The 144179-nt window shown below is 41.7% G+C and overlaps 3 protein-coding genes and 1 long non-coding RNA gene across 10 annotated transcripts; 1 reads left to right on the top strand and 3 right to left on the bottom strand.

Annotated features, from left to right (window-relative positions):
- Positions 1-19230: 19230 nt before the first annotated feature.
- Positions 19231-34879, bottom strand: LOC109908539 (sperm acrosome membrane-associated protein 4). The gene is made up of 3 exons (XM_020507192.2): positions 34717-34879; positions 21070-21177; positions 19231-20600 (listed from the first exon to the last, which is right to left on the bottom strand). The coding sequence occupies exons 1-3, from the start codon at positions 34766-34768 to the stop codon at positions 20383-20385; spliced, it is 378 nt and encodes a 125-aa protein (XP_020362781.1). The 5' UTR covers positions 34769-34879; the 3' UTR covers positions 19231-20382.
- Positions 34880-42251: 7372 nt separating this feature from the next.
- LOC109908403 (uncharacterized) lies at positions 42252-49610 on the top strand. Its single transcript, XR_002257664.2, has 4 exons — positions 42252-44688; positions 47126-47230; positions 49260-49391; positions 49485-49610. It is a non-coding gene; the product is annotated as an uncharacterized LOC109908403 (long non-coding RNA).
- A 12875-nt stretch (positions 49611-62485) lies between these two features.
- LOC109907651 (casein kinase II subunit beta) lies at positions 62486-65979 on the bottom strand. Of its 4 annotated transcripts, none has more exons than XM_020505744.2 (7): positions 65848-65979; positions 65234-65314; positions 64806-64947; positions 64357-64472; positions 64178-64253; positions 63608-63797; positions 62486-63369 (listed from the first exon to the last, which is right to left on the bottom strand). In XM_020505744.2, exons 2-7 carry the CDS (start codon positions 65303-65305, stop codon positions 63279-63281), a joined length of 687 nt encoding a protein of 228 aa, XP_020361333.1. In that variant the 5' UTR covers positions 65306-65314; positions 65848-65979; the 3' UTR covers positions 62486-63278. The 4 variants fall into 4 exon arrangements, with proteins under 4 accessions (XP_020361333.1, XP_020361334.1, XP_031649673.1 ...); XM_020505745.2 differs by having other exon boundaries at positions 64845-64947; positions 65848-65978; XM_031793813.1 differs by having other exon boundaries at positions 64845-64947; positions 65924-65958.
- Positions 65980-67257: 1278 nt separating this feature from the next.
- Positions 67258-115493, bottom strand: LOC109907650 (protein PRRC2A). 4 transcript variants are annotated; one of them, XM_020505741.2, is made up of 16 exons: positions 115131-115493; positions 108253-108404; positions 95355-95532; positions 94842-94938; positions 94662-94755; positions 94395-94538; positions 93762-94015; positions 89119-89359; positions 84887-85001; positions 84456-84660; positions 84207-84305; positions 82910-83513; positions 77648-77904; positions 74181-74511; positions 73685-73901; positions 68822-73237 (listed from the first exon to the last, which is right to left on the bottom strand). In XM_020505741.2, exons 2-16 carry the CDS (start codon positions 108365-108367, stop codon positions 70171-70173), a joined length of 6018 nt encoding a protein of 2005 aa, XP_020361330.1. In that variant the 5' UTR covers positions 108368-108404; positions 115131-115493; the 3' UTR covers positions 68822-70170. The 4 variants fall into 4 exon arrangements, with proteins under 4 accessions (XP_031649671.1, XP_020361330.1, XP_020361331.1 ...); XM_020505742.2 differs by having other exon boundaries at positions 115357-115471; XM_031793811.1 differs by lacking the exon at positions 115131-115493 and having other exon boundaries at positions 67258-73237; positions 108253-108367.
- Between the last annotated feature and the right edge of the window lie 28686 nt (positions 115494-144179).

Genomic DNA, 144179 nt, shown 5'->3' with positions numbered 1-144179 from the left:
ACAGACATTTGCGGTTGCATGAGTGTTGGTCTTCAAAGATTCAGTAGACTATTAAACAAACAGGCAACAGAAGCAAGATCATTCCACCGGATGTGTACCAAACTCACTAAAAGTGGCAGTAATAAAGCCTCTCTTGAAAAAGCCAAACCTTGACCCAGAAAATATAAAAAACTATCGGCCTATATCGAATCTTCCATTCCTCTCAAAAATGTTAGAAAAGGCTGTTGCGCAGCAACTTACTGCCTTCCTGAAGACAAACAATGTATACGAAATGCTTCAGTCTGGTTTTAGACCCCATCATAGCACTGAGACGGCACTTGTGAAGGTGGTAAATGACATTTTAATGGCATCGGACCGAGGCTCTGCATCTGTACTCGTGCTCCTAGACCTGCTTTTGATACCATCGATCACCACATTCTTTTGGAGAGATTGGAAACCCAAATTGGTCTACACGGACAAGTTCTGGCCTGGTTTAGATCTTATCTGTCGGAAAGATATCAGTTTGTCTCTGTGAATGGTTTGTCCTCTGACAAATCAACTGTAAATTTCAGTGTTCCTCAAGGTTCCGTTTTAGGACCACTATTGTTTTCACTATATATTTTACCTCTTGGGGATGTTATTCGAAAACATAATGTTAACTTTCACTGCTATGCGGATGACACACAGCTGTACATTTCAATGAAACATGGTGAAGCCCCAAAATTGCCCTCCAGTGCTAGCCTCTCTACACTGGCTTCCTGTCAAAGCGAGGGCTGATTTCAAGGTTTTACTGCTAACCTACAAAGCATTACATGGGCTTGCTCCTACCTATCTCTCTGATTTGGTCCTGCCGTACATACCTACACGTACGCTACGGTCACAAGACGCAGGCCTCCTAATTGTCCCTAGAATTTCTAAGCAAACAGCTGGAGGCAGGGCTTTCTCCTATAGAGATCCATTTTTATGGAACGGTCTGCCTACCCATGTCAGAGACGCAAACTCGGTCTCAACCTTTAAGTCTTTACTGAAGACTTATCTCTTCAGTGGGTCATATGATTGAGTGTAGTCTGGCCCAGGAGTGGGAAGGTGAACGGAAAGGCTCTGGAGCAACGAATCGCTCTTGCTGTCTCTGCCTGGCCGGTTCCCCTCTTTCCACTGGGATTCTCTGCCTCTAACCCTATTACGGGGGTTGAGTCACTGGCTTACTGGGGCTCTCTCATGCCGTCCCTGGAAGGGGTGCGTCACCTGAGTGGGTTGATTCACTGATGTGGTCATCCTGTCTGGGTTGGCGCCCCCCCTTGGGTTGTGCCATGGCGGAGATCTTTGTGGGCTATACTCAGCCTTGTTTCAGGATGGTAAGTTGGTGGTTGAAGATATCCCTCTAGTGGTGTGGGGGCTGTGCTTTGGCAAAGTGGGTGGGGTTATATCCTTCCTGTTTGGCCCTGTCCGGGGGTGTCCTCGGATGGGGCCACAGTGTCTCCTGACCCCTCCTGTCTCAGCCTCCAGTATTTATTTATGCTGCAGTAGGTTTGTGTCGGGGGGCTAGGGTCAGTTTGTTATTTCTGGAGTACTTCTCCTGTCCTATTCTGTGTCCTGTGTGAATCTAAGTGTGCATTCTCTAATTCTCTCCTTCTCTCTTTCTTTCTCTCTCTCGGAGGACCTGAGCCCTAGGACCATGCCCCAGGACTACCTGACATGATGACTCCTTGCTGTCCACAGTCCACCTGGCCGTGCTGCTGCTCCAGTTTCAACTGTTCTGCCTTATTATTATTCGACCATGCTGCTCATTTATGAACATTTGAACATCTTGGCCATGTTCTGTTATAATCTCCACCCGGCACAGCCAGAAGAGGACTGGCCACCCCACATAGCCTGGTTCCTCTCTAGGTTTCTTCCTAGGTTTTGGCCTTCCTAGGGAGTTTTTCCTAGCCACCGTGCTTCTACACCTGCATTGCTTGCTGTTTGGGGTTTTAGGCTGGGTTTCTGTACAGCACTTTGAGATATCAGCTGATGTACGAAGGGCTATATAAATAAATTTGATTTGATTTTGATTTGATTTGATTTTTATGTCTGTAAAAAGTATTCAGACCCCTTGACTTTTTCCACATTTTGTTAGGTTACAGCCTTATTCTAAAATGTGTTCAATTGTTTTCTTTTCATTAGTCTACACACAATACCCCATAATGACAAAGCAAAAACCAATTTAGAAATGTTTGCTAATTTTATGGGAAAAAAAGGAAATATTACATTTAAGTATTCAGACTCTTTACTCAGCACTTTGTTGAAGCACCTTTTGCAGAGATTACAGCCTCGAGGCTTCTTGGGTATGAGGCTACAAACTCTGTAGGGTATGACTCTACTGGCTCTGGCACTCAAGGACATTCAGAGACTTCTCCCAATGCCACTCCTGTGTTGTCCTGGCTGTGTACTTACCCTCATTGTCATGTTGGAAGGTGAACCTCCACTCCAGTCGGAGGTCCCGAGAGCTCTTGATTAGGTTCAGTAAGAATATCTCTGTACTTTGCTCCATTCATATCTGCCTCGATCTTGACTAGTCTCCCAGTCCCTGACGCAAAAAATTATCCCCACAGCATGATTCTGCCACCAACATGCTTCACCATAGGGATGGTGCCAGGTTTAGTCCAGACGTGACGCTTGACCTTCAGGCTAAAATAATTCAATCTTGGTTTCATCGGACCAGATAATCTTGTTTCTCAAGGTCTGCGAGTCTTTAGGTGCATTTTGGAAAACTCCAAGCGGGCTGTCATGTGCCTTTTACTGAGGAGTAGCTTCCGTCTGGCCACTCTACCATAAAGGCCTGATTGGTGGAGTGCTGCAGAGATGGTTGTCCTTCTGGAAGGTTCTCCCATCTCCACAGAGGAACTCTAGAGCAGGTTTTCATCAATGTTCTCTCTGTACTTTGCTTGTTCATCTTTCCCTCAATCCTGACATGTCTCTCAGTCAATGCCGCTGGTAAACATCCCACAGCATGCTTCACCGCAGGTATGGTGCCAGGTTTCCTCCAGATGAAATGCTAGGTATTCAGGCCAAAGAGTTAAATCTTGGTTTCATCAGACCAGAGAATCTCCAAGTGGGCTGTCTCCCATCTCCACAGAGGAACTCTGGAGCTCTGTCACAGTGACCATCAGGTTCTTGGTCACCTCCCTGATCAAGACCCTTCTCCCCCGATTCCTCAGTTTGGGCGGGCTACCAGCTCTAGGAACAGCCTTTGTTCTTCCAACCTTCTTCCATTTAAGAATGATGGAGGTCACTGTGTTCTTGGGGACCTTCAATGCTGTAGAAATGTTTTGGTACCTTTGCCCAGATCTGTGCCATGACACAATCCTGTCTGTACTTTATGGACAAGTCCTTGGACCTCATGGCTTGGTTCTTGCTCTGACATGCACAGTCAATCAAATTCACTTATAAAGCCGATGTCACAAAGTGCTATACAGAAACCCAGCCTAAAACCCCAAACAATGCAGATGTAGAAGCACAGTGGCTAGGACAAACTCCCTAGAAAGGCAGGAACCTAGAGAGGAACCAGGCTATGAGGGGTGGCCAGTCCTCTTCTGGCTGTGCTGGGTGGAGATTATAACAGTATGTGTTATAAAATGTTCATACGTGACCAATAATAATAATCAGTGGTTGTAGAGGGTGTAACAGGTCAGCACCTCAGGAGAAAATGTCAGTTGGCTTTTCATAGCCGATCATTCAGAGTTAGAGACAGCAGGAGCGAGAATACTTAATTTCACACAGGACACCGGATAAGACAGGAGAAAAACTGCAGATATAGCAGACTCTAGCCCCCCCAACACAAACTATTTCAGCATAATTACTGGAGGCTGAGACAGGAGGGGTCGGGAGACACTGTGGCCCCATCTGACTATACCCCCGGACAGGGCAAACCAGGAAGGATATAACCCCAACCACTTAGCCAAAGCACAGCACACACACCACTAGAGGGATATCTTCAACCACCAACGTACTAACCTGAGACAAGGCCGAGTATGGCCCACGAAGATCTCCCCCACGGCATGAACCCGACAGGAACATCAAGTCAGAGACCCACTCAAGTGAAGCACCCCTCCTAGGGACTGCATGGAAGAGCACCAGTAAGCCAGTGACTCAGCCCCTGTAATAGGGTTAGAGGCAGAGAATCCCAGTGGAGAGCGGGGAACCAGCCAGGCAGAGACAACAATTTTTCTGCATTTTTGGACAGAAAGTTTCAGATTTTCACAATGTTATGTAGATGAAAAAAAACAGTCCTTGAAACAGTCTTGATATGTTTGTTAAAAGAGAGATCAGGGTCCAGAGTAATGCAGAGGTCCTTTACAGTTTTATTTGAGACTGTACAATACTCAAGATGACTTTTCAGATCCAACAGATGATCTCTTTGTTTATTGGGACAGGGCTTCACCATGTTTCATCGAAATGTACAGCTGTGTATCGTCCACATAGCAGTGAAAGTTTACATTATGTTTCCGAATGACATCACCAAGAGGTAAAATACATAATGAAAACAATAGTGTCCTAAAACGGAACCTTGAGGAACACCGAAGTTTACAGTTGATTTGTCAGCGGACATACCATCCACAGAGTAACTGATATCTTTCCGACAGATAAGATCTAAACCCGACCAGAACTTGTCCGTGTAGACCAATTTGGTTTCCAATCTCTCCAAAAGAATGTGGTGATCGATGGTATCAAATGCAGCACTAAGGTCTAGGAGCAAGAGGACAGCTGCAGAGCCTTGGTCTGACGTCATTAAAAGGTAATTTACCACCTTCACGAGTGCAGTCTCAGTGCTATGATGGGGTCTAAAACCAGACTGAAGTGTTTCGAATACATTGTTAGTCTTCAGGGAGGCAGTGAATTGCTGCGCAACAGCTTTTTCCAAAAATTGAGAAGAATGGAAGATTTGATATAGGCCGATCCTTTAAAATATTTATTTATTTTCTGGGTCAAGATTTGCCACTTTTTTAGTGAGTTTGGTACACAGCCGGTGGATAGGGAGGCGTTTATTATGTTCAACAGGAGGGCCAAGTTCAGGAAGCAGCTCTTTCAGTAGTTTAGTTGGCATAGGGTTCAGTATGCAGCGTGAAGGGTTAGAGGGCATGACTATGTTCATCAATGTGTCAAGGGATATAGTATTTTTTTTAACTTGAGTGTCTCCCATGACCCTAGGTCCTGGCAGTGTTGTGCAGACTCAAGACAACTGAGCTTTGGAGAAATACAGATTTAAAGAGGAGTCCGTAATTTGCTTTCTAATGATCAAGGTCTTTGTCAAAGCAGTTCATGAATTATCACTGCTGAAGTGAAAGCCATCCTCTTGGGGAATGCTGTTTTTTAGTAGTTAGCTTTGCGACAGTGTCAAATACATTTTGGATTGTTCTTATTCTCTTCAATTAAGTTGGAAAAATAGGATGATCGAGCAGCAGTGAGGGCTATTCGATACTGCACGGTACGGTCTTTCCAAGCTAATCGGAACACTTCCAGTTTGGTGTAGCACCTTTTTCATTCCAATTTTCTGGAAGCGTGCTTCAGGGCTCGGGTATTCTCTGTATACCAGGGAGCTAGTTTCTTATGACAAATGATTTTTTTGTTTTTAAGGGTGCGACTGCATCTAATGTATTACGCAAGATTAAATTAAGTTCCTCAGTTAGGTGGTTAACAGATTGTTGCACTCTGACGTCCTTGGGTAGGTGGATGTAGTCTGGAAGGGCATCTAGGAATCTTTGGGTTGTCCGAGAACTTATAGCACGGCTTTTATGATCCTTGGTTGGGGATTATTTGTTGCGATTGCAAACCTAATAAAATGGTGGTCAGGATTATGAGGAAAAACATTAAGATCCACAATATGTATTCCACGGGACAAAACTAGGTCCAGAGTATGACTGTGGCAGTGAGTAGATCCGGAGACATGTTGGACAGTCGATGATGGCTCCGAAAGCCTTTTGGAGTGGGTCTGTGGACTTTTCCACGTGAATATTAAAGTCACCAAAAATGTGAATATTATCTGCTGTGACTACAAGGTCTGATAGGAATTCAGGGAACTCAGTGAGGAACGCTGTATACGGCCCAGGAGGCCTGTAAACAATAGCTATAAAAAGTGATTGAGTAGGCTGCATAGATTTCATGACTAGAAGCTCAAGACAAAAACGCAGTCTTTTTTTATAAATTGACATTTGGTATAGTAAATGTTAGCAATACCTCTGCCTTTGCACTAGTGTAACCAGGAGGAGAGGCCTCATTTAACACAGTAAAGTCATCAGACTTGAGCCATGTTTCAGTCAGTTCAAATCACATCAAGATTATGATCAGTGATTAGCTCATTGACTATAACTGCCTTGGAAGTGAGGGATCTAACATCAAATAGCCCTATTTTGAGATATCAATCTCTTTCAATGACAGGAATGGAGGAGGTATTTATTCCAGTGAGATTGCTAAGGTGAACACCGGCATGTTTTGCCCAACCTAGGTCGATACACAGACACAGTCTCATTGGGGATAGCTGAGCTGACTACACTGACTGTGCTAGTGGCAGACACCACCAAGCTGGCTAACAGCCATACTGCCTGGCCTGCACACTATCTCATAGTGGAACTAGAGGAGTTAAGAGCCCTGTCTATGTTCATAGATAAGATGAGAGCACCCCTCCAGCTAGGATGGAGTCTCTCACTCCTCAGCAGGCCAGGCTTGGTCCTGTTTGTTGGTGAGTCCCAGATAGAGGGACAATTATCTACAAATTCTATTTTTTTGGAGGGGCAGAAAACAGTTTAACCAGTGATTGAGTTGTGAGACTCTGCCTTAGAGCTAACTGGGAGGGGGCCAGAGACAATTACGCAGTGCCAACATCTTTCTAGCTGATTTACTAGCTGAGGCTGTGTTGCGCTTGGTGACCTCTGACTGTTTCATCTTAACATCATTGGTGCCGACATTGGATAACAATATCCCTATACTCTCTACACTCGCCAGTTTTAGCTTTAGCCTGCACTATCTTCAGATTAGCCTTAAAGTCGGTAGCCCTGCTCCCTGGTAAACCGTGTATGAATGCTGAATGATTCGTTTTAAGTCTAATACTGCGGGTCATGGAGTCGCCAATGACTAGGGTTTTCAATTTGTCAGCGCTAATGGTGGGAGGCTTCGGCGTCTCAGACCCCGTAACAAGTGGAGGGGAGACCAGAGAAGGCTCAGCCTCGTTGCTTAATGGGGAGAACCAGTTGAAAGGGACTGTGCGAGGGGATTTCTACTACTATCTGTACTTATTTGTGGCACAGACGCAGTTCATCCTTTCCTACACTTAAATGACCCTTGCCTAACGATTGCATCTTAAGCTGGGCTTGCAGCATGGCTATCCTCGCCATAAGGCGATCGTTCTCCTGTATATTATGAGTACAGCGACTGCAATTAGAAGGCATAATGTTAATGTTACTACATAGCTTTGGCGGGTGGAGGTCCTTTAGAACCATGTCCGGATTAAGCGTCGGTAAAGCAATCAATTGAATTTACCACAGGTGGACTCCAATCAAGTTGTAGAAACATCTTAAGGGTGTTCAATGGAAACAGGATGCACCCAAGCTAAATTTCGAGTCTCATAGCAAAGGGTTTGAATACTTACAGTACCAGTCAAAAGCTTGGACACACCTGCTCATTCCATGGTTTTTCTTTGTAGAATAATATTGAAGACATCAAGACTATGAAATAACACATGGAATCATGTAGTAACCAAAAAAGTGTTTTAAAAAATCTAAATATATTTTAGATTCCTCAATGTAGCCACCCTTTGCCTTGATGACAGCTTGGCATTCTCTCAACCAGCTTCATGCTGGAAAATGCTTTTCCAACAGTCTTGAAGGAGTTCCCACATATTCTGAGCACTTGTTGGCTGCTTTTCCTTCACTCTGCGGTCCAACACATCCCAAACCATTTGTTGCGAAATAGAAAGCCGATTCTAGATTTAATTTTGGATCAGCGATGCTTGATGTGAGTCTGGAAGGAGAGTTTACAGTCTAGCCAGACACCTAGGTATTTGTAGTTGTCCACATATTCTAAGTTAGAACCGTCCAGAGTAGTGATGCTAGTTGAAAAACATGCATTTGCTTTTACTAGCGTTTTAGAGCAGTTGGGAGGCCACGGAAGGAGTGTTGTATGGCATTGAAGCTCATCTGGAGGTTTGTTAACACAGTGTCCAGAGAAGGGCCAGATGTATACAAAATGTCATCTCCGTAGAGGTGGATCAGGGAATCACCTGCAGCAAGAGCGACATCGTTGATATATACACAGAAAAGAGTCGGCCCGAGAATTGAACCCTGTGGTATCCCCATAGAGACTGCCAAATAAGAATTTGTTCTTAACTGACTTGCCTAGTTAAATAAAGGTAAAATTTAAAAATAAAAAGGTCCAGACAACAGGCCCTCCGATTTGACACACAGAACTCTGTCTGAGAAGTAGTTGGCAGTCATTTGAGAAACCAAGGCTGTTGAGTCTGCCGATGCGAATGCGGTGATTGACAGAGTCGAAAGCCTTGGCCAGGTCGATGAAGACATAGTACTGTCTTTTATCGATGGCGGTTATATCGTTTAGTACCTTGAGCGTGGCTGAGGTGCACCCGTAACCAGCTTGGAAACCTGGAATACACAGAACTAAAGCAGAACTAAAGCTTAGTGAAACTAGCCTGCATAAACCTTGCTGTCTTTTTCAGAATATTACTTGTTTTAGTAAATTTTATATATTTAAGAACTATAACAACACATGGAAACCTATGGAGGAGGTATCCTTATTGTGAATGGTTTGTCTAGGCTAAGGTGCTCCAGATGGCCACCAGGGCTGCACCAAGGGCCACTGTGAGAGGTAGTTGTACGGAGCCAACCCCGTTGCAGATTGGTGCTGGAGCGGGTCTGTGAGACGATGTAGCCGACTCCCAGGATGCTAGAAGTGGATGTGGTGTTGCAGAAATTTGTGGCCAGGCAGCCCTTGTGCTTGATGCTACTGATGTTGAACACTGGAAGAAGGAATAGAGGAGGAGCAATTGTAAGTCCAGGTAGTTGTTGTTTGGGTAGTCAGCACTATATTTTACCGCTACAGAAAAGACTAGGTATTAGCAGAGAAACTATTTGATGAAATGGTAATTACACAGTAAAAACCTAGGAATTACCTATTTTTATTGTAGTTTTCTACTTGGATGAAACCCCAGGGTCAGTACCTGCTTGTCCGCTCTAGCAGTTGGGCTCTGAGGTGCTACATGTTGTATTTGTACCAAACAGACAAAGACTGGTGATCCCCATGGAACATGTGTTGCGATACAGAGACTGCTGTGAGATGATGGAGAGACAGAGCAGAAAGAGAAGATGGTGACTGACCTTGTTGACGGTGACAATAAAAATGGTAATACTTGCATCGACCTGGGATTTTAAACTGTCAAGGGTTGGGTTTGACTGCTCTTCTGAGATTTGGAGTGTGAGTTAATATAGGTGTGAATGTTTTGAAGAGAGGAGGGAGCAGGTTTCCGTTTAAAGTTTTACAAGTCATATGTATGGGATACACATGGTATACACCATCCAAAAAAATGCTTACTTGCGTGTTCCTTCTCGACAATGCAACAACAATTAGAAATAAAAACAATAAGAATACGAACATAAGGTAAGTGGCTCAGTAGAATAGATAATACAGGAAGGCACAATTTATAGTGTTTCGGGAAAGGGGTGATTGGGGGGCAAATGTTACAATTGTGCAGTAAGTTTCTGTTAGCGGTAAGCAAATCCAGTGTACCTGGCATGCTGGCCTTGATGTGGGCCATGACCAGCCTCTTTTGACACTTCATGATGACTGGGGTGAGTATGACGGGGCGATAGTCATTTGGACACATCATCTTGTTTTTCTTGGACACTGGGACGATGGTGGTCTCCTTGAAGCAGGTGGGGACTATAGCCTGGGACAGTGACATGTTTAAGAAGTCCAAAAAGAAGCCCATCAGCTGGTCAGCATACACTGAGGACACGGCCAGGGATGCCATCTGTGCTGGCAGCTTTGTGAGTATTCACTCTTTTAAGAGTTTTCCCTCACTTCAGCCTCGGAGAACGAAAGCACCTGGTCGTCCGTAGCAGTGAGAGTCTTCCTGGATGGTTCGATATTGTCTGCTTCGAAGCAAGCATAGAATATGTTAAGATCATCTGGGAGGGACACTTTGGTGGGCCACACAGCTGGATTTGCCTTTGTAGTCCGTGATAGTCTGTAGTCCTTGCCACATGCATCGCAAGTCTTGAGTTGTCGACTGTCAATTCAAGTTTGTGTCTGTATTGTCTTTTTGCATCCCTAATGGATTTGGGGAGTTCGTACCTGCTTGCCTTGTACCTGTCACGCATCACCGAGTCATCAGAGTTTGTTCTGCTGACATTGAATGCTGCAGTACGGGCTCTCAGCATGGTACAAATATCTCTGTTCATCCAGGGTTTTTGGTTGGGGTATGGCCAGATTGTGAGTACAACAACAACACATTTCCCAGTGAAGCCTATGACTGACAATGTATACTGAACAAAAATATGAACGCAACATGTAATGTGTTGGTCCCATGTTTCATGAGCTGAAATAAAAGTTCACATATACATTTTCCATATGCCAAAAACCTTATTTCTCTCAAATTTTGTTCACAAATTTGTTTACATCCCTATTAGTGAGCATTTCTCCTTTGCCAAGATAATCCATCCACCTGACAGATTTGGCATATCAAGAAGCTGATTAAACAGCATGATCATTACACAGGTGCACCTTGTGCTGGGACAATAAAAAGCCACTCTAAAATGTGCAGTTTTGTCACAACACAATGCCAAAGACGTCTCAAATTTTGAGGGAGCATGCAATTGACACTGACTGCAGTAATGTCCACCAGAGTTGTTGCCAGATCATTTTATGTTAATGTCTCTACCATAAGACGCCTCCAACATTGTTTTAGAGAATTGGGCAGTACGCCCAACTGGCCTCACCAACGCAGACCACAAATAGACCATCGCCAACCCAGGACCTCCACATCTGGCTTCTTCACCTGCGGGTTCGTCTGAGACCAGCCACCTGGACAGATGATGAAACTGAGGAGTATTTCTGTCTTTAATAAACCTCTTTTGTGGGAAAAAAATAATTCTGATTGGCTGGGCCTGGCTCTCCAGTGGCTGGGCCTATGCCCTCCCAGGCAATGTGTGCACATTTGTCATTTTGTTCATGTCCTTTGCTAGTTAGGGAGTTATTAGCTGTAGTCAGAAATGGGGGAGTGATTGCTTCATACAAGAGCACAAAACGTGCATTTCTAGTCATCTTTGAAAAAGAGTCAGGTCGAGATTTATTTTTGTCTTAAAGGGGAGTGTTGTATTTTGAGACAGGCTTGAATAAGCTAAGTAGCCAATAGGCAGAATGTAGCATAATTTTGTCTTCTCAGTATGGGAATATGGTATGGGAATAATGATGCATTTTATTTTGTAAAGTGTTTTCTTGCATCAAACACATTTTCAGCCACCTCCTTGTTTGAACGACAAGTGGAGAAACGGGTTAACGTCAAGCCCTGTAAGTCTCATGGAATGTAGGCCTACATTGAACACCACTCACTCATTGGCTGCTATTGTAGGCTGAATGATAAAACAGCTATTTCCATGCTAAGTTATGTTGCATTTTCTCAATTTTTTTAATGGTATGTCACTGATAGCCTTACATGATAATCACATACCCAGTGGGTCAGAAGTTTACATACACTCAATTAGTATTTGTTAGCATTGCCTTTAAATTGGTTAACTTGGTTAACTTAGCCTTCCACAAGCTTCCCACATTAAGTTAGGTGAATTTTGGTCCATTCCACCTGACAGAGCTGGAGTAAATGAGTCAGGTTTGTAGGCCTCCTTGCTCACACACTCATTTTCAGCTCTTCCCACAGATTTTCTATGGGATTGAGGTCATTGGCTTTGTGATGGTCAATCCAATACCTTGACTTAAAGACAACAGTCTTTAAGCCATTTTGCCACAACTTTGGAAGTATATGCTTGAGGTCATTGTCCATTTGGAAGACCCATTTGTGGACAAGCTTTAACTTCCTGACTGATGTCTTGAGATGTTGCTTCAATATATCCACATTATTTTCTATCCTCATGTTGCCATCTATTTTGTGAAGTGCACCAGTCCCTCCTGCAGCAAAGCACCCCCACAACATGATGCTGCCACGGCCGTGCTTCACGGTTGGGATGGTGTTCGTCAGCTTGCAAGCATCCCCCTTTTTCCTCCAAACATAACGATGGTCATTATAGCCAAACAGTTCTATTTTTGTTTCATCAGACCAGAGGACATTTCTCCAAAAAGTATGATCTTTGTCCCCATGTGCAATTTGCAAACCGTAGACTGGCTTTTTTTATGGCTGTTTTGGAGCAGTGGCTTCTTCCTTGTTGAGCAGCCTTTTCAGGTTATGTCGATTTAGGACTCATTTTACTGTGGATATACAGTTAGTCGGAAGTTTACATACACCTTAGCTAAATACATTCAAACTCCGTTTTTCACAATTCCTGACATTTAAACCTAGTAAGAATTCCCTGTTTTAGGTCAGTTAGGATGATGTCATGTCTATGCTAATATGGCAAAAAAAACAACTGTAACAACTGTAACAGTGTACTTGAGAGAAAACAAGAGCTCATTGAGAGAAAACATAGGAGACGAAATATAGTTTACAATGTTGTCAACAATCTAAGCCAACCCCGTCTGTTTTTGCAACCCCATAGTTGCGAAGGCATCGATTTGTTGCTAAACAGCCAACCCCTCTATTCAAACACTGGGACATCAAATATGGCACGTCAAACGAGGGAACTGTAGCCTACTGTTCAGATGGGTTAAATGGAATAGTAGCCTCACTGAAATTACTGTAGGTCTATAACCTCCTACATAGTCTAATATGAATTAAGCATTTCTTCCAGTAAAATAATACACCATGTAAATGTGTACTCTGGAACAGGAGTGGAGAAATGTCATGTATTTATTTCAGCAACTTCAGAGAATTAATGCGCGGATAGGTGGTATCATTATCAACGTCATAAAAGCTGATAGTATTTTAACTAGAGGTACTTACGGTTCCAAAAAGTTGGACCTGTTCCGACATGTACCTGGGGATGCGCATATTATTATTTTTTTAAATATAGAGACCTGTTCCAAATGGAATTGAGGACAACTAGACCCATTTCGTAGAGACTTGGTCGGATCCAGATCCGATCCAAGTGTAGAAAGCAGCAGAAAAGTTTATTTTTAATTTTTAAAGCTACTTTATTAACCGGAGCTGATAAATCACGAGGGAGAGGCGCCGCTCTAGCAGGCGGGGAGGGTCTGTACTCTGAGCAAGTGACATGGGGAGGAGGAGGGAGGGAGAGACAGCAACCAACCAAGCTGACTCGCGCTATAGTAGACTAATAGCTGTCATAGGTTATTTATCAGCAAATATGATTACGAAGAACCTGTCTTGACTGCATCAAACCGGGAGAAGCTAGTTAAGCTAGCTAACGTTAGCTAGCTAGGCTAATTGAGGCTGCAGTTGTTGGTGTTCACATACTGGAGAGGGAGTGCAAAACAACGACGCTGGACAGAGTGGAATCAAGTGTAGGAAAAAGGCAGTTTATTTAAAGTCAGAGATATCTTGTCCTGCAGTTAAGCGTGCACGGACCTAAAAATATGGCTCTGTGAGGAGTCAGCTAATTAGGCTGCCTTAGACAGAGTGTGCAGCAGAATGTATACACAGAATAATGTAGGTGGAGTCTCGTCGTGTTGGTCTTCTGACTGGTCCTGAAGAGTTGGAGGCAGGCCTGCTCTAGCCAGAGCAGGAGCCCCATTGGTGCACAGCAGAGTCCTCTGCTCTTGGCACCCGACCAGTAGAGGGAGGTGGAGTGTGAGTGTGCGTGCTCATGAAATGTGTCAAGGAAGCGTGAGATAAGGGGAACTGGCAGTGTCTGCTTTAGGCTCAGGTGTTTCCTGTTTTTGCAGGAGTGCATGCAAGGATCAATGTCAGTGCAATAGTTTGGCACTCTAAGCTCGTTAGTGTTGCAGGATGTTCTTTGTAGTTTGTAGGGGAGTATATTTTGAGTGATGGCAGCCATGTGTCCTTCCCTTGAACTGTTTTGTGCAAGTATAATCATGTTATTGCACGTAGGCTCTAAACTTGACTGAGGACACTGGGCCCAGAGTTATCTGAGGACATCCGGTTTAACCAGAGCGTTGGCCAGCTAGTAATGCTTGATATTTGATTATTTATATAACACAGTGCATGCACTTTCTCATCCTACAGTTACAAAAAACAACTCCATTCAAATATTAAGTAGCAGCGTACCTGGCAAAGGCAGATATTGATTTCTTTATGCTCACTTTCATCCATCGTACAGGCCGCGAACAGGTGACTAACGTTTCGACGTCAAACTGAGGTCTTCCTCAGTGACCTGACCATTGCGCTTAGCTCTTATTTATAGCCCATTGAGACACAACAATGTAAAAAAGAAAGTATAATGATAACGTTTCAAAGTAAATGGCAAATTATGTTAAAACAATAAGCTGCATGGTATGTCTCGTTAATCAATTAAACATGTCAAAATCTACACTGCTCAAAAAAATAAAGGGAACACTAAAATAACACATCCTAGATCTGAATGAATGAAATATTCTTATTAAATACTTTTTCTTTACATAGTTGAATGTGCCGACAACAAAATCACACAAATATGATCAATGGAAATCAAATGCATTAACCCATGGAGGTCTGGATTTGGAGTCACACTCAAAATTAAAGTGGAAAACCACACTACAGGCTGATCCAACTTTGATGTAATGTCCTTAAAACAAGTCAAAATGAGGCTCAGTAGTGTGTGTGGCCTCCGTGTGCCTGTATGACCTCCCTACAACGCCTGGGCATGCTCCTGATGAGGTGGCGGATGGTCTCCTGATGGATCTCCTCCCAGACCTGGACTAAAGCATCCGCCAACTCCTGGACAGTCTGTGGTGCAACGTGGCGTTGGTGGATGGAGCGAGACATGATGTCCCAGATGTGCTCAATTGGATTCAGGTCTGGGGAACGGGCGGGCCAGTCCATAGCATCAATGCCTTCCTCTTGCAGGAACTGCTGACACACTCCAGCCATATGAGGTCTAGCATTGTCTTGCATTAGGAGGAAAGGAGGAACCCAGGGCCAACCGCACCAGCATATGGTCTCACAAGGGGTCTGAGGATCTCATCTCGGTACCTAATGGCAGTCAGGCTACCTCTGGCAAGCACATGGAGGGCTGTGCGGCCCCCCCAAAAAATGCCACCCCACACCAAGACTGACCCACCACCAAACCGGTCATGCTGGAGGATGTTGCAGGCAGCAGAACGTTCTCCACGGCGTCTCCAGACTGTCACGTCTGTCACATGTGCTCAGTGTGAACCTGCTTTCATCTATGAAGAGCACTGGGCGCCAGTGGCGAATTTGCCAATCTTGGTGTTCTCTGGCAAATGAAAAACGTCCTGCACGGTGTTGGGCTGTAAGCACAACCCCCACCTGTGGACGTCGGGCCCTCATACCACCCTCATGGAGTCTGTTTCTGACCGTTTGAGCAGACACATGCACATTTGTGGCCTGCTGGAGGTCATTTTGCAGGGCTCTGGCAGTGCTCCTCCTGCTCCTCCTTGCACAAAGGCGGAGGTTGTGGAACTGCTGCTGGGTTGTTTCCCTCCTACGGCCTCCTCCACGACTCCTGATGTACTGGCCTGTCTCCTGGTAGCGCCTCCATTCTCTGGACACTACGCTGACAGACACAGCAAACAGCTCGCATTGATGTCCCATCCTGGCTGAGCTGCACTACCTGAGCCACTTGTGTGGGTTATAGACTCCGTCTCATGCTACCACTAGAGTGAAAGCACCGTCAGCATTCAAATGTGACCAAAACATCAGCCAGGAAGCATAGGAACTGAGAAGTAGTCTGTGGTCCCCACCTGCAGAACCACTCCTTTATTGGGGGTGTCTTGCTAATTGCCTATAATTTCCACCTGTTGTCTATTCCATTTGCACAACAGCATGTGAAATGTATTGTCAATCAGTGTTGCTTCCTAAGCGGACAGTTTGATTTCACAGAAGTGTGATTGACTTGGAGTTACATTGTGTTGTTTAAGTGTTCCCTTTATTTTTTTGAGCAGTGTACATAGATTATATTTCTCAGTGAATCCGGAGATACAGACCCTACAAATCAAGGTAACAACATTATAGAAACGAGGACAGTGAAAATAATTGTTTAGCCCCTTTTGAATCCAGTGTCTAAGCAGTACTGCCAGAATGTCTCTTTGTTTTAGTTAACGTACCATGTCACCACCTCTTGGTGTAATTTGGCTGTGTTCTATGGCTACAAAGCGAAGGAAGGAAGGGAGGAAGGTGAGCCATGGTTGGCTTCAATGTAGTGGCACACAATAGCATAGTCTGTTTTTATTTCGAATAGCAGGCTCATCAATCCACCTCCAGGCCACCTGAGGAAGTTCAGTCAGAACCGCACAAGAATATTCAGTGATCAACATATCACCAGGGTCTCTGATGCTCAAATGTCAGTCCTGAGTAAAGGACTCTCTTTATCCCCTTCTGATAGGATAGACCCCTTTGCATTAAAAGACACTTTCAAATGTATTTGCCAATTACATTTAAATAAGTTATTCTGTACTAACAGGCATTGATTTATGGGACACTGGGAGGAGACCTTAATTTATGTCCAGAAAAACTCATATTTCCACAATGTCACACTTTGGAAAATATACTATATATAGAAAAGTATGTGGACAACCCTTCAAATGAGTGTTAGGCTCACAAATTGAGCACACCCCCATACAATCTCCATAGACAGCATGCCGGTCTCATCAAATCCATCGTATTGAAACACCCTCAAAAGTGATCCAAATCTACAAGAGTTCACAACATTGCCCTGCATTTGTTTTCGCTGTGTGCGCAATCTAGCCGATTTCCATTACGTACAGCATCCAGCTACCAAGGACGGGTGACACTTGGCTCCCAGGCCCGCCCAATGGTAATTACAAGTGTGGCCACTGTGTATGTTGTGGCAAAAGGACCAACACTAAAGTTTTTTAACCACCCGAGAACATGTAAAGCATACAAAATCCAAAGCTTTATTAACTGTAGCACCACAAATGTCATATACATGCTGAAATGCATAAAACAATGGCGGAGAACATTGAGCGGGAGAGCATGCTCTCGAAGATGGCGATAGGAACAAGGCATCCGACACGGTTAGTGTTATGAAATCTTCATGTATTTTTCCAGGCTTGGGGTCGATGGGGTGGAAGGAAGTAGGTTACGAGTGTGAATCTGATGACGCTATAGCAACCATAAGGGAGATGGCGCGTCGAGGAAGGTTGGCGTCAAGTACGTGTAACAGTATAATTTTAAACCGTCCCCTCGCCCATATCCGGGCGCGAACCAGGGACTCTCTGCACACATCAACAACAGTCACCCATGAAGCATCGTTACCCATCGCTCCACAAAAGCCGAGCAGAGCAAGGGGAACTACTACTTCAAGGTCTCAGAGCAAGTGACGTCACCGATTGAAACGCTATTTAGCGCGCACCGCTAACTAAGCTAGCCGTTTCACATCCGTTACATACGAACAGAATGAGCTGTACTCCAGTCGCTCTGGGGGTGAACTGGAAGAGTGAAGATGAATTGCCTGTGTTGGCAGGTGTGGTGAAGATCTCGGAGCGCAAGCCTTGCACCGATGGTCATGGTAAAGATTAATCTGGTACAGTAGGAGTGATATTTGGAGAAAGTGCACCACTTTTGGCTGGACCATGTGTGGTTTCAGGTTGGGTGCGGATGAATTGGTGAAGGTAACCTGAAGTGGACATGTGATTGTTTCTTCCTTCCAGAGGGAGCAGGCGCCACGCGAATGATACCTGTTCTCGCTTTGTCTCATGAACAGGGTGCCATTGAAAGGAGTGAATGATTACTGTGGTAGCTGTGAGGGTGAAGCTGGATCAACGAATGTTAAAGGTTCCCAGTGTTTGACACCTGCCAGCGAGTGTTTCAGGTGCCAAGCTTATGGTTGTTTCAGCAGTGTGTAGGAGGGAGATTCCTAGATGTGAGAAGTGTGCAGGAGGGTATGGGACAAGGGGTTATGAAGTATTGGTGAAAGAAGCAGTGTGTGTTAACTGTATGGGTGCAAGAGAAGCAGGTGGAGGTTGCCAGGGTCAGATTTGTACAGAAGGTGTTTGCTTAGACAGTGAAGTACAGGAAGATGGGTCAAGGGTGTGGGATCCTAAGAGGCTCCAGGTGTGTAGTAAACTTTTGCCCAAATGAAATATGCTTCAGGAAGGTTGGCTTTTTTTTAGCGTCCATTGGCATGGTTAACTGTACTGCAGAAATGGAATGTAAATCAGAGAAAAGTTGTGGCAGCTGCAGAAGAGTACTTGGGTTTGAGATTTTACTACAGAAGAGTTACAGGGTGTGTTAAATGGTAGTGTCCCATCCTCCTAGGGCGTCAACCTGGTGTAGGATCAAAATAGTGGACTGTGGTGGTGGGTTTGAGTACAAGGTTAGTTGGCAGGGTCATTTTTTATTTCCCCTTTTTGTAACAAAGTACAAAACATTTATACTCCAGTACAATTCATTGGTGGCTGGAAATGCACTATTAATATTGGATGCCAACCGCTTTTAAAACCTCACCGAAGAAGGTTCCTAATGCAGAGGACAAGACCCCTGCAAAAAAATACCAGCTTCACAAGCTTTAAAATCGACAAGTGGTATTTTTTTTTTTTACATCTTTACAATAATGGGGTCAATTATCTTGTGTCAAGCCATGGAATGATATAAGTATGATGGGTTTGCCTTTCGTGAAGAGAATAAAAACATTCTATTAAGACATGAGCATGCGTGACAAGGACAGCTGGGGCTCATCTGATTGGCAGGGCTAAGCATGAATAGTCATTGAAAAAGATTTTAAAAATCCACTACTACATTACCATTAAAGCTAAAATGGTTAATATGTGAGCCATTTCCCATTTGTCCGATTTAATATTGTAATGCAAAATACTGTGGTTGCCGCATGTGATGTTGACGCATGGTTCGTTTTCATACTTTCAAATGTAACGAGTGTTAAAATAGAAATATGAAAGGTTTAGTGCACTTCCCGCCAGCTGTTACACAGAACTGGCGTGAAGGGTTTGTTTGGGCGTGGATAAGTCATGACGCCGATAGACAAAAGCAAAGAACTAAGGTAGTAAGGGATTTTGTAGAAGCTTTAATCATTTATTTTTGCAGTCACCCAGCAATCACGTACAGTATACACATTTACATTTTAAAAATAGGTTTTCAAAATAAAATGTTTCACATTTAGCTAATCAGTCAAGCAATTTAGTTAGTACAACATCAAATTAGTACACAGTTCTTCCTAAACAAGTAAATTTGAGAAATTTCTAATTAACCTAGAAAATCCTATTTATAAAAATATTTATATTTATACAGCTTGATTTAATTATCTACACCTACATTCTAATATTGCCATACAAATACAAGTATTACTTTAGGCTAAACGGAATATGCAGGGTGGACAAAGATACAATTCCCGGTCAAAACAAGATTAACCACATTGTTTGCCCTTTCTAGGGACAGAGACTAGTTTAGCAACTGGCCCTCCTTTGGTCTAGGTCATCAATGGGGGAAACATGGTCATAGAGCAATTGCATTATTAATTGTAATTTGGGTGATCAGTGGAGCTCCCCAACACCAAGTGGCTGGATAAATCGGCTCATTAACATTGAACATCAAATTGAAATAGTGGTTTGAAATTAGCATTCATCTGAAATTAACATTGACTGAAATGGCATGTACTTAACCTTTAATGTATACATTGGCCTCAGGGATACTGTATAATAGAGCATGGCAATTGGGACAACACTGAATGCAGTCCATCACCCATGACACGTACTGTACAAGCAGGTATAACCAACACCAAAGTTGGTAAATATGGTCCTACTAAAGTGCCAGAAGGCATCTGCTCAATTAAGTTGATGAAAAGTTGCCTATTGTATGTGAGCATTCCATTTAATTGAACGTTTTTCGTGGTGTGTAAGTGCAACGGAATGAGGGTCAGGGAAAAGCTAATCTGACTGCATTTCCAAGTGAGCAATAAAAACTAATTTAGAGATTTCCAGAGGCATCAAGGACAATTTTTTTTTTTTTGTGGAAATAATTGAAGTTTAGATGGTATGATACACTAAATGTTTCCTCCTTGGCCTAAATTATATAAGATAATGCAGGACTTCTATACATGGACAGATTGCTGCTAATGTTGGCATGTGTGAACCATCAACCTACATGCGCATCGACCTCTGTATATGTATAGGCCAGAGGGCGGGCTCCCCCCCCCCCCCTTACACTAGGACTTTGGTCATGAAGGTGGTGGCAAGGGCCAGGTGCAGGATTCTCATTCGGGGCTGGCCCGGGGCAGCGTTACACAGGTCCGAGCTACAGCAGGTCTTGTTTACGCTGTAGACTGTGACGTTGGAAATGGAAGGGAACTTGGTTGTAGACACCTTGTTGCAGTCGTTCATTTTCAGGCAGCCTTTTGTCTTGATTTCCAAAACACGAGCTGTGGATGAAAAGACATAAATAATGTGGTGCCTCTGGACTCGCTTGGCACGACGATTTACTTGGGCATCGTCGTGCCAAGCGGCGCATAAACCAACATACTAGGAATCGTAAGTGGTTTTCCATAAGCTTTTTGCCCCAAGGCAGAAAGCTGACAAGTGAAATTTTAGCATCTGCAAAGGGATGGTAGCAGGTTGTCTTCCTTCCTTGTTGGCTTCTGAAGAGGACAGAGGCTCTTAAAAGGTGCAAAAACAGACAAAATAAAAATAAACCTACTGTTTGTAGCAAACTTGCACTTGTCTTTTACCAATTTCGCTGATACTGTAAGCTACTTATTGAGGAAAGTCCTTACTTGCAATGACTGCTATATGAATGTTGAACGCACTAAGTCGCGCTGGATAAGAGCATCTGCTAAATGATTACAATGTAAGACACCAATGACCTGTGTCAGCCATTCCTTTGGTCCTTACCTGCTTTTCCGACACCGTTGAAACATTGCTCGTCAGCGCCGCAGGTGACTTTGGTCTGGAACACGTTGAAGATGCAGAGCTCACAGTTGAAGCACTGCAGAGCCTGGCCTGGGATGAGAAAGCAGGAGAAATATAAACCAAGCAATAAATTACCATGCCATTCTACAAATCATGTTCAAGGAAACATTCTTGTAGATGACCTAATGCGTGTTGATGCATCATTGAGACAGTCTGTTAACATGGGCCAAACAGCGGTTTAGTCGACTCCCCCCACCCGGTTTTGTACACTTAAGTGGATGAAGGGCCCAACCTGCGTAGGTACCATTATGGTTAATCATAGAAGGGCATGGTTGTTTGAATATTTGTTCACTACTCAAAACAAAGTTCTGTAGCTTTTGATGGGGACAGACAAAATGGCTGCTTCCCAGTAAGCGCTACTCCAAAAGAGCAAAATCGGGTCAGGGAACTACTCTACTTTTATAAACAAGTAGTTTAGTGGTTTTAGGGGGCAGAGGAGGAATGGTCTGCCGGAAACTACAGAATGAACTGAATGACCGCAATAACCACAAATTCAACAAATTAGTTGCAAGTCCCTGAGCATGTTGACTTATTCAAATAACCCTCCCAGAAACACACGCAGTACCTTAGGAGTTCAAAACCTGGCCATCAAGTCGTGTGACAAAGTAAACAAAACAGTGTACGTATAGACCAGTGTGTGCACTTCAACCCCCCCAAAAAATATGCCTTTCCATGAAAGCAGGACGTGGAAAACCTTCAATTATCAATGTCTGGGGGACAAAAATCATTTAAGCAATTTGATTGAACCAAGGAACATTGGGTTGCTTAGAAAGGTTGTTAAAGCACCATTCAGAAGCCTGCTCCCCCCCCGCCCAAACACTGGTTTCGGTTACACCCCATCGCAGATGAGTTCAGACTCGGGTTACAAAGTGCCACTCCTGATCATAAAAACCCCCCATCAAACTTCCATTGAATGTGAGTGGATCTCCACAATCCAACCAAATGACTCAACTGCTTGGGTGTCATGTTCCACAAAATATATACACACAAAAGTATGTGTACACCCAATTAGTGGAATCAGCCATTTCAGCCACACCCATTGCTGACAGGTGTATAAAAGCTAGCACACTGCCATGCAATCTCCATAGAAAAACATTGGCAGTAGAACGGCCTTACTGAAGAGCTCAGTGACTTAATGTAGCACTGTCATAGGATGCCACCTTAACAAGTCAGTTAGTCATTTCTGCCCTGTTAGAGCTGCAAGTGCGGTTGTTGTGAAGTGGAAACGTCTAGGGGCAATAACGTCTCAGCCGCGAAGTGGTAGGCCACATAAGCTCACAGAATGGGAACCCCAAGTGCAGAAGCGCGTAAAATAGTCTGTGTTGCAACACTCACTACCACGTTCCAAATTGCCTCAAAGCAACCCCATATTTATGCCCATGGTTTTGGAATGACATATTCGACAAGCAGGTGTCCACGGTCTTTGATGCACTACATGACAAAGTATCATTGTGACCTTGCAGCCATTGATTCAGCTTTTATCCAACTTTAAAGCCACTCAGTGTATCAAAACATCCTGTTGCCATTTGAGCTGATCATTCAATCATCGTTTCAATTCCATTCTTTAGGTTCAAATATGAAATAAGGTGTCGTTCCGACAAGACATCCTTGAGGGAATACCCAGAGAAGGCAGACTGGACAGATGTAAGCGCACAAGTAAACTTCCACTTGTCAACCTTCCCACTTAATGCTTTGACCTAAAAGCAGCCAAATGCTGATATTTTTCCACTTATTGGTCTTCTGACCAACCAGAGCAGCTCTTTTGACAATAATTGTTCTAAAGAGAAGAGTTGGACTGCCTGTGTAAACTCAGCCTAAGTGACAGTTTCCCCAGACACAAATCAAGCTTAGTCCTGGACTACAAAGCTATTTTGACCATGCTTTTTAGTTCAAGACTAGACTTAAATGTGTCTGGGAAACCATCCCCATGAGTGAAAACAATCAATTGTCCTCAATGAGAACGCTAATTCCCCTACCACTACAGTACGTACAACAACCTACAGGCTCAGCTCCTGGAAGCACACCAAACAAGGTTGCCATACTGTGCATAGTAATGTACGGGCCTACATAACATACAGGAGTCATGACATGAATGTTTGTCAGTCTTGGGGCCGCACCTTGACATTACCCTACACAAATCCAGTCAAACCCGTTACCCAGTCTCCCCCATCGCCCCACCAATCAGTCACCACCTCACAAAAACAGGGGACAGTCAGGTTGCGCAAACAGAACTGCCCCTAGGCTTAGCTGGCTGCATTCCTGCCACAACAGGTCATTTACCGACGCAATGAGGGGGTTAAGGATGAGCACACAAGCCTTGTTCGGACATGCAAGAGCATGGGGAGACGAGTCATATGGGAACTGACTGAGGCACCATAAAGGTCGTCTGATTCTATATTTGTCATCATGGGGAATGTTCACCACACAAGCAACCTCTTAATTGTCTCCACCATCGTTGCCTTTTAAGAGGACAGTGACCATTGAGTATGAATATGAACAGTTGCTCATACAACTCACCCTAAAAAAAAAAGCTACAAAAAAAAAATGTGGCCTATGACTGTCAAAAGGTTATACTTTAAGGCAGACTGGACATACTATATGTTTAGGACGTACATTATTAGAAACAATTTGGTTCGTGTTATACCATATAAGGCAAATTATTATTACATGGACAAAGTGTAAGGCAGACTGATAAATACACAAGATTACCATGTCACAAAATAGTCGTCATGGGGAATTTTATTGGCCTGTAGCAACATTCAAGCATCTTAAATTCCCCCATCCGAAGGAAAATTCCTTGTGGGGCTATGCAGTATTGCATGGATTCCATTCAAACTACCAAGCCAACAAAAACAGACCTGATAATCAGTTGTATAGTGCCCTGTACATTCCTCAGCCCTATTTATGTTTTTGTATATTGTCGGGTGTTTATGTTCTGTAAGGAGTTTTACGTAAGCAGCGGTGTAAAGTACTAAGTTGTATTTTTGGGGTATCTGTACTTCATTTATATTTTAACATTTACTTTACTACAATCCTAAAGAAAATTTACTTTTTATTCCATATATGATCCCTGACACCCAAAAGTATGTTACATATTGAATGCTTAGCAGGACAGAAATGGTCCATTCACTCACTTAAGGGAACATTCCTGGTCATCCCTTACTGCCTCTGATCTGGTGGACTCACTAAACACACATTCTTAATTTGTAAATTACATCTGTGTGTTGGTGTGCCCCTTGCTGTCTTGTTTTCTTAATATAAGAAAGGAACTTGAAATTATTTATACTTTAACAATAACATTTACTTTTGATACTTACGTAGATTTAAAATCAAATACTTTTACTCAAGTAGTATTTTACTGGGTGACTGTCACGCGAGTCATTTTCTATTACTTGAGTAAAAGTACAGTATGACAACTGGGTACTTTTTCCACCACTGGATGCAAGGCAACATTCTGTGAAAACAGACAAAATGCCATCTTGACAAAGTTGCCTAAAGTAAACTGGTAGCATAAGGAAACATTCTCCCTGTTTTACTGTTGGACATACACTTATCACGTCATTGTACAAAAACACTACATTTGCAGATCCTCATCTCATCAGGCTTATAAATGAGCAAAACAGACTTAATAGATTTCTAACATGAGTACCAAAGTTGTCCACCTGATGACAATGTTGCCTGATGAGACTCCCATGGTGTGTCGTAATCTAGAGCCTTGACCAGGCAGATCAACGCTTTCAACATGGTGTATTGAATTATAGTGAACGAAAAGGTAGATCAGGATTCCGTAAAATAACCGATCAGGTTATTCAGGACAATTGGTTACGCATCTCCCAGTTCTAAGGCCCACCATGAAGTACAGTGCAACAAAACAATTAAGGGGAGGACAGTGGCTTTATGGATGTGATGATTCTATTCATTTTAAAATGGTCTAATGTTGTCTCAACTGAGCAAGTCTCATCTTATTTAAATAACCTGGACATAGAGTACACAAAACATTTGCTTAAGCCTAAAATCCTTTACAAATAAACTCTGGAACTACTCAAATGTTCATTCCAACCTGTGTTCAGTAAAGCCGAGCAAAAGCCAAAGTATTTAGTATTGTTTGCCTTTCCCAATTTCTGTTTCCCCTAAATGTTTTCTAAAAAAAGGTTACACTACATTAGCAAAAGTATTTAAATACCCAATAAATTACTGGGGAGTTTATATATGGAGTGTGCGACTCTTTATTTTCATAGTTGACACCTGCTCATCAAACACATAATTCCAAAATAAGGGGCATTAATATGGAGTTGGTCAACTGTTGCTGCTACAACAGCCTCTACTCTTCTGGAAAGGCTTTCCACTAGATGTTGGAACATTGCTGCGGGGACTTGCTTCCATTCAGCGACAAGAGCATTAGTGAGGTCGAGCACGGATGTTGGGTGATTAGGCCTGCTTACAGTTGCCGTTCAAATTCATCCCAAAGGTGTTCGATGGGGTTGGGGGTCAGGGCTCTGCAGGCCAGTCAAGTTCTTCCACACCGATCGACAGTTCTGTATGGCCCTCGCTTTGTGCACGGGGGAATTGTCATGCTGAAACAGGAAAGGGCCTTCCCCGAACTGTTGCCAAAGTTCAAAGCACAGAATCGTCAAGAATGTCATTGTATGCTGTAGCATTAGATTTCCTTTCACTGGAACTAAGGGGTCCGAACCATGAAAAACAGCCCCAGACCATTATTCCGCCGCCACCAAACTTTACAGTTTAAGATGGCATCCTACGACGGTGCCACGTTGAAAGTCACTGAGCTCTTCAGTAAGGCCATTCAACTGCCAATGTTTGTCTATGGAGATTGTGTGGCTGTGTGATTGATTTTATACACCCGTCTGCAATGGTGTGGCTAAAATAGCCAAATCCACTAATTTCAAAGGGTATCCACATACTTTTGTGTTCATAGTGTACCATAATTCCCGTGACAATGTAGTTGTCAAGTAAAATGTTTTACCTTGAAGGGTGTCAGCAATGCACACTAGTTCTACACCGTGTCCCTGAAAGGTTAAACCTTTTACTCTGCCGCCATCTGGAGGCATTTTCTAAACTATACATATTGTATACTGCCCTCAAAGTACATTTAAGTTTTTACAAAAGTCCTACAAACACATCCTTAGTACTGTTAGAAAGGTAAGAACTGTGGGATTCAGATAAAGGTATCAACATTTGTAAAACAAGTTTCTATTGCACAAATTCAGGTAGGCCCCTCCCATTTGTTTTCTCGTGAATACACCCCAGAGTATTACACTGAACAACACTGAGCCAAAAGAGTAAGCCAGCAACATTACATTCTCATACGGTCTTAGTTTCACCAACAAAAAAACTTCAGGGGAACCTATGCAAATGTATAAAATCATGTTCTGAAAATATTTGGTAAAAATCCATGAGGAATGAGGCCAGAAATTGTGTGTCATTTTGATTCTTACATAGTCACAATTCAGGAAGAACTCAGTCAAGGTAGATGATTGCAGAACATCCTATAGTAAGGGTGTGGTTTGAAACCTGAGCTGGGACAAAGGCATGCTTCGCAGAACTAAGGTATTTAAAACTATGGGTCACAAATAAAAACGGCAAGCCTTTAAAAATCAGATGCATAATGTGGACAGGTTCTGACACGCAATCTAGGCGAGTCTAGTATGCCTGGATCTGTGCCTAAGGGTTTGACAAACCACACATACCAACCCCCAACATCAAATAGGGTGGAATGAATTCACTGAAAATAAAATAGTACAAGAGCCACCAAGTTAGGAATAAGAGTTTCATGGCAAATTAAAGGTATAGTTCACCCAAATTATGAAGTTTCCTTAGCCTCTTAGCAATTACCGGAGGGATTTTTAAAATACATTTTATTTCACCTTTTTTTAACCAGGTAGGCCAGTAGAAAACAGGTTCTCATTTACAACTGACCTGGCCAAGATAAAGCGACAAAAACAGTTCCACATGGGGTAAACAAACGTATAGTCAATAACACAATAGAAAATCAATGTACAGTGTGTGCAAATCTAGTAAGATTAGGATTATACTACAAGCCACCAGGGTCTGAACTTGAATGAAAAATTACTGAGGATAATAGAGGACGATATTGCCACTCCTAGTTGCCATATCTTCAATCTAAGCCTACTAGAAAGTGTGCGCCTTCAGGCCTGGAGAGAAGTTAAAGAATTTCCGCTACCCAAGAATAGTAAAGCCCCCTTTACTGGCTCAAATCGCCGACCAATCAGCCCGTTATCAACCCTTAGAAAACTTCCACTTATAGCGAAGGACATTCAACAAGCATAGAACTTACACAAATAACTGATTGGCTGAGAGAAAATTATAAAACGATTGTCGGGGCTTTTGACATTATCGATCATAGTCTGCTGCCTGAAAATCCTGTTATAGCGTTACACCCCCTGCTATATTGTGGATAGATTTACCTGTCTAACAGAACACAGGTGGTGTTCTTTAATGGAAGCCACTCCAACATACTCCAGGTAGAATCAGGAATTCCCCAGGGCAGCTGTTTAGGCCCCTTACTTTTCAGATGACTCAACCTTCTTGCCCTTTGTGCTGTTGTCTGTGCCCAATGTTTGTACCATGTTTTGTGCTGCTACCATGTGTTGCTGCCTTGCTATGTTGTCTTAAGTCTCTTTATGTAGTGTTGTGCCTTGTGATATGTTTTGTCCTATACACAAAAGTTTGGGGTCACTTAGAAATGTTCTTGTTTGAAAAAAAAGCTATTTTTTTGTCCATTTAAATAACATCTCTTGATCAGAAATACAGTGTAGACATTGTTAATGTTCTAAGTGACTGTTGTAGCTGGAGTTTCAGAAGAAAGTTTTGTTTCTGGACATTGAGCTTGTAATCAAATCCACAAATGCTGATGTTCCAGATACTCAACTAATATAAACCAGGTTCAATAAAAATAAAACACTGTATATGTCAGCTACTACAGCAACTGCAACATTTAATTTTAGAGTGGGTGGCAAGGAATATATTAGTCCTAAATATTAATAAAGTTACTGCATTGTATTTGGGACATGCACTAAACCTCAACTAAATATTGTAATTCATAATGTGGCAATTGAGCAAATTGAGATTAAACTGCTTGGAGTAATCCTGGATTGTAAACTATCATGGTCAAAACATGATACAACAGTAGCTAATCTAAATGTATAGCCAGGGACCCTCTGCACACAACAACTGACACCCACGAAGCATCGTTACCCATCGCTCCACAAAAGCTGCAGCCCTTGCGGAGCAAGGGGAACAACTACTTCAAGGTCTCAGAGCGAGTGATGTCACCGATTGAAACGCTATTAGCGCGCTCCACCGCTAACTAGCTAGCCATTTCACATTGGTTACACTAAGATGGGGAGGAGGCTGTCCATAAAGCGCTGCTCTGCCTTAACACAGTCAACAAGGCAGGTCCTACAAGCCCTAGTTTGGTCACATCTGGACTACTGTCGTGTGGTCAGGTGCCACAAAGAGGGACTGGTTCAGAACAGGGTAGTGATGCTGGCCCTTAAATGTACATGGAGAGCTAGCATTAATGACATGCATGTCAAGTTCATGGCTCAAAGTGGAGGAGAGATTGACTTCATCACGGCTTGTTTTTGTTTGAGGTGTTGACAAGCTGAATGTACAGAGCTGTCTGTTTAAACTACAAGCACACAGCTCGGACACACATGCATATCTCACAAGACATGCCAGAGGTCTCTTCACAATCCGCAAGTCCAGAACAGACTATGGGAGGCGCACAGTACTACATAGAGCCATCACTACATGGAACTCTATTCCACATCAGGTAACTGATTCAAACAGTAGAAGCAGATTTTTATATATTTTTTCTCCACACTTTATGAAACAGTGGGGACTGAAGAGACACACGCATACGGGCAATAGCACACGTTCACTAATATTGTTGTGTAGTGGTATCATACATTGTGTTGTGGATGTGGTGGTGTGACAGTTATGTACCGTTTTATCCTTTGTTGTGTGTAATAAGTGTCTTAATGTGTTTGGATCCCAGGAAGAGTAGCTGCTGCCTTGGTAGCAGCTAATCGGGATCCCTAATAAAATACCAATTACTACATAGCAGGATCAATGAGTAAGCCAGCTAACTTTTTTTGAAGACCGGCTTGAAATTGGAATGGTCTAATTGACTTTAAACATCTCAGCTTTCTTCATTAAAATCAGAAAATAAAAGTGGTTTATCAAGTTTAGCTGACTAACTCACTCATTGATCCTGCTTTGTAGTATAGGCCTACCGATCTGGCCACTGTCTCAAACTTTTTAGCACAAATCCAATGCAAGTCAGTGGTACCGCTATTAGCGTTTCCACTTCATATCCAAATCTTTAAGTAGCCTAGCTTCATTGAGGTCCACAGATACTTTAGGGTGTTTTGGAAATGTAATTGAAAAAAAAAGGGGGAAAAGTTATTATTTGAAAGTGGCCAGGTCAAGAAAATCAAAGCCTGGATCGCTGTCATACCTTGTCCATAGACTGCTTACAGGGTAAGGAAACTAATTTTATTCTGTAATTTGGGTTAACTATCAATTTAACCATAAATAATTGATGACATTCCTTTATAAAGCATTGTTATCTGCTGACCATATGGTCCTATATAGTCAATAAGGTTCAAGTCATCCCAGGTTTATAAAATGGGCTACATTAGCCCAAGATGTACTCTTAAGGAGCCTGATGGTACTGTTACTCCTGAAGGTCCTGTAACTACTTAAGATCCAAGGGCCTCATGTTATTTTCAGAGGTAGACTGGCTCTGGCAGCCAAAAACTATTTAAACCGAATCCATTCTCAATTGTAATAAGGTTCGAGAAACAAAGCCCTTTAATTTCATATCACCTCCAAATAATTGCACAAATGCAGAATACACTTACTGTACACAATTTTAACCGGTTCTAACAGTAGCAGCCAACAGTATTTTTCAGTTACATTTTTCTAGCAGCCTTCATCCTTCACACACAGGTGTTCAGGAACATAGTAGATAGCTCATAAGTACAGGTGGTCCCTCAGTCTTCTGTAAACACACTAACATGGAGCTATGGCAGTGTAGGAACACTAACCCTATAAAAAAAAGGTGCGAATCAATTTATCGTTTTGTTTTTGAAAATGATTGCTAATTCAAATGGTCCTTATGCTTCCAAAATCAAATCACAAGTGATGCGTATTAATGTTCAGACCAAGCTTTGGGGCTCTTAAGAGCCACTGAACAGGCTGATTAGCACATGGGTTCTGTTGCTCATTAGAAAAAGACAAATGGATTTCCATCTTCCTGAACAATATCTTGTTTGGTTATTGATGTTTGCCCCCCCTGTAGGCACTGTAGGATAGCTATTTAATATACTCAAAATCCCAATAATTAATTTAAGATCAATCTAATTGTAGTTTTGACCGAGAAAGTTTAGTGGCATAAACAAATCCAAACCAAACCAAACCTTAATTTACCCAGTGTGATGTTACAAACTGTTTGACTATGACCAAAGTTATTACATTTACACGAAGTCAATTTTGACACTAACAATTTACTCAGATGCCACAGGCTTTTTTCAAAGGGATTCATTGTTTATTAAAGGCAGTCCCTTAACAAAGTTATTCTGTAGAGAACAGTGGAGGAAGGGGAGGACCGTCCTCATCGAATTTCATAATTGTAAAACGTATCTAAAAAGGATAACTCAAAACTATACAATATATTCACATCACCAAATAATTGATTAAAACATTTTTGCAATGGTCTACAGTAGCCTCAACAGCATGCTGTAGGGTAACACAATGGTGTTGCCAGAGGACAGCCAGCTTCTGTCCTCCTCTTGGTACATTGACTTCAATACAAAACCTAGGAAGCTCTTGGTTCTCACCCTCTTCCATAGACTTACACAGCAATTATGACAACTTCCGGAGACGTACCCCAATTTATCAGAGCTTTTGCAGCATGAACTGACATGTCCACCCAATCAAAGGATCAGATAATTAATCTAGTACTGAAAGCATAAGCTACAGATAGCTAGCTATCACTGCAGTGCATAAAATGTGTTGAGTAGTTGACTCAAAGACAAGTTTCAACAAATTAATTTATTCAAAAATGAAAATAAAGTTCCACTTAGCTAGCAAATGCAGCTAGCTAGTTGTCCCCACACGGGACAGTTGAGCTAACGTAGTCTAATGTGATTAGCATGAGGTTGTAAGTAACAAAAAGGTTCTCTTGCCTAACATGATTATTTGGAAACAGTAGATTGATGATATTTTTGTTCTATGGAGGGGTGATGCAAAACAGCTTCAGGCGTTCCATGCTTTTCTTAACTCCTGTTCTGATCATTTGAGATTTACTATGCAATCTGATACACTTCAAATCAGTTGTGTGAAGATAATGTTCTATACACTGATCGTAACAGTTTGAGGGCTGATAGTTGTCACCCACTTCCCTTGAAAAATAGTTTGCCCTACATTTGCAAAAAAAAAGATTGACAAATATGGCTGAGACGCAAAGAAAGTTCAAGGAAAGGGGCTACAAAAATGATCAGATTAATATTGCCATTGAGAAAATTCAAAACAAAACGAGACGTGACCTTTTTCAAGGTCAGTCTCGCAAAAAGATGCATTCTTGTGTTCTAACTACCCGCTCTTCAAAGCGTTCTGAACAAATGAAGGGAATCGTTCACAACCATTGGCACATTCTAAAATCCGATGATGTCTCAGTAATGTGTTTTTGGACCTTCCCTTGGTCGTATTCTCACGGGGCAGAAATCTCAGAGACCAATTGGTAAACTGATTTACCACCAAGATATTCCTGAACAACGTCTTTGCGCCCCTACTGGATGGAAATTACAAGTGTAATGGCTGTGCTCAATGCAATGGCACTTATGAATGTAGATCCTTAAAACACCCACAAACAGGGAAATCGATCCCAATCAAAAGGTGTTATTACGTGCTCCACTAAGGCAGTTATTTATCTTGTAACTTGTCCTTGTGGTAAAAATGTTGGTAAAACAAAGCGCAAATTAAAAGTATGCATCTCAGAGCATCGTAGCACCATTAGGTGCAAAAACTTGATTTACCCAGTTGCGGGCCACTTTTTGGAGGCAGGCCACTCGATTTCGTCTCTGCGTTATATTGGCATCGAACATGTCACCCTCCCTAGGAGAGGGGGTGACCTTGATAATTTATTGTTAAAATGAGAGACTGCCTAGATCTTTAACTTAAAGACCCTTGCTCCCTTCAGTCTCAATGTAGACTGATCTGAAGCCATTCTTGTGATTATTGTTACTTTGCCATTGTAATTGTTTGTAAGCTTGTGTAGTCTAAAATGAATCTATGATCGTATGCTATCCATTTGTTGTTTGTTTGCTGTTCTTTGTATGCCATTTTAATATCTGAGACTAAAACAATGATATTAGGCCACTCATGGCCATGATTACAGACACCTGTGTCTTCTGACACTATATAAACGAGTCATTCCGCAGGGTTTGTGATTAGACCCTGATGAAGACAGCTTGGCTGTCGAAACGTTGGTAATGACATTTTTGCATCTGAGCTCCTAGAGTGTGCGGCTCTTTTATTTTTAAGTTTTCTACTCCGCTAGCCAACACCTCGCCTAAATAGGTGTGCGTTTCTTTTTCTTCTAGGTTGTAAGTAACAAGAACATTTCCCAGACATATCTAATATGGGCAGAAAGCTTAAAATCTTAAAATGACATCACTGTCCAATTTACAGTAGCTAATACAGTGACAGAATACCATGCTATTGTTTGAAGAATGCGCACAGTTATGAAATTGAAAACGTATCAATTAGGCACGTTTGGGAAGACTTGATACAACATTGAACAGAAGTGCAATGGATCAGTCTAAAACTTTGCACACACCGCTGCCATCTAGTGGCAAATATTAAAATGGCACCTAACCTGGAATAATACATTGACCTTTCGCTTGCATTTCAAAGATAAAACACTACATTTTTTCCGTTTTATTGTCTTTTACCAGATCCTAATGTGTTACATTCTCCGACATTAATTTCACATTTACACTAACTTCAAAGTTTTTCCTTTCAAATGGTATCAAGAATGTGCATATTCTTGCTTCAGGTCCTGAGCTACAGGCAGTTAGATTTGGGTATGTCATTTGTTAACTGCTGACTGACTACAAAGCAACATTACTGCATGATTGTAATGGGTTTACTAATGTATTAGTTCTATTAGCTAAGTTAACTAGGACATTACTTTAGCTAATAAGGGGACAATGATGTAGGCTGTGTGTAGCAGTTATGATATGGTTTGGCTTGGAAAAGTTTTGCTAGGTCACATACAGCTGATGTGTTCATTGAAGTCCACAAACGAAGGGGAAAGGTTAGTACAGACTACAATGAGACTACAATGGATACGTGGCTACAATTAAAGTGAACTGTGTTTATGCGTGATTAGGGGTGTATTAATTTGGCCGATTCTGTTAATGTTTCAACGGAAACAAACGAAGCGGGGTTAAAAAACGGAAGTTGTCCAATCGATACTCTCGTTTTCAACTGTTGGACTAAGGATTACAGGCATGAGTCACTGTCTGTCCAAGAATTTCTCTCACCTGTGTGCTCCTACTTTGTAAACTTTTCATAGGCTAGGTTGTAGCAACCTCATGATAGGTTTAGGGAAAATGTAGTAGCCTAGACCTATCGATGTTAAATACAACTGGGTGAAAGGAATATGAATGACATGCTGTAATAGAAATAAGGTCATGCTCATGAAAAATAAATCGTCCTCCATCATAAACGGCACTGACTGGCACATTAGACTCCTTACTCCAATGACTTACGTGTAATGGAACTGAGTAATGAACAAAGGCTTGGGCTACGGTAGTTACAATGTTACCATTTCTAGAAGCGCATCGTGCCAACAATCACTACTTAGCTAAAACAAATATGATTGATTAAATCAGTTTCAGATATTAATCTCAAATGTTTCATTGGTGGCAATTGATGAGTAGGATGAGTAAAACTGTTCAAAAGCTGTTTATTTTATTGTAACCAGTTTATGGAAGAATCCGAGCTCTTATTATACATTATTTTTTCCATACAAAGACTAAAACAAATACACACATCAGCATATTCAGTTAACATTATAACATGGACAAATAGCAGCAGATAATTTCATAATACTAATATATTTAACTTTTCAGATAAACTTGTACAATTATTTCTTTGCCCCTTTCCCGCTCTTCCTATGATACGAGGATCCGAACTTTCAAATGCAAACAATTAAGCTGATTTTCAGATCTTTTTCACTAGTAATTGGTCTTTTGACCAATCAGACCAGTTATTTTGCCAATAATTGGGCAAAAGATCAGAATTTGGCTTCTTACGACATCCACGTTTTCTAATTGGCTGTAAAGTTAACCTATTGATATGATAAAGTGCGGTGGATCTTATTACAAGAAAATAGCTTCAGATGAAGAGGATTGTCGAATATCGTTTAGTCTAAACAATTCATTACACACACATATCGAAGATTGTTTTAGGTATCAAATGGATACCTAAATGAGACAAGCAATTGTTTCTTACCAACTGAAAAACACAGGCCAACTGCGAAAATGCTGAGAATAATTCTGTTCATCGTTGAAAAAAAAAGAAGTTTCGTAGGTGTTTCTACCCTTGCCTCTATGGACCGTTAGCTATGTGCTCAAACAACAAAGCTTTTCACCAACTCGCTATTTATAACCTCCCTCCCATCACCACAGACGCGTCACCGTTATACAAGGTAGAGGTATCTTGGCCACGTTCAGTTGCAAAACGTCCTGAACGTTGCAGATAGAAATTCCACGAATAGAGCCGACGTGATTCCTTATTCTACATGTCGGAGCAGGGCGTTGGACATACCTTTGAGGGAAGCATGTGCTCAAAATGAACCCCCTCCCATCCCCCTTTAAAAAATTAACGTTTTTAATTCACAGCATCACAGAAATTCACTGCAAACCAAATGCCACCATAGGCAATTATTAAAAATGTTAAATTTTTTATTATAGGCATATTTATTTCTGCAACAACACTTATCATGACAAATTGTAAGTAAGCTATTTTCAGTGCCTCCTAAACACATGATTGACATTGGGAAAATAGCTGATCCTTGATGACGACTTGCGGGCACTTTGGAGATTGGAAGGGCTGTGTTGGAGAGGCATGTTTGTTCTACATAGCATATTTCTTTCTGAATGTTCCAACACGTTGCTTCCTGCTGAACACACCCCAGCTCTCACCACACCCTAATTTGCCTTCCCACCTGTGCACAGGTGATGGTGGTGTTCAAGAGACAATAAGCAATGTTCTTTAGTTAGGGGGTGTCAAACTCATTCCATGGAGGGTCCAGTGTCTGATGTTTTTCGTTATTTCCTTTCAATTCGTGTCCAATTAAGACAAACAACCAGGTGAAGGGAGTTCCTAACTAATTAGTTACTTTAATTTATCAGGGGAGGAATTAAAACCTGCAGACACTCGGCCCACAGTGGAATGAGTTTGACACCAGTACTTTGGGTCATAGTTCTGTCAAAAACAATTATGTTGGCATTTTTGTGCCAATTTGAAAGTTCTGTATCATATTTTCCAAGACTAGCCTACATTAAATACACACGTAGGTTATGTCAATCGGTGGAGGCCGCTGAGGAGAGGAAGGCTCGTAATAATGGCTGGAATGGAGTCAATGGAATGGTATCAAACACAGGTGGTTTCCATGTGGTTGATTCCGTTGATGCCATTCCAGCCATTGTTATGAGCCTTCCTCCCCTCAAGCAGCCTCCACTGATGTCAATATCCTCCAAAAAACAATTAATCCGTTTGTAAAGACTACGAACTCCCCTGTACTTTGTCAGAGTAACTAGAAGGGCACACTAGTGGTATACCTGGCTTTCTCTTGCGACACAACTCTCATCTCCCCATCCTTTTACTGATGTTATTATGCCCAACAGAGCTTAATGCCAACCTAGTAGGCGACAGGTCATTATGTAGGCATGAGGAATCAGACAAAATAGGCCTAAGTCATGTTAACAGTATTTCTATTTTTGGTTCCAATTAGTCTGCTGAAAGGAGAGGTAATCTAAATGTTGGGGAAGTGAATAACCTATGGAAAACAACACAAGTGAGCAAACAGGCACAAATAGACTGTTTCAAATACACAAAAATGAATATAATTCAATTGAAAGACATTGGTTGTGTAAAAATGAATATCTTGCAACTGAAAACATTGGTTGTGTTATTTTCTGTGTCATAGTGTTTTCACCCCAGTATCTTTCCCGATATCTCAGGCTGCCTATCCTGTCTGAAATGTGTCTATGTTGTTCTGTGAAAGAGCAGGGCCTGAGTTTCTTACTGTGCATGTGACCATTGACCGTTTGTATATTTTTGACATTCTTAAACAGATTACATTTGAAGGTTAGCTCTATTGGAATATTAATATTAGAATGATTTGCCAATAATAATATTAGCTGTACGTCTATATCCTTTGGAGGTGTGGCAGTTTGTTCTTTAAACCACTGTGTTTATGGTAAATACAGCTAATACGAAGTACATCTATTCCTCTCCCCGTATGTACATCATAGGCCTGCCATATGATCAGGGGCTTTACCTACCTATGTCAATGTGTGGAATTTTCCATCAGCAGTAGTAAGTCTCAAATATGCTTGCGTGCACACACACACACACACTGACACACACAACGCAATATAATAAGCTATGTGCATGCCAATTCAACCTGTGCCAACATGTTAGACAGATCACTGTCTGAAGGAGTCTGGTAAGAGACCATCGTCTTCCAGCACTGAATGTTGGAGTGATCAGAGAAACACAATTCTTTCAGTCATTGGCTCGGCCATCATGCACCAAATGAGAGCATTCCGCAATGTATGGTTGCTATTGTGTATTGTTTGCTTGTTATTCGGGCAACCCATTGGGCACAAACTGGTTCAATCAATGTTGTTTCAACGTAATTTGTCAACGTATTGTGATGAGGAATCTATGTGGAAAATACATTGGATTTAAAAAAAGTAATCAACTGTTTTGAGGGTGAAATTTCAACCACAGGATTATGTCATTATGGTAACCAAATTTCAACAGACCAACCTTGTATAAAATACGTTGAATTTGTACATTTAAAACAATGTCAGATTTTCAACATTATATCCACTATCAGAAAAAAAACAATAGGCTGGGCAGCACCTCCTACTGGAGAATTGATCTATCTACAGCTACCCTCTGATCTCCCAAGCCCTGCTTAGCTATGATATTATTACCAATGTGATATTGTGAGAATGATTGTTGAGAGATCTCTCCACTTAAAAAGGAATTAGATTCACTGTTTCTATGGAAGACATTCCAAAGGGTAGGTTTAACAGAGCAAATTAAATGTGACCATACTTTATCAATGATGCTATTTAGGCCTACATATCATTTGCTATTGTTTCAATTCAACCCATAATTTAACTAAAAATAGACAATAAATAGGCCTAGGATTTCAAGCTCTGGTTGATTTAAAATGTAATGATATTTAGTGATATTCAATTGTGTTTGGTCAATGCAACCAAATATCAACCAAATATCAACATTTGAAGTAGTTGTATCTTCTGCTTGGATAGACCATCATTGTTCATAGACCATCATTGAAAATAAGAATTTGTTCTTAACTGACTTGCCTAATTAAATAAAGGTAAAATAAATAAAAAATTATGTCTCCAACTCATCCAAAAAGTACAAAAATGGGATGAAAGTGGCTCAGATAGAACTTTCCAAGCAGTAGGTAGATCTCCTTTAAATGTTGACATTTGGTTGCGTTGTCAACCAAACACAATTCAATATTACTTTTGTAATACAGTAAATAGCCTGAAGTTATCTCACTAACGAATGTCACATTCAATCTTAAAATGAGTAACACATCCATGGCCACATGTTGAGGTTACTGTAGCTATACATTTAGTATTATGTACTCAAAATAGCATTCATAGGTCATCGCAGGTCTGTGGAGATCTTCACAAATGCTGTTGCCTAATAATCTGCGCAGAATCTGGAACAGCATTGATCATTTGCACCTTGTACTTTTAATGTAATTTCAACTGCAATCCAGGTCATTTGTTTTGCTATTAGATGAAGCACAGTGATATCACATTAACAAAACATGAACAACATCACATTAAGAAAATATCTGACATTGTATTCCCATTTTACTATGGGCATTTGTGTGGTAGGTGACTTTGAGCAGGAATGACTGTGTGGCTTTAAGGGGCGTTTCTGTGTCTCCTCTTCAGAGGCAAAACAGTTATGAAATGCCTTCCTCAAAGTCATTACTTCAAATCCTAAAATAAGGAGTTTGTTTTAGCCCGGGAGAATGTAGTCTTTGTTTTACTCACAGATCCCAGAGTCTCCGACATGTTTCTCAACTGTTGTCATTGATGCAAAGGGCGTTTGGGATTAATAAACAGCAATGCTAATCTCTAATCAGTCACTGCAGCAGGAGAAAACCCAAGAGTTATAAAAAACAAGAGAGAAAGAGAAATAGGAGTATGTTAAATATTGGAGAGTTAGAGCTATTGATTGTAATGTAATTGTGGACATGATTTTCCAGAAACTGCAGCTGGCTGAAAATGTAAAAATGAACAATTGTAAGAAAAAGCATACTGTATATGTTAGGACTAGATATATATTTTAAATAAATAGAGGATGAAAGGGTGCGGTGAAGCCAGCAGGCGTGGTTGACGGAACATTTCACATATCTCTGTGAGAAACAGGCATACTGTAGTGGAGATGTTGCAATCACAGTCTGCCGTGCTGTTACACTAATCTTTTCTATGATCAATGTTCCAACATCAGACTATACACGCATTTCCATACAACACAACATATGCAAGCACACATACAAACACACATAGACTAAACAATCTTTTGAGGATCATTTTGGCACCATTCATACAAATGGAATCACTGTTATATTTTGTAAGTTACCGTATGTTGCCCAATGCAATCTCTTGAGTGCACTGCCCAGAAAGCATACACTTAACAACAAAATGACAATAGAAAAATAATGGTAATATCAGTAGGAAAGCCCCAGTGTGCCCAAGGTGTGTGAGGAGAGACCAAAGGAGGGACAGGTCCTTACTTCTGATGCTGTGGTCAAAACTCCTGAACCATGTGGTGACCTCTCACACTCTCCTCTCCCTTGGAAAATGTGAGTCAGGGCAGTCACATGGTTGGTACGGCTCATTTTACTAAAGAGGAGCAGCACTGTCTTAGGTAAAAGTAGAATAATATATACTTTCAGAAAGTATTCACACCCTTTGACTTTTGTTGCGTTACAGCCTGAGTTAAAAATGTATACAAATTGTGATTTTTTAAATTTTATTACAACACACAATACCCCATAATTCCAAAGTGGAATTATGTTTTTAGAAATGTTTAATGAATTAAAAATAAAAAGGTCACATAATAAGTTGCATGGACTAATAGTGAAATAACAGTGTTTAACATGATGTTTTAATGACTACATTATCTCTTTACCCCACACATACAATTATCTGTTAGGTCCCTCGGTCAAGCAGTGCATTTCAAACATTGATTCAAGACCAGGGAGGTTTTCTAATTCCTCGCAAAGAAGGGCACCTATTGGTAGATTGGTACATTAAAAAAAAGCATACATTGAATATTCCTTTGAGCATGGTGAAGTTATTATTTACACTTTGGATGTATCAATACAACCAGTCACTACAAAGATACAGGCATCGTTCCTAACTCAGTTGCGGGAGAGGAAGGAAATGACTCAGGGATTTCACCATGAGGGAAGGGCGCTACCTAGTCAGATACACAACTGAATGCATTCAACCGAAATGTGTCTTCCGCATTTAACCCAACTCCTCAATCCGAGAGGTTCGGTGGCTGCCTTAATCGACATCCCATCATCGGTGCCCGGGGAGCACTTGTTGTGGGTGTTATCTGCCTTGCTAAAGAGCAGAACAGCAGATTTTCGCATCTTGGGGATTCAAACAAACAACCTTTCGGTTACTGTCTCAACACTCTAACCACTAGGCTACCTGCTGCTTAGGTCAATGGTGACTTTAAAATCATTACAAAGTTTGATGGCTGTGATAGGAGAAAACTGAGGGTAGATCAACAACATTGTAGTTACTCCACAATACTAACCTAATTGACAGACTGAAAATAAGGACGCTTGTACAGAATAAAAATATTCCAAAACATGTATCCTGTTTGTAACGAGGCACTAAAGTAATACTGCAAAACATGTGGCAAAGCAATTAACTTTTTGTCCTGAATATAAAGTGTTATGTTTGGGGCAAATCCAATACAACACATCACTGAGTACCACTCTAAATATTTTCAAGCAGAGTGGTGGCTGCATCATGTTATTGGTATGCTTGTAATCGTTAAGGATTGGTTGAGTTTTTCAGGATAAAAAATTATGGAGCTAAGAACAGGCAAAATCCTAGAGGAAAATCTGGTTCAGTCTTTCCACCAGACTCTGGGAGATTAACTCATATTTCAGCATGACAATAACCGAAAAACACAAGGCTACACTGGAGTTGCTTACCAAGAAAGACAGTGAATATTCCTGAGTGGCCGAGTTACAGTTTTGACTTAAATCTGCTTGAAAATCTATGACAAAACCTGAAAATGGTTGTCTAGCAATGATCAACAACCAATTTGACAGATCTTGAAGAATTTTGAAAATAATAAATGGCAAATGTCACAGTATGTGAAATGTCTCTGAAGCCACACCCTGAAACTCTCCCGAGTACTGGAGTTGCAGCGATGAGACAAGACTTTAACTACTACCAATTGGGGAGAAAAAAGGGGTAAATATATATATATATATATATATATATATATATTGTGAAATAAATTACTTGTACTAAGCCTTTTTTTCTGTTAAAATAAGCTAAATATTTGCCAATGACATTTAGATCATTTAGCTTGGTACAAAAAACTAAAACACTAATATAAGACATTTAGTCTTGCTTAGATTTCACTTTTTGCAATGTATCCCTTGTTATATTATGGTTATATGGTTATGGTTATACTCTGTTTTAGGAACATCTACCCAAAATATTTCACATTTTTTATTACTTTACCAAACATATCATGGCATTAGTGAAAGTCAAAATCTGTACAATTTGTGAACGTCTAAATCAATATTCGGGCCATTTAAACAGGGTGCGTCCTTCCTATAGACCAGGGGAGAAGGGCTCGATTTTGTCGTTCTGAGCATTTGCAATGCGTCTGCCTCCGACGTATAACAAATGTTTTACTTCCACACAAATGTACTTATTTACTTATTTTAGGTTTCATGAAGTGTGTAGGTTGCATTCTTAATCGTACAGCTATGAAAGTTATGTATTTAAACCTGCCTGCTCGAGACACATTCAGCGATTACTTTGCGTTGTCTGTGCAGTGAAGCAGTCGAGCTGGAAAAACGTTTTTCTAAGGGCCGCCCCTTAAATGGATGTAATGATGCAGCCGACCACCACAGGAAGGCAAATATACGTTTATTCGACAGAGGATGTGTACATGGTTGTAGGAAGGTCTGGATGGCTGTCTTCTGATTTATAAAACTGTGGGAAATCAATAAAATAAGTTATGCAAACGTACATATTTTTAAAAAGTAATTCTAGTGCCCGATTTTGGGGACTGTCAGCTTAATAAATAACCTATCATGCTTCAGTTCACAGCTGTTCAGAGTATTGCGGAGTTGAGCAGAGTCAGGAGAGGGGCGTTCCCAATTTGACTGGAGCGCTGAGCGAGATTCCCAAAGGCTGGAGCATCGGCCTTTTAATCTCCTCCAATTTCGCTCCAGTAGTGCTCATTTAATTAGCCCAGGGCATGCCCGGTCCAGCATGCATTTGTAGTCTATTTGTAGCTACCCACTAGTGATGGGTCGTTCGCGAACGAGTCGGCTCTAAGACCCGGATCTTGTAGGTGAACGTTGGGAGCCAGCTCGCATATTAGAAGAGCCAAATCTATTTATATATCTTTTTTAAAATTAACGAATGAATAATCAAAATATTTAAATGAATAGAACGAAAAAATACATCAAATAATATAGGCCTAAATGCTCAAGCACACATTCGTTCTGACTGTCTGATCAGACTAACAGCCTCACCTGTCATTCCTGTCAATCAGACACGCAGTGTCAACCACTGAACTAAAGATGCGTGAGGGAGGGCTGGGCCAACTCACTCACAGTCACACACTTAGCAGCCGAGGAGAGAGAGGAAGGACAGCTGTGACAGCTTTGAAGACAACAGCTGGAAAATGAGTAGGAAGCACAGTAGCATTTGGATGCATTTTAATAATGTTGACAGTGTTAGAGCATAGTGTAGAATTTGCCAAAACAAAATCTCATATAAAGCCGGCTCTACGCACAACCTACACCGGCATATGCGAACTGTGCACCCAACTGTGAAGCTAGCTGTAGCGGAGTTTCGAGAAACTAGCGGGCCTGCTAGTGGTGGAGCCAGCACCTTCACACGTGGAGATGTATCCACCCAGTCAAGTAGGCCTACTCTGCGTCCAACAGCAGCGCAGTCTTCTATGGACCAGTTTATGCCAAAGTCTATGTCTGTAGCAACACAAGGCCAAATTGATATTGCATTGGCTAAAATGATTGCCACCGATTTCCAGCCATTTTTGATCATGGAGGACAGAGGTTTTAGAAATTATAGCAATAGTCTAAATCCAATGTACACAATTCCAAGCAGGAAACCCCTTTCAAAATCACTTATTCTACAACTGTATGAGAGCACACAGGCTTCAGTACGGGAAAGAGTCCAAAAAGCTACTGCAGTTTGCCTTACCACTCACTGCTGGACATCAAGGGTAACCACTTCTTACATGTCAGTTACATGTCACTTTATTGAAGATTTTTTGATGTCTAGCGGTCTTCTGGACTGCTTTGAGTTCAGCGACAGACACACCTCACAGAACTTGGCAGAGGAACTGTTGAGAGTGGCCAGAGAATGGTAAGTAGATGGAAAAGTGGTCTGTTGTGTTAGCGACAATGCATCTAACATAACCAAAGCCATGAACATTTTTAAATGGACCCATCATCCATGTCTTGCCCACACAATCAACCTGATTGTAAGAGATGCTCTGAAGCTGATGAAGCCCACTGTGGACAAAGTGAAAGCAGCTGTGGAATACTTCCACAGGAGCACATTAGGTGCTGAAAACTAAAGTCTACACAACGCCAGATGGGGATGCCTGATGCCATCATCTCTAGCCTGGTCATTGTCAATGCACCTGTTGATGCTCTGACCCAAGAGGAATGGGAGGTGGTGGAGGAGGTGTGCAGAGTCCTGGAACCCTTTGAGCAGGTCACTGTGGAGATCAGTGGAGAGAGGTACAGTAAGCAGCTATTACTACATCATTATATATGTATATGAGCAGTAGATGAGAATGTAGTATCAGTAGACAAAACATGAACCTGAACTAATAAGTTACTGTTCTCTCCTTTCAGCTATGTGACAGCCTCAGAAATTATGTTCCTGTGTAAGGGTCTGCAGCGAATCACAGCCAGCCGCCAGAGAGAAGAAAATGTAACCACAGGACATGTGACAGACTTGATGGACACCCTGTGTTCATCAATGGACAGAATGGAATATAATCACGTGCTATCAGAAACCGCTGCACTTCACCACAGGTTTAAGAAGTTAGCCTTCAGTGATGCCAGAGTGAGTGATGAGGCTCTTCAAAGAATAACCTCAGCAGCAGGGAGGGACAGCCCCAGCAGTCAGCTGGCTCAGGCACCAGGGCAACAGTAAGAAGAGGGAGCAGATTGAGCAGAAGCACGAGCAGTAGTGCCACAAACGTCTGACGAGAGAGCAACTGGGGATGCAGCACGAAGGAATTCCTCAGCAGATGCCATAATGGAGGTCCGATCCTATTTGGAGGAGCCCCTCCTCTGAGCTGGTGGGAGAACAAGGCCTCTGTCTACCCACAGCTTACTAAAGTCATGACAGGGAGACTCTGCATAGTGGCCACATCCGTTCCCTCTGAAAGGGTCTTCTCAAAAATGGGAAAAATAATTACTGAGAGAAGGAACCGCATCAGCCCCTCGAAAGTGAGGCAGCTTGCATTTCTGAATGCAAATCTCTCATAAAAGCAAAATATGGTCAGCATTGCTGTGTGCTGCTGGTTATAACATGGCAATAAAGAAGAGAGAGAGAAAAGAGGGACCAGTTTAATGTTTTAAGTGGGATGCTGCAGTTTTGCACATTGTTATTTATTTTTCTTTGATATGGTGCAATATTCTATTATTATGTTATTCAGATTGTATTCGTTTGGAATTGTTACATTTATATGCATTTTGTTAATATACATTAAAAAGTTATACTTTAAATGTTTAATAGCATTCTTTTTTTAAACAAATCAAATCAAGCTAACCCAAATTGAATTTAATTAATGTCTTAATTCTTCTCTAGGCACTCCCTTCCCAAACCTGAAGCCCCGTCCCCAGCGGAAAAGACCAGGAAGAAGATTTGGCTTAAGGTACAACTTCCTATTGAGGAAATGTGAATAGAAGCATATACAAGCAATCTATCAAATGTATTTTATAAAGCCCCTTTAACATCAGCAGTTGTCAGAAAGTGATTATACAGATACCCAGCCTAAAACCCCAAAGAGCGAGCAATGCAGACGTAGAAGCACAGTGGCTCGGAAAAACTACCTATAGAGATGCAGGAACCTAGGAAGAAACCTAGAGAGGAACCAGGCTCTAAAGGGTGGCCAGTCCTCTTCTGGCTGTGCTGGTGGAGATTATAAAGGAGTGCAGCCATCTAGGCCAGATCGTTCTTCAAGACATTTAAACGTTCATAGATGACCAGCAGGTTCAAATAATAATCACAGTGGTTATACAGGGTGAAATAGTTCAGCACCTCAGGAGTAAATTCCAGTAGGCTCTTCATAGCTGAGTAATTAGAGGTTGAGACAGCAGGTCCGGTAGAGAGAGACAGGATCAAACAGCAAGTCTGGGACCAAATCAAATCAATCATCAAATTTTATTTGTCACATACACTTGGTTAGCAGATGTTAATGCGAGTGTAGCAAAATGCTTGTGCTTCTAGTTCCCTACAATGCAGTAATAACCAACAAGTAATCTAACTAACAATTCCAAACTACTGTCTTATACACAGTGTAAGGGGATAAAGAATATGTACATAAGGATATATGAATGAGTGATGGTACAGAGCAGCATAGGCAAGATACAGTAGATGGTATCGAGTACAGTATATACATATGAGATGAGTATGTAAACAAAGTGGCATAGTTAAAGTGGCTAGTGATACATGTATTACATAAGGATGCAGTCGATGATATAGAGTACAGTATATACGTATGCATATGAGATGAATAATGTAGGGTAAGTAACATTATATAAGGTAGCATTGTTTAAAGTGGCTAGTGATATATTTACATCATTTCCCATCAATTCCCATTATTAAAGTGGCTGGAGTTGAGTCAGTGTCAGTGTGTTGGCAGCAGCCACTCAATGTTAGTGGTGGCTGTTTTAACAGTCTGATGGCCTTGAGATAGAAGCTGTTTTTCAGTCTCTCGGTCCCAGCTTTGATGCACCTGTACTGACCTCGCCTTCTGGATGATAGCGAGGTGAACAGGCAGTGGCTCGGGTGGTTGATGTCCTTGATGATCTTTATGGCCTTCCTGTAACATCGGGGGGTGTAGGTGTCCTGGAGGGCAGGTAGTTATCCCCCGGTGATGCGTTGTGCAGACCTCACTACCCTCTGGAGAGCCTTACGGTTGAGGGCGGAGCAGTTGCCGTACCAGGCGGTGATACAGCCCGCCAGGATGCTCTCGATTGTGCATCTGTAGAAGTTTGTGAGTGCTTTTGGTGACAAGCCGAATTTCTTCAGCCTCCTGAGGTTGAAGAGGCGCTGCTGCGCCTTCTTCACGATGCTGTCTGTGTGAGTGGACCAATTCAGTTTGTCTGTGATGTGTATGCCGAGGAACTTAAAACTTGCTACCCTCTCCACTACTGTTCCATCGATATGGATAGGGGGGTGTTCCCTCTGCTGTTTCCTGAAGTCCACAATCATCTCCTTAGTTTTGTTGACGTTGAGTGTGAGGTTATTTTCCTGACACCACACTCCGAGGGCCCTCACCTCCTCCTTGTAGGCCGTCTCGTCGTTGTTGGTAATCAAGCCTACCACTGTTGTGTCGTCCGCAAACTTGATGATTGAGTTGGAGGTGTGCATGGCCATGCAGTCGTGGGTGAACAGGGAGTACAGGAGAGGGCTCAGAACGCACCCTTGTGGGGCCCCAGTGTTGAGGATCAGCGGGGAGGAGATGTTGTTGCCTACCCTCACCACCTGGGGGCGGCCCGTCAGGAAGTCCAGTACCCAGTTGCACAGGGCGGGGTCGAGACCCAGGGTCTCGAGCTTGATGACGAGCTTGGAGGGCACTATGGTGTTGAATGCCGAGCTGTAGTCAATGAACAGCATTCTCACATAGGTATTCCTCTTGTCCAGATGGGTTAGGGCAGTGTGCAGTGTGGTTGAGATTGCATCGTCTGTGGACCTATTTGGGCGGTAAGCAAATTGGAGTGGGTCTAGGGTGTCAGGTAGGGTGGAGGTGATATGGTCCTTGACTAGTCTCTCAAAGCACTTCATGATGACGGAAGTAGCATGTAGCACTTTTGGTGAGTCCTGAGCAGGTCGAGGTTTCCATAGCCGCAGACAGAAACAGCAGAGACTGGATCAGCAGTACGACCAGATGGACTGGAGACAGGGCTAGCCTGGTGTCACAAGGCCAGGTAGTCCTGTGGCATCGTCCTAGGGCTCAGTTCCTGCATCCTTTATTTAATTTGTGTTTTAATTTGTGTCGACTAAAGCCCAGAAACACACACTTCATTTAGGTTAGTGTAGTCAAGGTTTTGTCACTGAAATAATATTGTGCTTATCTGTCCACCAAGCTCGCTGGGTGACAGGTGAGTCTTTCCATCAAGCTGTTCCAGTCCTGGAGTGGCACGCTGGAACTTCCAGAGGCTTGTAGACCTGAACAGTGTAATGTGGTCCAGGTAATTATCACACATATCTGTTTTGTTGTATAATTATTTCCACTTAAGAAACACAGCTGCAGTCGTCTGCTCCTGCACCTGCTATACTGGTGTCGTGTCTTTGGCTATGCCGGATTAAGTGATATGACATGCTATTCTACAAAATATTACCTGATTGAGCTAATCATGTAAATGTAATTAACTAGAGAGTCGGGCACCACAAAATAATATTTATAGAGCTGTTATCTTCCGAATAAACTCTTAAAGACCTAGTAATGTTTTACATCAATAGCAGTCAATATTAATCGTCATCTTAATTCAGTCTCATCTGAAAGTTGTAAATTCTTGGTTATCTGCACGAACCCTGGCTGACAAGTTGAACCAGCAATACAAAATAGGGTTTAATTATTTATTTACTACCTAACAAATCACACAGAATTACACATACACATAATTAAATCATAACTTGATTACAAATTACGTCATAAAGGAATACGTCCCTAGCGGGCGGAACAGATATGACAGCTTGTTACACAAAAGAAAAGGGGCTGGGTTTGAGTGAAAGAGCGGGAAGACTGAGGAACAAAGGGTGAAGCTGTGCTATTGTAAATACAGTATCTTATGCATTCTAAATTACCGCCCATTTGGAAAAGGAAAATGCAGTAAATATTTACTCTGAGCTGCGATAGGTTGGTGGTAGATGGAAGGCCGTGTTGCCCAACCGAGTGCTTCGTCCTTTGAAGACTGTCTCTGCTGGTAAATTGAATACGTTGTAGAAACGTTGTTGTGTGGTAGATGGGATACTCTGTCTGTTCCTTCCTAACCCTCGTTTGCAGCGGCTGTTGCTAACTCAACGACTAGGAGGTATCACTTCTGTAGTGAATAAGAGTTCAAAGTTCATACCATTCGCAACCAAAGCTCACGCTGATGTTGGCTTCGTTCTGTAGTTATTATCTGAACCATTCTGACATAGGACCGTCGTCCTCACAACAGGAGGTTATATTGTCGTCAAGGGCTTATATAGGAAGGGAGAGGAGGGCGTGTTTGAAAAGTTTTATAGCCCATGTCCCGTCACAGGGGCAGGCCACTGATTGAGCAGAGCCCTATCTTATGAAAACCCAAATCTCACATTTTAGAAGCTAAAATCACATTTCATCCCATCACGAATAATTTCATATTCAAACATTTAAATTGAACAACAATTCCATGTGAATCCGATAACTCTGGTGTATAGACTTTCCACTGTAGAGTTTATGTCATCTTATCATTGACGAGAATGTCTCAGATGACAACCGAACTGACATCATATTCATTAAGTACCACCGTGTATGTTCAATTGGTCGCATTACCAGAATATAGTTCATTTCCCCCCACCTTCTGATGTTCCCAGAATCTCTATGTTAACCAAGGGTTTTGCAAATGTAACATCAATAGGGTAGAGAGAGGAAAAAGGGGGGAAGAGGTATTTATGACTGTCATAAACATACCCCCAGGCCAACGTCATGATACTGGTCACGACAGGTGATACAGGTAATTATCACATACATATGCATACTCGCCCTCACTTGGTGCTCTATTCAATCACATCCGCTTTAGCCGACATCTGCATAGCGGTTGTTTTGGCGGTGTGAGATGTGTAACTGTGTTAGAGCTGTCAAATCCACAAGCGGCTCTTGGCGTTACACCTAAAGCAGACTTTGCCATTGGCTCCTCGGAGTTGCATTAACAGAAATCTCATGCAGTCCTGTTTAGAAGTTTGAACACTGGAATGTGAGACGTAATCTACACCTCGATTAGGCTGATAGAAATCCTCATTATTTAGTTTCATGATTTTGAATTTGACCATCATTATTTCTATATAGCCTACACTTTCTCGAACATGTAACTCAAGTAAGACGGTTGTAGTTTCGTGACAATGATCAAGAGCAGCTGCTTACCGATTTGACAGGTCGCCGGATAATGCTTGATCTGATGGAATCTAGGCCTTACACTCATTCAGTCTGTTTAGTTGTATGATTATTGTCAGTTAAGAAAATTGTCTCTCTTTTAGATCTGCCACCCCGAGCAGTTCAGCTGCAGTCACAGTAGTCCTCTGCTGTGGTATTTAATTTACCGGCTGCACCAGATCCTACTACACTGGCCGTGAAGGGAGAAACTTTTGAGGATTCCCAGATGGATACAGGTCATTCAGAATTATATTACATATCCTCACTCACACCAACAAACATGTTGTTGAACTGTATCCTTACTGTCACTTTGTGCATCTCTCTTTCAGATCTGCCATGCACTCCACCACTCCCCGACAGCCTCACCCAGAAGTGCATACACTGGGCCTATCAAGACTGACAAAGCAGAGATGGGTGGCTGACAAGGAAAAATAAACGCAACATACACACACACACTCTCTCTCTCTGTCAAACACACTCACACACATTATCCCCAATGTATATGCAATGTATGTACTGACTCGGTGAGCGAGGTTATTAGCAGTGCATCAGTGATATTGTACCCACTGTGACTATCAAAACCTAATCACGGCAAGGCGATTGGAAACATGACCAAATACAAACAGTGTAGCTATTCCCTCCGCAAGGCAATAAAACAAGTAAAGAGTCAGTATAGAGACAAAGTGGAGTCGCAATTCAACGGCTCAAACACGAGACGTATGTGGCAGGGTCTACAGACAATCATGGATTATAAAAAGAAAACCAGCCATGTCACGGACACCGACGTCTTGCTCCCAGACAAACTAAACACCTTCTTTGCCCGCTTTGAGGACAATACAGTGCCACTGACATGGCCCACAACCAAAGCCTGTGGGCTCTCCTTCACCGTGGCTGACTTGAGTAAAACATTTAAACGTGTTAACACTCGCAAGGCTGCCAGCCAGGATGGCATCCCTAGCCGCATCCTCAGAGCATGCGCAGACCAGCTGGCTGGTGTGTTTACGGACATATTCAATCAATCCCTATCCCAGTCTGCTGTGCCCACATGTTTCAAGATGGCCACCATTGTTCCTGTTCCAAAGAAGGCTAAGGTATCTGACGGGCCGCCCCAGGTGGTGAGGGTAGGAAACATCTCCACCCTGCTGATCCTCAGCACTGGGGCCCCACAAGGGTGTGTTCTCAGCCCCCTCCTGTACTCCCTGTTCACCCATGACTGCGTGGCCATGCACGCCTCTAACTCAATCATCAAGTTTGCAGACGACACTACAGTGGTAGGCTTGATTACCAACAACGACAAGATGGCCTACAGGGAGGAGGTGATGGCATTCGGAGTGTGGTGTCAGGAAAATAACCTCTCACTCAACGTCAATAAAACAAAGGAGATGATCGTGGACTTCAGGAAACAGATGAGGAAGCATCCCCCCCATCCACATCGACGGGAGAGTAGTGCAGAAGGTGGAAAGATTTAAGTTCCTCTGCGTTCACATTACGAACAAACTGAAATGGCCCACACACACAGATCCACACAGACATTTATTAAATGTATTAAAGTGGCAAGAGATTTGAGTCTGTATGTTGGCAGCAGCCACTATGTTAGTGAGGGCTGTTTAACAGTCTGATGTCTCCCGGTCCCAGCTTTGATGCACCTGTACTGACCTCGCCTTCTAGATGGTAGTGGGGTGAACAGGCAGTGGCTCGGGTGGTTGTTGTTCTTGATGATCTTGTTGGCCTGTGACATCGGGTGCTGTAAGTGTCCTGGAGGGCATGTAGTTTGCCCCCGGTGATGCGTTGTGCAGACCTCACCACCCTCTGGAGAGCCTTGCGGTTGTGGGCAGTTCAGTTGCCATACCAGGGGGTGATGCAGCCTGATAGGATGCTCTCAATTGTGTATCTGTAAAAGTTTGTGAGGGTTTTAGGTGACAAGCCACATTTCTTCAGCCTCCTGAGTTTGAAGAGGCGCTGTTGCGCCTTGTTCACCACACTGTCTGTGTGGGTGGACCATTTCAGTTTGTCTATGATGTGTACGCTGAGGAACTTAAAACTTTCCACCTTCTCCACTGATGTCCCGTTGATGTGGAGAGTGGGGTGCTCCATCTGCTGTTTCCTGAAGTCCACAATCATCTCCTTTGTTTTGTTGACACCACACTCCGAGTGCCCTCACCTCCTCCTTGTAGGCTGTTTTGTCATTGTTAGTAAACAAGCCTACTACAGTTGTGTCGTCTGCAAACTTGATGATTGTGTTGGAGGCGTGCATGGCCACGCAGTCATGGGTGAACAGGGAGTACAGGAGGGGGCTGAGAACGCACCCTTGTGGGGCCCCAGTGTTGAGGATCAGCGAAGTGGAGATGTTTTTTCCTACCTTCAACACCTGGGGCTGGCCCATCAGGAAGTCCAGGACCCAATTGTACAGGGCGGGGTTGAGACCCAGGGCCTGTAGCTTAATGATGAGCTTGGAGGGTACTATGGTGTTGAATGCTGAGCTATTCTTACATAGATATTCCTCTTGCCCAGATGGGATAGGGCAGTGTGCAGTGTTATGGCTATTTCATCTTCTGTGGACCTATTGGGGCAGTAAGCAAATTAAAGTGGGTCTAAGGTGACAGGTAAGGTGGAGGTCCTTGACTAGCCTCTCAAAGCACTTCATGATGACATAGGTGAGTGCTACCTTTGCCTTCTTGGGTACAGGAACAATGGTGGCCACCTTGAAGCATGTGGGGACAGCAGACTGGGATAGGGAGAGATTGAATATGTCCACAAACACACCAGCCAGCTGGTCTGCGCATGCTCTGAGGACGCGGCTAGGGATGCCATCCTGGCCAGCAGCCTTGCGAGTGTTAACACGTTTAAATGTCTTGCTCACGTCGGCCACGGAGAAGGAGAGCCCACAGTCCTTGGTAGCATCCGTGTCGGTGGGACTGCATTATCCCCAAAGCTGTCCAAGAAGGTGTTTAGTTTGTCTGGGAGCAAGACGTCGGTGTCCGTGACATGGCTGGTTTTCCTTTTATAATCCGTGATTGACTGTAGACCCTGCCACATACGTCTTGTGTCTGAGCCGTTGAATTGCGACTCCACTTTGTCTGTATACTGACATTTCGCTTGTTTGATTGCCTTGCGGAGGGACTACACTGTTTGTATTCGGCCATAATCCCAGTCACCTTTCCATGGTTAAATGCGGTGGTTCGCACTTTCAGTTATGCGCGAATGCTGCCATCTATCCACGGTGTCTGGTTAGGGTAGGTTTTAATAGTCACAGTGGGTACAACATCTCCAATGCACTTCCTTATAAACTCACTCACCGAATCAGCGTATATGTCAATATTATTCTCTGAGGCTACCCAGAACATGTCCCAGTCTGCCCTCACATATGTACAGTGTTCCCAGGAGTGGCAGGCAACCCAATTCATTTTGATTGGGTTATTTTGCCTAAAAACCTTTAGGCCTACCCATAGAAAAAATAACACCCTGCAAGAGTGGCAAAAATGGTGTTTAGCATCCCCATTGGCTCGCAAATGCTTCTCAATGTATTTCTTTGTAGGCTCTAGCCTTGAAATAATTGAAATAATATAGCCTAAATAATTCATTTTCGTTCTTTGTTAGGCTCCCTGTCGCTCCTGCCCTATTTAGAGTGTTTATATGCTGTTTAATATGACATGTAGTCTGAAATTATGTTCGCTTCTTACATGAACCTTTTCATGTATATTCAAATACTTTTCATTCAAATCCATATGGTTTGGTTTCAATACTTTAAAACCAATTGGTAGGTCCAGGTAGTCACAAAAATAGATGGATGTTGATTCAATTGTGATTTTAATGAATGGAGCGAATTCGGAGCAGGAGTTTTTTTCCCAGTGATGAGCACGGAGCAGTTTTTAGCAGAGTGGTTGGAAAGGACATGGTGAGCACAGTGTGCAAGAACCACTCCATGAGCCGGGATTCAACTGTGCTCACATGTGACATGTGAGTTTGGAGTGTTGGATATCAGCAAGAAACAAAGGAAGGTATGAGCGTAAACCTTAGGAGGGGAGAAAAATAGGAGATGCAAATAAATTAAATGGAAAAAACAAGTTTGGAAATTTCAATAGAGAATGATAGGGGCCTCTAGTGGTCAAAAGGCAGTGTTAACATGGGCAGCACCATTCAGGGCTGCCCATTTTATTTTATATAAAAAAAAATCACAACAAATACCAACATACACATAAGAACAACGACTTACAGACACACACAAACAACACTAAATCTCCTCTGCCCAGACCCGCATGCTCATTATTGTTTGCCACATTAAATTGTAGGGGAGAGAGAGGTATGTTGTCACATTTTTCACGCTGTCTACATTTACTGGGCACAATATATCACAATGGTATAAATGTCATACCAAATGAAAGACGGAAGTCTTGGGCACATATTCTGTATTCATTACATCTTCATATCTATTTCAGTATTGAGTTGTAGACCGTTAAATAGAGAGTGTGCATTTGTGACAACTTGCCCCATCGGCGGGTACATTGACACACTACGTCTGGTAAATTGTCACATTGGATTATCAACAAATAAGAACACAACTATTGAATTGTGAATATTGATTTTAATTTCAACACCAAATTCAACTTCATTAAAGATGTCACGACTTCCGCCGAAGTTGGTCCCTCTCCTTGTTCGGGCGGCAGACGGCGGTCGACGTCACCGACCTTCTAGCCATCGCCGATCCACTTTTCATTGGTTTTGTCTTGTCTTTCATCACAGCTGGTTCCAATTCCATCAATTACATGTTGTGTATTTAACCCTCTGTTTCCCACCATGTCATTGTCCGTAATTGTTTGTTGTAGTGCTTATGCACGGTATGCACCGGGTTTTGTTTGACCCATTTATTGCATTATTCTGTTGGCGGTGGTTTATGGTTATTAAACACAACCGTTGTAAATCAGTTTCCGCTCTCCTGCGACTGACTTCTCTGCCGCCAGTAGCATCGCATTACAAAATAACTCAAAATAAAAACAATCATGCCTTTCAATCAAAACAATAATGCTGGCAGAGCGCACATTCATTAAGTGGCACGACCACTTTACTGAATTTTGAAATCGAACATTCTCTGGCGTGCACATAGACCCACGGTAATTGTTGGAATCGGAATGGAATGTAAATGCTGCAGATAACTAGCTTAAATGTTTAAAGTCTTAACAAAACAGGCATGGTGTTGAAACACACTTATGCACAGCCTATAGGACGAACATCCGTATCTGACTAATCAGACTCATCTTCAGAGTCACAGTTCTGGCACACATACATTGCCTGGCCTGAGGTGCAAGTATCATGGGCCCATTTGTTGCATCTCTCACACTTCACCCAAGTCTCCTTTGGAAGGCTGAAAATGACTCCACACAGATGAGGCAGAAGCAGTCCTCTTCATCTGATGACTATTCGACAATCTTTTTTTTTTTTAGCTGCTTTCTTGATCTTTGCAGATCCATATTTTGCTTCCCTTTCTTCGGAAACAGTCTTTTGCTAGATTGTGCCTTATTCTTTTCCATTTTTAGTGCCTGCTTCACTGGTTTTCTTCCTTTGCAAGCTGGTTTTCGGGGGCCAGCTTTTGGATATGGCCGGATGTCCTCTGGAGATGGTAGTCTGCTGTCAGCAATGGCATAGCTGGACATGGGTGAGCTGGTGCGTGTAATTCTTGTAATCCAAGATGGCGTAGCAGTCAGACGTCTTTGTCCTGTCGTGTCCCTTGTATATATTGTTTTACATATTTTTCGTCGCATATCCTTTAAAATATTTTGCTAAACCTCATCATCTAACTACTCTCCTGCAACCCGCCTCGCCCAATGTGGCGTGGATCTGCTTTTTTTCCCTAAAGTATTTATATTTACTTCGGATCTGGAATCCCTCAACTGAAGCTAGCCAGCTAACTACCAGATATCAGTCAGCAAACCATTGCCAGCGGTCATCAGCTAACCTTCAGCTCGGAAAGCTCTCGCCAGTTTGAACAACGTGACTCTAACCAGAGCATAACGGACCTGTTATTTTTATCCCTGGATTCCTACCTCAAACTGAACATTTTCATCTGGATCAACACAACAAGCTAACCACAATCCCGGATGACTACTCCTGGCTAGCATTTCCATCCCAGAGCAAGCACCAATTTAGCTTGAAGCTAGCCCGGCCAGGGCTCCTGTGCTACCACCGAAGCATACTCCAGGGCTACAATATCGGCCTGCTAGCTACCTAGAGCTACTTGGAACCCTACTAAATCCACGAATGGTCTATCGACGTCACCGCACGAAGAGGCAAAAACAGACTTACCCCCATCGCAATGTCCCCCCCCCCCAAAGGCTAACTTTCTAGCCCCTGCTATCTGCTTGCTTGCTAACCCGGTCTGCTAACTGCTAAACTGCCGGGCCCTGGTCTGCTAACTGCTAGCTTGCCTGCCCGGTCTGCTAACTGCTAGCCCTTGCTAACTGCTTGCTTGCTAACCCGGTCTGCTAACTGCTAGCTTGCCCTGGTCTACTAGCTGCTAGCTTGTTTAGCTCCGGCCTACTAACTGTTAGCTTGTTAGCCTGCTAACTGTCTGAAACGCCGTGTCCCCAGCCAGCCCAACCACTCACTGGACCCATATGTTCACTTGGCTACGCATGCCTCTCTCTAATATCAATATGCCTTGTCTATTACTGTCCTGGTTAGTGATTACTGTCTTATTTCACTGTAGAGCCTCTAGCCCTGCTCAATATGCCTTAACCAACCATGTTGTTCCACCTCCTACATATGCGATGACATCACCTGGTTTAAACATCTCTAGAGACTATCTCTCTCTCTTCATTACTCAATGCCTAGGTTTACCTCCAATGTACTCACATCCTACCTTACCTTTGCCTGTACACTATGCCTTGAATCTATGCTATCGTGCCCAGAAACCTGCTCCTTTTACTCTCTGTTCTGAACGTGCTAGACGGCCAGTTCGTATAGCATTTAGCCGTACCCTTATCCTACTTCTCCTCTGTTCCTCTGGTGATGTGGAGGTTTTTCCAGGTCCTGCAGTGCCTAGCTCCACTCCCACCCCCCAAGTGCTCTCATTTGTTGAATTCTGTAAACGTAAAAGCCTTGGTTTCATACATGTTAACATTAGAAGCCTACTCCCTAAGTTTGTTTTACTCACTGCTGTAGCACACTCTGCCAACCCAGATGTCTTAGCCGTGTCTGAATCCTGGCTTAGGAAAACCACCAAAAACCCTGAAATCTCCATTGCTAACTATAATGTTTTCGGCCGAGATAGAACTGCCAAAGGGGGCGGTGTTGCAATCTACTGCAAAGATAGAAAGTAATACAGAATTCTGCAGGCTAAGTCTGTCCCCAAACAATTTGAGCTTCACCTTTCCAGAAACAAGTCTCTCACTGTTGCCACTTGCTATAGACCTCCCTCTGCCCCCAGCTGTGCCCTCGATACTATATGTGAACTGATTGCCCCCCATCTACTAGGTGACCTAAACTGGGACATGCTTAACACCCCGGGCCATCCTAAAAAATAAGCTTGATGCCTTCAATCTCAAACAAATTATCAATGAACCTACCAGGTACAACCCCAAATCAGTAAACACGGGCACCCTCATAGATGTCATCCTAACTAATTCGCCCTCCAAATACACCTCTGCTGTTTTCAATCAAGATCTCAGCGATCACTGCCTCGTTGCCTGCATCCGTAATGGGTCTGCGACCAAACGACCACCACTCATCACTGTCAAACGCTCCCTGAAACACTTCTGCGAGCAGGCCTTTCTAATCGACCTGGCCGGGGTATCCTGGAATGACATTGACCTCATCCCGTCAGTAGATGATGCCTGGCTATTCTTTAAAAGTGCCTTCCTCACGATCTTAAATAAGCATGCCCCTCTCAAAAAATGTAGAACTAGGAATAGATACTTTTTTGCCCCACTATATTTAGTCAGCCACCAATTGTGCAAGTTCTCCCACTTAAAAAGATGACAGAGGCCTGTAATTTTCATCATAGGTACACTTCAACTATGACAGACAAAATTAGAAAACAAATTCCAGAAAATCACATTGCAGGATTTTTAATGAATTTATTTGCAAATTATGGTGGAAAATAAGTATTTGGTCACCTACAAACAAGCAAGATTTCTGGCTCTCACAGACCTGTAACTTATTCTTTAAGAGGCTCCTCTGTCCTCCACTCGTTACCTGTATTAAAGAAGGGGTCAAAATCAAAAGTAACAGTCAGTATCTGGTGTGGTCACCAGCTGCATTAAGTACTGCAGTGCATCTCCTCCTCATGGACTGCACCAGATTTGCCAAAGCAGCAAGTTCCTGGACATTTCTGGGGGGAACGGCCTTAGCCCTCACCCTCTGATCCAAGAGGGAGGAGGATGTCTTCCCTGCAACGCACAGTGTTGAGATTGCCTGCAATGACAACAAGCTCAGCCCTATGATGCTGTGACACACAGTCCCAGACCATGACGGACCCTCCACCTCCAAATTGATCCCGCTATAGAGTACAGGTCTCGGTGTAACGCTCATTCCTTCGACGATAAACGTGAATCCGACCATCATCCCTGGTGAGATAAAACCGCGACTCGTAAAGAGCACTTTTTGCTAGTCCTGTCTGGTCCAGTGACGGTGGGTTTGTCCCCATAGGCGACGTTGTTGCCGGTGATGTCTGGTGAGGACCTGCCTTACAACAGGCCTACAAGCCCTCAGTCCAGCCTCTCTCAGCCTATTGCGGACAGTCTGAGCACTGATGGAGTGATTGTGCGCTCCTGGTGTAATTCGGGCAGTTGTTGCTGCCATCCTGTACCTGTCCCGCAGGTGTGATGTTCGGATGTACCGATCCTGTGCAGGTGTTGTTACACGTGGTCTGCCACTACAAGGACGATCAGCTGTTCGTCCTGTCTCCCTGTAGCGCTGTCTTAGGCGTCTCACAGTACGGACATTGCAATTCTTTGCCCTGGCCACATCTGCTGTCCTCATGCCTCCTTTCAGCATGCCTAAAGAATGTTTACACAGATGAGCAGGGACCCTGGGCATCTTTCTTTTGGTGTTTTTCAGAGTCAGTAGAAAGGCCTCTTTAGTGTCCTAAGTGTTCATAACTGTGACCTTAATTGCCTAACGTCTGTAAGCTGTTAGTGTCTTAACGACCGTTCCACAGGTGCATGTTCATTATTTGTTTATGGTTCATTGAACAATAATGGAAAACAGTATTTAAACCCTTTACAATGAAGATCTGTGAAGTTATTTGGATTTTTAGAAATTATCTTTGAAAGACAGGGTCCTGAAAAGGTGACATTTCTCTTTTTGCTGAGTTTACAAGTACGTTTACAGTAACATTTAATTCTATTATCAGAGCTGATTACACAATATCTCAATGTTTGTTAAGCATGTTCTATGTGTATATGTATACTGGGGCAATTTGTCACATGTGAAGACTTGCCCCCTGGTCATTGAGACAACTTGCCCCAAACTGACATTTCTGCTAATGTTGGCTAAATCGCAAGGTTAGCTCAACATAGGACTGCAGCTAAAGTATCAAAAGACACGTTATTGTCTCCTCTACTCAGTGCAAAATTATCATTTTGAATGTTCATACCTAACAAAGTTTTATTGAATAAAATGTAAAGTGCCAATTTTTTACTTTTGAAGGGGAAAAATAAGAAACTTGTGCTCACCTCAGATTAGAGTGACCTTGACCACATGTGAACAGGAAGTTGACCATAGAACATGGAGTCACACAAAGTAGCTATTTGATTTTTGAGATAGACCCTCTAGTGTTGGAGGTATGAACACTTTGACAACTTACTCATGCGAAAACTTACCTCGCACTCACCTACCAATTTGTTTTTCTCTGTCGCCTGTGTATTTCAATAATAAATAATTCGATTTTTATATTGTGTTAACTGTGGGATTGATTGATTTCCACGTTTTTAGTAGACATTTTTCCAAGATGAGTGATGAGAAGAGAATAAAAAGTCCAGGCTTTTGGGTATCTCACTACATCCCCATATGCCATGTCTTGAAATATGCAGACAGACCGATTAAATCTACATTTACATTGTAATACTTCTGACAGCCAACTTTATAGCCCCGCCCATAACTTTTGGAATTCAAACATTCCCAGCAAGCATCGATGATTGAGTCATTAGTTTTACACTTAAGACATGACTCTGCCGTTGTGCTGTATAATTTATGAATTTTGTCTCTTAAATTGCATGTATTTGAAAATATCTATAATGGTTAGTCCAAAATTGCTTTTTAAATCTGTCATGGAAATAAATGTATTTCCGGTTACCAAGTCATTTAAAGTTTCTATGCCTTTAGTTTTCCAGGGCTTCCACCATTTTAATGTAGTCAACTGGTTGGGACTTCCAACTTCATTGGCTGATCTCTCCTGATGATCCTTTTGGGGTCCTGTCCAACTGGGTCATCAGGAGGAATCAGCCAATCGTGAAGAGGAAAATGTACTACTTCAACATGGAGATTGCCTCAATGGCGCTGCCCATGCTGTCACAGACGCTCTAATGGTACAGATACAAAGATGAGTGTTCAATCTGTCTCGAAGGAAATTGTATAACTTCCCGTAAATGTATAAGCCCTGTATGAAATGTCTCAAACATTTGACGTGACGCACATCGATGCCAGGAATTAAGACACACACAAAGTAAGCCCTTAGAATAGAATTGAAGTTGGACTTATAGCTGTTAGTCATACATTCACACCTCAGAGCATGTGCTTGCTCACCGGTATGCACATGCATGCTCTCTCTCACACACAAAAAAACAGTCTTGGGCATCAGCTATAAGCCCTTTGTGACTACTGCCTTCACAATGTATAGTATCCAATCATAGATCAGACAACTAGACATACCACAATGGTCTACACGTATTATCCAGCAAATCATTGACACCATCTGGCCAGGAGGCAAAATAACAGCTGTATCTCAGTGGTTTGGTACGATTTTTCCAGTATCAGACACAACATCAATGAGAAGATTAGAAAAGGTACATTTTCTTAATTCCCAAGATGCTCAGAGAACTGCTGTTGAAGGGCAACTGTAAAAGATTCAGAGGGAGATAGTTCCATACTTATGAGGGATTTTTTTTTTACAATGATTTCATGTTGACTATGGAGAAATAATTACCTAATTTATACATAAACCAAACACAATTGTAAGAAAAAAGAAAATGTTTATTGAGAATTCTGAATCCTTGTTACTCTTCCACAGTTGCAAAAAACCAGACATACAGTACCAGTCAAAAGTTTGGACACACCTACTCATTCAAGGGTTTTCTTTATTTTTTACTATTTTCTACATTGTACAATAATAGTGAAGACATAAAAAAAAGAAGTGTTAAACAAATGAAAATATATTTGAGATTCTTCAAAGTATTCACCCTTTGCCTTGATGACAGCGTTGCACACTCTTGGAATTCTTTCAACCAGCATCATGAAGTAGTCACCTGGAATGCATTTCAATTAACAGGTGTGCCTTGTTAATAGTTAATTTGTGGAATTTCTTTCTTTCTTAAAGCGTTTGAGCCAATCAGTTGTGTTGTGACAAGGTAGGGGTGGTATAGAGAAGATAGCTCTATTTGGTAAAAGACCAAGTCCATATTATGGCAAGAACAGCTCAAATAAGCAAAGAGAAACAACAGTCCATCATTACTTTAAGACATGAAGGTCAGTCAATATATACATTTCAAGAAGTTTGAAAGTTTCTCCAAGTGCAGTTGCAAAAACCATGAGCGCTATGATGAAACTGACTCTCATGAGGACCACAGGAAAGGAAGACCCAGTTACCTCTCCTGCAGAGGATAAATTCATTAGTTACCAGTCTCAGAAATCGGCAATTAACTGCACATCAGTTTGCAGCCCAAATAAATGCTTCACAGAAACAGAGACTGCGTGAATCAGGCCATGGTCGAATTGCTGCAAAGAAACCACTATTAAAGGACACCAATAACAAGAATAGACTTCCTTGGGCCAAGAAACACAAGCAATGGACATTAGACTGGTGGAAATCTGTCCCTTGATCTGAGGAGTCCAAATTTAAGATTAATGGTTCCAACCACCATGTCTTTGTGAGAGAATGCCAAGTGAACGGGTAATCTCCGCATGTGTGGTTCCCAAGGTAAAGCATGAAGGAGGTGTTATGGTGTTTTGCTGGTGACACTGTGATTTTTTAAAAAGAATTCAAGGCACATTTAACCAGCATGGCTTCCACAGCATTCCGCAGCGATACGCCATCCCATCTGGTTTGCGCTTAGTGGGATTATTATTTGTTTTTCAACAGGACAATGACCCAAACAGACCCCCAGGCTGTGTAAGGGCTAATTGACCAAGGAGGAGAGTGATGGAGTGCTGCATCAGATGACCTGGCCTCCACAATCACCCAACCCCAACCCAATTGAGATGGTTTGGGAAAAATTGGACTGCAGAGTGAAGGAAGAGCAGCCAACAAGTGCTCAGCATATGTGGGAAGTCCTTTTTTATTTATTTAACCTTTATTTAACAAGGCAAGTTAGTTACGAACAAATTCTTATTTACAATAACAGCCTACCCCGGCCAAACCCTAAGACGGACGACACTGGACCAATTGTGCACTGCCCTATAGCCTAGAATCAAACCAGGGTCTGTAGTGACGCCTCTAGCATGGAGATGCAGTGCCTTAGACCGCTGCGCCGCTCGGGAGTCCTTCAAGATTGTTGGAAAAGCATTCCAGGTGACTACCTCATGAAGCTAGTTTAGAGAATGCCATGTGCAAAGCTGTCGAGGTAAAGGGCAGCTACTTAGAATAATCTAAAAATCTATTTTAATTTGTTTCCCTTTCTTGGTTACTACATGATTCCATGTGTTATTTCATAGTTTTGATATCTTTACTATTATTGTACAATGTAGAAAATAGTAAAAATAAAGAAAACCCTTGAATGAGTAGGTATGTCCAAACTTTTGACAGGTACTGTACATGCATTCTAATCTTGACAAATCCATCCTTATTGTTCTGAAATCAAATCATATATCAAGCATTCTACTTTTTGCCACAAGGACTCAAGCGCACATGTGCAGTAGGGTGATGAAACCCCTACATCACAAACAAAAAACTTCTCCCCAAATAGAAGCAGATTTTCTGTCGCTATATTTTACATAAATATTTATATTATGTGTGGAGGGTCACCAGTCAAGTCAGTGCCCGTTGTGGAGAGAGATGAGTCCTGTTGTAGTGAAACCAGCCCAGCAACATGTGACAGAGCTGACATTCTCACCACGCAGTACCAGCACAAACAGGACTGTTGTTTTGGGTGACGCACACAGAGACAGTCAGTAGGTTGGTATGTCTTTTCTGGGTCATTCTAGAACATTTAATTCAGTTCAGGTTTATTTGTGTCTATCCTACGTCGCACATATACAAATTCAAAGTTATAATGTGTCCTAGACTCGCACTTCCTGTAAACCACAAATCACAGCGCCCGTGCGTCTCTGTTTAAGGCAAATTTGACAGAACACTATTGTGAATGACCACCTTGACACACTGGCCTCAGTGAGTTTCACACAATAAAAGAGTGATACAAGCCTGAGTGTGTGACTTGGTAAAACAATTGTTTACAGGAGCAGGTGAAACGGCAACACCCTTAGTGACAGATTTTGTCCTTATCATCGACCAAACAGTCTCTGTGAGAGCCAGCCAGTGTACATGCGTATGGGGGTAGAGCAGGGATTGCTATTCAACCAGTGGTGACGGTCTACCACGACCCTTTACCAAACCGTGCCAAAGACAGAACAGAAAACAAACAGAACATGGCGAGAGTTCATCATCAGAGCAAAATGGGGTAATATCACAAAAGGAAACAGTAGCGTCAAATCCAATAACATCCATGGACTTTCTTTTCCTCCACCTTTTCTGTTTTGGCACTGGTGAGTTTGGTAACAGAGGCATGTAATTCTAAGTGTGTGTGTGTGTGAGGGTTTGGGATAGAACCTGTGCGTTTGTCTCGCTCACATTTAAACGTCCTAACCTAAACAAAATAATAAAATCTGCAGTACGGGGAGGAGGCATCTGTATGGAGCTTGGTGCAGCAGACCCGTCCCCTCAATCATCATCTTCTCTCCCTTCTCTTTCTCTCTGGGCATTAGCGGATGGCTTTGACAGGGCTCTTGAAGCTGGAGGCTGCTTGCAGCTGGAGCTGGTAGGCCATGGGGTGAATCTTGAATCCATAAAGCCTGTTGTGAGGACATGAGAATTCATTAGATCTTGATGAACGTGTGACAGGAGTCTATGAAGAGATTCTATTATGGTAGCACTTATTTTACATGACCGTTTCCTATGGTATGTAGCTGAAATGTATTAGGAAATGATCTGCTATGAGTAGAAATTGATCTAGGACTTGCTTTCAGTGAGTTACGTGGGAATGACATGAAAAGGAACAGGCCTATTTTAGGGTGACACAGTTGTACTGACCTAGGCACAAACTGGTTGGCGGGCCTCTTGGGCCTGTACTCTGGGTGCACCATGAAGAGCATGTGGGGGAATCCAGTGCCAAAGTAGGCCCCGTCTGTGTGGTGGTGCCGGGAGGACTTGGGCGTGTACACGTCCATACACTTAGGGCAATACAGCTTCACCATAGCCTCGCCTGGGATATCTGACAGACCTAGGGAGGGATAGGGGGAGAGTTTAGAGACTTTACTGGTCTGAAATAATTATGCAATGCTCAAGGACACACTACTGTATTCATCCAGGTGTCTCTTGGAAACCAGATTAGATTTGAAATGGATCGTAATACATTCAAATCTTACAGAGGATTCAGCGATAAAGTACACAGAGGATCTGCGTAGCATAGTTTGGGTTAGGAAAGCAATGTGGCTGGATACCCAGAATTGTTTTTGTCTTTGGCACATGAACATTCAAAGCCAAGATACAAATGTTGCTCTTTGAGGTTAATCAAAATTACCCTTAAGTCTTATAGTCAATTACTTGTCCCCACACTAGGCGTGGATGGTAATGGTTGAAACAAGACAGACATACACTCACCAATGGGCAGCATGGGCTGGTTCTCACAATAGACGCGGGGGCAGTAGCCAAAGTCCCCCTGTTGATACTTCTCCAACTGAGAAAGAGAGAGAGATCAATGGAGAATGTGAAAAACATTTCAGGAGAAATGCTGCAGCCTTTCAACAAACTTTGGAGACAGAGAAGGGTCGTTGCTGTACCATCTGAGCAATGCCCCTGTTGGTGAGGATGTATCGTGCATGGATCAGCCCGTAAAGCATCTCCGCTGCCTGCTCTATGAGGTCACTCTGGTTGGGGTTGTCCTCCAGCTCCTCATCTGTGGAACATAGAGAGGAGAGAAGAGCTTATATGAAAGGGGAAGAGGCCACTCATATGTTCTGATTTAAAGATTACTCACAAAAGCATAATTGTGTACATAACTGTAACGTCTTTACACATGCTAAAGATATTGGCATCTAATACAGCAAGACAAAAGTATTGAATTGGGTGTTTTAGTGCTGGGCTAGAACAAACGCCTGCCACACACTATAACTCAGGATCAGGGTTAGTGACCACTGAGGCAATTTAGTGTGCGTACACAACTTTAACACTGAGGTGATGCAACCATAATATTTGTATTCTGATCTAAATTGTGTGGGATGTTCTGTACTTCCGAGTGCAGTAGAGATGGTTCTGGAGTTGGGCTGACCTGGTTCTAGGTCCAGGATCATGTCCAGGGCCTGGCGGTAGTGGGGAACCTGCTCATTGAGCCCAGTCAGGTTGAACTTGTCCTGGATGTAGTCCTCATCCACCTGCCAATGGAGGAGAAGACAGAAGTTAGCGACAAATGCCAGACCTATTCATGCTTGAAAGTAAGTTTGTGTAGTGAGGGGTGTCTATGAATGACAGGATTTTACTCGAGCACTACTCAACTCACCACCTGCCTATCAGTACATTGGTTAGCTGAATCAGATGTGTAGGGCTGAAGCAAAAACCTGCACATCCAGGATAAAGGATTGGCCACCCCTGTCTTAGCTTACATTCACTTTTTGGTCAATGAGTTTGGCTATATTGCCATGGGTGCTGTTAGATACTGACCTCACAGAAAAACTCGTTTCCCCTCAGTCCACAGAACCAGGAGATCCATGACACTTCCTCTGAACTGCTCATCTCGGGAGACTAAAGGGCAAAGACATTCAACAACAGAGCCGTTTAGTGTGTGAATGTGAAAACGGAAGGTTGATAGTTCAGCAACACAAAAATATCATAGGTAGCTAGCTACAATAAAAAAGACATACATAATATCAAAACCATAAGAGCAATTAGCTAGGTAACTAGAAAACGTTAACTGTAGGAGGTTTACCTAGTTAGTTACCGTTACCGCGCCAATATGTAGTTAACGTTAACTAGCTAAATCATTGGTAACGTTAGTTGACATTGGAAGTGTACGAAATAAGGATATTACCCATAAAAATACCTATGTTATATCAACAATCATAATTAGCAGCGTACCCAATAGTTTGCTAAATGACCAGCAGAAAATTATAGCTAAGTTACATCCTTAGCTAGTAGCTAACGTTAAAGCCAGGTGGAAATTCAATATGGCGCATCGTCCAAACTAGGCCACATTAAATTTGATCAGTTTTCAGTCGCAAGTCCTCTTAGCTATATCATATCTCACATTAATATATGTAGTAATTCTGGTAACTTACCCCCTCTTTAAAGGGTTTAACGGCAGTAAAATATAAGAAACGTAATATTTAGTGTTGTAAATAAAATGGACACCACCTCCCAGTAAACCGCTGCAGTAGGCGTTTTCGTTGTAGGCAAATTGATGACGTACAAATTCAGAGACTATGGGTACTGTAGTTTTGAAGTCCTCCAAAAACACTATTACGAGAAAGGCAGAAAAACAGAGGTTTTATTGCGTTATGCTTTTAATATATTGTCCAGTATAAAATGTAGGATAGGAACAGAAGTTATAATTGCTTCTTATATAGACCAGAAACTCTCAATCTTCTCTGGTAACCATCAGTGATGAGGGCACTCCAGAGCGGATAGATACGATTTTATTTGAATATCAAATTTGTCACATGCGCCGAATACAACAGGTGTAGGTAGACCTTAGTGAAATGCTTACTTACAAGCCCCTAACCAACAATGTAGTTTTAAGAAAATACCTGCAGAAAATTAAGAGATAGGAAAAACAAATTCCTCATCTGCTTGTAATCATTTTTTACAGATTATTTTAACAGCCTTCTACGGACACTGGAAGAATGCCGGTCCTCATATTTTTGGGTCCTTCGTGAATCATGCTGTAACAAAGGTGGCCAAGTTCTGTAGGGGAGGTTTTGTTTTTTGGGGGCTTTCAGTACCCAGTCAAGGGCTTAGGATAGCACTAAGACCAATAACCTTCAAAGCTCTAAACGGGAGTGAAAATCTCCCAGCCCTTGTTAAGACTTCTATCCCACATCATCTCAATGCAACCCAGACACTTTAATTAGGCTAAAGACTTTCTAGGTGGGGCCTCGATCCTACAAACTCTTAGTTAACAGCTAAGCACTCTATCCAGCAAACACCCATCCATAACTGAGCAGTATTTCCCAATCAAATCAATTGGAATGTCCTATCCTCCATACACTGATCATCAATCTGCAAGACCATGATGTACAGTACCAGTCAAGTTTGGCCACACCTACTCATTCAAGGGTTTTTCTTTATTTTTTAAAACTATTTTCTATATTGTAGAATAATAGAGAAGACATCAAAACTATGAAATAACACATATGGAATCATGTCTTCAAAGCAACCACCCTTTGCCTTGATGACAGCTTTGCACACGCTTGGAATTCTCTCAACCAGCTTCACCTGGAATGCTTTTCCAACAATCTTAAAAGGAGTTCCCACATGTGCGGAGCACAACTAATCCCAAACCATCTCAATTTCAATGTTGAAAATAGTAAAAATAAAAACCCTTGAATGAGTAGGTGTCCCCAAACTTTTGACAGGTACTGTACATGCATATCAGTGCAGAGAACCACCTACCATTGCCCAGGCACTGACATTAATATAGATTTAACTTCACATGGGGGCAATTCATAATAAACTCAGACAAAAACAGATTTTCCATTAAAACAAAAGTTTATTCTCTGTAATTTTATTATAATAAGACACTTCTCTGCTTGTACATTGCTCCCTTGAACTTAAAAAATGGCAACATTTGTTTGTGGGAATGTAAGTTGGGGTAGACAAAAACGTTGATATATACACATGTATATATTGGTATGTTACGGTTCCATTAATAAACCATAAATTATAGAACAGCTTTAACCACTCCAGGTACCTTGGTAATGCTGTAAATATAGTACAATCTTTGAGGTTTTCAAGAATACACTATCGTTTTCTTTAAACATGGATACATACAATATGAGCACATCAATAGTAAGAGTTAAGGAAGGATGCAGGGCTCATAAGCCTGTGTTAAGTGTTTGGCTACCAATGTTTTTTTTCCACAGGCAAGGCAAGCTGCACCCATGGATGTGGTAATGCTTTAGTAGAAGTCAGTGGAAAATAAAATGTACCCACTTCATTTTTGCCTGCCTTGGTGTATGGCAAAAATGGTATTATACCCAAGTAACTGATTATGTACTTAATTTGGATAAACATATACTTGAATGTATATACATAAATGTATAAGAAAGAACTGTAGAATTGTCTTAATATAGTTCTTAAAACTAAGTGTGGGCAAACAAGGCAAAAGCGTTTGCCATCCACATGACCCCCCCCCCCCCCCCCCCCAAAAAAAAGTTATTATATAGACACCAGAAAAAGCATGCGCACACTCAAATGCCCTACTCAAAACATCCCAAAACGAATCTTAAAATGGTGGCTGTCAGTAAACAAACAAACCCCAACTTACAAGCAGTGAAAAATGTATGCAGATAAATAAAATAAAAAGTTATAATTTTATCCATTTCAACTTGGATGCTGCCCCCCTGCCCCCATCAAATTTTCAAAACCAGCTGTAAGCCATTTTGTGAATCAGTCAGTCTACATCAAAAGTTCTAAACCCATGTATTCCCTGTAACACTCTTGGAGAATAGTATTATACCTTGCAAATGTATTTGGACATTTGGGAAATCAGTGGTGTGACAACACATCACCCTGGCCCTTTTCCACCATAGTCCAAGATTCAGTTCAATTGAGCCATATAGTTGCCACCGAGGTTTTGGAAACGTTGTCTTGAAATAATGTACACTTTGAAAATACTTCCTCAATATGGAGCTCTTGCCAGCCCGACATTTGTTACAGGGGTCTCTTCTACAGCACAGTGCAGTTGTATTTGAGTAGAGCGCCTTCCTACATTGAGTAGGACAGCATGAATATAGTAGTACAATACTCTGATGGCCAAACTTAGCACTCTGGAACCAGAGTACGACACCTGCTGCATCATGTAACAAACTTGTTCAATAAAAATACACCAACCAGTTCTTTATACTATAGGAGTGGATTCATTTATCAATAAAAAATTAAAAAAGTCAAACGGTAAAATAAAATAAGAGCATATAACTTTATATTTCTTTCTCTCGCAACATGACTTGCATTTTCAGTGAACAAATGTTTCCCTGACCAGAAGTTTCATGTGAAAGTATCTTGAGAAAAAAAATTACCTCCACAGAAAATGTATTTGTTTTATTTTTTTATATAAAGCATTCAAGCTATTAATTCAGTGTTCTTAGGGTAAACAAACTTGATGAACAGGAGAGAATCTTACTTCAGCAAAACGTCCTTTTTTGCAGTGTATATAAGAGGGCTCTCCAACCCTGTTCCTTGAGCACTACTAGAATTTCACACCAACCCAGAACACACATTTCTCAGAATTAGCTAGTTGATAAACTGAACCAGGTTAGTTACAACTGGGCTTGGAGCGAAAAACTACAGGAGGGTAGCTCTCCAGGAATAAGGTTGAGACCCCTGGTATAGAACGTCTGCAGCTTGTGAGAAGAGAATGCTACGTTGAGAGAACCTTTTATCTAACAGGAACAAAAGAGCAACAGAAAGTAATAAGAGCAGGTCAACAATAACAAAATCACACCGTCTAGTTCTGAACAAGCAGCAAAGACATTGATATTAGAGACAAAAATCAATATGAGGAGAGTGTGGATGGGTGAGCAGTAGTACTTCAGCTGGCCTGTTGTGGCTGTCACAGTAATTAAAGAGATGTACTTGTTCGTCGGGAGATCAAAAGCTCAGAGGGAGGTGGGGGGAATTGTATAAAAAGTTATTTTAAAGACCTGCTTTGCAGAAGAAAAATACACACCCCTAACTTTTGAAGGGGGGGGGGGGGGGGGGGGGCTGAAACAAAACTGACAAGAGGCAAAGAGGGGAAACAAAACAAAGATAATTATTTTGTATAAATCTATGGTACAATTGTTCTCGTTAAAATAAGAACCTGCACCCCCCCCACCCCACGTGGGAACATATAATGTAGATAACTGCCCTACGGAATACCACCCCATTCCAAAGCGTGGTAGAAATATACACAGGTACATAAATATAAAAATCTGCCTTCTCCTGGTTAGCCAATTTATCCAACATGTTTATCATGACATGTTTAACATATCATACTGCATACACACAAACTACTACGCGTGATTGTGTTATACTGTTATATGTCATATTGTGCTTGTAAATGCAAACACGTGTTGTTTTTTTATGTTTTCCGTCAAAAGGTGTGTGTTCAAAACGAACAAGCGTGTCTGCTGATCCTAAATCGGGGTAGAATTCTGAAGGGTGGTACAACTGAAAAGGGGGGAGCAGAGTGACACTTTACAATAACGGACGGGAGATAGAAGATGGATGAAGAGCGAAAGAAGCCTAACGTGTGTGTACACTGTCTCCATAACTATGTATTGAACAATAATGTGCTAATATGTTAAAGGACGAGAACAGAGAGGCTGAAGGAACGACAGACAAAGGGATAAATAACAGTGGGGCGGGGTGGATGCATTTGAAATGTTTCCAGATCTTCCACTTCACTTCCTGTTTTTGGGGGAGGGCCAGTTTCCACGGCGCTCGCCGCGTTGGCCCCCTCCATTTCCGGCTCCACCACCACTGGGCGGGCCCCGTGGGCCTCTTCCTTCTCTTCCTCCAGCGTTGACCCTCCTGTTTTGTCGCTCCATCCCGGGACGCTGGCTGGAGAAGCTTCTCTTGTTTGCCGCCTGCTCTTTCGCCGTCATCTCTCGCTCTCCGACCACTCCTCCTCCCCCGCCTCCACCACCACCTCTTCCGGGTGGGTGATGATGGTGATGGGAGGAATAGGACTTCCCTCCTCCTCCCTCCCTCTCCCGGAACTCGGTGAAGTCACTGCTCTCGGAGGCGGTCTCCCACTCCTCATTGGCCTGATCGGAGTTCTGGTTGGAGAAGTCAGGGGATTTGGCACCTCCTGCTGGGTTGTGGTGATGCTGAGAGTGGGCCTGGCCAGAGATGCCCTGGTTGTAGTGGTGGTGGTGGTGACTGTTTGCACTTCCAAGATGGCCACCGGTACTGTTGTTGCTGTTGTTGGTAGCCGTAGTAGCATTGGGGTTAGCATTGGGGGCATCGCATGTTGTGGGAGCCACGTTGGGAGTGCCGTCAGTGACATCCTGAACATAACTCTGTCCGGGCGAGGAGGGTCGTCCTCCTCCGATGACCCCGACTCCTCCGTTGATGCGAGCGGCGTTCTCTCGCTCCTTCAGCCGCCGGAAGCGCGGTGGCTTATCCTGTTGATGCTGGGAGCGCCCGTGGCGACGGCGTCTCGGGGGGCGCTCAAAGCCATCACGCGGGACACGAGGGAAGCCACGCCCATCCGGTCCAGAGAGAGGGAGTGGAAGGGGCCCGCTGGAGTTGGTAGTGGGGTTAGCCATGGATTGCTGGATCCCAACTCCTCCGTTCTCTGTGGAGCTCTGTGGGGCTGGAGTAGGTGTAGCAGGGATAGACTGTGGAGGGGTTGCTCCTCCCTGATTCTGAGCTTGGCTTCCGTCCGTTGCCTTCTCCTTCTTCTCCCCACTGGTTCCACGACCCGTGTCTTTGGGTGCGGCCGACTGCATTGGGGCCTGATGCTTGCGGACCGAGGCTGACGACTTGGAGGCCCAGCCGTGAGGGTCGGCCCTTGATCCTGACCTGTGACCTCCAGCCATTCCTCCTCCTCCTCCACCACCACCACTTTTATAGATAGAACCTCCTCCCCCGCCGCCACCTCCCCCACCACCTCCCCCCCTGCCCCTCCTGGAGGGCACACCCCTGGGGGTGAACACCCGGGTATGGGAGCCTCTGGGTGGGGCGAAGCCGCTACCGGTAACGTTATCTGTGCCGCTGCCGTTCTTGGTGCTGGACTTGCGATCTTCTTTGTCCGACTGGGCTAGGTCGCTGGCGGCACTCTCGCTGCCCGTCTCAGACCCCCTCTGCCTCCTCCTCTTTGGGACCTCCTCATATTCAGAACCCTCGCTGCGGGTCTCGCTCTGATTACGGGCGCGCCCCGGGTTGGCCTGCGACCCCCCTCGGCCTCGCCTTCCCCCCGATGCCTCGTCGTAGCCGCCGCCGGATCGGTAGTCTCGGCTACTCCTGCTGCCCACTGCCCTGCCACGGCTAACGCTGCCACCCCCGGCCATGCCCGTGTAGGTGCCTCTGTAACCCCGGCCGCGCCCGTAGAACTCGCCACCTCGCCCGACTCTGCTGCCACGGGCCGAGACGCTGTGGTAGGACGCACCACCGCCCCTCTCAAAGGAACGCTCTCTGTCCCGCCTGTTAGAGGGGTGGCCGGAGTACCCTGATGAGGGGGTGGGATTGACCCCATTTTTGGGCCCCTTACCCACTCCTCCTCGTTCGTTTGCTGTTCGATCCTTCCCTCCGTTTCTGGGTTTAGGACCTGTCTGAACCGGCACTTCTTTACCAGACACTGCAGCGAAGGTCTGTGGGCCGGAGGATCCTTCCTGCTTGACTGATGAATGGCCTCCATCTTGTCTTTCATCTTTGTCTTTTCCGAAACCTCCGCTGGTCTTTTCTCCTCCCTCGCCCTCCCCTCCTCCCTCTCTCTTCAGCACAGGCCTCTTGATAGGCCCCGCCCTCTTGTTGGTGTTTCCACCTCCCGATTGGCCACCGGCGGGTTTGTTGTGGTCAGACGCTGTTGGGTGATTGGAAGAATCCTCCCCTCCGCGGGAATTTCCACCCATTGCTCTCCTATTGTGTGAAGAAGGGCCCCCTGCGTTACTGCTGCCTGGCCTTGGCCCCCACTGGGTCTCAGTCTTGTGTTCCCTCCCGCCTCGCTCCCTCTGGTTGGGCTTGGGGTCACGGTGGTGGTGCTGCTCCTGGCCCTGCCTCTGCTGCTGGGACTGAGGATGGGACTGCTGAGATGTCACAGAGGACTGAGAGTGGCTGTGGCCAGGGCCCATCTTATCCTGCTTAATTTCTCTGCTGCTTCCTGTTTCATGTCTCTGCCCGGTTCCTGTGTCGGCCTCGCGCTGAGGTGGAAGGTGATGCAGGACCGCCTTTCCACTGCCGTCCTCCCTGGATGAGGAAGAGGAGGATGAGCAGGAGGAAAGGGACGGCTGTTGGAGCAAGGGCGAGGGGTCACCCTTCTTCAGGGCTTCGCCTCCTCTCTCGCCGCGGCCATTCTCGGACTTGTGGAGATGGAGGGGGAAGTGGGAGGGGGCTTGATGTTGTTGATGACCATGGTGTTGAGGGTGGTGGGAGTTGTTATTCTCCAGGGGGGAGAGGTCAGTGCGCCCGTTGCGGTCGTAGTGGGGGCGGGGGGCCCCCCAGATCTGGCCCTGTTGCTGGCCGCCCTTGTGGCCCTGGCCCTCATCCTGTTGGCTGAAGCCTCCACCACTCCCCCTCTGTTGCTGCTGCTGGTGGGGGGCCATGCGGGAGCCCTGGTCGGGGAAGTTGCTGTAGTTGCCCCGGCCTCCCATGTAGGACTGGTGGTGGTGACTGCCTCCTCCCTGGCCCCCCACCTGAGTGCCCACAGGTGGTGGGGTCTGGTTGGAGGAGCCCGAGCCAGAGTTGGGCTGCTGGATGGGGCCTAGCCCCCCCTCTCGCAAACCACGGACTGGAGGGGTGTCACTCCTAAAATAAAGACCAGAGATTTTATAAAAGACACTTGTGGAAACTGCATCCTGTACTAACAACACTGACTCAATTCAAATATGTAAAATCTAATGTGATTTCAACTCATACATATTTTCCTATTCAATCAGTATTGTATGATCTGACAATTAAAGGGGTACTTCAGGCTTTGGGCAACGGGGACCTTTATCTACTTCCCTAGAGTCAGATGAACTCGTGGATACCATTTTGTGTCTCTGTGTCCAGTATTAATTTAGAGGTAGTTTCGCAAGCACAATGACTGGAAGTATAACGCTCTAGTTCGCAAGTGCGCTAGAGCTGGCTAGCAATTTCCTTTAAAAAGTAGGCAGAGAAATGGTTTCCACACGTAAATCTGACTCTCGGGAAGTAGATAAGTAGTATCCCTTTAAATGATTGTGATTGACATTTGACCCCGTCCCGTCTTACCTAGTCCCACTGCCACTGTCCTCTTCCAGAGCCTGCTTCTGTCTCAGAGGGGAACTCAGTCCCCTGCCTTCACTGCCCGCGGGGAACACCTCGGGCCCCCAGGCCAGTTTGGGGTCCATAGGGGGCGTCCCACGGTGGGGGTGTCCCGGGTGCTGCTGCCTTTCGAAGTTATCCGAACCAGAGCCCCCCGAATCGGAGCGCTCTCGTCCCATCATCCCTGCAACAGAGATGGGTAACGTTAGAAAAGTCACACACAATTATTCAAATTTTGGCTGACAACCTGGTGCTATTTCTTAGAGCATTTGAACTTTATTGCATTACCATAATCTCTATGGGCTAAATCCTACATTTAAATCTGGTTTGCACAAATCTGCCATTGACCTCAATAGAGGATTTACAATGTTTTGTTTCTTCACGAAACTAAGTTCCATGCAAATTCAGATTCAGCTCTATGACAATATGCCTACTCCTTAACCACACTACCATGAGTACCCACCTGCGTGTTGCATGTTGGGCGGATAGTAATCCATGGGCCCTGGAGGGCGACCCTGCATGCTCCCCTGCATCATCCGTGGGTCCATGTAGGGCATCATCATCCAGCGGGGGTCAAAGTTCATGGGCAGGGGGCCGCGGCCCATGGAGCCCTGTGGAGGGTACTGCAGGGGCCCAGACTGCTGCTGCTTGGGACCCTGGGTCTGAGGGGTGGCCCCTGGGCCCTGCTGCTGAGGTGACTGCTGAGGCTGCTGGGGCGGGAGCTGCTGCTGACTCTGTTGGGCTGCTTGGCTGTGCTGCTGCTGCCACTGCTGCTGCTGCTTCATCAGCTGCTCCTGAAGACACCAAGTGGGCGAGATATATTAATAATAAATAAATAAGCCATTTAGGAGACCCTTTATCAAAAGAGGCTTAGTCACACGTGTAGGGCTGGGAGATATATCAAGTTAATTAGATCAATTAGAATGTATGTTTTAGCGGAAAAAATTCCACATGCATGCATCGGGAGAATCAAATTATTTTGTTTGTCGATTTTATGAGCGTTTATGTCCGCTTGGTCTCATCTTATCGCGTCGTTTTGGTCTGGTCTCCTTCGCTTCTTTTGTGCTGAGTGCACTTTCCCACTCAAACACCAAGCCCCTCCCCTGACACTCACAACAACAAAGATGAAAGATCACTTTTTCCTCTCTGACAACAAGCAGTTTCAACTCACTATTTGCATTTGCGGTTTGGTCCAACAGAATCGGTCATACACTGAAACACATGGAGAAATTTTACTGTAATAGAGGAAAAAGTAACCTTATGTCTTAACTCCAAAATGTGACAAAGAGCAGACCCTACAAAGAGCAGGACCTCCCGAGTGGCGCAGCGGTCTAAGGCACTGCATCACAGTGCTAGTGGCATCACTACAGATCTTGGTTCGATAACGGGCTGTGTCGCAGCCAGCCGCGACCAGGAGACCCATGAAGCGGCACACAATTGGCCCAGCGTCGTCCAGATTAGGGGAGCGTTTGGCTGGCCGGGATGTCCTTGTCCCATCACGCTCTAGCGACACCTGTGGTGGGCCGAGAGCATGCACACTGACACTGTAGCCAGGTGTACAATGTTTCCGCTGACACATTGGTGCGGCTGGCGTCCGGGTTAAGCGAGCATTGTGTCAAGAAGTAGTCTGGCTTGGCGGGGTTGTGTTTAGGAGGACGCATGGCTCTCAAGCTTCGAGTCCGTACGGGAGTTGCAGCGATGGGACAAGAGTAACTACCAATTGAATATCATGACATTGGGGAGAAAAAACTTTTTTTTATACAAATATTAATAATACTAAAAAAATTACTGAAATATCACATATACATTAGTATTCAGACCTTGCTATGAGACTTGAAATTGAGCTCAGGTGCATCCTGTTTCCATTGATCATCCTTGAGATGTTTCTACAACTTGATTGGAGTCCACCTGTGGTAAATTCAATTGATTGGACATTATTTGGAAAGGCACACGCCTGTCTATATAAAGTCCCACAGTTGGCAGTGCAAGTCAGAGCAAAAACCAAGCCATGAGGTCAAAGGAATTGTCCGTAGAGCTCTGAGACAGGATTGTGTCAAGGCACAGATCTGGGGGAAGGGAACAAAACAATGTCTGCAGCATTGAAGGTCCCCAAGAACACAGTGGACTCCATCATTCTTTAATGGAAGAAGTTTGGGACCACCAAGACTCTTCCTAGACTTGGCCACCTGGCCAAACTGAGCAATCGGGGGAGAAGGGCCTTGGTCAGGGAGGAGACCAAGAACCCGATGGTCAATCTGACAGAGCTCCAGAGTTCCTCTGTGGAGACTAGAGAACCTTCCAGAAGAACAACCATCTCTGCAGCACTCCACCAATCAGGCATTCACAGTAGAGATGCCAGACAGAAGCCCCTCAGTAAGAAGAACATGACAGCCCGCTTGGAGTTTGCCAAAAGGCACCTAAAGGACTCTGACCATGAGAAACAAGATTTCTCTGGTCTGATGAAACCAAGATTTAACTCTTTGGCCTGAATGCCAAGTGTCACATCTGGAGGAAACGAGGCACTGCTCATCACCTGGCCAATACCATCCATATGGTGAAACATGGTGGTGGCAGCATCATGCTGTGAGGATACTTTTCTGCAGCAGGGACTGGGAGACCAATCAGGATCGAGACAAAGATGAATGGACCAAAGTAGAGAGAGATCCTTGATGTAAACCTGCTCCAGAGCACTCAGGACTTCAGACTGGGGTGAAGGTTCACCTTCCAACAGGACAACGACCCTAATTACACAGCCAAGAGAAAGCAGGAGTGGCTTCAGGAAATGTCCTTGAGTGGACCAGCTAGGGCACGGAATTGAACCTTATCGAACATCTCTGGAGAGACGTGAAAATAGCTGTGCAGCGACGCTCCCCATCCAATCTGACAGAGCTTGAGAGGATCTCCAGAGAATGGGAGAAACTCCCCAAATGCAGGTGTGCCAAGCTTGTAGCGTCATACCCAAGAAGACTCGAGGCTGTAATCGCTGCCAAAGGTACTTTTGGGGGTTTGTCATTATGGGGTAGTGTGTGTAGATTGATGAGGGGGGAAAAACTATTGCAATCATTTTAGAATAAGGCTGTAACGTGACAAAATGTGGATAAAGTCAAGGGGTCTGAATACTTTCCGAATGCACTGTATATTGCTATTCATTATAATATATATATTTTTTAAATGGTGTTATGTCAACACTCCTACTCATACTGAATTTGAACACAGATTATTTATAGCGTTTGTTGTCAAACTGCAGTCATAAAATGGAGCCACAAAAAGGTAGTGGTAAATTCCTCAAACTGGCACTTTGGGAAGGTTAAGCCAATCTGAAATGCAGTGTCAAGGACAGAACAACTACTCTGGACCCACATTGATTTGGTTTGTATTGATCGGGGGTTCTTTTCTGGGACAGTGAATGGAACGGTTTGCTTGCTTTGTAGAATGGAACTTCAACTTGGGATGTGAATGGGACAATATATACCTCATATACGTCGATTTGACTGGGCTTCATCCCCCCGTGTATGTCTCAGCTATGGTCTACGTCACAGTTTAGCAGATTTAATTTTATTAGGATTTCTTAGTCCAAATAGTCCTCATTTGGACTCATCTTCGACGAGTCCTTAAACTTTAAAATACAATTTACAAAAGACATAATACACTGACATATTGACATGTAAAGAAAAAGCATATTTACGAAAGTAAATAAGAGTAATTTTGCTGCACTGAAATCTAACGTGCCATCATCTGAGCAATTAATTAGTCATGTCAACAAATGCAGTGTTAGTAGAATGTATTTTGCAATAAGCATGCGGATTGGCTGTGATCAAATCATTAGTTCCCATGTACTCCCATAGCAGCATAGCGAACCAAATGTAGTCCTTAAGATCATTACCCATAAATGTACCTTTGGTAATGACTTCAATAGGTTATTAGACTGACCTGTTGCTGCCTCTGAAAGCGGGGAGGCAGGGACTTCTGGTACTTGGAGAAGCCCTGTCCGGGGAGTGCACTGGCTTGGCGACCTGCTCCTCCTCCCATGCCCTCTACCTTCATTGGGTCTACCACTCCTCCACCACCTGCTCCGCTGCGGACTTGAGCACTACCTAGGATCTCCTCCTTCCCTTCCCCAGGCACCAGGACCTCCAGAGAGGGCTGCTGCAGTTGGGGAGTGGGGGGCTGGGGATACACCTGGGTGTCTGGATGGAGGAAGGGGAGAGAATACAGCAATGATATACCACTGGTTGTTGGAAGAGGTAAGCAGATGTGAAGGAGCACAAGTAACATGCTATCAAATTTGAAGGAAGGTACTATTGTGAATTTAAGATGTGATAAATCAACAACTTCAAAGAAGCACAACTGTTTGGTGAAATCCATATTAGCCTTTTGTCTATGGCCCAAACATTGAACGTCTTGAACGTGAATGATGCCAATCATGTGCAGCCTAAGACAAGAAACAGCGCATGACTTGTTCATATCATAGTCACATGCATCAGGTAGCCTAGACCATAGGCCTATACGTTTTGTATCACGACTATAATAATAACACCCAACTAACGCTAAACATAGCTTATAGGCCTAGGCCCCCTGAAACACAATTGGAGAGCACATAGCCTAGTCAAACATGTGGTCTTATAGGCCCAGTCATTGCGCAATCGTGTGGAAAAAAAACAAATGTTCTGGCTGGCCACTATTTAAAAGAAGATCCCAGCTTTCTGGTGCTGCTATATTTATTGCTCAACTCTTCAAATTAAGCACATTAATCTGCTTTACAACCGGTGAAGCCGGCAGCGTGAGATTCAAGGGGAAGCAAATTTTCACCATAAAAATGCACCTTTATAATAAAGCATTCCATGCATCTGTAGATTAATTGAAGACAGCCTACTATTCGTAATGTGATGACTAGATTGGATAGTCACAATTTAGGTGAAAAAAAAACACGAAAAAAACGTGGTCATTGTTTGCAAAAAAAGACATTCAATGCATGGCTGAGCGCGTGTAGCGTAGAGTAGGCCTAGGTTAACTTCTTAAGGTATAGGGGGCAGCATTTTCACTTTTGGATAAATAGCGTGCCCAATTTCAACTTCCTGCTACTCATGCCAAGAATATAAGATATGCATAATATTAGTAGATTTGGATAGAAAACACTCACACACGTTTCTAAAACTGTTTGAATCATGTCTGTGAGTATAACAGAACTTATGTAGCAGGCAAAACCCCGAGGACTAACCGTTCAGATTTCTTTTTTTTTTTAGATCTGTCTGTTCAGTGCGTTCTCATTGGGAAACGGTATTTCTTAGGAACTTGTTTTCAGTTCCTACCGCTTCCAGTGATGTCACCAGTCTTTGGAATTTGGTTGAGGTTATTCATTTGTGCAATGAAGAAGTACGGCCATCTACAAACTGCGTAACACTGTTGAGAGTTGCGCAAGACTTGAAAAGTAGCTTGGTTTGTTGTCTTCCTGTATTGAACACAGATAGACCAGTCTTCAATTTGATCGATTATTAACGTTTAAAAATAACTCAAGTTGTATTACAAAAGTACATTTGAAATGTTTTGGCAAAGTTTACAGGCAACTTTTGAAATATTTTGTAGTGACGTTGCGCAATTTGGAAGCGCAAAATAAATTGACATTTTGGGTATATATGGATGGAATTAATCGAACAAAAAGGACCAATTGTGATGTTTATGGGAAATATTGGAGTGCCAACAAAAGAAGCTCGTCAAAGATAAGGCATGTTTTATATTTTATTTCTTTGTTTTGTGTCGCGCCTGCAGGGTTGAAATATGCTACCCTCTGTTTAATGTTGTGCTATCATCAGATAATAGCTTCTTATGCTTTCGCCGAAAAGCCTTTTTAAAACCTGACCTGTTGGCTGGATTCCCAACGAGTGTAGCTTTAATTTAGTATCTTACATGTGTGATTTAATGAAAGTTAGATTTTTATATAACTTATTTGAATTTTCCGCGCTGCATTTTCCCTGGCTTTTGTCAGAGTGGGACGCAAAAGCGTCCCCTATACCATAAGAATTTAATAGGCTGTATCAGATTTCTTCTCTCTTTGCACTGAAAAATGTTGGCCGTCTATTAACACATTTGATGCTATTCTGCTACACTTTATATGAATGGTACATTGCATAATGATTTTTAACATGACAAATTACAAGGTAGCCTACTTTGCTGACACTTACAAACAGATCAATAACTTTGTCCATAGGTTGGTGCCAATAAGACAGGCAATACTATTGTTCTCTCAATTAAGTTGATCATTTTGATAACTAAAAGACAGATTACATCAATAACCATTTACTTTCCGCCATTGTATTTTGAAACATTGCGATATGACTGGCTGGGCCTTTACTTTCGATGGCAGTCGCAACTCAACAATCATGTACTTGGCATTTGCCGCATTGCCTTTCCTTCTGACTGTAGGCAATGAGATTTAAAACAATCCACAAATTATTTTTGAGGAAGAAGCTAATGATCTTCTGTGGCCAAATCATTAGTAGCCAATTTTGAATGATTTGATTTATTTCTGTCAGTGGTATAAGGTGCTCAAGTAGAAGTACTCAAATGATTGTCTCGCCTGGTTCACCAACTACTTCTCTGATAGAGTTCAGTGTGTCAAATCGGAGGGCCTGTTGTCCGGGCCTCTGGTTGTCTCCATGGGGGTGCCACAGGGTTCAATTCTTGGGCCGACTCTCTTCTCTGTATTCATCAATGATGTCGCTCTTGCTGCTGGTGAGTCTCTGATCCACCACTACGCAGATGACACCATTCTGTATACTTCAGGCCCATCTTTGGACACTGTATTAACCCTCCAGACGAGCTTCAATGCCATACAACTCTCCTTCCGTGGCCCCCAAATGCTCTTAAATACAAGTAAAACTAAATGCATGCTTTTCAACCGACCACTACCTGCACCTGCCCGCCTGCCCAGCATCACTACTCTGCACGGTTCGGACTTAGAATATGTGGACAACTACCTAGGTGTCTGGTTAGACTGTAAACTCTCCTTCCAGACTCACATCAAACATCTCCAATCTCCAAATCTAGAACTGGCTTCCTATTTCGCAACAAAGCATCCTTCACTCATGCTGCCAAACATACCCTCATAAAACTGACCCTCCTACCGATCCTCGACTTCGGCGATGTCATTTACAAAATAGCCTCCAATACCCTACTCAATAAATTGGATTCAGTCTATCACAGTGCCATCCGTTTTGTCACCAAAGCCCCATATACTACCCACCACTGCGACCTGTACGCTCTCGTTGGCTGGCCCTCGCTTCATACTCGTCGCCAAACCCACTGGCGCCAGGTCATCTACAAGACCCTGCTTGGTAAAGTCCCCCCTTAGCTTGCTGGTCACCACAGCAGCACCCACCTGTAGCACGCGCTCCAGCAGGTATATCTCTCTGGTCACCCCAAAAAAACAATTCCTCCTTTGGCCGCCTCTCCTTCCAGTTCTCTGCTGCCAATGACTGGAACGAACTACAAAAATCTCTGAAACTGGAAACACTTATCTCCCTCATTAGCTTTAAGCACCAGCTGTCAGAGCAGCTCACATATTACTGCACATAGCCCATCTATAATTTAGCCCAAACAACTACCTCCCCCCTACTGTATTTATTTATTTTGCTCCTTTGCACCCCATTATTTCTATTTCTACTTTGCACATTCTTCCACTGCAAATCTACCATTCCAGTGTTTTACTTTCTATATTGCATTTACTTCGCCACCATGGCCTTTATTTTTACCTTTACCCCCCTTATCTTAACTCATTTGCTCACATTGTATATATACTTATTTTTCTACTGTATGTTTGTTTTACTCCATGTGTAACTCTGTGTTGTTGTATGTGTCGAACTGCTTTGCTTTATCTTGGCCAGGTCGCAATTGTAAATGAGAACTTGTTATCAACTTGCCTACCTGGTTAAATAAAGGTGAAATAAAAAATAAAAATACTACTTAAGTCGTTTTTTTGGGTATCTATGCTTTACCATTTATAATTTATGACAACTTTTACTTCACTATGCTCTTAAAGAAAATGTACTTTATTCCATACATTTTCCCTGACACCCAAAAGTACGTGATACATTTTGAATGCTTAGCAGGACATGAAAATGGTCCAATTCACACACTTATCAAGAGAACATCCCTGGTCATCCCTACTGCCTCTGATCTGGCGGACTCATTAAACACACATGCTTAATTTGCAATGATGTCTGAGTACTGGAGTGTGCTCCTGGCTATTGGTAAATAAATAAAACAAGAAAATGATGTTGTCTGGTTTGCTTAATATCAGGAATGATAAATTATTCATACTTTTACTTTTGATACTTAAGTAGATTTTTGTAATTACATTGACTTTCGACATTTAAATAATTAAAACCAAATACTTTGACTTTTACTCAAGTGGTATTTTACTGTGTGACTCACTTTAACCGGAGTAATTTTCGATTAAGATATCTACGTGAAGACCAGTTTGTGAATGAGAGACTGATGAAGTGTATGCAGCCTGCGCAAGAAACAGAGCAGAGCGCATGCATTTCATGAGACTTTTTTCAAATCATCATTAGTTGCATCATGTAGCCTTAGTACGTATAAACAAATCTAAAAACATGCAGTGTAACGTTTGAATCACAACTAAAGTTACATAAATAACTCTAAATGAAGCATATAGGAGGTCCTATTTCTTTGTTAACCACTCAACACAGAATAACCGCATGTGCGCACTTCTTCAGAAATCATTGTGAAAATATGTGTTCTATTTATTCAGCTATGTTCAAATGGTATTTTTCTTACTATAAAATAATGCCACAGGAATTATGAGCAAATTTTGTCTGCTAAATGAACTAGCGTAGATCAGGGCCTAGCATAAGAACGACTCAGAATTTGCTATTATGTTCTTCTGAAAGAGGCTAGATTTTTATTCTTATCATGTTTCTTTAGACCTGTTTAAAATAAGTAATGGATTTATTGTGATGGTGTAGGCTACATTAAATTAATTTATTAGACTTTAAAATGCAGATGTTCCAAAAGCTCCATATCATTGGCTTGTATGCTCTGCATGGAAGCCAAGAGATGCTAAACATGTTTAAGTTTATCAACGGTCAATTACCGTGAGGCCGGCAGTTATTTGCAATGGCAATCACCGGCTGACAAAATGTAATGACCGCCACAGCCCAAGTCAAAACTCACCAGTAATGGAGTCATAGCTGCTGTTGCTATTGGCCCTCTGTCTGTCGGTGGGACTGGGCCCTGGCACTAGGTCCCTGGTCAAAGCCAGGACAGCAAGGGGGGGCTCGTCATGGTCCACGCAGGGAGAAGGGGGCTGGCTGATGTTAGGGGAGGAGGCCGAGGCTGATAGGGAAGGGCTGGGGCTTCCGGCCGTGGCGGAGTTGCCGTCCAGACTGGGGGGCTTGGAGCCTCCGCTGCTCCCACCACCACCCTGCTGCTGGGCCTTCTCATCCAGCCTCTTCAGCTTCTCAGCGCAGGCCGCGCGCCGCTCTTCCTCCATCCTTCGCTCTTCCTCCTCGCGGCGCCGGCGGGCACGTTCAACGGCGGCTGAGATCTCCGAGGAGGACTGCTTCCTGCGCTGGCGCCACGTCTCGTCCTCGTCTTCACCAGGGGGCGGAGCTAGCAGACTAGCTGTCTGAGGCGGAGGAGTGGGTCCTCCGGGGACGGGGGAAGTAGCCTGCTGCTGTTGGAGCTGTGGGGAGGGGGCGGGCTTCCCGGGGGCCAGGGAGGCAGAGACAGTTCCGGGGGCTACCACCAGGCCGGACTGATTAGGAGAGTTGCGGTCCTGGGAGAGGAGAAAATGGAATGAGGACACACACACACGACCACAATCTTAGCTGCATTATGAAAATAAAACTTCCCTGGTATGATGGTATGAATAACTCAAATTAATAACTGAACCGCAAAAAAGTGTGTGAAAATGCTGTGCGGATATATACTGAGTATACAAAACATTTGGAACACCTCCCTAATATTGAATTGAACTCCCCTTGGCCTTCAGAACACTGCATTTGTAGGTGCATGGACTCTAAGGTATTGAAAGCCTACCACAGGGATGCTGGCCCATGTTGACGCCGATGCTTGTGTCATGTTGGCCAGATGTCCTTTCGGACGTGGACCATTCTTGATAAACATGGGAAACTGAGCATGAAAAACCCAGCACTGTTGCCATTCTTGACACACTCAAACTAGTGCACCTGGCACCTACTACCATACTCAGCTCAAAGGCACTTTACTATGTTTTCCCATTCACCCTCTGAATGGCACACATACACAATCCATGTCTCAAATAGATTTTTAACCCGTCGCCTCCCTTTCATCTACACAGATTGAAGTGGATTTAACAAGAGACATCAATAAACGATCATAGCTTTCACCTGGATTCACTTGTCGGTCTCATGGAAAGAGCAGGTGTTCTTAATGTTTTGTATACTCAGTGTATATACGAGGCCCTCTCTCTCCCCAGGTAGGCAGATACCTGTCGGTAGTAGGAGTAAGGCCCCTGTCCCTGGTGGAGGAGAGGCCCAGGTGGGGGGGAGGGCTGCTCCCGGGGGCCACCCAGTCCAGGCCTACGCCCCTGTAGTGTACAGGCAGTCACAGGTTACAGTTAGCCATTACGTTAATATCCACGTCCTCAAAGCAATTGTGCTTTTTACAATGAAATAGTCACTGTTCACTTGCATATTATCCCTGAGCTGCCTCTGAATGTCTACTAGACTAGCCGTACCTGGAAGGTGGCGGGGACCATTTGGCCCCCCCAGCCGCTGTTGCACCCCTCCTCAGCCCATCCTGGCTTGCTTGAGGGGGGTGGGGAGCAGTCGTGGTCGGCATTGGAGGGAGGGGTGCAGCTGGTGTCCCTGTCCCCTCCACTGTCAGAGGCTCGGGAGCGCTGGACCACCTGAAGGGGACCTTCTTGAGACCTCTGTATCTCCCTGGGGAAGGAAATCGCAATCCCACATGCAACAACTCATTTCATGAATTTGTTATTTTCTGTCTCCGTCATTTATTAATTCAGAAACCATTTATGCGGGTGTCTCGGTCTAGATGGCACAAAAGGAGGATTGCGAGCAGAGAACAGTACAAAAAGTTTGAAAAGGTCAAATTGTATTTCCCACACACTGTCGTTCCGTTATGTTGGGCAGCTACTGTGGGACATACCGTGGGCCGTTCTTGCTCTCGCTTCTTTCCCTCCTCTCGGGTCTCTCCTCATCTTCTTCTCCTTCATCGTCGCTGAACTTTAACTTGGCTGAGTAGTCGATCTCCTCATGTGCCCCTGTTTGACAGACCAAACGGTTCAGAGTAGAAGCACAATGGAACGCATTTGTACCGCTGACATCCACCACCATTTTTAGGGGGTAGATCAGCTTTAATATTGCAGATAGATTGTGGCTTCTATCAATGTCATTTTCTGCATAATTTCCAATCCCCCATATATATTTATTAATTTCCCCTAATACGACCACCCCTCCCCTAATTGGAGTAAACTAACGGACAACAATACTTAGGATTTTACTTCCTGCTTATACATACTATATACATTTTACGTACACAGTATATTTTACACAAGTTATTATTTAAAAAAATAAATAATTAGCTACCCTCAACTAGTGCTGGGCGATATGACGATATATATAATGTGACGATAGACGTTTTTCTATCGTTTCATATTATGCTCTAAAGTTTATTTCTTTGTGTCGCAAATCACACTCTTTACGGCAATATTTTTCATCAATTGGACATGTGTGGAAGGAAATTTCCAACACAAACAAACATGGAGGAGAGTGAACATGACACAGAGCACGGAGCTCGTACCTAAAAGAGGGGCTACTTCGGTCGCATGGACATAGTTTGGGTATGAAGTCTGCCACGGACCAGAAAACCACCCTCTACAAAATATGCAGCAGGCCGGTCCCGATAACAGGCTCAAACACCACTAACCTCTTTTACCAACTACGCAAGAATCATGTGAAACAGTGCGGAGAGTGTACAGATGAGACCAAAAAAGTTTTGTTTGCAGCACTTGTTGTTTTCATATAATGCTAAAGTTAATTCAAGCTTGAAGGAGTGTTTTGTTTACTCGTTATATTTTATATTTATTTGTGAGCCTTATTTTGCTGCTATAGTTTAAACTGGAAAGTATTTCATGTTTACATTTGTTATTTTATAAACCGATATTGGTTAGGCCTGTATTAATTTGTTTGCTGCTACAATGCAAACAGTTCTACTATGTTTGGTTTGGATATTTTAGGCCTATTTATTTTGATTGCAACTATAGTTGAAGTGTTTTCTATTTACCTTTGCAGATGTTATACATTAATATTTTGTTACATGCTTAATTGAAAATTTGCACAAAGGTTCTCAGTAAAAGGAGAAATAAAATATGAGTAATTACCTTGATTTGTTGAGTATAATTCAAAATACAGTAAGAAATAGGCCTTTCCATTTTATATAAACTATTTATTAATTTAATTAACAGAAAATGTGCTAAATAATGATGTATCGTTATATGAAATGACCTATTTCGGGATATGAGATTTGCCATATCGCCCAGCCCTACCCTCAACCCCACCCATCTATCTCTGAAAACCATCTAGTTTTGATTTCTAATTGCCAGATATTTTTAAACTGTGCTGTTTCACAAAAGTTCTGAACCTTTATTCTCATAGCTTCTACAGAATAATTAGATTATTGATCGATTGACTATTACTTTTCAAAACCCCCAGCAGGGCAATTTGCAAAATTAAATCCAGGTAAATGTTGCAAATTCTTCAGCAATTCCTGAACCTGTGACCAAAAACAAGCTACATAAAGGCAGTACCAAAACAAGTGATCTAATGATTCCATCTCTTTGCAGATAAATCTGCAGAGCAGGGATGGTTTTGTCCCCCATATAGATGAAATTCTACCAACAGAATGTTGTCTACTAATTTAAATTGAAAAACTACATTTTGAAACCAGTGTTGTTTTATGTATCACTTCATAAACCATGTGCCATGGAATCGGTACATCGAAAATCTCTTCCCAACTACTTTGCAACCTGTATGGCACAGCTGTAAAAATGTTGGTCCTTATCACAATTTACTTTATGAATGCAGGGCTGACAGAAAAGTTCCTTACCTTCGCCCCCTTCCACATTCCTCCATTTTTGTGGTAATGCTGCAATCAGTTGGTTGTAATATTGAATAGAGCAGACATGTCCATATATTTTTTTTGTTAACTGCATGTGTGACATAGGACTGGTGGAGTTATATAATTTACAAAGATGACTTAAAAAACTTTATTTTAAATTTTTAAATCAATTAGTATATTTGAGTTTAACCGTAACATTTGTTCGGTCTTTTCTGGTGGATTAAAGTGAAATTGCAACCAGATTTCTATTTTTAGTCAAACATATCTGTTTGGGCTTCTTGAGGTCAACTTGCAGTCTTACAAATTATTTGTAATTAGGTTCCAGCCCCTCCAACCATCCTCTCAAGAAAAAAATAGTCCCGTCTGAAACTAGTTGATGATCCCTGCTTTAGCGAGGTCCACCAATGCTTTAATATTTAATCATTTCTGCCCTCCAAATTCTTATTCATTATATAAATAGGAACATGTAATTTTATCTGGCTTGCCATTCCAAATAGTGGAATATTATTGCTCATATAATTTTTTTAAAACGGTTGTTATGTGTGGGCAGGGCCATAAGTACACTGAACAAAAATATAAACTGAACATTTACTGAAATAAAATATGGCAGAAATTTTCCACACACACAAAACGCTTATCTCAATGTTGTGCCCACATTTAAAAAAATCCCTGTCAGTGATAATTTCTCCTTGCCAAAATAATCCATCCACCTGACAGGTGTGGCATATCAAAAAACGGATTAAATAGCATGATCACTAAAACAGGTGCACCTTGTGCCGTTATGGTATGGGTAGACATAAGCTACTGACAACGAACAGAAGTTCAATTTATCGATGGCAATTTGAATGTACAGAGATACCGTGACAAGATCCTGAGGCCATTGTCGTGACAATAATCCACCACCATCACCTCATGGTTCAGCAAGATAATTCATGGCCCCATGACACAAGGATCTGTACATAATTCCTGGAAGCTGAAAATGTCCCAGTTCTTCCATGACCTGCATACTCACCAGACATGTCACCCATTGACCATGTTTGGGATGCTCTTAATTAAAATGCACAACAGTGTGTTCCAGTTCGTGCCAATATCCAGCAACTTTGCACAGTCATTGAAGAGGAGTGGGACAACATTCCACAGGCCACAATTAGATGTCACATTGCATGAGTCAAATAGTGGTCACACCAGATACTGACTGGTTCTGATCCATACCCCTACCTTTTTTAAAGGTATCTGTGACCAACAGATGTGTATCTGTATTCCCAGTCATGTGGAATCCATAGATTAGGGCCTAATTAATTAATTTCAATTGATTGATTTTCTTATATGAATTTTGTAATAGTTGCATGTTGCATTTATATTTAAACTGGGATATGACCAGTTAAGAGTTGATCAGGGTGATTTTTTTCACAAATAGACAGGTACTGTCCTTTCCATGCTGCCAACTGTCTATAAAAAAGTATTGTAGTGAGATCATTACTTGCTTTCGGGATATGAATACAGAGTATGTCAACCTCAACAAATTATCATTTTATTGGTAAACTACACAGTAATGTAAAAGTTGTATTTTTTAGCAATCCAATACGTAATATGGTACTTATCGTAGTTCTGTTGTAATCCAGAGAGGATAGAATAATGATCTATATTCTCTATGAGGCTGAGCAGGGATCCAGATTGCGGATTTAAAACAAAACATGAATCGTCAGCATACAATGACACCCACAGAGGGTATCAGATGTATCCCCACTTGGATAAACCTGGTAGGTCTCCCCTCCCCTACTCACAGCACTACTGGATCCATGAGATTCAGTCAAATGTGATGCCCACTTTGTTTCTCCATGTATTAGCAAACTCCCGCTATATTAGAATAAATTCGGGTTGAAAAAGAATGAAAGCGGAATAGTAACCCTTGGGGCTGGCTTCCTTGTGGTGGGTGGGGGTCATGCTCAATTGGCTTATTTTGCCAAACAGAAGAAAAAAATGTATTCTTTGCGATTAATGGTGGAGAAATAAAAAGCTGTGTCACAATGTGTAATTTTCAAACATTATATTATTAAATCATAATTCTTTCATAAAGTGCTATCCAGTCATAATTTTCCCATCTTGTTTAAGGAATGTTCTCATATCAATTGAACAGTGTACCCATATTCTTCATGTGATGATTTTTAAACTTGCCACTGCTCTCTGAGCAGTATAATCAATAAATATAAGTATTCATGAGTCCTGACATCTCCCATCTCCTCTTTCTCTCTCTCTCTCACCTGCCCAGCCCTCGTCTCCATCCTGGTGGTCCAGTTCGTCTAGCTCCTTCAGGTCATCCTGCTTCAGGATGGAGGGTCGCTTCACCATCTCTCCTCCCCCACCACGGGGACCGCCCTGGGGACGCCCACGACCGTCATGACCCTGCTGGCGAAACCTGGGAGGTGCCTCACCAGGTGGAGGGTACCCATAGGGCCCCTGGGGGCCGTACGGAGGCGGGAAGGGCAGGTAGGGAGGGTACATCTGAGAGACAGAAAGAGAGATACACAAAAGCATTGGTGCAAAAAAGCAGAGATTGACATTAGACTGCTGCTACACTGGTGGCTAACAGGCTGAGAGCCCATCTGGTTGTACCTGTAAGTGTGATGTTCTAACACCTTAATATACAATGGGAAACGTCGCTAACGAGATACCCACTGATGTACAGAAACACCTAATTAAAATGACAGTATTGTCAAGACTTCGTTCCAAAACCAACAGAGCAAAAAAAACAATGGAAACACATTGAAGTCCAGTTTTTTATTTGGTATATAAAACGTTATACGACAAAGTGCTTTTAAAGTAATCACACACGCTTTATATTCGCAACAAGCCAGTTTGATGGAAATGGCTGCCGGTAAAGTGTGCATATATTTTGTGTGAATATTAACTTCTCTAGGATAGGGGGCAGCATTCTGAATTTTGGATGAAAAGCATGCCCAAATTAAACTGCCTGCTACTCATGCCCAGAAGCTAAGATATGCATATTATTAGTAGATTTGGATAGAAAACACTCTGAATCATTTCTGTGACTATAACATAACTTATTTGGCAGGTGAAACCCCGAGGACAAACCATTCAGATAATTTTTTTGAGGTCACCCTCATTTCAATGACTTTTTATTGGGAATACAGATTTCTAAGTGACCTTCTTGCAGTTCCTGTCGCTTCCACTGGATGTCAACAGTCTTTAGAAATTGGTTGAAGTTTTTCCTTTGAGAAATGAAGAAGTAGCCATGTTCAGAATGAAGCTCGAGGGAAGTGTAATCTTTGTTAGAGGCGCATGACCTGAAAGCCAACTACACTTTGTTTTCCTCCGGTACTGAACACAGATCATCCAGTCTTCAATTTTATCGATTATTTACGCAAAAAAATACCTAAAGTTGTATTACAAAAGCAGTTTGAAATGTTTGGACAAAGCTTACAGAACTTTTGTAGTCATGTAGCGCGAGTTGGAACCGGTGTTTTTCTGGATCAAACGCTCCAAATAAATGGACATTTTGGATATATATCGATGGAATTAATCGAACAAAAGGACCATTTGTGACGTTTATGGGACATATTGGAGTGCCAACAGAAGAAGCTTGTCAAAGGTAAGGCATGAATTATATCTTTATTTCTGCAGTTTTGTGTCGCGCCTGGATGGTTGAAATACGATGGTCTGTGTTTGTTTTCTTGGGTGCTATCCTCAGATAATAGCATTGTTTGCTTTCGCCGTAAAGCATTTTTTGAAATCTGACACGTTGGCTGGATTCACAACAGTGTAGCTTTAATTTGGTATATTGAATGTGTGATTTCATGGAAGAATTTTTTTTATATTAATTTATTTGAATTTGGCGCTCTGCATTTTCACTGGATGTTGGCCAGTTGGGTAATATATCCCAGAGAGGTTAAGAACAGGTGTTCCCGCTTGAAAATCTTTTACAAATGGACGAAAAACTAGCTACTGAGATAATACAGTGCCCTCAAAGTATTCATACCCCTTGAATTATTCCACATTTTGTTGTCTTATAGCCTGAATTTAAAAAAATATATAACATTTTTGCAAATTTAATGAAAATAAATACAGAATTATCTAATTTACATAAGTATTCCTACCCCCGAGTCATAACATGTTAAGATTCACCATTGGCAACATTTACAGCTTTGAGTATTCTAGGTAAGTCTCTACGTGCTTGGCACACCTGGATTGTACAATATTTGCACATTATTCCTAAAAAGAATATTCATGATCTGTCAAGTTGGTTGCTGGGTAGCTATTTTCAAGTCTTGCAATATATTGCATGTCGATTTAAGTCAAAATTGTAACTAGGCCCTCTGGAAAATTCACTGTCATCTTGGTAAGAAACGGTGCATATTTGGCCTTGTGCTTTAGGTTATTGTCCAGATGAAAAGTGAATTTGTCTCCCAGTGTCTGTTGGAAAGCAGACTGAACCAGGTTTTCCTTTAGGATTTTGCCTGTGTTTCGCTCTATTCAGTTTCTTTTTATCCTCCCAAAAAATCCCTAGTCCTTGCCAATGACAAGCATACATATAACATGATGCAGCCACCGCCATGCTTGTAAATATGATTAGTGGTATTTAGTGATGTTGTATTCAAGACATGAAGTTAATTTCTTTGCCACGTTTTGCAGTTTTACTTAAGTGCCTTTGCAAACAGGCTTTCACCTTGTCAGCTCGGGGGATGGTAAGATTCCAATCTTGCAACCTTACAGTTAACTAGTACAACGCTCTAACCACCTGCCTCTCATTGCACTCCAGGAGGAGCCTGCCTGTTACGTGAATGCAGTAGAAGCAAAGGTAAATTGCTAGCTAGCATTAAACTTATCTTATAAAAAACAATCAATCATAATCACTAGTTAACTACACATGGTTGATGATATTACTAGGTATATAGCGTGTCCTGCATTGCATATAATCGATGTAACGCTGGGGGATGATTTAACAAAAGCGAATTTGCGGAAAAAAGCGAAATCGTTGGACGACTGTACCTAACCATAAACCCCAATGCCTTTCTTAAAATCAATACACAGAAGTATATTTTTAAACCTGCATATTTAGCTAAAAGAAGTCCAGGTTAGCAGGCAATATTAACCAGGTGAAATTGTCACTTATCTTGCTTTCATTGCACGCAGAGTCAGGGTATATGCAACAGTTTGGGCAGCCTGGCTCATTCCGAACGAATTTTCTAGAATTTTACATAATTATGACATAACATTGAAGGTTGTGCAATGTAACAAGAATATTTAGACTTAGGGATGCCACCCATTAGATAAAATACCGAACGGTTCCGTATTTCACTGAAATAATAAACGTTTTGTTTTCTAAATTATAGTTTCCGGATTCGACCATATTAATGACCAAAGGCTCGTATTTCTGTGTGTTATGTTATAATTAAGTCTATGATTTGATAGAGCAGTCTCACTGAACGATGGTAGGCAGCAGCAGGCCCGTAAGCATTCATTCAAACAGCACTTTCATGCGTTTTGCCAGCAGCTCTTCGCAAGCTGAGCGCTGTTTATGACATCAAGCCTATCAGCCTAATGGCCGGTGTAACCGATGTGAAATGGCTAGCTAGTTAGCGGGGTTTGCGCTAATAGCGTTTCAAACGTCACTCGCTCTGAGACTTGGAGAAGTTATTCCCCTTGCTCTGCAAGGGCTGCGGCTTTTGTGGAGCGATGGGTACCGCTGTTTCGAGTGTGGCTGTTGTCGATGTGTTCCTGGTTCGAGCCCAGGTCGGGGCAAGGGGGACGGAAGCTATACTGTTACATTGGCAATACTATAGAGCCTATAAGAACATCCAATAGTCAAAGGTATATGAAATACAAATGGTATAGAGAAATAGTCATAAATACTATATTAACTACAACCTAAAACCTCTTACCTTGGAATATTGAAGACTCATGTTAAAAGGAACCAGCAGCTTTCATATGTTCTCATGTTCTGAGCAAGGAACTCAAACGTTAGCTTTCTTACATGGCACATAATGCACTTTTACTTCTCCAACACTTTGTTTTTGCATTATTTAAACCAAATTGAACATGTTTCATAATTTATTTGAGGCTAAATGTATTTTTATTGATGTATTATATTAAGTTAAAATAAGTGTTCATTCGGTATTGTTGTAATTGTCATTATTAAAAATACATTTAAAAAAAAAAAAAACGGCAGAATTAATCGGTCCGGCTTTTTTTGGGGTCCTCCAATAATCGGTATCGGTGTTGAAAAATCATAATCGGTCGACCTCTAGTATCCAATTGGTAGTTACAGTCTTGTCTCATCGCTGAAACTCACCGTTTCCTTCCTCTGGGGCAACTGAGTTAGGCAGGACGCCTGTATTTTTGCAGTGACTGGGTGTAGATACACCATCTAAAGTGTAATTATTAACTTCACCATGCTCAAAGGGATATTTGATGTCTTGTTTATATTTTTTTGCCCATCTACCAATAGGTGTCCTTCTTTGCGAGGCATTGGAAAACCTCCTGGTCTGTGGTTGAATGTTCTCTGTTTAAAATTCACTGCTCGACTGAGGTACCTTTCAGATAATTGTATGTGTAGGGTACAGATATGAGGTAGTCATTACAAACTCATGTTAAACACTATTATTGCAAACAGAGTGAATCCCATGCGCTCTTATTATGTGACTTATTAGGCAACATTTTACTCCTGAACTAGAAGTTTTCCTTAAATGGGTTGAATACTTATTGAAATCCATGTTGATATTATGGGGTACTGTGTGTAGGTCAGTGACACAAAATCTAAATGTAATCCATTTTAAATTCAAGCTGTAATAACAAAATGTGGAAAAAGTCAAGGGGCGTGACTACTTTCTGAAAGCTACATCTATTGTGAGCACACATGCAGAGATCACACCAGGAGTAGACTTACGAATGGAGGCATGATCCCTCTGTACTGTGGGAAGCCAGGGCCCACGGGGGTCTGGGGCAGCACGGGGCTGCTGGCAGGGGGGTTCCTAGGCGGCCCATGGGACTGTGGGTTCTGCTGCTGGTGGAGAGGTTGGCCTGCCTGGCCACCAACAGCAGCCCCCTCCATGACCAGTGTCCCGCCTGGGCCACCCTCTGCGACCCCCTCCCCGGTGGGTGCCAAGGCGCGGCCCCCACCGTCCCGCCAACTTGTCATGTCTGGGGAGAGGGGGAAAAACAAGGAAGAGGTTAAAAAAACAGGAGGGAATAGAAGCCACTTATACCCGCATTTGTATTCAGGAAGAACCACTGGACATGCAATGAAATCTTGCCATAACCGATGTCCTAGTTACAGAACTGTTTCCAAAAATGTATTTTTTCCTTTCTTTCAGTGAGATGAATCTTAGACTCAGGAGTGAATAAGCAGGGAGGTAATTCTCCAACTGGCATGTCTGGAAAATGTGGGATTTTTTATTTTTTTTATTTACAAAGAAATGAAAAAAAAAGCACTTGCTCTGACCACTGCTTCTTGTTCTGTTGGTAGCCCTCTTCACTGTGTGGTCTATAATAACCTATACAGAAATGAGCGTTTACTCACTCGGAGGGCGGAGGCTTGGTCCGGGCCCATACCACTGATCTGCAGTGCCCTGTTCTCTGCCAGCTTTGTCCTGGTCGCCAGCCGCCTGCAGGGTGGGAAATTCCTCGCGAGAGAATGGCGACGGTTGGTTTGATCCCTTTCCACCTGTATGGTGCGACAGAGGAGGGGTTACTCACAGTTAAATATCCAGACGCGAGTTAGTTAGGAAGCCATTGATGATGCAGTCAAGTCCGCGGAGACGTGACAGATGTAAAGTATGACACTCACCATCTCCTTGTGCTCCATGTGTAACACTGGCCTGAGCCCAGGACCTTGCCCCTGCGGCCTGGGCTGAAACCGGGGCGGGAACCGGAGGTGGAGCCTGAGACACACACACAACAATAAGGACCATGGCGGTATGGAACCATTTTGTGTTTCAGTTCACATTGATATGGAATTGGTGTGTACCTCTGGAGCTGGCGGGGTTCTCGGGCGGGTCGGTACAGGCGTCTGTGAAACCACAGGCTGCGGCAACTCCAGCTGCGGTTCTGACAATACATCGGTACTGAGAGGAGGAGAGAGAGAAACGCCAGATGGGTAAGTGTCAGACACGCCAGTCAGTCAGTCAGACCGACAATTGTGCCAGTTACCGAGTTAGTAGGGGCCTATTACCGATGTTCCACGGCGGGTATTGCTGGCATTTCCTGAGATAACATAGCATCTGTATATTCATATCACCATTAGAATATATTTATTCTGAAGATGGACACAATCCTGCTAATTCAGATAAATCATCAGTATAGATGATAAATCGATTCAATTCGAGTTCTGGGCAGATGTAGATTTTTAACAAGAGGCAATAATACCCAGCCACGTTAAATAGTAAAGCTCAGTGAATAGAGTGCTGACTGAGAATAATTTAGTATAGTGAAATCGATAGAGCGCCTCATGGGGAGTGTGCAAGGGGGCCCCCCTCCTCACCTCTTTGGGTCTGCTGGTTCCAGCTTGCTTGCCCATCCTGTGCCGTCTTTGGGAACTAGCGAGACGTTGGGGTCGTTGCCTTTGTTCTCCGCCTTCAGACTGGGCAGGCTGGCAGGGGGTGGCATGCGCCGCGCGGAGGCAACTTTACCAAGAGACTGCAGGCCATGGCGGGGGGGAACTGATGGGGGAGGAAGAGAGAGGAGATGAGGTCATTAGCAGAAAGACCACAGTAACTTGAGACCACTGAGAACCAAATGGGAGGGGAGATGAGGTCATGAAAACAACAGTGGTTATCGCCGACAAGATGTAGGCGTTTGATAAAGACTCCGCAAGAACAGCAGAGAATTGAGTTACAACTAGGGCTGGGTGAGAAGGCCTAAAAAGCATATCTTGATTTTTTTTTTATGTTGTAGAATGTAAAGGGTCAACTATTACTGCATTTCAAATAGTAGTCGAAAATCGAATGAATGCAGGGCTTGTGAAATTATACCCAGCTAAATATAAACCTTTAACTTGTCTAGTTAGGTAAAGGTTAAAGAAAGAAAGAAATAAGCCTTCCACAACCATGAGACCCACTAATAATTGAATTTGTCAAGAAGCCACTCCTACGTTGTCTTGGCTGTGTGCTTAGGGACGTTGTACTGCTGGAAGGTGAACCTTTGCCCCAGTCTGAAGTCCAGAGCAGGTTTTCATCAAGGATCGCTCAGTACTTTGCTCCTTTCATCTTTTCCCCAATCAACATTATTATAGACACTGGCCTAGATACTAGCTAATATGGCTTGTCATCATGTATTGGAGTTCTCCCTTTCACTGACACAGTAAGACAGTAGTGTTCAAAATTGATCAAACGGCCAGTCTAAAATAATAAACGGTCCGAATCTGGCCCGCGGGCCACCAGTTGAATAGCCCTGGAGTAAGCCCAAGCAAAGCTTATTTACTATAACAGAGTTTACGTGATCAATGGAGGGAACAAACTACATAGGCATTTTATATGAAACGGAGCCAAATCCAAGACAGGATTTACATATGTAACTCCAGTTCTTATGAAGGATGTAAGCTACTCTCACTCCATCATCTGCTCACTCACACATAATATGCACCTACATTAATACTGACTCTACACACATACAAGCTGCTATTAATCTTTCTAATTTTTTGTTGCCTAGTCACCTTACCTCTGTACATATAGTGGAAAGTAGTGTGAGCCCTTTGGAATTACCTGGATCGGTAACATTTGACCTGAACTTCATCTAAGTCACAACAATAGTCTGCTTAACCTAATAACACACAAAATTATATGTTTCCATGTGTTTGTTGAACACACTGTGTAAACATTCACAGTGCAGGGTGGGAAAAGTATGTGAACCCTTTGGCAGCAATAACCTCAACCAAACACCTTCTGTAGTTGCGGATCAGACCTGCAGAATGGCCAGGAGGAACTTTGGACCAATCCTCTTTGCAAAACCGTCTCAGTTCGGGAATATTCTTGGGATGTCCGGTGTGAACCTCGCGAGGTCATGCCACAGCATCTCAATCGGGTTGAGGTCAGGAATCTGACTGGGCCACTCCAGAAGGTGTATTTTCTTCTGATGAAGCCATTCTATTGTTGATTTACTTCTGTGTTTTGGGTCGTTGTCCTGTTGCATCACCCAACTTCTGTTGAGCTTCAATTGGCGGACAGATAGTCTAACATTCTCCTGTAAAATGTCTTGATGAACTTGGGAATTCATTTTTGCACCGATGACAGCAAGCTGTCCCAAAACATGACACTCCCTTCACCATACTTTATAGTTGGGATGAGGTTTTGAGGCTTTTTTTTCTCCACACATAGTGTTGTGTGTTCCTTCCAAACAACTCAACTGTAGTTTCATCTGTCCACAGAATATTTTGCCAGTAGCGCTGTGGAACATCCAGGTGCACTTTTGCAAACTTCAGACATGCAGCAATGGTTTTTTTTGGACAGCAGTGGCTTCTTCCGTGGTGACTCCCATGAACACCATTCTTGTTTAGTGTTTTACGTATCGTAGACACGTCAACAGAGATGTTTGCACGTTCCAGAGATTTCTGTAAATTTTTAGCTGACACTCTAGGATTCTTCTTAACCTCATTGAGCATTATGCACTGTGCTCTTCCAGTCATCTTTGCAGGATGGCCACTCCTAGGGAGAGTAGCAACAGTGCTGAACTTTCTCCATTTATAGACAATTTGTCTTAGCGTGGTTTGATGAACATCAAGGCTTTTAGAGATACTTTTGTAACCCTTTCCAGCTTTATACAAGTCATCAATTCTTAATCTTAGGTCTTCTGAGATCTCTTTTGTTCGAGGCATGGTTCACATCAGGCAATGCTTCTTGTGAATAGCAATCTCAGATTTTGTGAGTGTTTTTTACAGGGCAGAGCAGCTCTAACCAACATCTCCAATCTTGTCTCATTGATTGGACTCCACAATAGCTGACTCCTGACTCCAATTAGCTTTTGGAGAAGTCATTAGCCTAGGGGTTCTAGGGCTGGGCGATATGGCCAAAATAGCATATCATATTTGGTATTTTTCAAATTTGACAGTATTTAATGTTTTTGATTAATAAAAGTTGTACATTTGCTTCATGGTTAGTGGGTGACCCTAGGGTGTCAACACATATATTCTAAATGATTTCAATGGGTCTTTCTCCATTCTGATTGTTATATACTGTTCAATTGAACTTAAAATAATTTACTGCATTTCCATCCATTTCTGCACTCATTTGAGATCATTTCTAGGAAATGGATAATTTTTTACCAAATACTGCAATTGTGATTTAGATCATAACACTTGGGTGATCTTTTGGAATCATGGAAATAGAATGTTTATTGTAATTCCATAGTTAGAATATAAACAATAGTGGGCACTTTGAATACAGTGTTGTTTGACATGACAACGAATGAAAATGCCATGGACAAATTATTGTGACAGCGTAAGAACCAAAGTGATGTTCAGTGTTTCCTCGGGGACCCTATAATCTTTGGCTACATTAAATCTGTATTTGCTTCGCCTAATCTGCCAATGCTTCGCCTATTCCTCTTTGATTTAGAAGATACTGTTGCACAAACAACATGATGATTTAAGCCTCCACCAGTACTGGTATCAGTACTGATTTGCAGAGTAAACTATGCAAATGGACATTACACACGGCGTATCACATTTAACAAACCAAACATTCAAATATCGTTATAGAAGGTAAAGTAAAAACCCAAACCCGTCCGTGCATAAATACCAGTATATGGTAAAATACGGTATAGCGCACATCCCTAAGGGGTTCACCTACCTTTTCCAACCTACACTGTGAATGTTTAAATTATGTATTCAATATAGACAAGAAAAATACAATAATGCATGTTATTAGTTTATGCACCCTGTGTGTGTGTATTGTTGTGACTTAGATGAAGATCAGATCTAATTTAAGCTGAAATCTCAGCAATTCCAAAGGGTTCACATACTTCTCTTGCCACTATCTACCTCCATCACACCAGTATCCCTGCACCTTGTAAATATGGTATTGGAACTGACCCTGTATACAGTATGCCTACTTAGTTATTGTTTTCTTATTTCGCAAGTCTTTTTTTCTAGTATTACATTGTTATTGATTATTGGGTTGAGTAGGGCTGTTGCGGTGACCATATTTCCTCCACACCGGTGGTCACAAGTTCAGTCAAATTCCACGTGACTGTTTAGTCAGTGTAATTAAGGGTTCTCCAAGCTCTGATGCTGCTGCTGGTCATATAGTAGCCTACCAAACGTGCTACCTACCTAGTACTCAGCACTATATTGTTCCTCTAATCACTCTGAAATCAATGCAAATGTTTCAGAAAATTTAACCAAATGCTTCATGAGATCTCATATTGTGTAAAAATAACATTTCTATAGGCTATACGATTGTGTGAGAAAACAAAATGACAGCTTCTTTTAAGGAGGATCCCATCAGCTTTCTATAGGCTAGACCTAGTATATTTATTTCTCAACTTTCTAATATTAAGCACAGTCTACCTGGGTGACATGAAAATGAACCACGGGAAAAGCATCCTATTTTAAGAGCATAGATTACATGTTTTTTCCCCTTCCTGTTTGTTTCAAGACCGGTGCATGATAATGGTCCATTCTAAACAAAAACACATTTCACACATTATTTAGTATATGTAAAGACAAGTTTAAATCAAGAATATGTAATATATCATCACTTGTGAATGACGCCCAGCTTAAGGCATGAAACAGCACGCCTTTTACAACTTTTTCAAATCATAGTCACATGCATCAGGTAGCCTAGCCCACAGGCCTATACGTTTTGTTAAGGCTTGTTATCACAACTAAAGCGGACAAATAACTTCTTAAAATTAAGCACATTAATCCGCGTTACAACGGGTGTAGAGCCTAACTGGCATACATACACAGCGCGTGAGTTTCAAGTTTATAATAAAAGCATCACATGTGCAGTCACTTTTGAGAGTGGTGTTTTCCTGCTAAAGGAACATTCGCGCATATAGCCTACTGCCGTGTGCACATTGCTGCGCTTATGTGAAATAATAGCTTCATAGTGTATCTAATTTTGAAGCTAAACGTTCTCATCTGTTGTGTTATTCTCATTGCTTAAAAATGTTTTTGGGATGGTAGTGGTTGCATTAATTTGGGATATTTCGCATCCCACAACTGTCCCGGACTATGTTTGGGAATATTTATTTCAAGATAGAGAAGGTCAACTTCTATACTATGGTGGAAAGTAGATTGCCATAGGAGAATGCTTTTGCTGTTTTTTTGGTCTACTCATCTTGACAGAGAGCCATATGAGTGAAAGGTGCTTCAGACCACGCAGTCGGGAGAATTTTTGTTTTATTTAACAATTATTTAACCAGGCAAGTCAGTTAAATAATGCAAAAACACAGTGTTGGAGAAGAAAGTAAAAGTGCAATATGTGCCATGTAAAAAAATCTAACGTTTAAGTTCCTTGCTCAGAACATATGAAAGCTGGTAGTTCAATATTCCCAGTTAAGAAGTTTTAGGTTGTAGTTATTATAGGAATTATGACGCGTCGACTATTTCTCTCTATACCATTTGTATTTCATATACCTTTGACTATTGGATATTCTAATAGGCACTTTATTATTGCCAAGCCTAATTTCAGGATGTGATATACTTGAAGTCATGAACAGCGCTGTGAATCAACCATTGCTATGAGCTGCTGGCAAACGCAGTAAAGTTTGAATTAATGCTTACAAGCCTGCTGCTGCCTACCACCGCTCAATCAGGTCGCAATTGTAAATGAGAACTTGTTCTCAACTTGCCTACCTGGTTAAATAAATAAAATAAAATAAAAAATGAAATAAAAAATATCCAATAATAGACTTAATTATAATAAACAGAAATACGAGCCTTTGGTCATTAATATGGTCAAATCCGCAAACTATCATTTAGAAAACAAAACGTTTATTCTTTCAGTGAAATACGGAACCGTTCCATATTTTATCTAAAGGGTGGCAACCCCAAGTCTAAATATTGCTGTTACATTGCACAACCTTCAATGTCATAATTATGTAAAATGCTGGCAGATTAGTTCGCAAATAGCCAGGCGGCCCAAACTGTTGCGGCCCTGACTCTGCATGAAATGAACGCAAGAGAAGTGACAATTTCCCTAGTTAATATTGACTGCTTAAATGAATTCCTTTTAACTAAATACGCAGGTTTAAAAAATATACTTCTGTGTATTGATTTTAAGAAAGGCAATGTTGTTTATGGTTAGGTACATTCGTGCAACGATTGTGCTTTTTTACGAATGCAATTACTCGTTGGTTATTACTGCATTGTCGGAACTAGAAGCACAAGCATTTCGCTACACTCGCATTTACATCTGCTAACCATGTGTATGTGACAAATAACATTTGATTTGATAAACCGTCACCTGTTTGGCGACGTAGGCTGTGATTTGATGACAAATTAACAGACAAATTAACAGGCACCGCATTGATTATATGCAACGCAGGACAGGCTAGTTATCCTAGTAATAACCAACCATGTGTAGTTAACTGTTAACCTCTTTCAGCTAGGTGGTACTATTTTTATGTTTGGAATAAAGTCCCCAAAGTAAACGGCCTATTTCTCAGGCCCATATGCTAGAATAGGCATATAATTGACAGATTAAGATAGAAAACATTCAAGTTTCCAAAACTGTCAAAATATTGTCTATGAGTATAACAGAACTTATATTGCAGGCGAAAACCTGATGAAAATCAAACCAGGAAGTGGCTTCTATTTTGAATGCTTTATGTTCCATAGCCTGCCTTCGCTCCATTTAAAGGGATATCAACCAGATTCCTTTTCTTATCGCTTCCTCAAGGTGTCAGTCTTTAGACATAGTTTCAGGCTTTAATAAAAAAAAAATGAGCGAGAAAGATAACATCGTGTCAGGTGTTCGCATGAGTCTTGCTTGTGCAACAGAGCTTGAGCAGCCATCGTCTCTCCCTCTCCTACTGAAAAAGACCGTGCTGGTTGATATATTATCGATTATATATTTTAAAAACAACCCGAGGATTGATTATAAAAAACGTTTTACATGTTTCTGTGGACATTTCGTATACTATTTGGAATTTTCGTCTGCGTTGTCGTGACCGCTCGAGCCTGTGGATTTCTGAACATAACGCGCCAAACAAACAGATGTGGATATAAAAATTATCTTTATGGAACAAAAGGAACATTTAGTGTAAATGGGAGTCTCGTGAGTGAAAACATCCGAAGATCAAAAGGTAAACGATTCATTTGATTGCTTTTCTGATTTTCATGACCAAGCTACTTTGATGCTAGGTGTTCATAATGTTTTGTCTAGTGATCGATAAACTTACAAACACTTGGATTGCTTTCGCTGTAAAGCATATTTTCAAAATCTGACACGACAAGTCGATTAACAAAGAGCTAAGCTGTGTTTTGCTATATTGCACTTGTGATTTCATGAATATAAATATTTTTAGTAATATTATTTGAATGTGGCGCTCTTGATGACAATTATCCCGCTAACGGGATGAGTAGCGTCAAGAAGTTTAGATTGATTGTTTTTTATAAAGATACATTTAATGCTAGCTAGCAACTTAACTTCGCTCCTTGCTGCACTAGCGTAACAGGTGGTCAGCCTGCCACGCAGTTTCCTCATGGAATGCAATCAGCCATAATCGGGATCCAAAATGCAGATTACCGATTGTTATGAAAACTTGAAATCGGCCCTAATTATAATTGTTATATTCAGCCGAAGGGCACAACAGCCACAAGGGGCATGGATTTTTTAGGGGTCATTACGGCCACACAAAGAGGATGCCGCCGGGAAATTCGATGCATTATCAAGTGCTTGTCAAATTGTGAATGAGAGACTGATGAAGTGTGTACAGCCTGCACAAAAAACAAAGCAGCGCTCATGCCTTTCATGCAACATTTTTCAAATCTTCAGTCGCATCATGCAGCCTTATTGTATTAAAAATCAAAACATATAGCCCAACGTTTGTATCACAACTAAAGTGAAATAAATAACAAAAATAAGCATATAGGGCCTGTTTCTATTTTTTCTCTTTAAAAAATAAAATGTACATGGTATCCAATTGTTTTTAGTAGCTACTATCTTTTCTCATCGCTACAACTCCCGTATGGGCTAGGGAGAGACGAAGGTTGAAAGTCATGTCTTGATCTACTTCAAATAAGGTTTTATTTTACCTTTATTTAACTAGGCAAGTCAGTTAATAAACATATTCTTATTTTCAATGACGGCCTAGGAACAGTGCTTTTTTTAAGTGGTAGAACGATTTGTACCATGTCAGCTCGGGGATTCGAACTTGCAACCTTTCAGTGACTAGTCCAACGCTCTAACCACTAGGCTACCCTGCCGCCCCAAATAAGGTCTGTGTTTCGTGCCTCAGCGTTTTGATACCCGTGTAAATCTCACTAGGATAAGGTAACGTTTGTCAACATATTTTTATAAATCCACTCTACAATTTTTTTAAATCGTCGCTCATATTTAGCCTATATTGATCTGAGTTACCTTGTCCTATGGATATCTACAGTTATAAAATTGGCAAGGTGGTGTTAGCCTACACGAAACACAGACCTTATTTTAAGTGAATCTAAAAAATATCCTATGGAATAAATGAAGGAACCACTTTTCAGATTTTGCTAGAAGGTGTCATGGGAATTATGACTCGCACTTTGGTATCATGCCCATTATTAAAATAGGATTTCCTGAATATAGAAATTACAATTTTTGTTTTCAACATTCATCACAGGTAACTTAAACTCTATTTTTATTCAAACAGTTGAGAGTATTTGTCTCCTAAGCAGACTCTTCATTATCATTGTCACTTCAGAGCTGTGTGCATGTTTTACAGACGGCAGAGAAAAGCAGAGCACCCGTGTGGGACTATTACATGGAATTGGCACCAGGGAAAGCAAGGTGTCTTATTTGTGATAAAGATGTAAGCATGGGGTCAGCAACGGCTAAATAAAAAAATACCACCAACCTATGTAATCACTAACCTCTCTGCACACCGAACCCGTTAGCGGGATTAAATTCGACAACATAGTGATCGCTACATAAATAGTCATATTAAACATTCATGAAAATAAAAGTGTCTCACATGTTTCGAAAGCCTAGAATCTTGCTAATCCAACTGCCAGATTTAAAAAAGGATTTACTGCGAAAGAATACGATGCGATTACCTGAGGACAGAGCCCAATAAAAATGCACTATTTCAACCAGCACAGGCGTAACAAAATCACAAATTGCAATAAAATAAATTGTTTACCTTTGACGATCTTCCTCTGTTTGCAATCCCAATGCTCATAGTTACACAATGAATGTTCTTTTGTTTGACTAAAAATCCATTTTTATAGCCTAACACGAAAAATTTGGTGAACCGCTTGTGTTGTGAATTTTGTCTCATTCAATTTTCGGCGGCACAATCGATGTAAATACACACACTAAACGTGACTTTTCCAGTCATGTTTGGTTTCATTGCAATCAACTGGTTTGTTTGTATCATGCCCATTATTGTTTGTAACACAACCAAACCTGATGGGTCATTTCGCGGGACGTATTGGCTGAAAGAAACCGATTTGAAGACAAGTAATGACATCATTGTGCACCAATGATGTGACCGCTGTTTCGTTGATTGACTGTATTTTAACCCATTGACCGTCTTGAAATCTAGCTGGGTAGATAGCCAATGAGCTGAGGTAAACGGCAATATGTAATGGGTTATGTGTTGGAAGACCAACCCATGTAGTGAACTCTGGCGTAAAGAGGGTCATTCGCCATTGAAGATTCATACAGGAAGGAGCGCATGTTACGCACAGCACTCTTTTGGTAAAGCGCACTTTTTTGGTAAAGCGCATCTTCAGCTGTTTATATATCAATCAGTATGGCGACTAAGTCAGGGAAAGCTAAATCTAAGTGTAGCTATACAGATATACACACAATTTTAGAAGAAATTGATCGGGAAAGTGAGACAGATTGTTGGAGGACTGAATTGGTCCACCCACACAGACAGCGTTGTGAAGAAGGCGCAGCAGCCTCTTCAACCTCAGGAGGCTGAAGAAATGCGGCTTGTCACCAAAAGCACTCACAAACTTCTACAGATGCACAATCGAGAGCATCCTGTGGGCTGTATCACCGCCTGGCACGGCAACTGCTCTGCCCACAACCGTAAGGCTCTCTAGAGGGTTGTGAGGTCTGCACAACGCATCACCGGGGGGGCAAACTACCTGCCCTCCAGGACACCTACACCACCCGATGTCACAGGAAGGCCATAAAGATCGAGGACAACAACCACCCGAGCCACTGCCTGTTCATCCCGCTATCATCCAGAAGGCGAGGTCAGTACAGGTGCATCAAAGCAGGGACCGAGAGACTGAAAAACAGCTTCTATCTCAAGCCCATCAAACTGTTAAACAGCCACCACTAACATTGAGTGACTGCTGCCAACATACTGACTCAACTCCAGCCACTTTAATAATGGAAATTGATGTAAAAAATGTATCACTAGCCACTTTAAACAATGCCACTTAATATAATGTTTACATACCCTACATTACTCATCTCATATGTATATACTGTACTCGATACCATCTACTGCATCTTGCCTATGCCGTTCTGTACCATCACTCATTCATATATCTTTATGTACATATTATTTATCCCCTTACACTGTGTATAAGACAGTAGTTTGGAATTGTTAGTTAGATTACTTGTTGGTTATTACTGCATTGTCGTAACTAGAAGCACAAGCATTTCGCTACACTCGCATTAACATCTGCTAACCATGTGTATGTGACATAACATTTTATTTTGATTTGATCTTGGTGATTATTATTTCATTTTTTTGAGGCACTTGTGCTCCCAAATTATAATTCCAGGAGGCACAGCAAAAAAAATTGGAGCATATGCCCCCAAAATGGTAGCACTGTAGAGCCCTGTTGTATTCTTCATACTATAAAACAATGCCACGGAATTCAAAGCAAATCTTGTCTGCAAAATGAACAAGTGTAGCCCACAGCCAGATCAGGGCCTAACATAACCACAATTCAGAGTACGCTATTCTGTTCTTCTGCAATAGACTATATACCATGTTTCTTTAGAGCAGTCTAAAATAAATAATGGATATATTGTGATGACGTAGGCTATATTACATTTTTAAATATAGTTGTTTCAAAGGTCTGCATCAGTGGCTTGTAGGCTATACAGTCTCTCAATCCAAGATGGCAGCATGTCAAGTCATTTGTCTGTGATTAGTAGTTTTTAACCTACTAATAACAATTAATTTATAGTGGCGCAAATCTATACTTTCCTTGTTGTGTAGTGCAAACTACTTAGTTTTGCTGGTGTAAAGATAGCGGGTCTCCCCCAACTCGAATAATCTTTTAATCGGCATTTGCACTTCTTTACTCAAAGTTTACCTAAGTAACCCTCCCTTTCCCTCTGCTGAGTGTCTCGTCCAAGCTGCTCCTCTTCGCTCTCCACCTGGCTGACAGCGGCAGCTCAACAATCCCCAAACCGTTCTCTCAATCCACCCCCAATCTACTCACACACAGACTCATACATGCACACACAGTCCCTCTGTCCCCGTACCTTTCCTTGGCCTTTATTTCTTAAATCTTTCAGAGAAAATGACAATTTCAGTGGTATTGCTTTGCGGACTGACATTACCGAACCCTGGAGAAAATAAACATTGCCGCTGGGTGAGTATATCGGACAATGGGCGCCTGTTGTCTAAAATTGATGGGGTTAGGATTTTGGCTTTATCAACCGATGCAGTTGTGTTTTCTGAAACCTGGCTCCGCAAGTCTCTTCTTGATAAGGATATTTGTATAAAATGGTTACAGTGTGTATCGCACTGATTGATTTAAAAATCAAGGTGTGGGTGTGGCTATATATGTAAAAGCCTACATTCCTTGTAAGTGTGGCAAAGTCTGAAACTATTTGACAACAGTTGGAATTTCTTGCTTTGAATCTCTGTCCCTGGTATACTTTTAATTACAAAGCCATTGTGGGTTTACTACCATTTTAATTCTTCGGAAATGTGGTGGGTACTCTATTCGTTCCCAGGATTTATTTTGCTAACGGTTCCAATTTGGTAAAAGGGCCTTTATGTACTCTGCACCATTGGATTGGAACGCCTTACAAATTACTTTTATTTAAACTGGAAGAAACTTGTCCCGATTGGTGTTTTTAAATCATTTATGAAGGATTTTGAGGCGGATTCCTTGACCTGTCAATGTTTTTTTATTTGCCGTTTTATGATTTCGTTATTGATTACTATGGTTCTTACTAGAGGTCGACCGATTATGATTTTTCAACGCCGATACCGATTATTGGAGGGCCAAAAAAGCCGATACCGATTAATCGGACAAGTTTTTAAAATGTATTTGTAATAATGACAATTACAACAATACTGAATGAACACTTATTATAACTTAATATAATACATCAATAAAATACATGTAGCCTCAAATAAATAATGAAACATGTTCAATTTGATTTAAATAATGCAAAAACAAAGTGTTGGAGAAGAAAGTAAAAGTGCAATATGTACCATGTAAGAAAGCTAACGTTTAAGTTCCTTGCTCAAAACATGAGAACATATGAAAGCTGATCGTTCCTTTTAACATGAGTCTTCAATATTCCCAAGTAAGAAGTTTTAGGTTGTAGTTATTATAGGAATTATAGGACTATTTCCCTCTATACAATTTGTAATACAGATTTCCGATTGTTATGAAAACTTGAAATCGGCCTTAATTAATCGGTCATTCCGATTCATCGGTCGACCTCCAGTTCTTACTAGATGACTTGTCGTTTTCATGTTGTCTGTCTGTAATTGTGTAATGACTTGGTGCTGCTAAGCTTGGCCAGGACGCTCTTGAAAAATACATTTAAAATCGCAATGAGTCCTTCCTGGTTATATAATGAGTTTTTTTAAATGCAAGGAAGCCAGGGGATGCTAAATGTGTTAGTTAATTAAATGGTCATTTACCGTGAGACCGGCAGTTAATTGCTTGACAATCACTGGCTGACGAAATTGACCGCCACAGCCATAGTTTTGAGTTCGCAAGAAATGCATTTCACTGCACTTGTGCATGTGACATTAAAACTTAAAACCAAACGCTAAAATGTTAAGTGCTAAAATGTGGGTTGTGTATGCACTTCTAGTCAAGTTGGCCCATACATCTCATGTTGGAAAATGATTGCATAATATGACTTATTATCATAATCGATATCAACAAATCCAATCACCTATGATGGATCAGAAAATGATCCGATGACCTGGATAAGGACACCTCACGTCAACACCTGAAATTGTTCCACACACTAACACACTACCTGGACAATGGAAACGAGAATACTCACCAACAGGCTTTTGTGCTTCAAGGCTCTTTCCTTTGTAGGTATCAAACAGGTTGAGAGACGCATACTTGGATTTGCCATCCTTCCCCTTTGCAGTTTGCCCAGAGCGCTCTGACATTGCGCTGTCCGCTCATTGAGTAAGGTGAGCCCTGAGACTGGAAGAGAGAAAGAGATGAAGACATTTGACACCATGTATGCGTCACTGAACGTGAAGGTAAATGTGGTGTTGAGTTGATGCAGGTTCTAAACAACAAAACGAGTCCCGATATCCAGTCTTTTCTTAACAGTGTATGCATTACAAAGTTTGTAGTGTGGACAGACAGAGGGGGGGACAGTGCTCAGAACAGGTCAATAACATTAGAGACCAATGTGTGAGCAGAGCTAGCACGTGAACAGTACATTGCCATGAACAAGTCAACACAGGAAATACTGTACCGAGAGAATAATGCGATCCATGGCATAGTTTCCATGGTGATGCATTATAAATTATGTTCACTTTTTCTAGGACTGCCTTGAGAGGGGTTGCCTCCATGGCAACAACACCAGGGTTGATTTTCCAGCTCACCAATAAAATCCACTGGGCTGACATCGGTCCAATTCATAAAGATTTGGCTACAGCTAGAGAGTTGTTCTGTGTCTGTAAACGGATCATATATTACAAAAACAAAATCTTGTTTGGGGAAAATGTTGCCCCCTTGTCATGTTACAAAGATGGAGGTCAATTGCAAACTGCACATTGAGTTGATGATTATCAAATGAATTAACGGGCAACTGGGGCCCTCTGTAGCTCAGTTGGTAGAGCATGGAGCTTGCAACGCCAGGATGGTTTGTTCGATTCCTGGGACCACCCATACGTAACAAAATGCAGGGGGTCCGCGGTCAGATCTCAAAATATATACAGTACCAGACAAAAGTCATTCCAAGGGTTTTTCATCTAGAATGACCCAGAAAAGACATACCAACCTACCTACTGTCTCTGTGTGCGTCACCCAAAACAACAGTCCTGTTTGTGCTGGTACTGCACGGTGAGAATGTCAGCTCTGTCACATGTTGCTGGGCTGGTTTCACTACAACAGGACTCATCTCTCTCCACAACTGCACTGACTTGACTGGTGACCCTCCACACAGTATAAATATTTATGTAAAATATAGTGACAGAAAATCTGCTTCTATTTGGGGAGAAGTTTTTTGTGATGTAGGGGTTTCATCACCCTACTGAACATGTACATTTGAGTCCTTGTGGCAAAAAGTAGAATGCTTGATATATGATTTGATTTCAGAACAATAAGGATGGATTTGTCAAGATTAGAATGAATGTACAGTACCAAATGTTTGGACACACCTACTCATTCAAGGGTTTTTCTTAGTTTTTACTATTTTCTACATTGTACAATAATAGTGAAGACATCAAAACTATTAAACATTTGGAATCATGTAGTAACCAAAAATAGTGTAAAACAAATTAAAATATATTTTAGATTCTTCAAAGTAGCCAACATTTGCCTTAATGACAGCTTTGCACACTATTGGCATTCTCTCAACCAGCTTCACCTGGAATGCTTTTCCAACAGTCTTGAAGGAGTTCCAACACAGGCTGAGCGCTTGTTGGCTGCATTTCCTTCACTCTGTGGTTCAACTCATCCCAAACCATCTCAATTGGGTTGAGGTCGGGTGATTGTGGAGGCCAGGCCATCTGATGCAGCACTCCATCACTCACAGTCTTGGTCAAATAGCCCTTACACAGCCTGGAGGTGTCCCAAACAAATGATAGTCGCAGTAAGCGCAAAACGAGATGGGATGGCATATCATTGCAGAATGCTGTGGTAGCCATGCTGGCTAAGAGTGCCTTGAATTCTAAGTGAATCAGACAGTGTCACCATCACACCTCCTCCTCCATGCTTCACAGTGGGAACCACACATGCAGAGATCATCCGGTCACCTACTCTGCGTCTCACAAAGACACATCGGTTGAAACCAAACATCTCCAATTTGGACTCTAGACCAAAAGGACAGACTTCCACCGGTCTAGTGTCCATTGCTCGTGTTTCTTGTCCCAAGCAAGTTTCTTCCGCTTATTGGTATCCTTTAGTAGTGGTGTCTTTGCAATAATTTGATGTGAAGGCCTGATTCATGCAGTCTCCTCTGAACAGTTGATGTTGAGATGTGTCTGTTACTTGAACTCTGTGAAACATTTATTTGGGCTGCAATTTCTGAGGCTGGTAACTCCAATGAACTTATCCTCTGCAGCAGAGGTAACTCTGGGTCTTCCTTTCCTGTGGTGGTCTTCATGAGAGCTGGTTTCATCATAGCGATTGATGGTTTTTGCGACTGCACATGGAGATACTTTCAAAGTTCTTGAAATGTCCAGATTGACTGAGCTTCATGTCTTAAAGTAATGATGGAGTGTCGTTTCTCTTTGCTTATTTGAGCTGTTCTTGCCATAATATGGACTTGGTATTTTCTTCTTTATACCACCCCTAGATTATCAAAGCTGCTTGGCTAAAACTCATTAAAGGAAAGTATTTTCACAAATTAAAAAGGTACACCTGTTAACTTCTTGGTGACAGGAGGGCAGTATTGCGTAGCTTGGATGTATAAGGTGCCCAGAGTAAACCGCATGCTACCCTGTCCCAGATGCTAATATATGCATAGTATTAGAAAACACACCGCAGTGTCTAAAACTGTTTGAATGAGGTCTGTGAGTATAACAGAACTCATATGGCAGGCAAAAACCTGAGAAAAATCCAACCCGGAAGTGGGTAATCTGAGGCTTGTAGTTTTTTAACTCAGTCCCTATTGTAGATACAGTGGGATATTGGTTATGTTGCACTCCCTAAGGCTTCCACTAGATGTCAGTCTTTCTAACTTTGTTTAAGGCTTCTACTGTGAAGTGGGACCGAGAGAGGAATGAGTCAGGTGTCTGGCAGAGTGCCACAGGCTCGTATCGCAAAGTCACGAGAGAGTTAGCTCTCGTTCCATTGCTTTTCTCCAGACACAGGAATTCTCAAGTTGGAACATTATTGAAGATTGACTCTCACAATGACTCTGTACTGGTACATGGCCCCGCTTTTGTTATTCACTGCTGCTCTTTAATTATGAGTTTTTCTTATCTCTTACTTTTTTCTGAATTTTGATTTCTTAGGTATTTTCTTAAAACTCTATGGTTGGTTAAGGGCTTGTAAGTAAGCATTTCACTGTAAGGTCTACACCGGTTGTATTCGGCACACGTGACAAATAAAATTTGATTTGGATTAGATTACTGTATGTTTACAGATGCAATTAATTTTGGCCAAAGGAATAAGTTTAGGGGGTGTAATACATTTTTGAGGAATACTATTACATTGTATATTTTTTTTGCCCTGCACAAAATGGGTCTGGGGGGCTCACAGTGATATTGGTATGCACAGTACTCTGCCAATTATAAATTATTCAACTCAATATTGATTGAATTCCCCCCAAATCGTATTTACATAAATGCTCTGTAATTTAAAGTAACTGTCTATTGAAAATCTCACTTTTAAATGTTCATATTCTGTTTGCTCATACCCAAATAAAGTTGTTGACTGATCTTATAATCATAGCTGTGGCCAATGCATAAATTTGATATTTAAAAACACTTAACTTCTCTAGGATAGGGGGCAGCATTTGGAATTTTGGATGAAAAGCATTCCCAAATTCAACTGCCTGCTACTCATCCCCAGAAGATAAGATATGCATATTATTCGTAGATTTGGAATTGAAAACACTCTGAAGTTTCTAAAACGGTTTGAATCATGTCTGTGAGTATAATAGAATTTATGTAGCAGGCGAAACCCAGAGGACAAACCATTCAGATTCTTTTTTTGAGGTCACCCTCTTTTCAATGGGTTTTCATTGGGAATACAGATATCTATGGGACTTGCTTGCAGTTCCTACCGCTTCCACTGGATGTCACCAGTATTTAGAAATTGGTTGGGGTTATTCCTTTGTGTAATGAAGAAGTACTGCCATCTTGAATCAGGGTCACTTCATGTGTACTGTTTGATAGAGGCGTATGACCAGAAAGCATGCTTGAGTTTGTTTTCTTCCTGTATTGAACACAGATCATCCCGTCTTCGATTTTATCGATTATTTACCTTTAAAAAATACCTAAAGGTGTATTACAAAAGTAGTTTGAAATGTTTTGGCAAAGTTTACAGGTAACTTTTGAGATATTTTGTAGTCACGTTGCGCAAGTTGGAATGGGCGTTTTCTGGATCAAACGCGCCAAATAAATGGACATTCTGGATATATATGGACGGAATTAATAGAGAAAAAAAAGGCACATTTGTGATGTTTATGGGACATATTGGAGTGCCAACAGAAGAAGCTTGTCAAAGGTAGGGCATGTTTTATATTTTTATTTCTGCATTTTGTGTCGCGCCTGCAGGGTTGAAATGTTCTCTTTTGTTTATGGAGGTGCTATCCTCAGATAATAGCATCGTTTGCTTTCGCCGAAGATCCTTTTTGAAATCTGACATGTTGGCTGGATTCACAACACGTATAGCTTTAATTTGGTATCTTACATGTGTGATTTCATGAAAGTTTATTTTTATAGGAATTTATTTGAATTTGGCGCTGTGCATTTTCTCTGGCTTTTGGCCAAGTGGGACGCTACCATCCCATATATCCCAGAGGTTAAAAAACCCAAATCAAACAAAAAAAATGCTGGTTTCCTTGAGGATTACGTCATCCTCCCGAGGAGGATGAGCTGACTAATCAGCGGTCTACTCGCATGAATATTGACCGGTAAACGCCCACACCATTCTGTTGTTGGGGTACGCCCACACACTATTCCAACACAGAAAAGGCTGCTTTTAAACATACGTGACCACAATTTCTTTTGTGAGAAAACTCTCTCATATTGTAATTAATTATAGGTCATATTTCATAGAATTACACTGGAGAGTACTATAAGCTTTAATATGGCAAAGTTCTCGCTCTGCCTCATGGAAAAATGTGTAGAATTGCAGGATTGGTGCTGAGCAATTAGTGCCTTTTGAGGTCAGTTCGGTTTCAGTTAGATTATTAACAATAGAAAGATTTTCAATTTCAATAATATTTTTTAAACATTAAATGCACTATGCATTGTTGGTTGAATGCTGTAGCGCAGAATAAAACAAAAGTCTCATGATAGATTATCACTTATTAACCAATAATTATTCACATTACAGACCGGACAAGTAGCCGCCACAATGGAATATGGTCATCGTAGTTAATCATCACGTTTTCTGCACTAAATTATGTCGAAAACTGGCCTGTTGGAAACTACAACACCTTACTGCATCACACAGTTCGACATGATCGGATTTATCTCAAGAAACTGCAGCGCAAGGTGCGTATTGAGATCACAGTAAACAAATTCAATGTCATTTAAATAATTTTACTGCAGTTGGTCAAATAGTTCAAAAATCCCCTTAGCGCCCTGCAGGATATTAACTTTAAAGCTGTGACAAAATTTTTGCTGCCCCATAACAAAATGTGTAGAATTGCAAGAAATTAGCTTGGAAACTGTAATATTTTCTCTCCAATGCCAAGAGGCAGACCATTAAAATGTTCCTTCCCGGTGCCCGAGACATCAAGTCATGGTAAAACACCTTGTATGTTATTTGTATCTCACTCAATTATGAGGGGTACCTTATTACTTTGCCATCATAGAAGGGTTCCCCGACCTCAAGAAGTTTGAGAACCCTTGTAATAGTGCACTGCAAACCACAAGAGCAACTGACAAGATAACTTGACCCATTTAAAAGACTGCAACAATATTATTAGAGACAAGTAGGCACCCACCATTAAATACACTACATGATAAATAAAGGATGTGTTCAATGCACATTTGTACGACGTAAAGATATGAGTTGCTTTAATGGGATAAATGTACTTTTAGTCATACTATTGTCCCAAACACTGCCAAATAGCAGCCCATCTTGTGTGCCTCAATACCCCGATGAGATTAGAAAATTAGGTCGTGGGATGGCCGGCAAATAACATGTTGTTCAGGGATTAAGAGGGCAGATAAGCAAGCCATCAATGTAATACACCAGGAAAGGGCCTTGTAACGCAAAAAGGTGTTCAGGGCCAGCCACAGCATGCCATCATAACAGCACACTCAAAGGCAAGGGTCAGCACAACACAGTCCAAGTATACCACTTCACCAAAAATAGTTGCTAGCATAAACATCACATTGTCTGTAGCCATAGTTAACTCTGAACAGCAATCTAATACGGCCTCCATATTCACGTTGGGAGGGGGACTGCGATGTTTCGTAATGCATACCCAGATAAATTGCGGTGGTGAAATTAGTTTAGTTTACATTCCTCGTTGAATCACAGTGAATAGGTCAATCAACTCAGTTTTTAATGCTTTAGTATAAGATTGTATAAATCCCCATTTCTAGGAACTATGCGATTTGGCAAATTATTTTATGAAGAGAACAAAACAAAATGGCGGTGCGGGTAGGCCATCTGCATTATAACAAACCGGTTAGCAATTAAGCTAGCTAACTATACGATGCAAACATTGCATGTAGCTATGACCCACGCCGTGATACACATGGGCATGGTTGTTGTGCAACAAGATTGTATAACTATACAGTAGAACCAATATATCTAAATTAGTAACCTAGCCATCTTCAAGAGATCTCTCTACATCTCGCCCTGCTATTAACCAAACCATCCAGCTAATAGCTAGCTAACCAACACTATTGTCGCTAGCGAGTGACTGTTAGCCGATGCTAACGTTAGTTAACTAATGTTACCACATTAGCACACATCTAGCGGTTGCCATCGTTACATTTCAACTGTAATATAGTTAGCTAGCTAGCTAATATTTTACATCAGGAAATACAAGATGTAAGTACTAACCTGGTCTTGTCCCGACTTGTCTCGAGTTGTATCGCAGAATAATGTAATCACGTTAGCCCTCTACTAACTAACGTTAGCTTGTTTATTGCTCACGCTGTCGCTGGCAAGTAACGTTTACCCTAGCTTGCTAGCAAAATTACCACTCTGCTAGCTCAAACTACAAATTAATTAACGTTATAAAATAAGAGAGGGGATATTGGAGATTGATGTGTGTAAAGCGGCTTACTTGTACTCCTTTTTCTTTTTCCACAAAACCAATGAAAAAAAAAAATATTACAGGAGAGCTTAATCCGTCACTACAAGAGCCGTCAACGGCTACTAGAGACGGTAGTGCAGAGGGGGCGGAGGGCACACAAAGAGGGCGGGGTCAGATTAACATCATGAATTCTGAATCCGCATGTTGTCCTATCAAATCTAACATTTCGGATTATTTCAACATTTTGCATGGATTTAATAATTTAATTTAATAAAATAATGTATTTTACAGCGCTCTGATCAGCGAACCGTGTACTGTGTTTATTTCGTCTCACTGTCTGGTTGCTATTTATCAACACCAAAACAAAATCAAATGTGTGTTTTTCACTCACAATATAATGCAATTCAATAGTTTATGTTTTACACCTCTTGATCAGATCTCATGCATGACCAAAGCGTTAAAGGGGAAGTTCCCCTTATTTTTACGTGGCCTTAATTTCACTATTTCTGTGCTTGTAGTTGATCCCCCAAAACTGTTTTAACATTTTAATATATTTTATTATTTTTATCTTGAGCACAATTTTTTTTAGCGAATGCAGAGACATTCAGAATGTGATTCTGATGTAACATGAGATTTTTGGAGTGTTTTTAGAGCTTTTTCTAACATGCTTTAGACACATTTTCATAGTGCATTGTAGTCAATGGCAAGTGATGACTCAAAAAGTGACAACCAATTTTCTCTGACCAAACAAAAAATAAACAAAATACGGGGGATTTTGGGGGATCAACTACAAGCACAGAAACAGTGAAAATAAGGCCACATGAAATGGGCGAACTTCCCCCATAAAAAACGGTCAATAATATTAGTCATTCATTCATTTATTAGTAATTCATTCATTCAATTATTCATTAATATATTTGTAATTTCATTCATCAATTCATTGTTGACTATAGACAGGCAGCACTATCCTGATGCAGCACAGAGGCTGTATCCATAACAAAACATTTTTAATAGTTGATTATAACTTGTGGATGAAATACTGAAACTATTCCCATTCTTCAACGCTTTGAGACAGCATCTCAATATTGGAATTATGACCTAGATAGTTTGTGTGTATGCATTGATATGTAGGCTACTTGTGCCTTCTTTTTTTATTTTTATGTATGTAGTTCTGTCCTTGAGCTGTTCTTGTCTATTGATATTCTGTATTATGTCATTCTCTATTGTTTCATATTTTGTGTGGACCCCAGGAAGAGTAGTTGCTGCTTTTGCAACAGCTAATGGGGATCCTAATAAAATACCAAATAGATGTGAAGCTTTTCGAGAATGCTTTTTAAATGCAAAACATGTATTGTGATGGAAGGTCTAAGATGTCAAGTAACAATTGCCTCTCTTCCTTTTTAAATTTAATGCATGGAAAATATCATATGTAGCAACATTCAGGTAACCTTAATTATCAAGGTTAATGTTTTTTTTTTTAAGTAACTCAATTACTTTTACTCTAAGTACTTTTTAATTGAGGTACTTTTGACTTTTACTTGAGTAGTTTTTTTTAAACGTCATTTTTCTTCTACTTGAATAAAATGTAATTAAAGTAACATAACTTCTACTTGAGTAGGATATTTCAGTAATCTTTCCACTTCTGACTTTGATTAGCATAAAATAAAATACTTTCATGTTCTGTGAGTTCTCTCTATTTCCCATGCATGAACAGTTTCAGTATGTCAAGATGGACAGTAGACCTATTCATGAAGATTACGAAAACATATGCAGATGATAGAGTAGCTTTCAAGTGGGGTAATTGTTGTACTTTTTTTTCAGTGTCAACGCTTAATTAAAGTATTTATTTTATGAATTGTTTTACTCTCTCCTCCATTAAGTTGTTTTTGTTGTTGTTGCATTAACTAGCTCTATGTAACATAAACACACAGTAATCAATGTCAATCGAGACATTGATCTTGAAAGATAATTTGTTTGGATAGAAAACAAATCAACCTTGAGTTTGGTCATAAAAACAGCTAAAGTTAATCATTAGTGTCACACCAGCATTCGCTTTGGCTCCCCCTCCTGTCCAGCTCAGGCATTCGGCGTTGCCGGACTTCAAGCTGCTGCCGAACCCAAAATACCCCTGACTGCAGTGTGCAGTTCGGGGCCTGGCTCAATGTGGGTGGAGTCCCACGTTTGACCCCACCCACTTTTTTTTGTCCATCTGAGGTTTGACAGTCACACACGGAGTACACAGCAGATGTGTTGTAACACTTTTTGGTTCATGCTATATTTTGAGACAAGCTACTGATATTGTTGCAGTGAACATACTTGTTGTGTAAGTCATGTACTCTTAAAATTGTGTTGATAAATGTTATAACTTTGTAATTATATTATTTAATTGAGCATATATACACACACACAGTTGCTACCTGTCCTGATTTATGCTGCTATTTACTTTCCTCATGAAAATGGAGACAGACTATACCACAGTGACAAGCTGAATGTGCTTTTACATTAAGTTATACCAGCTATTTTTTTTATTTTTTTTATTTTTTATTTTACCCTTATTTAACCAGGCAAGTCAGTTAAGAACATATTCTTATTTTCAATGACGGCCTGGGAACAGTGGGTTAACTGCCTGTTCAGGGGCAGAACGACAGATTTGTACCTTGTCAGCTCGGGGGTTTGAACTCGCAACCTTCTGGTTACTAGTCCAACGCTCTAACCACTAGGCTACGCTGCCGCCCCTACAGCTACAGTACAGAGATCAGAGATTCGGGTGACTTCTATGTCATCTTTACTAAACAATTGAAACAATTAACCCAGCAGACAAAAACAAGGTTTGACCCCTCTTCAAAAATGGCTTCACTCCTGCTCCTCAAAAGAGACAGACAGTAATGTTCTTGTTGTCAACTGCCTCAATGTAGAACATCTCATAATCTCTCTGTAGCTGGAACATGAAGGGTTCCTTGAGAATATTTTCGTCTTCATCCAGGCCACCATACAACCGTAGTTCTTTAAGCATCACCAATCCAAAATTAAATCTAGAATCGGCTTCCTATTTCGCAAACAAAGCATCCTTCACTCATGCTGCCAAACATACCCTCGTAAAACTGACTATCCTACCGCTCCGTGACTTCGGCAATGTCATTTACAAAATAGCCTCCAACACTCTACACAGCAAATTGGATGTCTATCACAGTGCCACCCGTTTTGCCACCAAAGCCCCATATACTACCCACCTCGGCGACCTGTATGCTCTAGTTGGCTGGCCCTCGCTTCATATTCGTCGCCAAACCCACTGGCTCCAGGTCATATATAAGTCTTTGCTAGGTAAAGCCCCGCCTTTTCTCAGATCACTGGTCACCATTAGCAGCACCTGCCCGTAGCACGCGCTCCAGCAGGTATATTTCACTGGTCATCCCCAACTCCTCCTTTTTGCTCCTTTGCACCCCAGTAACTCTACTTGCACATTCATCTTCTGTACAACTATCAGTCCCTTGTTGAATTGCTAAATTGTAATTATTTCACCACTATGGCCTATTTACTGCCTTACCTCCCTAATCTTACTACATTTGCACACACTGTACATACAGTGCCTTGCGAAATTATTCGGCCCCCTTGAACTTTACGACCTTTTGCCACATTTCAGGCTTCAAACATAAAGATATAAAACTGTATTTTTTTGTGAAGAATCAACAACAAGTGCGACACAATCATGAAGTGGAACGACATTTATTGGATATTTCAAACTTTTTTAACAAATCAAAAACTGAAAAATTGGGCGTGCAAAATTATTCAGCCCCCTTAAGTTAATACTTTGTAGAGCCACCTTTTGCTGCGATTACAGCTGTAAGTCGCTTGGGGTATGTCTCTATCAGTTTTGCACATCGAGAGACTGAAATTTTTTCCCATTCCTCCTTGCAAAACAGCTCGAGCTCAAGGTTGGATGGAGAGCATTTGTGAACAGCAGTTTTCAGTTCTTTCCACAGATTCTCGATTGGATTCAGGTCTGGACTTTGACTTGGCCATTCTAACACCTGGATATGTTTATTTTTGAACTATTCCATTGTAGATTTTGCTTTATGTTTTGGATCATTGTCTTGTTGGAAGACAAATCTCCGTCCCAGTCTCAGGTCTTTTGCAGACTCCATCAGGTTTTCTTCCAGAATGGTCCTGTATTTGGCTCCATCCATGTTCCCATCAATTTTAACCATCTTCCCTGTCCCTGCTGAAGAAAAGCAGGCCCAAACCATGATGCTGCCACCACCATGTTTGACAGTGGGGATGGTGTGTTCAGGGTGATGAGCTGTGTTGCTTTTACGTCAAACATAACGTTTTGCATTGTTGCCAAAAAGTTCAATTTTGGTTTCATCTGACCAGAGCACCTTCTTCCACATGTTTGGTTTGTCTCCCAGGTGGCTTGTTGCAAACTTTAAACAACACTTTTTATGGATATCTATAAGAAATGGCTTTCTTCTTGCCACTCTTCCATAAAGGCCAGATTTGTGCAATATACGACTGATTGTTGTCGTATGGACAGAGTCTCCCACCTCAGCTGTAGATCTCTGCAGTTCATCCAGAGTGATCATGGGCCTCTTGGCTGCATCTCTGATCAGTCTTCTCCTTGTATGAGCTGAAAGTTTAGAGGGACGGCCAGGTCTTGGTAGATTTGCAGTGGTCTGATACTCCTTCCATTTCAATATTATCGCTTGCACAGTGCTCCTTGGGATGTTTAAAGCTTGGGAAATCTTTTTGTATCCAAATCCGGCTTTAAACTTCTTCACAACAGTATCTCGGACCTGCCTGGTGTGTTCCTTGTTCTTCATGATGCTCTCTGTGCTTTTAACGGACCTCTGAGACTATCACAGTGCAAGTGCATTTATACGGAGACTTGATTACACACAGGTGGATTGTATTTATCATCATTAGTCATTTAGGTCAACATTGGATCATTCAGAGATCCTCACTGAACTTCTGGAGAGAGTTTGCTGCACTGAAGGTAAAGGGGCTGAATAATTTTGCACGCCCAATTTTTCAGTTTTTGATTTGTTAAAAAAGTTTGAAATATCCAATAAATGTCGTTCCACTTCATGATTGTGTCGCACTTGTTGTTGATTCTTCACAAAAAAATACAGTTTTATATCTTTATGTTTGAAGCCTGAAATGTGGCAAAAGGTCGCAAAGTTCAAGGGGGGCGAATACTTTCGCAAGGCACTGTATACTTCTCTATTGTGTTATTGACTGTACGTTTGTTTATCCCATGTGTAACTCTGTGTTGTTTGTGTCGCACTGCTTTGCTTTATCTTGGCCAGGTCGCAGTTGTAAATGAGAACATGTTCTCAACTGGCCTATCAGGTTAAATAAGGCCGCATTACAAATAAGGGTTGTAATGCGGTCTTCCCTGTCCATCCCAATTACACTAGGTGCCTTTAAATGTTTGACGTTCGCACCACCTTGCTGCCTCTAGGGTGTCCCTTAGAAGAACATCTGCTTCCTTGAAGAAAAAGGAAGAATAAATACTAAGAGTAATGCCTCATTGGGTGATCAAGACGAATTACACCCCACTTTCAAAATACCACCATGCAAACAAAAGCCACTATTCCTAAAGGGGGTTTTCAGTGATATCTATAACTACTCCACAAGTCATCACAACTATTATATCTTGCCATGCATCAAGCCTTCAGCATTACACAGTAGACTACATACCCAGTTCACAGCTCCCGGTTCGCCGTGCATTTTGTTTTCAGTATCGTCTAGAAAGAAAACAGATTGTGGACATTAAGTAATGGAAGGCTCTTACTGTCTACTCAGACTCAGCATATGCTAGTGGGGTTTGGAGAGCAAGAGGGTTTACTAATAGGTCTGGCTTATGGCTACATCTTTTGTCTGGCATGCGCTGTTTACCATCAACCATGATCTCTACTATTTGCCGATTGGCTCATGGTGTGAGCCAATCGTCAAAGGGGGATATGGTGGAGAAGATTTCAGCCCAATGGTTTTGCCCAAATTTGAATCAGTACGTGAAACAGTTCATTTATCATTGTGCAACATGTTTATATATGTATATAATATAACATAGACAAGTGAACTCCACTGCAACCAGGGAAGTTTCCCACTCCATTGTAACCAGGGAAGTGCCCCACTCCACTGCAACCAGGGAAGTTTCCCACTCCACTGTAACCAGGGAAGTTCCCCACTCCACTGCAACCAGGGAAGTTCCCCACTCCAAAAGGATCTTTTGTCCACCTTGCTATGGATTTCATAGACATGGTAGAGCGAAAAGAAAGAAAGAGATACTGCCTGGTGATAATTGACAGGTGCACCAGGTGGGTGGAAGCATTTCCCACCACCAACTGTGATGTGCGAACAGTTACAAAATTGCTAGTCAGGGAAATTATACCCAGGTTCGGAGTGCCTGAGGTTTTGTCTGCAGACAATGGGACACATCTCATAAGGGATGTGATTGCCCAAGTGGCCAAAATGATGCGTGTTGACCAGAAGTTTGTGTCCATCTATCACCCGTGGAGTAACGGGATTACAGAGAGGGCTAATTAAATTATCAAAGGGGGGCTTGCAAAAGCCTTCCATTTCACAAAAATTAAGCTGGGTGGAATGCTTGCCCCTTGTCCTCATGAAAATGCGCAGCAGCCTTAACAAATATATTGGGTGTACACCTTATGAGATGGTAACAAGACAACCAATGAACACCCCAGGGGGGAGACCTATTACTGATCGACAGATAGAAATAACTGAGACACAGTGTGACCATCTTGAGTACATGATAGAGCTAACCTCTGTTTTAAATTTTCTCCACTCTCACACTAGGAAAGCAAACGAGGTTCCCCCAGGTGAAGACCCTGACGAGCTTTCTATAAACATTGGAGACTGGATGAAACTACGAGTCCATAAAATAAAATGGAACCAGCCAAGATGAATGGGACCCTTCCAGGTGACCATGGCAACAAAAGAGGCTGAGATCCACCGATGAGGAGGGGCCAGAGGAGAAACTGGGAAGACCACAGACAGAGGTCCGAGTAAGAAACACTTCTTTGAAGGGGTGGTATGACTTTTGACCTCTATCATGGCTTTCCTTTGTGGTCTGATCAGCCTCATGGGAGAGCCATTTGGATAATGAATTTGAGGTAATTTGTGATACTGATTTTAAGGTAATTTGTGTAATTGATAAATATGATGGAGTTTATAGTTCTTTGATATATTTGTAATTTGAACCATTACTGTCACACCCTGACCATAGTTTGCTTTGTATGTTCTATGTTTTGTTTGGTCAGGGTGTGATCTGAGTGGGCATTCTATGTTGGATGTCTTGTTTGTCTGTTTCTGTGTTTGGGCCTGATATGGTTCTCAATCAGAGGCAGGTGTTAGTCATTGTCTCTGATTGGGAGCCATATTTAGGTAGCCTGTTTTGTGTTGGGTTTTGTGGATGATTGTTCCTGTCTTTGTGTTTGTTGCACCAGATAGGGCTGTTTTCGGTTTTTCACGGTTCTTGTTTTGTATATTGGTCTATTTTCATCTTTATTAAAGATGTATAAAAATAACACTGCGTTTTGGTCCGCCTCTCCTTCCCAGGAAGAATCCCATGACAATTACAAACAAAGAGCATAACCTTTGACTAAGGGTAGACTTCCTTAAGTCTCTCTTCCTATGGCCATAAGGGTAAAATATTTTCAGAGTAGTGATTTTGATCTGATTATGTTATTTGAAACTTTGCTTTATCTTTTGACCAGTAGTAGTATTTTTTTTTACAATACTCTCATGGAGGATTATGGGATAAAAATTGGGCGAAGGTGGGTTTATAAAAAAACTGTCAAGGTTATTTTGAAACCCCCACTATTTTGGCTTAAGTAATGGTTAGTAATCTAGCAAAGTTTTATTTTCCCTTAGGTAATCAGCTGTTGTATGCAGTGTAAGAAATTTAACACAACAAGGCTGTGAAATTGATATAATAGTATTATATTTTGTTGTTGAACAAGGTTATAAAGTTAGCAAGAATAAGTTTAACCTCTTTCAGCTAGGGGGCACTATTTTTGTTTGGAAAAATAATGTTCCCAATGTAAACGGCCTACATGCATATAATTGACAGATTAGGATAGAAAACACTAAAGTTTCCAAAACTGTCAAAATAGTGGGGGGGGGGGGGGGCAGTGAGAAGTGAGCAAGAGAGAGAGCAGAAGGAATTTGAGGAGAATGAGAGGGAGAGACTGGGAGTGAGGAGCAGGAGACCGGGAGCGTTACGGAGATTAGAATCTCATAAACCAGGATTGAGAGAAGATAGAAGTGACACAGAATAGTTAGATGACAATGAGAAGATACCCAAATTCCCACTCATAACCTTACCCAACGCCAGAGCTGGGGACGGAACATAACCAGGCATGATAGAAGTCTATAGGGCATGAACACAGAGGGATGTAGCCAGGGCATGAGAAGGAGTCGCACATCCTAAGACAGGAATAGGGGGATTCAGAAGAGATTTGGTAAAAGGATAAGTTGCCCATACTACCTATGTCATTGTTTAGATATGCAGCAATATTGACACATGGGCAGAGCCAGGTGTCAAGAGGGAGGAAGGATGGTAGAGCAGGTTTGGAAACACTGCAGGTTAGAGGAAGGATGGTAGAGCAGGTGAGGAAACACTGCAGGTTAGGAAAGAGTAGTGGCCTAGAGGATAATTACTTAAAAATAAATAAAAGTAAAACATGTTTTTGTAGAATATCCACTCCAACATTTGGAAATTGACTTCATTGAACTATTCAGAAGTGAGGGAAATAAGGGGTGTTTAACAATAATAGATAAGTATATTAAAGGGGTAGATGCATTCCCAATTTACTTGGCGGACACAATTATGGTAGTTAAAATATTAGGTCAAGATATTATCCCTAGAGTTGGTTTACTAGGATCTATTTCTTTAAATAATGGATGACATTTTAGCTAATAAGGTAGAACAAATAGAATGCCAGAGTTAGGAAGACCAGAACAGGTAGACATAGAAGTTCAAGATATTCTAGCAGAACACATGAGAAGACTGGTTTGGTTTGTTAACCAAACCAGTATGTCCAAGATTTTGTGTCCAACAGATGAATTACATGAAAAGGGGATTCACTCAATCCAACCAGGAGACTGGGTGTGGATCCAGTCCCTGAGGAGAACAGACTGGAAGCAGCCCCGTTGGGAAGGCACATACCAGGTTCTGTTAAACTACCTTTGCCATTAGAATAGCTGAGAGAGTCACTTGGGTCCACGTTACCCACTGCAAGAAGGTATGTACACATATGAGCACGGCTGATCACACACAGAGTTAGGAGAAGAACCGAGTACCAACAGGGTCCGGGGGTTACCTCCTTAATTAACAAAGATTTCCTATCCCGACCGTTCATCACTGTGGGTGATCTTAGAAGTGTGAGTATGGGGTGGTACCTAGCAGACCGACTAAGGGCAGGAGAGGGTTGGCGGTTTTTGGGAAGAGTAGGGGCTCTGAGCTGCATCATAGTCGTGGTAACCTTTCTGATACATCCAGATCCACCACCTTCCGGTACTAATTATATGATGCCGTTGTCATTGTTAAGAAGTAATAGATAAACTACATAATACACTGATGAGTGTCTTACAGAATAAGGAGTCAAAGAAGATCAAGACGTGGGATTTAAGGTAAACATTAAACAATTCCCTAGGAAGGCAAATAACTTTACAGGGATTGGGTGGGCCAAATTGAAGTACTCGGCCAACCCACCTCGGTTCACTTTAACTCCTGATGAGTACCAGTGTTATAGATACAAGAATGGCACTGAGAACTTAGATGATTTTAATGGCTGAAAGGTAATCGGTAATGTGACTGACTTAGGTTTGGAAGTACAGGAGACAATTTTTAACCTCACAGCACCTATAACTGATGTAGTGTGGGCTTGTACCAGCAAAGGACGCATACGACAGAAACTACCAAAAAGGGTGGTTAGGAACTTGTGCCCCGAGGTTATTGGTCCAACCAGTTCGAGTTAGTCATCAGAGGCCAGTTATAGGAGGCTAAAATAGGCACAGGAGGAGTTTTGACCAGGATGGGAGTCTAGATGGATGCTATTGGAATCCTCAGGGAAGTTCCAGAAGGATCAAATAGGTGAAGGCTTTACCACTACCTTATTTTGGTGGTTGACAATACATAAAAATGGGGATTAGATTAATTACATCTATTATAATTAACAAAGATCCATGAATGAAACCGGGGATGCAGTAAAGGGGTTCTCTGACCAATTATCTGCCACCTCCCTCATGACCTGGTAAAATAAACTGACTCTCGATATGTTATTGGAAGAAAAGGGCGGGGTATGTAGAATGAGTGGGATTCATTGCTGAACGTTTATTTTTTTAATAACACAGCTCCAGACGGATCAGTGGCCAACAACTCTGTGGTGGATAATTCTCTAACAAATTAGTTTGACAGTATGTTTGGGAAATGGAAAAATGTCATAATCACTGTGTTGTGGGCAACAACAACCTGTATGAGTGTGTTTTGGTTTTTATGTGGATGCTGTTTGGTCCCATGTGTGAGAGGTTTGATCACCAGAACTCTAGAGAGATCGATGACGCAACAAATGGTGAGATACGGACCGATTCCGAGCTCCGACCAGTAGGATGACGAATACAGGCCTCCAGGCCAAGGAGATGGCTCCATTTCTTTTAACCACGAGGAGCCAATGTTAGATGAGACTATCTTCAATGTTTAGACAGACTGTTACTATTATTTAGTCATTAAGGGTGGATTGATAAAATAATTTATATGTCTAAAGATAATGATTAAATAATTCCACTCTGAAACCATATAATTGTATGAAATTTATTGGAATCATAAAACCATAATCTGATGATGTGCGTAGTTTTAGTCAGAATTATAACAAGATCCTTTTGTTCCTTTTTAGTATGTAAGCAGGGTGCAAGTGTGAAACAAATGATAAGAGGAGCTATTGACAGACAAGCTGGACTACTGTGTCCTTACAGGACATTCTGTCTCCACCCGTGGAGGGGAGAAACTGTTAGGTTTGCAGAAAATTATGAAACATGTTGCAGATTAAACAATGTATCTGTGAGTGGAAAAACACAGACTGTCTAAGCAAGGCGTAGTTTAAGATTTTTGATGTTAGAACGTTGTCTGTTTCATTCAACCAGAATCTTACAAACTCTGGGTTGCAGACTGAGTAGATGAATTGAAGTTTATGAACATTGATAACAAAATTCTCATAACAATAGGGAAGTGTTCTCCTCTTGTCTTCGGTCGAGTTTACTAGACTATTTAACATATACAGCTGAAGACTGTGAATGTATAGTCTTGTAGTTTTCTTAACCATTTCATGAGTATGGACTGCGTCCTCTGGTCTGTATTTAAATTGCCAACCATTTCAACATGTAGCTACAGCTCCATTCGGTCTGTTCTATAGAGTAGTAGCCATTTCAACGTGGGGACTACCGTTTCTGACAATTTTGTCATGAGTGCTATTTAAGCACTCAGGGAAAAAGGGGCATTCCCTCCTTTTGCCGTAATGTCTGTGCTCACGTGGGTGTGGCCACTGACATGGTTAGGACTTCATATGAAAAATAATTCTCTCATGTAGAAGGCTAACATTACATTTTATCTTCTCACAAATAGTTTAATATTTAATCATATCAGTTCCCCAACATTTGGATGTGAATCTGATCACTGAGAATTATACACATTCAGAGATACAGTTATGTTGTTCTACTGTCCTTCAAGAGATCCCAAAACACAACTGATCTGACATAATTGTTCTTCGAGTACCCACACACCACTCCAACCGCTTGGATTTAAAGAAATATTGTTTCATTCCTCACTTTTGGATGATGGAGTTTTGGCGGTTCTCTTTCCCCTCAATTCTCCATGGCAGTGAAGAGTTTCTGCAAGGAATTTATGAGCGTCAAAATGGCCAACTCTCTACGGGAGAGAGAGGGTGCTGTAGAGCGAACCCACTGTAACCTTATCCTTCAGATCTGAACATTGAGAGTCATTACAGTCCCCAAAAGACTAAGTAACGAAAGATGTAATTTTATGTTCTTAGTACTGAACAAAACAACAAGTTGTTTGTACTGGAGGCCAAGTGCTGGCACAGGATTTGTGGGGTTAGTGTTTGGAACCATTCTACGTCATCTCTTAGGTTGCACCTATCCTGAGTGAGCCTCTGGGTTATATAATCACTCCACTCAGTGGGCTCTCATTCTATTCACTTTTGTGTGTATATTGTGACCAGCCCCTTTATCGATACGTTTTTAATAAAGTTAATATCCTGATTGGTGATTTAGCCACCATCCTGTGGTTAATAAATAGTCTATCCAACTCTCATTCCATACCTTACGGCCATAGCAGGCTGAATACGAGAATTTCAACCTTTTATAATATATTTCTAAATGACTGGAGACAATGTTTTGTGTTTTAAAGTTAAACATTTTAAACACAGTTCTCAATAATTTTGTCATTATCATGTTACAAAATAACATTTGAGGTAATTTCTACCTAAAAGTAGTTGAGAACTGAATAGGGATATAATTTGGGATTTTCAACCGTAAAATATTTACTTTAAATTATGTAGTAGAGAACCAGGGATGCCACTTTTCGTTTTAGAAGTGGGGGGTCAGGGGGTCCTTCCCCAGAACTTTTTGGGGCATCTAAAGCTAATTTCCTGCATTTTTACACAATCCAATATGCAGTCGCTATTTAGAAAAAAAGTATGCAAAAATGACCACAGTCATCAAGCATAAGAGATTATTATTACATGTGTTAGTGATTAATAAGACTTCAGTACCTGTCAAAAGTTTGGACACACCTACTCATTCAAAGGATTTTCTTTATTTTTTACTATTTTCTATATTGTAAAATAATAGTGAAGACATCAAAGCTATGAAATAACACATGAAATCATGTAGTAACCAAACAAGTGTTAAACAAATCAAAATATATTCTATATGTGAGATTCTTCAAAGTAAACATCCTTTGCCTTGATGACAGCTTTAGACACTCTTGGCATTCTCTCAACCAGCTTCATGTGGTAGACACCTGGAATGCATTTCAATTAAGGTGTGCCTTGTTAAAAAATTATGTCCTTCTTATAAATGCGTTTGAGCCAATCAGTTATGTTTTGACAAGGTAGAGGTGTGTCGGGTCTTTGGCTATGCCGGATTAAGTGATATGACATGCTATTCTAGAAAATAATTTCTCTGTAATTAATATCACCTGATTGAGCTAATCATGTAAATGTAATTAACTAGAGAGTCGGGCACCACAAAATAATATTTATAGAGCTGTTATCTTCCGAATAAACTCTTGAAGACCTAGTAATATTTTACATCAATAGCAGTCAATATCAATTGTCATCTACTTCAGTCTCATCTGAATGTTATCTGTTATCTGCACGAACCCTGGCTAACAAGTTGAACCAGCAATACAAAATTGTGTTTCATTATTTATTTACTAAATACCTAACTAATCACACAGAATTACACATACACATATTTAAATCATAACTTGATTACAAATTACGTCATAGAGGAAAACGTCCCTAGCGGGCGGAACAGATATGACAGCTTGTTACACAAAAGAAAAGAGTCTGGGTTTGAGTGAAGGAGTGGGAAGACAGGAACAAAGGCGAAGCTCTTTACTCTGAGCTGCGGTAGGTTGGTGGTAGATGGAAGGCCGTGTTGCCCAACCAAGTCCTTTGAAGAATGTCTCTGGTTGTCAATTGGATACGTTGTAGTAACCTCGTTGTGTGGTAGACGGGATACTCTGTCTGTTCCTTCCTAACCCTCATTGCATCTGCTGTTGCTAAATAGGAGGTATCACTTCTGTAGTGAATAAGAGTTCAAAGTTCATACCATTCGCAACCAAAGCTCACGCTGATGTTGGCTTCGTTCTGTAGTTATTATCTGAACAATTCTGACATAGGACCGTCGTCCTCACATAATCGGAACAGGAGGTTATATTGTTGTCAAGGGCTTATATAGGAAGGGAGAGGAGGGCGTGTTTGAAAAGTTTTATAGCCCATGTCCCTTCACAGGGGCGGGCCACTGATTGAGCAGAGCCCTGTCTCATGAAAACCCAAATCTCACATTTTAGAAGCTAAAATCACATTTCATCCCATCACGAATAATTTCATATTCAAACATTTAAATTGAACATCAATTCCATGTGAATCTGATAACTGATGTATAGACTTTCCACTGTGGAGTTTATGTCATCTTATCATTGATGAGAATGTCTCAGATGACAACCGAACTGACATCACATTCATTAAGTACCACCGCATATGTTCCATTGGTCGGATTACCAGAATAGAGTTCATTTCCCCCCACCTTCTGACGTTCCCAGAATCTCTATGTTAACCAAGGGTTTTGCAAATGTAACCTCAGTAGGGTAGAGAGAGGAAAAAGGGGGGAAGAGGTATTTATGACTGTCATAAACCTACCCCCCAGGCCAACGTCATGACAGGTGGTATACAGAAGATAGCTCTATTTGGTAAAAGACCAAGTCCATATTATGGCAAGAACAGCTCAAATAACCAAATAAAAACGACAGTCCATCATTACTTTGTCATGATTTTACTTCTATTAATCTGATGACTGTTATTTATTGAATCAACTAACTATGTTTAATTGTTACCTGAAACGCTTAGCGCATATAATTAGGGTTTTGTCAGATATTATTCATCCTAATCAGACAGGTTTTTTACATGGATGATACATTGGAGATAATATAAGACAAGTACTGGAAACAATAGAACACTATGAAATATCGGGGAAACCAGGCCTGGTTTTCATAACTGACTTTGAAAACGCTTTTGCTAAAGTACGACTGGAGTTTATATATAAATGCCTGGAATATTTCACTTTTGGAGAATTTCTTATAAATCTATTATAAAGTTATGTATAGTAATCCTAGGTGTAAAATCGTAAATAATGGCTACATCTAAGAAAGTTTTAAACTGTCGGAGTAAAACAAGGTAGTCCCGTATCAGCATATCTATTTATTATTGCCATCGAAAAGTTAGCTGTTATAATTAGATACAACAATAACATTAAGGGATTAGAAATCCATGGCTTAAAAACAAATGTCATTGTACGCTGATGATTCATGTTTTCTTTTAAATCCACAATTAGAATCCCTACACAGCCTCATAGAGGATCTAGATACTTTTTCTAACATCTCTGGATTAAAACCAAATTATGATAAGTGATATTACGTATTGGATCACAAAAAAATGCTACTTTTACATTACCGTGTAGTTTACCAATAAAATGGTCTGACAGGGATGTGGATATACTCGGTATACATATCCCAAAAGAAATAAATGATCTCACTCCAATACATTTCAATAGACAGTTAACAAAAATAGATATGATCTTGCTACCATGGGAAGGAAAATACCTGTCTGTCTATTTGTGGAAAAACCACACTGGTTAACTCTTTAGTCATATCACAGTTGACCTAGTTGCTTACACTTAGAGAGCTGCTTTTTAAATTAAATGAGCAAAACATATTCATGTTATTTGGAATGGCAAGCCAGACAAAATTAAAAGCGTCACATCGGCTCCTGCATCTTGTGTCTCTTTGACCTGCCGCCTCCGCCAGTGCTCTTTCCTTCTCTCTGTGTTTATGTGTGTGTGATTGTGTGGGCAGAGACAGGTGTGCTGCAGTCAGAGCAGATCCCCACCAGCTGCAACCTGTTCCATAATCATGACCTCTACAAATACTCAGTCCTGCCACTTCCACACTGCCAGATCGTAATCTCTGCTCAGTCAGTCTACGCTTCTAGCTATTTGTTATTACTAGTATCCTGTTACCCTGCTCTGCCTGTTTCTCTGCCTGACGCTGTTTTCATCTCCGCTGCAGTTCTGCAGCCGGTCCCTGTCTCCTGTTCCACGTCTCATCATCCTGCTGCTCTGTTCTGGATTCCCCACTCCACTACTCCCTTGGATTCCTCCCCGGACCTGCTTACCCTATCTCAACCCCTCTTGTTCCAGCCTCAGCCTCTTAACCTGGTCTCCAACATCCCGCCAGAGCTTCCCCTGACCTGCACTCAATCTTCCGCCTGTGTTCCAATAAATACCTTGATTACTTCATGCCGGGTCTCAGTGTCTGAGTCTGCTCGAGTTAACCCCATTCCGCTCCGGCCTAACAAAAAGGGCCTATTTATATAATGAATATGAATATCGGAGGGCAGAAATGATTAAATATTAAAGCATTAGACCTCTCACTAAAGGCATCAGTCATACAGAAGTTATACTTAAATCCGAAATGGTTCTCTAGTAAATTAGTAAGTATGTCTCACCCCATGTTCAAGAATGTCCTTTTTCCCTTTATTCATATTACAACTGTACACTTTGGTTATTTGAAAATGAAATAATCTCCAAAATATTGTTATTTTTTAAACAAGCCATAGAAAGTTGTTTGCTATTTCAGTTTAATCCACCTGAAAAGACAGAACAAGTGATGCAACAAATATTGTGGTTAAACTCACATATACTAATATTTTTCGTTAACATTTAAAAAGAAAATATAATCTTTGGAAATGATATCATAAATAGGACTGGTGAAGTTATGTCACACTTGCATCTAACACAGACATATGGAAATGTATGCTCTACCCAAAACTGCTACCAACTAATTGCAGCATTACGACAAGAAATGGAATAGACAAGTGGAAGGGGGAAAAGTAAAGAACGTGTCTGTCGGCCCTGCATTAAAGACCAAAATTGATTAAAGAAATTGTGATAAATAAAAATATATACCAGTTTCATTTAAGGACCAAAAAATGAACAGCTGTGCCATATAAATTGCAAAATAGTCGTGAAGAGATTTTCGATGTACCAATTCCATGGCACATGGTTTATGAATTAGACACGCAAAACAACGCTGGATTCAAAACTTTAAAATGTTCAATTTAAAATATACAAAATTCTTGCAACCAATATAATGTTATATTTATGGGGGATACAATCTTCCCAGCTATGCAGATTTTGCTGCGAGGATGCAGTCATTCGATCATTTATTTTGGTACTGTCCATATATAGCTCGTTTTTGGTCACAGGTCCAGGAATGGCTGAAGAATTGCAACATTTACCTAGCAATACTGGATGATTTGAAGTCATAATCAATCGATCAATAATATAATTATTATTTTAGCAAACATGTATATCTTTAATTTACAATCTGTAGAAACTATGAGACTAGAAAGGTTCCGTACTTTTGTGAAGCATCACAGCACAATTGAAAAATATATAGCAAATAGAAATCCAAAATGGATTGTGTTAAGAGGTGGAATGGAGCTGAAGGGTGGGACTAAAACTAGATAGCAAATGTAAAACATACAGCATGGAGTCAGTAATAAAGTTGCATCATACTGCAGAACACCTTGCTGCTGCAGCATCCTTTGGCACGTTATCTAATTGTCAGCCATTTTTTCTGTTAATGCAAGTCACTGCTAGTTTGACCAACAGAGGGCAACTTGGAGAAGCATTTGATAGTCTTCCATATTGATATTACCCAGATAATTTAAACAATTTCTTTGTAATAACAAAGTATATGGGATTGTTTTTAAGAAATTTGGCTTAATTAATTAGATTAATATTATGGTGTTTCTATTCCTAGAATAACGAAACCCTCAGGGTGTCCATTAGGATGGAATGGAAACTATGGCGCTTTACAACGTGACGGTCAGGAGTAGGCTGCAGCATAAGAGGATTCTAAATTGTTTGCCTTCATTAGACAACTTTGTTCCAATATTTCTGGAAATCAGTGATATTTATTCCCATAGTAATTCCTTATGGATCCATAACTAAATCAACATTGCATTTTGAAAGAGTATTTTTATCATTATTTTATTAACGAAAGCATAAAGACGCTAATGAAGAAATACACTATTGTACAGTATATGCTTTTACATTTGGATAATAAAGAATTTGAAGATATTAGCCACCTGCATTTGTTAATTAGGCTACTGTGCAGTCTGACAAGTAAACATAGCCTACAATACATACTGTAGTAAACATGGGAAAGTGCCTAATTCGTTACATAAGGGAGAGCAGGCCATGTCTGCTACAGAATGCAGGGCATGCGGGAGACCGGTGTTATTTCATAGTTGTGATGTCTTCACTATTCTTTTACAATGTAGAAAATAGTAAAAATTAGTAGGTGTGTCCAAACGTTTGACTGGTACTTGCTTAATTAATTTGATTATTATTATGGTGTTTCTTTTCCATGAAAAACCCTCTGAGTTTCTGTTGGGATGGAACAGAAAATATGGCGCTGTACAACGTGACGGTCAGCTATACAGTACTGGGCTATTTACTTAAAGAATCCCTTTGTCATAGGGGCAAATTGATTTGAGCGTTCTGGCCTTTAAAACGTCAGTCAAGCACCCAAGCTAATGTTGGCTAGCTTGCTAGTTACTTTCAGACACAAATGAGACCACTTTGACCATTTTACTCTCCCTAGCAGAGCTGGTTAGGCAGTTTTCGTGTTAACCAAAACGTTGGTGACTGTAATTGTGCTGCTGGAAACAATTTAATTACGCTTTTTTGCTGACGTTTACTGAACCCGGCCATATTCAACGGGTGATGAGCGATCGTAAATTCAGTATTCTGCGCACTGGTACACTCAGACGAGAGTGCTCTGAAATCGGAGTACATAGCCAAAGTGAATTTACAAAAGCACCTGAATGTCCATTGAGAATGCACAACGACTACACCATTTAGCTAAGCTAACAATGATGGGAATAATCAAGTCAATAAACATTGGGTTGTTAGATAGCCTATAGTTAATAAACTGTCATGGTTGTTGGATATAACTACTAACGTTAGGTAGCTAGCTAACATACCGGTACATACTGCTGTAATGATATGCTATGTGGTTCGTAAGGACAGCGTAGCTAACAAATTGTCAGCCAACATAACGCGTAAGGTAACTTTTTTGAAAAGTCATTACTTTATTACATTGAGTAGCAAGCTACCGTGAGGACACGCCCTTTCGACTCTGTGGCTAGAGCATGCTTTTGGTGTAGAGTGCGCTGGAGTTCGGGCAAAAAGTTTGAGGATATGCAATGGAGGTACATTTGTGTCTTTTTGTCGAGAGCAAAACTGTTATATTTTCAATCCAAAATAATTTAGCAAAAGCAACTTTTTTTAGAAATCAAAAATAAATATTCTGAAAGCAAAAACGAGGCTTCAAAGTAACATATTTTGTATATCAAATATTTTGTAATAGAGGGCAAACTATGCATTTTATTCCCCCAAAATATTTAGAGAACAAAAAATGTATTTGAAAAATAATTTTTGAGTGTCAGTATGTCTACAACTAAAATTCTGTTATGTCTTTCTTTCCGACACAAAGGAAGTCATAGCGGACACCTACGAAGGACTGTGTGATGATGGCATCTCAGGTAAGCAGCACTGGGCGTTCTTCCGTCCAACTTTTACATAGCTAGTAGTTAGCTCCTACAATTCAGTGTCGGTTCATAACATTCTACTGTATTACATACATACCGTAGAATGATAAATCATGAAATTATTATTCTCAAGCTAACCAAAAAACATTTAGTTATGAACACCTGTTCTTGCCAGTTTCAGTTCAATTCATCGAACTTTCTTTCATGGCAACTCATAAGCAGGCCATGTCCTATTTGTTTGTTTCATGACAATGTAAAGGTTAGATTTTTTTTTACAGAAAGATGAAAGAACACAATATGTCTGTCAGGGAATGCAATTCTGATATGTCAGCTGAAGAGTTAGGCCAGAAAGTCAGGACCATTAAGGCAAGGATGCCCCATAAGGGCTTTAGAATGACCAAAGGAAGTCTCCAAGCAATGAACCATCGTGTACAATGGCGAAGAGTTAGGGAGTCTTTGCAGCGTGTAGATCAGGGCTGCCCAACCCTCTTCCTGGAGATCTACTGTCCTGTAGGTTTTCAGTCCAACCCTAATGTAGCAATTCTGATTCAGCTAGTTAAGGTCTTATTGAGCAGCTAATTAGTAGAGTCAGGTGTTAAATTAGGGTTGGACTGAAAACCCACAGAACGGTAGTTCTCCAGGAAGAGGGTTGGGCAGCCCTGGTGTAGATGGTACAGGTATCATTGCCATAGTGATCCAGCTTCGTTGCATTGCTCGGAAAATATGCTCTGTTCCTGCTCTGCTGTCTCTCGTCCACATTGATTCAAATCATAAATTGATAAGGTACTAAGATGTATAATGTCTCCATCAAATCTAAGAAGTTATTTAAACTTTTTATTATTACTTATTCGAAGACAAATGTTCAATTATGTATGAAATTGATATTGTTCTTCATCAACTGGTAATACATAAATAATGAAGCAGGTTAATAGGTTTAACATTTCACTTTTAATTCCAATGCTTTTTTTCAAGACACAACATTGTCATCTTTGGCGGTATAGATGGATTTTCAAGGAAGGTAAGTATATTATTTTGTATGCATATGGCATATTTCCCATTTCCCATCACCTAATGAACAAGCACAATACCAGTCTGGTGTGAATTGTAGGCTACCTCTTGTATAGATGTCCTATCTGGACACTGCGACCAATAACAAAGCAGCAACTGCTTTTGGGTACTTTATAGATGGAGTCGGCAGAAATTGATGAATTTCAAGGTAAATATTGTTACAGTAGAATGAAAAAAAGATACTTGTATTATGCATATTGTAACATTTTGTGAGGAGTTACTTTCTGTATAAAAACCCTTGACATCTTCCTCATCAAACCTCGTAAGATTGCTTTCTGTGCTGTACTGACGTATCCTGAAAATAACATCTGCTGCTTTAGATTGAACGGCCATATCTCAGTTATTGTTTTCATATCTACAAAAAATAAGCTATTTTATTTACTTTCAGAGTGCGAGCTGATCAAGGGTCGAAAATGTAGATATTGCCAGATGTTCACTGTTTGAGGACCAGGCCGAGGAAGCTTTATTGCTGCCAAAAGTGTCCATAACCAGAGGTAATTAAACTGCTCTCTGTCTATCTTCCTCTCTGCCTGTCTTGTTGTACATGGAACATGTCAAACATGCATCAATTTAAAAAAACTTAAGATGTCAGCTGCTGATTAAAAAATGTACATCACATAAACACTCAGCCATTTTCACTGGACTGTCAAGCCCGTTGCTGCCAAGTCATGATTTCCTTGGGGGTTAGCCTTGCAATAACCAAGTGGTGAGACACATAGCCCTCTATATTTAAATGTTTCAGGTACACTCAGATAGGTGTCTGCGTCACATACAGTCAGTAACCACTCACAGAGGCACATACAACTTACAACCCACCTCAGAGCAGGACCACAAAACCTTTTCTTTCTCTCTGTTAGAGTGGAAAGCTTATGGAGAGATGTTTGGAGTGCTGTGATATGTCAGTACTACAACAGGTGGAGGACGTGCTTTATCGGGAGGATAATCTGTACATTCTGACAGTGGTGTCATTGTTCCTGACATCCCATGTCTACTGAGAATCTTGCTGTGCTGCAACATCAAGTGAACACTACCACTGACTCCTCATCCTTTGGTGAGGACATATACATGCATGCTCTTCGATTATTTATGCGTCTTCAGCCTTTTTAGGTGCAGTCCTGCCACACTATGTAGGATATTGTTTTAGCCCCAGTTCCACTCTTGATAATGGCAACAATTTGTAGGTGAAGGAAGGTGAAGGTGAAAGTGAAAATATAGCAGGCCCAGCTGTCAAAGAGAGAGTAGGCTATTCTGGATAGAGCAGTAGTCTATTTCTTGTGAGGTTTTCTGTCCTCAGATGTAGAGAGCTGTTAAAGCCTGTCTGCAGATTAAGAGGTCCCAATAAAGAGCAGCGGTTCTCAGTCCTGGTTCTGGGGGCTCAAAGGGGTGCACATTTTAGTTTTTGCCTTAGCACTGCACTGCTGATTCAAATGCTCAACTCATCATCAAGCTTCAAGTGGTATTTATGTATTCATTTGTGATGCTATCCTTGATATGATCCTGTTATTGTCACACGCTGCACATGTTTCTATCTATCCATCCATCCAATGTTATCATGATTTGTTATAAGGGATATTATAATTATATTATACAGGAAGTATTATTAAAGAGATGCTATACATTGAAATACAGATAGATATAGTAGTCCCAGAGTTAAGGATCCAAGTTCAGTTTTGCATTTGACCTCCTGATGATTATGACTGACCGTGTTAGAAAAAGGAAAAAAAATGCTCTCTCTCTATCCATCTGTCTCTCGTCTGCAGGTATGTTTTGATGTGAGAAAGGAAGCCAGTCCCGTCATCGCCACCTCACCCGCTCTTAAGATAACCTTCGGGCCGACTGGGAGCCCAAGGCTGGTTAAGAGGCACCGCTAGAGACCATATGTAATTGTGATGAACTAAGAGAATATTAGGGTAGCACTGTAATTCATTAGTCATATGCTGTATTTCCTGCTCCTGTTTTACCTCTTTCCTTTTCTGTCTTCAACCCCTCTCTCCCCACCTCCTCTTTCTTTATAATGCACACCGTATGTGCTTTGAAGTACAGATCAGCCGTTTCCAGCTACTAGTCATTTACAACATTAACAATGTCTACACTGTATTTCTGATACATTTTGTTATTTTAATGGACAAAAAAAAGTGTTTTTCTTTCAAAAACAAGGACATTTCTAAATGACCCAAACTTTTGAACAGTAGTGTAAACATTCATACCTATATACATACATACATACACACTTATTTTTAGAATATACCTTCCTTTATTATTCACCGCAAACCCTACCACCACAATAACAACACTTAGGCTTCTACTTCCAGCTCATACATACTATACACATTTTACACATTCTATTTTACAATAGTTATATTTTGTTTGTTTTTAGTCCTGGCCTTCCTCTATTTCTGATGTCCATCAAGTTTGATTTCTCCAGACCAACGCAAGGGGGAGTTAGAGCACTCATTATGCATTTGGGTCCCAAGGTTTTTATATGACCAATCATATCAAGTGGTTCCAATGACGAATTTGACACAAGCCACCTGTCCCTGGTGACTTTCTTCAGCAAAGATGGCTGACAAAACATTATGACATGAGTATGAATTTGTAATTCGCGACAATGTAAACAGATTTTTAAATATAAATAGGAACTTTATCGAACAAAACATACATGTATTGTGTAACATGAAGTCCTATGAGTGTCATCTGATGAAGATCATCAAAGGTTAGTGATTCATTTGATCTATATTTCTGCTTTTTGTGACTCCTCTCTTTGGCTGGAAAAATTGCTGTTTTTTTCTGTGACTAGGTACTGACCGAACATAATCAGACGGTGTACTTTTATCGTAAAGCCTTTTTGAAATCGGACACTGTGGTGGGATTAAAATGGTGTAAAATACTTGTATGTTTGAGGAATTTTAATTATGAGATTTCTGTTGTTTGAATTTGGCGCCCTGCACTTTCACTGGCTGTTGTCATATCAATCCCGTTAACGGGATCTCAGCCGTAAGAAGTCAAAAACAAAAATAGAGTGCTAATTTGACTGCATCAAGTCAAAGTACATGAACCTACGGTGTCAGGAAAAAAAGTACCAGCCATTTATCTATTGTAATTTACGAGAAATCGTACAATGGACAATTGGTGAGGGTTTTCTTTTTCAAAAAAGTTACAGATCCAGTCAACATTTTGGGCCTGCTCCGAAATATGTGATTGTTGGCTTCTAAACGAGTTGGCCAAAGTGGGTTTGGTGTCGGTATGATATCTTATTTACTGATGGACTTGCTGGCTGACTTTTCTCCATTTGCAATAAATTTAAACAGTGATGAATCATCACCAAAATGACAGACTGAAATCAACATTAAAAGTGTTGGAAAATGGCATCACTATAGTCTCTAGGCCGTGCCGGGTTCAAGGAGATGCCCCACTTGACCGAAACTTGCTCTGTCTGCCCGCAGCGACCGTGCAAAAAAGTAGGCCAAAATGAAGCCTGGTCTAAATTTCAGGTGCTTTTGGGTGACAGCGGCAGAACCGTTAGGGTTAGATGGACAATATAACCACAGGAACGTTCCTAAGGTCCTCCCGATCTGTGCAAGCCTAACCTTGACGGTGTGGCATTAACCCTTAACAGTGAAAACAGGGTGAATACATTGCCTGCTCCCCTAACTTCAATCTGAAGCCTATGTGGGTTATAAATGCCATATCAAACTGTATCAAAAAGTTTAAACAGTGATAAACCATCACCAAATTGACATGCAGAAAATCAACACCAACGAGCGATGGAGAGGAACCACTATCACTGCCCGGCCATCCCGAGTTCAACGGGCCAGTCAATTGGGCATGTCTGCAGTATATTAGAGCATGTCAAATTCATGATGGTAAATGCCCATTGAAAGACATTGCAAATGGACACCCGTGCAGCTGGTTACCTGAACCGGTTACCAGGAGCACATTTTTAATTACAGTATCCATTGACTTAGGACTCAATTTGCAGTTCCTATGCTTCCACTAGATGTCAACAGTCTTTAGAAATTGTTTCAGGCTTGTATTCTTATAAATGAGGCCAGTCTGAATGAGTGGACCCTACCGCGTCGCAGAGCTTTTTCATGCGCAATCCCGAGAGAGTGCATTTCTTGTTTACCTTTTATATTGACAACGTTATTGTCCGGTTGAAATATTATAGATCATTTAGGCTAAAAACAAGCTGAGGATTGAACATACATCGTTTGACATGTTTCTATGAACTTTACGGATACAATTGGGATTTTTTTGTCTGCCTGTTTTGACTGCGTTTGAGTTTGTGGATTACTGAAGAAAACGCGAACAAAACTGAGGTTTTTGGATATAAAGAGACTTTTTATCGAACAAAAGGAACATTTATTGAGTAAATGAATGTCTTCTGATTGCCACCATATGAAGATCATCAAAGTGATAAATTTTCTCTCTATTTCTGAGTTTTGTAACGCTTCTGCTTGGCTGGTTACTGTTTGCAATAATTTGTCAACTGGGCGATGTTCTGAGCTAGGTATGCTTTCGCCGAAAAGCATTTTATAAATCTGACACCGTGGTTGGATGAACAAATATGTTTTGTTTTCTGAATTTTTATAATGAGCATTTCTGTATTTGGCGCTCTGCAATCTCACTGGATGTTGGCCAGATGGGACGTCCCACATACCCTAGAGAGGTTAACATAGTGATATATATATATCATTGGTCAGTATAAATGCCATTTGGACATGGTTCACTGACTTTTGGGTTCGGAAGCCTCAATAAAATAAGACAAAGGTATGTTCATATGGTTGTTATATATGTATTATGGGTTCTGGACAGGGGCCTGGAGGGTCACTGTCCAGCAGAGGGAGGACCCCAGGGGCTTGAAAGCCATCCCTTCCACCATCGTCCTCGTAGAGAACAGGGGCCATGTTTGAACATGGCCACCTAGCAGACACCTGTGAAAAGGTGGTCTGCATGAAATGACAGGATGTGGGTCACCGCTATGATATAAGAATATGGAACAAAAGGAACATTTGTTGTGCAACTGGGAGTCTCGTGAGTGAAAACATCCGAAGATCAAAGGTAAACGGTTAATTTGATTGCTTTTCTGATTTGTGTGACCAAGCTTCCTGATGCTTAGTGTACATAATGCTATGCTATCGATAAATTTACACAAAACGCTTGGATTGCTTTCGCTGTAAAGCATAATTTCGAAATCTGAGACGACAGGGTGATTAATAAAAGGCTGTGTTTCAAAATATTGTACTTGTGATTTCATGAATATGAATATTTTCTAGTAATACTATTTGACTGTTGCGCTATGCTATTCAGCAGTTGCAGACGGAAATTATCTCGCTACAGGGATTGGTAGCGTCAAGAAGTTAACCAGCATGGCTACCACAGCATTCTGCAGTGATACGCCATCCCATCTAGTTTGGGCTTAGTCCCACTATCATTTGTTTTTCAACAGGACAATGACCCAACACATCTCCAGGCTGTGTAAGGGCTATTTTACCAAGAAGGAGAGTGATGGATGGAGTGCTGCATCAGATGACCTGGCCTCCACAATCCCCCAACCTCAATCAAATTGAAATGGTGTGTTATTTCATAGTTTGTGTCTTCACTATTGTTCTGCAATGTAGAAAATAGTAAAAATAAAGAAAAACCCTTTAATGAGTAGGTGTTCTAATACCTTTGACCAGTAGTGTACATCCAAAAAGGTCAGTTGTGCTGTCCCTTTGAGCACCACATGACTGAATAGGCTTAATTAAAAGATAATGGCATGTCATTAGTGAAGATTTTAAAAAGTAAGGGGTCAAGACACCTGCCCTGGGGAATTCCTGATTCTTCCATTCAAGAACACCCTCTGTGTTCTGTTAGATATTTAACTCTTTATCCACAATAAAGCAGGGGGTGTTAAACCATAACACACGTTTTTCTACCTGCAAACTATGATCAATAATGTCAAAAGCTGCACTGAAGTCTAACAAACCAGCCACCCAAATATATTTATCATCATCAGTTTCTCTCAGCCAATCAGTCATTTGTGTCAGTGATGTGCTTGTTGAATGTCCTTTCCAATAAGCATACTGAAAGTTTGTCGTTAATTCGTTTACTGTAAAATAGCATTGTATTTGGCCAAAAGCTATTTTTTCCAATAGTTTACTAAGGGTTGGTAACAGGGTGATTGGTCAGCTCTTTGAGACAATAAAAGGGGGCTTTACTATTCTTAGGTAGCGGAAATTACTTTTGCTTCCCTCCAAGCCTGAGGGCACACACTTTCTAGTAGGCTAAAATGTGGCAAGTCCAAGTTGTCAGATCATAGTGGCTTGTCGTTGTTGATAGACAAGACGTTGTTCACCTCTTCCACCGTCACTTTACGAAATTCAAAATTAAAATGTTTGCCTTTCACAATTTGGTCAGATATACTTAGATGTGTAGTGTCAGCGTTTGTTGATTGCATGTCATGCCTAAGTTTGCTAATCTTGCCAATGAAAAAAATCATTATAGTAAACTCAACATAAAAAATAAACGTCCTTTCACAGTGAATAGCGTTTATTTTCAGCAAACTTAACTATTTTAACTAAATATTTGTATGAACATAACAAGATTCAACAACAGACATAAACTGAAGAAGTTCCACAGACAAGTGACTAACAGAAATGGAATAATGTAAACAGGTCCCAGACGTGCTCAATGTGATTGAGATCCGGGCTCTTTGGTGGTCATGGCAGAACACTGACATTCCTGTCTTGCAGGAAAATCGCACACAGAACGAGCAGTGTGGCTGGTGGCATTGTCATGCTGGAGGGTCATGTCAGGATGAGCCTGCAGGAAGGCTACCACATAAGGGAGGAGGATGTCTTCCCTGTAATGCACAGCGTTGAGATTGCCTGCTGTGACACACCGCCCCAGACCATAATGGACCCTCCACCTCCAAATGGATCCCGCTCCAGGGTACAGGCTTCGGTGTAACGCTCATTCTTCAATGATAAACCCGAATCCGACCATCACCCCTGGTGAGACAAAACTGCGACTCGTCAGTGAAGAGCACTTTTTGCCAGTCCTCTATGGTCCAGCGACGGTGGGTTTGTGCCCATAGTCGACGTTGAGGCCGGTGAGGACCTGCCTTACAACAGGCCTACAAGCCCTCAGTCCAGCCTCTCAGCCTATTGTGGACAGTCTGAGCACAGATGAAGGGATTGTGTGTTCCTGGTGTAACTCGGGCTGTTGTTGTTGCCATCCTGTACCTGTCCCGCAGGTGTGATGTTCGGATGTACTGATCCTGTGCAGGTGTTGCTACATGCGGTCTGCCACTGCGAGGACGATCAAATGTCCATCCTGTCTCCCTGTAGCGCCGTCTTAGGTGTCTCACATTACGGGCATTGCAATTTATTGCCCTGGCCACATCTGCAGTCCTCATGCCTCCTTGTAGCATGCCTAAGGCACATTCACGCAGATGAGCAGGGACCCTGGGCATATTTATTTTGGTGTTTTTTAGAGTCAGTAGAAAGGCCTCTTTAGTGTCCTAAGTTTTCATAACTGTGACCTTAATTGCCTACCGCCTGTAAGCTGTGTCTTAAAAACCGCTCCACAGGTGCATGTTCATTAATGGTTCATTGAACAAGCATGGTGAACAGTGTTAAAACCCTTTACGGAAAGAACTGTGTAGTATTTTGGATTTTTACGAATTATCTTTGAAAGACAGGGTAATATCTAACAATTACCTAACACACAAATCTAAGTAAAGGAATTAAGAATATATAAATGTATGGATGAGCAAAGTCAGAGCGGCTTAGACTAAGATACAGTAGAATACAGTATATACATGTGAGATTAGTAATGCAAGACATGTAAACATTATTAAAGTGGCATTATTAAAAGTGACTAGTGTTCCATTTATTAAAGTGGTAATGATGTATTGTATATTCTGTCATTGTTTAATTAGTTAGTAATTAAATAATTGAGCCAATTTGTGTATGGTTGATTCATAAGTAAAGGCTGGGTTTGTGCAGATAACCAATAATTTTACGACGTTCAGATGAGACTGACATTAATAATAATAATTAATTAATAGAAGACTAATTGATCAGATATTAAAATATCTTTACAGTTATATTCGGGAAATTATGACTCTGTAAACCAACATTGTCCGTTGTACGCTGACTTCCTAGTTAATTTACATGATTAGTTTAATCACGTAATAATAATTACAGAGAATTGATTTGATAAAATAACAGTCTTCACATTTAATGATAAGTCAGAGACACGACATATGACATTGCTTGGATACTCATGAGAAAGAACGCCTTCACAGACACGGATATTGTCAAAATGTTTTTTGGCCTCAGACGAAATATGATT

Source organism: Oncorhynchus kisutch, linkage group LG17, assembly GCF_002021735.2.
Source record: "Oncorhynchus kisutch isolate 150728-3 linkage group LG17, Okis_V2, whole genome shotgun sequence".
In the NCBI taxonomy this organism is placed as follows: domain Eukaryota; kingdom Metazoa; phylum Chordata; class Actinopteri; order Salmoniformes; family Salmonidae; genus Oncorhynchus; species Oncorhynchus kisutch.
Note: the sequence above shows the minus strand (reverse complement) of the source record. Positions and strands in the feature narration are given on the sequence as shown.

Excerpts from the sequence above, each read along its gene's own strand:
- LOC109908539 (XM_020507192.2), bottom strand. The coding sequence starts at position 34,768 with ATGAACAGAATTATTCTCAGCATTTTCGCAGTTGGCCTGTGTTTTTCA. Across the intron at positions 21,178-34,716 it reads TGGCCTGTGTTTTTCAGTTG|GCCAGGCTCTGCAGTGCTTC; the intron begins GTAAGAAACAAT and ends TTCTCATCCCAG. Across the intron at positions 20,601-21,069 it reads CAACGGTGTCGGAAAAGCAG|CTCGTGTTTTGGAAATCAAG; the intron begins GTAAGGACCAAA and ends TTTCATCCACAG.
- LOC109907650 (XM_020505741.2), bottom strand. The coding sequence starts at position 108,367 with ATGTCAGAGCGCTCTGGGCAAACTGCAAAGGGGAAGGATGGCAAATCC. Across the intron at positions 84,306-84,455 it reads TGGTCCCCGCCACCTTCCAG|GGGCGTAGGCCTGGACTGGG; the intron begins GTACGGCTAGTC and ends TGTACACTACAG. Across the intron at positions 73,238-73,684 it reads GACAGTGGCAGTGGGACTAG|GAGTGACACCCCTCCAGTCC; the intron begins GTAAGACGGGAC and ends TCTTTATTTTAG.
- LOC109907651 (XM_020505744.2), bottom strand. The coding sequence starts at position 65,305 with ATGAGCAGTTCAGAGGAAGTGTCATGGATCTCCTGGTTCTGTGGACTG. Across the intron at positions 64,473-64,805 it reads CATCTCTACTGCACTCGGAA|ATGAGGAGCTGGAGGACAAC; the intron begins GTACAGAACATC and ends TATGTTCCACAG. Across the intron at positions 63,798-64,177 it reads CCAGCCCATGCTGCCCATTG|GTCTGTCAGATATCCCAGGC; the intron begins GTGAGTGTATGT and ends ATCCCTCCCTAG.